Source organism: Podarcis vaucheri (genome assembly GCF_965113315.1).
Source record: "Podarcis vaucheri genome assembly, chromosome: 11".
In the NCBI taxonomy this organism is placed as follows: domain Eukaryota; kingdom Metazoa; phylum Chordata; class Lepidosauria; order Squamata; family Lacertidae; genus Podarcis; species Podarcis vaucheri.
The window spans coordinates 65,308,902-65,430,797 of NC_138749.1; the positions used below are offsets into that span (position 1 = coordinate 65,308,902).

Genomic DNA, 121,896 nt, shown 5'->3' on the forward strand with positions numbered 1-121,896 from the left:
TACACATCTATGTGTGCAGAAGCACAGCTGTAAACATTGATGGCATTTAATATTCAATAACGGGGTGCAGGATTCCAGATTTAGCAAGTAAGCAACAAAGAAAGCAATCTAATTGAAGCTATATTTGTTTTTAATTACCGTACATTTCTGATGAACTATTCTGGTGGTATTAGTTCTAGAAGCACTATCATTCTTTAGACAATTGCACAATGCAGTTTATCAATACATTCAGAATCAAGGTGTCTGCACATACTTCTTCCTTAAAGAAACTGGCTCACTGGATTTTCTGCTACTTGCACTTCATTGAAACTTATAGTTCCCTCAAGAATTGACCAAATATGGGTAACTACAGGAATGGCACCAGAGACAAGAAAAGTGGAAATCTGCCCAAAAACCTGCTCCGACCACAATGCTGTGAAGATGGAGATGAAACTAACACCAACTGGTTCCTTCAGATGGAGGATGAATGACACCTTATTTAGAGATGAAGAAGTGATTAAGAAGGCCCAAAAAACCTTGAGAGACTATTTTGAGATAAATATGAACACCAATGTTGAAAAAAGAGTAATCTGGGACGCAAGCAAAGCCGTTATGAGAGGGTTCTTGATACAACAGAATGCATTAAAGAAGAGAATCCAAAATGAGAAGAAGGATAAAATACTGGAGAAAATAAAAGAAGATGAAAAGAAATTGAGAGCAAAACCAAAGTTGCAAGAGATTTTGAGAGAAATAAAGTTACATCAAGTGCAATATATGAAAATGATGAATCAGGAGATAGAATGGAAAATCAAACAAATGAGACAAAAGACATTTGAGTCGGCTAATAAATGTGGGAAATTGTTGGCTTGGCAAATGAAAAAAAGACAAAAACTAAATACGGTTATAAATTTAGAAGTGGAAGGAAGGAATATACAGAACCCAGCTGAGATTAGAAATTGTTTCCAGAGGTACTTTAAACAACTATATACACAAGGGCCACAGAAAGAAATTGATGTAGACCGATTTTTGAAAACAAATGGATTACAAAATATCTCTCAAGAAAATAAATTAATGCTGAACTATAAAATAACTGAACAGGAGGTAGAAGGTGCCATTCAGAACATGCAACTAGGTAAATCTCCAGGACCGGATGGACTGACTTCTAGATACTACAGATCCTTAAAAGAATGGTTAGTACAACCTTTAAAGGAAGTCTGTAACGAAATAATGGGTGGGAAAAGGGCACCAGAGTCGTGGAAAGAAGCGTATATTACACTTGTACCGAAAACAGAGACTGAATAGACTCAGCTTAAGAACTACCGCCCCATATCCTTGCTTAATGTGGATTATAAAATTTTTGCAGACATTTTGGCTAAAAGACTAAAAAAAGTGTTAATGGAAGAGATTCATAAAGACCAAGCAGCCTTTCTCCCGGGTAGACATTTGTCTGATAATGTGAGAAACATAATCAATATTTTGGAAAAATTACAAGTGAACATAAATACTAAGGCAGTTTTGATATTTGTGGACGCGGAGAAAGCTTTTGACAACATTTCTTGGAGTTTTATGAAGAAGAACCTACAGGGGATGGGGGTAGGCCTAGGCTTTGAAAACAGTATAAGTGCAATTTATTCAGAACAAAAGGCTAAATTAATTGTAAATAACGTGGTGACGGAGGAATTTAAGATAGAAAAAGGGACACGACAAGGTTGCCCAATCTCCCCATTGCTTTTTATATCGGTCCTGGAGGTTCTGCTGAATATAATTAGAAGGGACCAAATGGTTAAAGGTGTACAAGTCGGAGCTAAACAGGACAAATTGAGAGCATTTGCAGATGACTTAGTATTGACATTACAGGAGGCAGAGTCTAGTACTAAAAGGGTTTTGGAACTGATTCAAGAATTTGGTCAGGTTGCAGGATTTAAACTGAATAAGTTAAAAACAAAGGTCTTAGAGAAAAATTTAACAGCGATTGAGAGAGAGAGTTACAGATAGGTAGCCGTGTTGGTCTGCCATAGTCAAAATAAAAAAATTCCTTCCAGTAGCACCTTAAAGACCAACTAAGTTAGTTCTTGGTATGAGCTTTCATGTGCATGCACACTTCTTCAGATACACACTTCTTCGTGTGTATCTGAAGAAGTGTGCATGCACACGAAAGCTCATACCAAGAACTAACTTAGTTGGTCTTTAAGGTGCTACTGGAAGGAATCTTTTTATTTTGAGAGAGAGAGGTTTCAGAATGAGACAGGTTTAACAGTGGTTAAGAAAGTGAAATACCTGGGGATTAACATGACAGCAAAAAAGACAATTATGAAAAATGCTGGGCTGAAGTGAAAAAAGATTTAGAAATTTGGTCAAATTTGAAGCTTTCACTGCTAGGCCGTATTGCTGCGATAAAAATGAATGTATTGCCTAGAATGTTGTTTCTGTTTCAAACATTGCAAATTTTGGACAAAATGGATTGCTTCAAGAAGTGGCAGAGAGATATCTCTAGATTTGTCTGGCAGGGCAAGAAGCCTAGAATAAAATTTAAAATACTAACGGATGCAAAGGAAAGAGGTGGATTTGCCCTGCCAGACCTTAAACTTTATTATGAATCAGCAGCTTTTTGCTGGCTGAAAGAATGGCTGCTTCTTGAAAACACAGACATTTTGGATTTAGAAGGTTTTAATAACGTATTTGGATGGTATGCATATTTGTGGTATGATAAGGTCAAAGCACACAAAGCATTTAAAAATCATATTGTCAGGAAAGCATTGTTTAATGTCTGGATAAGATATAAGGATTTATTGGAAAACAAAACCCCAAGGTGGCTGTCACCGATGGAAGCGAAAGCTCAGAAAAAGCTCAATATGGAGGCCAAATGGCCGAAATATTGGGAAATTCTGGAACAAGAGGGAGATAAATTGAAATTGCAGAGCTTTGAAAAACTAAAAAATAAAGTGCGAGACTGGCTTCATTATTATCACATAATGGAGGCATACAATTTGGATAAGAAAATTGGCTTCCAGGTGGAAAAATCAAAATTAGAAACAGAACTGCTAGAACCCAAAACTAAGATTTTGTCAAAGATGTATAACTTGCTGTTGAAATGGAATTCTCAGGATGAAACGGTGAAATCTGTTATGATTAAATGGACACAAGATGTTGGACATAACATAATGATGGCTGACTGGGAACAGTTATGGACCACAGGTATGAAATTTACGGCATGTAATGCCTTAAGAGAGAATATTATGAAAATGATATACAGGTGGTACATGACACCAGTCAAGCTTGCAAAAATCTATCATTTGCCCGATAATAAATGTTGGAAATGTAAAGAAACTGAAGGTACATTCTTGGATTGGATTGATTGGATTGGATTTGGATTTGATATCCCGCCTTTCATAGAATCATAGAATCATAGAATCATAGAGTTGGAAGAGACCACAAGGGCCATCGAGTCCAACCCCCTGCCAAGCAGGAAACACCATCAGAGCACTCCTGACATATGGTTGTCAAGCCTCTGCTTAAAGACCTCCAAAGTAGGAGACTCCACCACACTCCTTGGCAGCAAATTCCACTGTCGAACAGCTCTTACTGTCAGGAAGTTCTTCCTAATGTTTAGGTGGAATCTTCTTTCTTGTAGTTTGGATCCATTGCTCCGTGTCCGCTTCTCTGGAGCAGCAGAAAACAACCTTTCTCCCTCCTCTATGTGACATCCTTTTATATATTTGAACATGGCTATCATATCACCCCTTAACCTCCTCTTCTCCAGGCTAAACATGCCCAGCTCCCTTAGCCGTTCCTCATAAGGCATTGTTTCCAGGCCTTTGACCTGGAAGGTAGGGCAGCAGTTGAAGAAGGAGCAAAAAGGGTTTTCTTGTGTGTGTGTGTTTCTTTCTGGCTGATTAGCTGTTTTCCCTGTGTAAAGGTCAGAGGGGGCAGGGTTTCTGTTGAGGCAGGGGATTAGCTGTGGGAGGAGCTTATCAGAGTTTGTAGGGCAGCGGCGCGCGATACCCATCTTTTAGATTTAGGGGAGCTAATCTCAAACGTTTGTTGGGGGAGACCTAGGTTTTTTTTTGTGTGGGGGAAGTTATTTGTCCTGTCTTCAAGCTTTTTATGATGGAGGACCTCTGTAGCCACCCCCAACAACACGATCTCATGATGGAAGGGGAGGGAACAGCTGCAGTCGCCTGCGATTCCTGCGCAATGTTTGCCATCTTGCCAAAGGTTGCAGGCAGCTTTACCTGCAGCAATTGCATGTTGATTGCCCTCTTAAAAGACAAAGTCCAGCAACTGGAGGAACGTGTAGCTACGCTCCAAAGAATTAGAGAGCTGGAGCTCTTCTTGGAAGCAACAGAGCACACCGTCCCCACCAAGGAGGAGACAGGGGACTCCCCTGAGAAGGAGGCTTGTTCACCAACACAGGAGCCAGATATATGGAGAAACGTGACTCAAAGAAGTAGGAGGCCCAGGGTTCACTCTGATTGTTTAGAAATACACAATCGCTTTGAGGTCCTCTCCCCTAGCATGGAAGACGAAGAGCAGACTCCATTTGAGGATCTCTCCCTCATTACAGTCGATCAGGTATATGAAGACGAGCAGCAAAGTCAGTCCTCAGGGAATGTGCAGGTGACCTTGGAACGGACAGCTCACGGAAGAACCCCGACCAAACCCAAGAGGAGGCGTGTAGTGGTGATAGGGGATTCCCTACTGAGGGGAACAGAAGCAGTGATCTGTGGGCCTGACAAGATGTCTCGGGAAGTGTGCTGTCTCCCCGGGGCTAAGATCCAAGATGTAACTGAACGACTGCAAGGAATCATAAAACCCACTGACGAATACCCCTTCCTCTTGGTTCATGTGGGAACCAATGACACTGCAAGCAATAGCCTCCAGAAGATCAAAAGAGACTACGAGGCTCTCGGCAGGAATTTGAAGCAACTAAATGCACAAATTGTCATCTCGTCTGTCCTCCCAGTTGAACGACGTGGCCCAGGGAGAGAGGGGAAAATAGTGGAAGTGAACAGCTGGCTTCGCAAATGGTGTAAACAGGAACGGTTTGGATTCTTAGATCACGGACTGCAGTTTCTTGAAGATGGACTTCTGGCAAGTGATGGGCTGCACCTCACAACGGTTGAGAGAAATGTTTTTGCCAAAAATCTCAGAAACCTCATCAGGAGGGCTTTAAACTGACTAATGTGGGGGAGGGAGACAGTGCTCCTGAAGGTAGGAGCCTATCAATTAATGAAGATGATCATCCAAATGTCATAGACCAAATGGAGAAAACAGCACACGGACCTAGTGGTGGGAGGAAAAAATCCTTAAATAAGAGACACGGGGGAATGATTAATGGACTTCAATGTCTCTACACTAATGCGCAAAGCATGGGAAATAAACAAGATGAGCTTGAGCTCTTGGTACAGCAAACTAAATATGACATAATAGGCATCACTGAAACCTGGTGGGATAAGTCCCACGATTGGAATGTAATAATGGGGGGATACAATCTATTTCAGAGAAACAGACCAGACAAGAAAGGAGGAGGAGTGGCGTTATATGTCAGGGATGTGTATACCTGTGAAGAGATCCAAGATTTAGAACCTCAAAGCCAAAGTGAGAGCATTTGGGTCAAAATTAAGGGAGAGAAGAATAACAGAGACCTCATTGTGGGAGTTTACTATAGATCCCCAAGCCAAACGGAGGACATAGATGATGCCTTCCTGGAACAGATGGCCAAGCATGCAAAAGGAAGGGAGATAGTAGTAATGGGGGACTTCAATTACCCGGATATTTGTTGGACGTCAAACTCAGCCAAGAGCATAAGGTCAAACAGATTCCTCACTGGCCTTGCAGACAACTTCATTGTCCAGAAAGTGGGAGAAGCAACAAGAGGAACAGCCATTTTAGATCTGGTCCTAACCAATGTTGATGACCTGGTTAGTGGGGTAGATGTGGAAGGATCATTAGGCGCGAGTGATCATGCTCTTCTGAAGTTTACTATACAGCGGAAAGGAGCAGCCAAGCATACTAGGACTCAATTTCTTGACTTTAAGAAAGCCGACTTCATAAAACTTAGGGAAGTGCTGGGTGAGATCCCATGGACAGCAATACTAAAAGGAAAGGGAGTTCATGATGGCTGGGAGTTTGTTAAGAGGGAGATAGTAAAAGCACAACGACAGGCAATACCAATGAGACGGAAACGTGGAAGGTGCCTAAAGAAGCCAGGGTGGCTATCTAAAGAACTTTTAACTGAATTAAGATTAAAAAAGGATGTGTACAAAAAATGGAAAAGGGGGGAAACCACCAAAGAGGAATTCAAACAAATAGCCAGCACGTGTAGACACAAAGTCAGAAAAGCTAAAGCACAGAATGAACTCAGGCTTGCTAGAGAGGTTAAAAGCAACAAAAAAGGCTTTTATGGGTATGTTCGTAGCAAAAGGAAGAACAAAGAAACAGTGGGGTCACTCAGAGGAGAAGATGGTGAAAAGCAAACAGGGGACACAGAAAGGGCTGAACTCCTCAATGCCTTCTTTGCCTCAGTCTTCTCCGATAAAGAAAACAATGCCCGACCTGAAGAATTTGGAGCAAATGATTCAGCAAAGGAAACACAGCCCAGAATAACTAAGGAGATAGTACAAGAATATTTGGCTAGTTTAGATGTATTCAAGTCTCCAGGGCCAGATGAACTGCATCCAAGAGTATTAAAAGAACTGGCAGATGTGATCTCAGAACCACTGGCAGTCATCTTTGAGAATTCCTGGAGAACAGGCGAAGTCCCGGCAGACTGGAGGAGGGCAAATGTTGTCCCTATTTTCAAAAAGGGGAAAAGAGAGGACCCAAATAATTACCGCCCAGTCAGTCTGACATCAATACCAGGGAAGATTCTGGAACAGATCATTAAGCAAACAGTCTGTGAGCACCTAGAAAGGAATGCTGTGATCACCAATAGTCAGCATGGATTTCTGAAAAATAAGTCATGTCAGACTAACCTGATCTCGTTTTTTGACAGAATTACAAGCCTGGAAGATGAAGGGAACGCAGTGGATGTAGCCTACCTTGATTTCAGCAAGGCATTTGACAAGGTGCCCCATGATATTCTTGTAAAGAAGCTGGTAAAATGCGGTCTTGACTATGCTACCACTCAGTGGATTTGTAACTGGCTGACTGCCCGAACCCAAAGGGTGCTCATCAATGGTTCCTCTTCATCCTGGAGAAGAGTGACTAGTGGGGTGCCACAGGGTTCTGTCTTGGGCCCGGTCTTATTCAACATCTTTATCAACGACTTGGATGATGGACTCAAGGGCATCCTGATCAAATTTGCAGATGACACCAAACTGGGAGGGGTGGCTAACACCCCAGAGGACAGGATCACACTTCAAAACGACCTTGACAGATTAGAGAACTGGGCCAAAACAAACAAGATGAATTTTAACAGGGAGAAATGTAAAGTATTGCACTTGGGCAAAAAAAATGAGAGGCACAAATACAAGATGGGTGACACCTGGCTTGAGAGCAGTACATGTGAAAAGGATCTAGGAGTCTTGGTTGACCACAAACTTGACATGAGCCAACAGTGTGACGCGGCAGCTAAAAAAGCCAATGCAATTCTGGGCTGCATCAATAGGAGTATAGCATCTAGATCAAGGGAAGTAATAGTGCCACTGTATTCTGCTCTGGTCAGACCACACCTGGAGTACTGTGTCCAGTTCTGGGCACCACAATTCAAGAAGGACACTGACAAACTGGAACGTGTCCAGAGGAGGGCAACCAAAATGGTCAAAGGCCTGGAAACGATGCCTTATGAGGAACGGCTAAGGGAGCTGGGCATGTTTAGCCTGGAGAAGAGGAGGTTAAGGGGTGATATGATAGCCATGTTCAAATATATAAAAGGATGTCACATAGAGGAGGGAGAAAGGTTGTTTTCTGCTGCTCCAGAGAAGCGGACACGGAGCAATGGATCCAAACTACAAGAAAGAAGATTCCACCTAAACATTCGGAAGAACTTCCTGACAGTAAGAGCTGTTCGACAGTGGAATTTGCTGCCAAGGAGTGTGGTGGAGTCTCCTACTTTGGAGGTCTTTAAGCAGAGGCTTGACAACCATATGTCAGGAGTGCTCTGATGGTGTTTCCTGCTTGGCAGGGGGTTGGACTCGATGGCCCTTGTGGTCTCTTCCAACTCTATGATTCTATGATTCTATGATTCTATGACCATTTTGGTTGCCCTCCTCTGGACACGTTCCAGTTTGTCAGTGTCCTTCTTGAATTGTGGTGCCCAGAACTGGACACAGTACTCCAGGTGTGGTCTGACCAGAGCAGAATACAGTGGCACTATTACCTCCCTTGATCTAGATGCTATACTCCTATTGATGCAGCCCAGAATTGCATTGGCTTTTTTAGCTGCCGCGTCACACTGTTGGCTCATGTCAAGTTTGTGGTCAACCATGACTCCTAGATCCTTTTCACATGTACTGCTCTCAAGCCAGGTGTCACCCATCTTGTATTTGTGCCTCTCATTTTTTTTGCCCAAGTGCAATACTTTACATTTCTCCCTGTTAAAATTCATCTTGTTTCTTTTTGCCCAGTTCTCTAATCTGTCAAGGTCGTTTTGAAGTGTGATCCTGTCCTCTGGGGTGTTAGCCACCCCTCCCAGTTTGGTGTCATCTTTCACTCCCCTTCAGGAGTCTCAAAGCGGCTAACATTCTCCTTTCCCTTCCTCCCCCACAACAAACACTCTGTGAGGTGAGTGGGGCTGAGAGACTTCACAGAAGTGTGACTGGCCCAAGGTCACCCAGCAGCTGCAGGTGGAGGAGCAGAGACGCAAACCCGGTTACCCAGATTACGAGACTACCGCTCTTAACCACTACACCACACTGGCTCTTTCTTTCACCTTTGGTGGATGTGCCCAAGGATTAAGGCTTTCTGGGAGATGATCTATAATGAAATGAAAAAGGTATACTGTATTTTTCGCCCTATAGGACGCACTTTTTCCCCTCCAAAAATGAAGGGGAAATCTGGGTGTGTCCTATGGGGCGAATGCAGGCTTTTGCTGAAGCTTGGAGAGCGAGAGGGGTTGGTGCGCACCGACCCCTCTCACTCTCCAGGCTTCAGGAACACATCCGCAGCCTAGGCAGCCCTACGGGAGGTCCGGCAGGGATGTCTAGGCTGCGGATAGCAGCCTGCCGCCCGGCGGGCGGGCGCCCTGAAGCAGAGCGCCCCCTGCGCCAGGCAGACATTCACAGCGTGGGGAGCCTTGCAGGAGTTCCCCACAAAGCTCCCCACGCTGCGGATAGCAGCCTGCCGCCCGGCGCGAGGGGCGCCCTGAAGCAGAGCGCCCCTCACGCGGGGCAGACATCGGCCAGCCCCACAAGCTCGGGGAACAACAGGGAGGCGCAGCGCCGCCATCCCGCTGTTCCTCAACCTGGTTCTGTTTCCCCAACCTGCTTTTGGGGGGGAAATAAAGGGGGAATTTTTTTCCTTTATTCCCCCCCAAAAAAACTAGGTGCGTCCTATGGGACGGAGCGTCCTATGGGGCGAAAAATACGGTATAAATATACCCTCCTGAAGAAACCAGAGGTCTTTCTCCTGGGCATGGTCGGCCAATTGGTGCTAAAGAAGGACAGAACTTTTTTTATGTATGCTACAACAGCAGCAAGAATACTTATTGCAAAGTATTGGAAGACACAAGATTTACCCACTCTGGAAGAATGGCAGATGAAGGTGATGGAATATATGGAATTGGCGGAAATGACTGGCAGAATCCGAGACCAGGGAGAAGAGTCTGTGGAAGAAGATTGGAAGAAATTTAAAGATATTTACAGAAATATTGCAAAATTAATGAATGTTAGAATGATGTCTGAATGAAGTTAAGTGGTTTTAGCAGCAATGTTATTAAGGTGTATGTAAAAATTGATTGTTAACAGATGAAAATTCAAAGTTATGATTTATTAAATTAAAGGATTAAGATAAAAACAAAGAGGGAAAGGAATTGCTGAATTAATTAATAGAACTGGAATACAAAAAAGGGAGGTGTGAGGAGGTCAGGGAAGTAAGGAGGTGAAATGTAAGGTACGGAAATATTGATGTGTTGTTTTTTAAAAAATGTTTATTATCTTTTTTCTGTATTTTGTATTTTTATTTTTTAAAATTTCTTTCTTTTCTCTTTTTCTCTTTTTATTTCTGTAATCTTCTTTTTGAAACTTTAATAAATATTAAGGTAAAGGTACCCCTGCCCGAACGGGCCAGTCTTGACAGACTCTGGGGTTTGTGCGCCCATCTCACTCAAGAGGCCGGGGGCCAGCGCTGTCTGGAGACACTTCCGGGTCACGTGGCCAGCGTGACAAAGCTGCATCTGGCGAGCCAGCGCAGCACACGGAACGCCGTTTACCTTCCCGCTGGTAAGCGGTACCTATTTATCTACTTGCACCCGGGGGTGCTTTCGAAATGCTAGGTTGGCAGGCGCTGGGACCGAGCAGCGGGAGCGCACCCCGCCGCGGGGATTCGAACTGCCGACCTTTCGATCGGCAAGCCCTAGGCGCTGAGGCTTTAACCCACAGCGCCACCCGCGTCCCTTAATAAATATTATATTTATATATAAAAGAATCTTATAGTTCCCTGATGTGCAGTGTACAAATGGTATTTCCATTCTGTTTACAATAGCTTGACCATGCTGTATAAGTACGATATACCTTTCTCTGGCATTTTTGCTTGTTTTATGGCCACCCAACCAGTCAATCTGCAGCAACAACTACATTTTAGCCTTTACTGATACTCCTGCTGCACTTCTTTTTCAGTGGGAGAGTTGTCCTCTATTCTCATGTGCAAAATAGTGCAAGCTGAGATACCAACTTTGCATGACAAATGAGAAACAAATGTTTTGTGACAAATTTGTTGTGCCTAGGAGGGGCAATGTCAGGAGTCCAGTCCCCGGCTTGATAACACAGTGAGCATAGTTAATTAAAAAGGATGATTTATTGTCAAAACAAACAGATAACTCCGGATGGTATTAACACAGCCGCTGCCATCATGAATTACGATGACCCTTCTAAAGGTCCCTTCTGTTTCCTAAAACAGAAAGTGAACTTACTAAGCTTACGTTGTTTCTGCTTCCTGTCTAGCAAGCCCCCCATACACCGGCTCCGGGGAGAGATTAGATCAGCTCCAACCTCTTTTGAGCCACTATCTCTGTCTCTGTTCCCGCCTGATGAACTGCTTCCTTCTCTCTTGGCGGTCTTTGCACTTCTCAAGAGAGTTGGCAGGGCTCTGGTTCGCCCTCCATCATTCTCTTATCCACTGGCATTCCTAAGGGCTGGGGAGTTGGCACTAGGCTATCCTCATCTTGTCTGGCAGTTAATTCTCCTTGACTGCTTCCTTCACTGGGAGCTGGCTCATTCATGACAGGCAAGATCATGACTTCTAGTAGTCTAGCAGCAGGGGGCAAGGCAGTGCTGCCAGAGAGTCTAGCAATGGTGTTCTAAGCAGATGCTCAGTCCAGTTAGCCAAGCGGATGCCCTATGGGAAGCACATGAAAGCAGCAAGGTGTTGAGTCTGAGCTGCACACAGGAAATGCTTCATTGCACAAAATGGTCTGGCAAGAAGAGGACATTTATACAGCAGCAGAGAATGGCATTGACTATTCATGTGGGGAGATGTGGAGCAAGGCACAGAGGATGGATGGAGCTGCTTGGGGTCCAGGAGGTCTGTGGTTTTTAAGTGGGAAAATTCCACATTTCCAGTGCTGGTGGTGCTGATGCCACGGCACAAATAACTGATTTTGCAGATAAGTCCTGAATAAATCAAACTAGATTACAGTCACAGTCCTTCTACACTTTGGGTGGATCCAAGCACGGGGGGGGGCAATATAAATAAATCAGAAATTAGATTGTTTTAACAAAAGAAAAAATATTTATGGGAAATTGTGTTTTAAAATTTCCTGCTCTCTGGTGCAATCTGGTGTTGCATGTTTATAGCTCATTCAAATTGCTGTTTCTTTACTAATGTAACTGAGTCCTTTTGCTAGGGAGTAAGCCTTGTGATTGCAGCAAGATTTGACTTACACTGAGTAAAAAAAATTCACAGCATTCGTATGTTCATTTCAAGGAAGGTTCCTTTTAAAGAAGAAACTGGTTTGAGAAACAATGCACCAAACAGTAATGTTTTGTAACAAAGTACAGGACACATATACATTTTGGATAATGTCATGCGAATCCAGTTTAAAACTCAGCACTAGAAACACAGTGAGTGCATGGTAAAAGAGAGTGTGAACACAGCCTAACTGTATTGTGAGGATCAGTTCCCGGAAGACTTCAGACTGTATGGAACATTTTTTTGTGATGCTTTCTAGGCAGCTGAGCTGGCTGACTTTCTCTAGACTAAACCTTGTAGCAAATGGAATAGTTATCTTTGATTAGAAGGAGCCAAGATTTGAGGGGGGAAATAAATAGCTATTTGGGAGGTTCCTTTTGTTACAGCTTTATTTATTCTGCTTTGATGTTGTATTAATGGTCTGATCTCATTTTTCTCTCTCCTGGGGGATAGTGGGAACTTCATACAAAACTCATAGTTTTAGGTTAAACTCCCAGTTCATTTACAGTTATTTGCTTTCTCATTAACTTGTTCCAGAGTGACACACAATTATAGGATATGATTTGCAGTGCATTTGATTTTTGTAATTCTGAGCCAAACAGGCTGGATTTTTTTCACCATTAACTGGAAAATAATCTGCACCATAATGAAAGAATCCTGAATTCCTTTGAGAACTGTAGACTTACATTCACCTCATTGTTAATGTTTGTTGTCTCCACAAGGGGCCATTGCAAAGCTTTTGTCCTAGGGCTAATTTGCAAGGAACCCAGCCAACTCACACTTGCTGACACTTGTTTTATAAATCACTGAACATGTGCTTAAGAAGAATACATGTGGCTATGTTAACACATCCACTTGGTCCCAGAGTATTGATGAATGAAACATTTCAAAGTGGTCACATGATTGAGATAGCAATAGCCTGATTTCCGTGTCCAGTCTTGTAATTATGTACCCAAACTGATGATTAAACCATCGCAAATGCATCATCATCATCATAATTTTTATTTATACCCCACCCTCCCCAGCCAAGGCTGGGTTCAGGGTGGCTAACAAGCAATAAAAACAAGTTGAATGAATACAACTTAAAAACAAAATTAAAATACATTAAAATATTGAAACATTAAAATATTAAAATGTAGCCTCATCGCAGGAGGAGAAAGAAAAAGAAAAAAAGAAAGAAAGAGAGGGAGGGAATCAAAATGGCTCCAAGCCAAAGGCCGGGCAGAACAACTCTGTCTTACAGGCCCTGCGGAAAGAAATCAGATCCTACAGAGCCCTGGTCTCTGTTGGGATTCGCAGGATACTGGATATGTCTGCAGGCTTCAACAGGATGATGCAATACTCTGCTGGGTCAGAGTGACTCAGCAGGAGTGTGATTAGTGTAATTGGCTATCACCTGTTTTAAAAAGGAAAGCCTGTTTAACAGGGGGTGTGGTGGTTGTGCTGTAGTGTGGTGGTGCTGTGGTGGAGAGTATTCGTTTGCAAGTACTCTGTATGGACTGTTTCTTTTGTAAATGCCTGTATATAGCTCACATTAAAAAGGACTGCACTGAAAAACCTGGAACTCTTAGTGTTTCGCTGAAAACGCCGCCTGGAATCCGTGACATGGGGCAGAGCCATATTTAACCTTTAAATCCCTATACGGCCTAGGACCCTCGCACCTACGGGACCGCCTCTCCTGGTATGTCCCACAGAGGAACGTACGGTCTTCAAATAAAAACACCTTGAAGGTCCCAGGCCACAGAGAGGTTAGGCTGGCCTCAACCAGGGCCAGGGCTTTTTCGGCTGTGGCTCCGATCTGGTGGAACGCCCTGTCCCAAGAGACCAGGGACTTGACATCTTTCCGCAGGGCCTGCAAGACAGAGCTGTTCCACCAGGCCTTTGGCCAGGGCACAGCCTGACTCCCTCCTTCGGCAATCTTCGCGGAGCTCTGGCCCAATGGTTGCCAGTGGCTTGATTTGAATTAGTTTTATAATGAATGATTTTAGAGTGCTGTGTTGTACTGTTTTTATTGTTGTTAGCCGCCCTGAGCCCGGCTTCGGCTGGGGAGGGTGGGATATAAATAAAATTTATTATTATTATTTATTATTGGGTTAAATTAGAGCTACAGCCAACAACTATAATTTGAACATGGCTACTGTTGGGGAGCTTATAACTGTCAGTTAACACAGCTGCAGCTGATCCATTCATATAATTCCATAAAATACAGCATATCACTTTCCCAGCTGTTGTCTAGATGCCTTATTAGAGAGCAGCTGCCTGCTGGGCTGTTGTCCCTGAATGACATGCCAGCCTCCTGAGATTACTTGTTAGCACCTGCTTCTCTGCCCTGTCTTTCCTCAGATTGCAAGAAGAGATTCCAAAGGATTTAAGCTTATTCTGAGTTTCTGGCCATAGCATAACAAGGGCAGAATTATTATCCATTACGTCATTTCACCGTAAAGAGATTACAGCTCCACGGTTTAAAATAAATAAATAAATCAGGATATAGATTACACTCTCTATGACTGTTATTTATTTACACAGCATTCTTCAGGATAAGAGTTTCTTCAAGAGACACCAGTGTATTTCTTCAGTATCACATGATCATTTTTAATGGGGCTAAGGAAGGGAAACAAGAGACACTTTATTTTGGATATATTTGTGTTTTGCTGCATTGAGAGCCTGTGCCACAGCCCTATTATACAATATAGCACAGGCCTGAGGAATAGTCTGTGGGTTGCCAGCTTTTCAAGTGATAAATCTAGGTGCGTCTTGAACAGTCACTTGGTGTGGAAACGCCAGCAAGTAATACTTTCCTCTCTATTATGTGAAAAAAATCACATGTTGATTTCTGTGTATCACAGAATTTTTCTGATTTTTTGGTAACTCAACCAGCTACATCATTAAGCCACTACTGTGCAGCTCTAGGCTGGCTTGCAAAATCAGGGCCGCAAGAAAGCCAGCCTTAGACAAACAGCACCCCAGCTGACAAGCACCTTCAACACACAGAGAATACTTTTTTGATTATTAAATAATACATGGCTGAAAAGATCGTTCTAGGAGATTTGAGGGAAACGTAGTTAAAGAACACTCCAAAAGGTTTTGCTCTCATATAATGATTAACACAATAATGACCCAGCTATTGTCATTATTAGAGGAGGAAAGAGAACTCAGATTTAACAGTGACCATATCAATTGGAAAATCACTGACAAACACACATATTTGCCAAAGAATGTTCTTGGGAGAACTGATTCTGTACCTAATGACAATATTCGGCACTGGGTAGGTTTCCACACAAAGTGCTTGAAAGTGCCCCAAATCCAACTCAATGGTGTAACGTTGGAAATTGTTGATCACTTCTCCTACCTAGGCAGTTATCTTTCCACAAGGGCCAACATTGATGCCGAAATCCAGCATCGCCTGAGCTCTGCGAGTGCAGCTTTCTCCCAACTGAAGTGTTTGAGGGACATTCACAGGAAAACCAAAATGCTTGTTTACAAAGCTACTGTACTACCAACCTTACTATATGCTTGTGAACCATGGACCATTTATAAACGCCATCTCCAGCTCCTTGAAAGATTCCATCAACGGTGTCTCCGAAAAATGTTACACATCACTTGGGAAGACAGGTGAACTAATATCAGTGTAATGGAAGAAGCAAAGATCACCAGTGCTGAAGCAATGATTCTTCAACATCAACTTTGTTGGACTGGTCGTGTTGTGCAGATGTCTGATGATTGTCTTCCAAAGTAGCTACTCTATTCTGAAGTTAAAAATGGAAAGCGTAATGCTGGTGGTCAACAAAAGAGGTTTAAAGACTGTCGCAAGGCAACTCTTAAAAAAAAGTAGTATAAACACCGACAACTGGGAAACACTGGCCTGCGAGCGCTCCAGTTGGAGAACAACCTTTACCAAAGGTGTATGGGCTTTGGAGACACTCAAATTCAGGACTCAAGGGAGAAACATGTTAAGAGGAAGGCACGCTTGGCAAATCCACACTGTGATCGACTCCCACCCGGAAACCAATGTCCCCACTGTGGAAAGACTTGTGGGTCCAGAATTGGCCTCCACAGTCACTTACGCATTGTTAAAACCGTGTTTATGGAAGACAATCTTACTTGGCTACGAGTGATCGCCAAAGAAGAATTTGCTGCCAAGGAGTGTGGTGGAGTCTCCTACTTTGGAGGTCTTTAAGCAGAGGCTTGACAACCATATGTCAGGAGTGCTCTGATGGTGTTTCCTGCTTGGCAGGGGGTTGGACTCGATGGCCCTTGTGGTCTCTTCCAACTCTATGATTCTATGATTCTATGATTCTAAGAAGAAGACAAAAATTATCCACATCATCCAAACATAAAATTTTATATTACCATGATTTAACCTTGAGATGGGAAGACCTAAGGGATGCGGGTGGTGCTGTGTGTTAAAGCACAGAGCCTAGGACTTGCTGATCAGAAGGTTGGCAGTTCGAATCCCTGCGACGGGGTGAGCTCCCATTGTTCGGTCCCAGCTCCTGCCAACCTAGCAGTTCAAAAGCACATCAAAGTGCAAGTAGATAAATAGGTACTGCTCCGGCAGGAAGGTAAACAGTGTTTCCGTGCACTGCTCTGGTTTGCCAGAAGCGGCTTAGTCCTGCTGGCCACATGACCTCGAAGCTGTACACTGGCTCCCTTGGCCAATAAAGCAAGATGAGCGCTGCAACCCCAGAGTCGGTCACGACCGGACCTAATGGTCAGGGGTCCCTTTACCTTTACCTAGGAAGACCTAATGTTTAACTAAGTATGACCAGATTTCAGCAAATGTGGCCTCTCCTCCCTCATGACTGGTCCAGAGGAGGGAATAGCCAAGAATGGTAGGGAGACAGAACTAAGGAGAAGCTAGAAAAATCTTTATTGACTTTAACACAGTTTCCAGTTTTAACTGGAAAGAGATTCCAGGAATGGCTTTATTCTAACAGCAAAGCTCCTAGTAGTCGCTAACGCCACACCATTACAGCTTGACCTGTGCACATTCAAAGTATAATTGTGTTGCAGATGAACTACTCTGGTAAATGTGCTGAAAGTGTGAATGACTATTCAGCCTATATGGATATGAGTTGCTCATTGACTCAGAGCTTCCTACAGCGACTTACCATAAAATCGCTTTGCTAGCTCATTCCATTGTGCAGTATGTCTAAATGTTTGACACCTTGATCAAAGACTAAAGTTAAGTAAGTAAGTAAGTAAGTAAGTGGGAAGCAGGGTAAAAACCTCTGGAGAGTTAGAGCTCTTAACTTACCCGCACTGCATAATCAACAGCATGAAAACAAGAAAGCAAACATCACATCTAATCAATATCCTGTGATTAATGGCTCATGTAAAAGAGTATTGAGTCAGGCTGAGAATCCTGAATCAACAATTAGGAAAATAAGCATGTATATAATCAGAAAGATTTCATATTGTGACTGAAATCATGAACAATAGCAGTGATATCAGCTACTTATGTATAAGTTATGTGCAGCCTAATTCTATGCACACTTGATTGATTGGAAGAAAGTCCCACTGCATCCAACACGGCTCACACCATTTTGTGTGTCTGTTTGTGTATGTATTGGATTGCACCCTTTGTGCATCAAGGAAACCATTCTATTGCAATCATGCCTACAAGAATACTACAACAACAAAGGACAGGGATTTCATCAAGTCCAGTTGCAGACTACTCTGGGGTTGCGGTGCTCATCTTGCTTTACAGGACGAGGGAGCTGATGTTTGTCCGCAGACAGTTTTTCTCGGTCATGAGGCCAGCATGACTAAGCCACTTCTGGCAAAACCAGAGCAGCGCACAGAAACGCCGTTTACCTTCCCGCCGGAGCGGTACCTATTTATCTACTTGCACTTTGATGTGCTTTCAAACTGCTAGGTTGGCAGGAGCAGAGATTGAGCAATGGGAGCTCACCCAGTTGTGGGGATTCGAACAGCCAACCTTCTGATCGGCAAGCCTAAGAGGCTCGGTGGTTTAGACCACAACGCCACCCATGTCCCTATGTGTAACAATATGACAACATCTTGCCACCCCCCAGGCTGTTTCTTCCTCCCATCTCCTATAGTTCCAGTTTCACATTTATATGGTATACAGAAATCCAGAACACTGGCATGGGTAAAAGCATATGGGGAGGTTTTTTTGGGGGGAGGCTAAGCACTCAGCTTTGTCTGGTAGGAGAAGGGCTAAGCACTTAGCTTTTTCCCTGTTGCACAGCAAAGACTCGCCCATGGAACTAACAGGTAGCTGCAGTATGATGTGTGACTTGACCCTTAAGAGTTTCATCCAAATGCTCCTTCTGTTCATTTTCCAAGAACACATGCTAGAGACTCCAACACATGATGTCTAGAATAACACTGAGAATTTAACATTGAGTAGCAAGCATTTTGGGTATGGCTATTCTAACTTTTAAAATAATAATAATTTAAAAAATAGCTAGCCGCTAGACCAGCCTGCTTCCTCTAGCTATTTTTACCGAGACTAAAATCAACTCTATATTTGGACCTGTGGTTTGCAATGTCAGTTGGCTTTAACATTTCTTGAAAACTGTGGCCCGCCCATAGGATGGGAAAACAGGAAAAATCCCCAGATCTTTAAGCACTAGCCTTTGCACCCAGAATTTCTGAGTTTCTTTTGCTTGAGATGAATAGAAAACAGACTTAAGCCATCAGGAAAATGACTAGTCTGTGGCTTCCTTGAAATAGAAAAAACATGGCTGTCATCAACAGCCAATGATAAGGTACAGAAGAGGAAAAGATTAATTATGTCAGTTGCCAAGCGCAGGAACAACCACATCAAAAAGTTACATCATCCTGTCAAAATGCAAAGTAGACTTTTTACTGTGTGATTTATACTTGGCCTTAGTAGTCAGAAAACATGCCTCTTGATCATCAGTTTTTCCCCTCGCTTGATGAAGTCACTTTCTGTTTACCTCTTGTGATCAGTTTGTGGTTTTTTTAAAGCAATGGCTGTTGCTAAGGGGTTAGTAGAAATGGCTTTGGCTCTTGTGTTTCTGGTAACTAGCCCAACGACATAAACACAACAGTAAATTTTCCTATTGCCTGCAAAACCTTTGTGATGTCTTTATCCTCACCCCCTTCCACTCATGCTTTTAGCTTTAAGCTACTATCCAAGTCAGGCTACTTTTGCATGAATTACAAACTTGGTTCTTCCTAAGGAGTTCCACAAACATTTTTATTGGCCTTGATGTTTGCATGTTTTCAAAATTTCAACACAAGAACAAAACTGGTGTCTCAAGCTGAGTAAAAATAAAAAGTTTTTCTTTCTATTCACATAGAATTGCAAGGTCATCAGTTTTACATGAGCTGCTAAGGAAAGCAGAGAAATCAACACTGACTTCTCAACAAGCGAGGCCCACATCACGGTTACTATTTAAATAGAGAAGACTTGTTCTCACGTACCTCAGAGGGCAGGATGAGATCTAACAGGTTTAATTAACAGGAGTAGATCTCCGTGGAACATTAAGAAAAACGTATTGGCAGAAAGAGCAGTTCAGCAACGCAGGCAAACATCTGGAGCAGGGTTGGGGGAGCCTTTCAGCCCAGTGGCCCAAGCTCCTTATTTCCACAAGCCCTGCAAACCATGCTTGACAGGGGGACAGGGCCCCCCAAACCCATGCAAAGAGTGGGGCAGCCAGACACATTTGCCCCAGCCTCAGAGAGTAAAGCTGGCCGGGAGAACACTCTGTGCTTCTCAGCCAACCATTGACTCCTACCCTGGGCCTCAGACAATTTCTGCACGGGCCTGAGGCCACCCACTTGTCAGTTGTTGTGATATACAATTACTGACTCACACTTGTGTGCGTGAAAGGGTTAACCTGAGATCTTAGCTCAAGTGGGTGGAGTTTAACAGGCCCCCAGAAGCCTTTGCTGCATCCTGGAACATGCTGAAGTTGCTTCATGGTTTCCACCATATGGAAAAACCAAGTGAATGGAAAATCACTCTAAAATGAGATTTTTAAAGTCTGCGTCTTTGCTAACCAAAAAATTAAATGGTCCTATTTGTAAGGAAACCAAATTATTTTGAAAAACTTTTTTCTTATTTATTTTACTGCCAGCAGGAGGAGACTAGTTTGCTGTAACTCCTAAAACTGTGAGTAAAATAGTAACTTATTTGCAAAGCTAAGTGTCTGTGATTTATTCTAGCCTAGGTATTTTTATGAGAAACATCTGGAGGAGGGCAGGTGTGAATCTAAGCAAGTTTTAATTTGCTTGGAGCAATTGCCATTATGCTAACACTGCTACTAGAGAAAAAGAATCTCTCTTCCCTCCCATATCAGTCACCTGACATCATAATTATATCAGCCTTTGAAGTGAGTTTCCAAGTGGTTTCTTTTGAAACTGTCTGGAAACACACTTCAAAGTGAAGGCTGCACCTTTATCTGTCTTTCACCTGAAGTGACATTAAAGGTAAAGGTAAAGGTACCCCTGACCGTTAGGTCCAGTCGCGGATGACTCTGGGGTTGCGGCGCTCATATCATTTTCAAGCCGAGGGAGCCGGCGTTTGTACGCAGACAGCTTCTGGGTCATGTGGCCCGCTTGACTAAGCAGCTTCTGACGAACCAGAGCAGCGCACGGGGGAAAAACCCAAAAAACAAAGTGACATTATGAAGTCAAATTTAAGACTCCTGTCGGGCCTAATTAGGCTCACACGCTTGACTGCCCCCCTGTCCTTTCTCACTCAAGGGCTTCAAGCAGAGGCTGGTGTGTGGGTCTGATGTTATAGCTCTGGATTTTCTGCATGCAGCACAGGTGGGACTAGACTGTTTTGAAGACCCCTTCCAACTCTTATGATCATTTGACTCTGTATATACATCTGGCAATGTACTGGGAGTCAGAGGAAGCTGAAAAAATAAACCTCCCAGTGAATCTGAGTTTTGATTTTCTAAAAAAAAAAAAGAAGAAGATATAAGTAATAATAATTATTATTATAATAATTTTTATTTATACCCCACCCTCCCAAGCCAAGGCCGGGCTCAGGAGAGCTAGCAGGGCAGCAGTTGAGGAAGGAGCAAAAAGGGTTTTCGTGTGTGTGTGTGTGTGTGTTTCTTTGTGGCTGATTAGCTGCTCTCCCTGTGCAAAGGTCAGAGGGGGCAGGGTTTCTGTTGAGGCAGGGGATTAGCTGTGGGAGGAGCTTATCAGAGCTAGCAGGGCAGCGGCGCATGCAGTTTCATAGAATCATAGAATCATAGAGTTGGAAGAGACCACAAGGGCCATCGAGTCCAACCCCCTGCCAAGCAGGAAACACCATCAGAGCACTCCTGACATATGGTTGTCAAGCCTCTGCTTAAAGACCTCCAAAGAAGGAGACTCCACCACACTCCTGGGCAGCAAATTCCACTGTCAAACAGCTCTTACTGTCAGGAAGTTCTTCCTAATGTTTAGGTGGAATCTTCTTTCTTGTAGTTTGGATCCATTGCTCCGTGTCCGCTTCTCTGGAGCAGCAGAAAACAACCTTTCTCCCTCCTCTATATGACATCCTTTTATATATTTGAACATGGCTATCTTAACCTCCTCTTCTCCAGGCTAAACATGCCCAGCTCCCTTAGCCGTTCCTCATAAGGCATCGTTGTGGTCTCTTCCAACTCTATGATTCTATGATTCTGACCGTCACAACATGAAACAGGAGAGAAGTCCCAGCTTGCTTCTGCCTTATTGCAATTTGCAGCAAAAACAGAATGAAACTAATTACACAGAGTGTTATACCAAGAGATCTGCAAAGCTCCAAGGGAAACAAAAATCCCCTTTCTTTCTCCCTTCTGCAGTTTAGCAAAAACATTCATAAGGTCAGGATGAGAACCACAAGCTCAGCTGTAGATGGGGGGGGGATAAAACTTCACTGCAAGATGCCTTCACTCTGGCCGGGGCGGGGGGACGCATCTTGGCTGTTTCTTTTGGTGATCTGCCAGTGCACTTTTCTGAAAATGAGCACGATTCTTCTGTCAGCCATGGTATACAGGGGTGAAACTAGACTTTATTTCACCTGGGTCAAAGACCCAGTTTGGCAGCAAGCACCCCCATGCATATTTGCAGCCTAGGGGCGTAGATCAGCCAGGATGACCACTTGGATGTTAAAAGCTAGCAGGGGGGGCCAGGGAGGTGATGAATGCCTCTTTATGAGACGGGGTGGTTCCTGTCTGCTTGAAGGAAGCAGTGGTAAAACTATTCCATGAAAACCCCTCCCTGGATTCAGAAAATCTAACTAACTACTGTGGAGCCTTCAATGTGGGCTTCCTCTGGGCTCAATTTTATCCCCTAGGCTGTTTAACATCTACATGAAACTGCTGAGTGGGATTATCTGGAATTTTGACCTATAAAGCCTTAAATGGCTCAGGACTGCAATACCTCAAGGATGCCTCTTATGTACTGAGTTGAATAGGATCCAAAATGCAGCAGTCTGATTGGTCCTAAAACAATAGGATCCAAAATGCAGCAGTCTGATTGGCCCTAGAACAATAGGATTCAGAATGCAGCAGTCTGATTGGCCCTAGAACAATAGGATTCAGAATGCAGCAGTCTGATTGGTCCTAGAACAATGCAGCAGTATGACTGGTCTGCAGGAGCCACCCAATCCGGCTCCAGATGGAAGTGAATTAACAACCTGATTGGCCTACAGGAGAATTCCGGAATTAGCCAATCACGCGCAGCCCATTGTGTAAATAATGTATATAAAGCAGATATTTTGAGGGGACTTTCATTCCTCCTCACCACTATGAGCTAAATACAGTGGTGCCTCGCAAGACGAAATTAATTCGTTCCGCAAGTTTTTTCTTCTTGCGAGTTTTTCGTCTTGCGAAGCACGGTTTCCCATAGGAATGCATTGAAAATCAATTAATGCGTTCCTAGGGAAACCGCTTGCCAGGCTGGCGGTGCGGAGAAGGGCTTTTCTCCCCACCGCAAGCCTTCAGGACAGGTACGGGAACAGAGGGGAAGGGGCGCAGTGCTTCTCCTCAGTTCCCGGGGCTTGCGGTGGGAGGAGGGTTTTTCCTCCCCACCGCCAACATTCAGAACAGCATTCTGAATGTTGGCGGTGGGAAGGAAAACCCTCCTCCCACCGCAAGTCTTCAGGACAGCCATCCAAAGGCTGGCGCGGGGAGAAGGGCTTTCCGACCCACCGCCAGCCTTCGGAGGAGCCTTCCGAAGGCTGGTGCGGGGAGAAGGGCTTTCCGCCCCACCGCCAGCCTTCGGAGGAGCCTTCCGAAGGTTGGCTTGGGGAGAAGGGCTTTTCTCCCCACCGCCAGCCTTCGGAGGAGCCTTCCGAAGGTTGGCTCGGGGAGAAGGGCTTTTCTCACCACTGCCAGCCTTCGGAGGAGCCTTCCGAAGGCTGGCTCATGGAGAAGGGCTTTTCTCCCCACCACCAGCCTTCGGAGGAGCCTTCCGAAGGCTGGCGCGGGGAAAAGGGCTTTCCGCCCCACCGCCAGCCTTCGGAGGAGGTCCGAGGACAGTGGGGAAGACGCGCTGCGCTTCCCCGCTGTCCCGGAGATTTCCCTATGGGCTTTCGTCTTGCGAAGGAAGCCCATAGAGAAATTCGTTTTGCGAAGCGCCTCCAAAACGGAAAACCCTTTCGTCTAGCGGGTTTTCCGTCTTGCGAGGCGTTCGTCTTGCGGGGTACCACTGTAAAGAGCATGAAATCCACTCTCGACTCTGAGTATATTTCACTGGCGACGAAGGTGGGATCCCGCTGAGCTGACCACCACACAGCACCGCAGCACCGCCACCTGCCGCACCGCTGCCTCGCACCATGTATCCAGGCTTCAGCTCCGGGACACAAGGAACTCAGAATGGCAACCGACAGCAGCTTCTCGTCGTTCAACCCAGCATCTGGAGACTGGGAAGCGTACGCCTCCCGTTTCACCTTCCTCCTAAAAGCCAAAGGGGTCACCGACGAAGAAGATGCCAAGAAGAGGGCGATATTCTTCAGCGTCTGCGGAGAGGAGACCTTTGAAATTGCCCGGGCTCTCCTTGAACCTGAAGACGTCGCTACTGTTCCATACAAAACAATAATGGAACAGCTGAAGGGGTACTTTTTGCCACAGCCCTCAGTGGTGGCTCGTCGAAATGCCTTCTACGCAAAGCGGCAAGCCCCTGGGGAAACCATAACTGGGCTTGTGACCTCTCTCCGCCAAGCCGCCCGGTTCTGCAACTTCTCAGAGTTGGAGAACATGCTTCGTGACCACTTTGTTGGTGGCCTGAAGGATGAGAAGCTGCAACGACGCCTCTATGCTAAGAAGAACCTAACGTTCCAGGTTGCTCTGGAGGAGGCCCTGGCAACAGAAGCTGCTGAGAGGTCGACGCAAGAGGCACGGCCGAGCTTGCCGTCCCAACCAAGGGTCCACCACGAAGACCTCACCGACGACTCAGGATCCGACAGGGAGGAGGTGCACCGAGTACAGCAGTGCACTCAAGCAGCTCACAGACCACAGCTGCCTCGACAAGAAGGGGAGAACTGCGCAAGCTGCGGGGAGAGTCATGAGAGGAGGACCTGCCGTTTCCGCAACGCAGAGTGCAGGCAGTGCAGAAAATTGGGACACATCACCTGGGTGTGTCGGGCTCGGCCCACCCGATGCCAGGCATCCGATAACCAATCCAAGAGCCCCAGGTCCCGGGGCCCAACGCACCAAGGCAACTCTATGGAGCTCACGGGCTTCCAGGTATACCAGTTGTCCCGCCCCAACGTAGAGAAAATTTATGTAGAGGTACAGATAGAGGGGGCCCCGTGCCGCATGGAGCTGGTTCAACACGGGTTCAACTCTATCCATAATCTCGGCAAGGACCTTAAAGAAACTGTGTCCTAGTGGGGGTCCCAAACTCAGGCCGGCCCCATTCACCCTCCGGGACTTCCAGAAACGTAAGGTCCCCACAATGGGGGTGGGGACCTTCAGGGTGCAATATCGAGGGCGGACGCGGCAACTGGACTTGCTTGTGGTCAAGGGCCCCTACATTAGCTTACTGGGATTGGCATGGTTTGGACCACTGGGGCTAGTCGTCACCGGGGTGAACCACACTAGCTTACAAGTGGACGTGGATACCACATGCAAGGAATTTCCGGGGGGGGGGTTTCAATGGGAAATTGGGACAATATATGGGGCCCCCTGTTGCTCTACAGCTTGACCCCGCAGTACAACCTGTCAGGCTCAAGGCCCGCTGGGTCCTGTTCACCCTGAAACCCCGTATAGATGAGGAATTGGACCGGCTCGTGGAGCAAGGAGTGCTGGAACCTGTGCCTAATGCCCCGATCGTCACACCCGTCAAGCCTAATGGTTCGGTCCGCATCTGCGCAGACTACAAATGTACCATAAACAAGGCCCTCACGGCTCACGCATACCCAGTGCCAGTGGTCAGCCATGTCCTTGCCACCCTGCCTGGATCAAAAATTTTTGGCAAGCTGGACTTGGCCCAAGCATATCAACAGCTGCCGGTAGATGAGGCCACAGAAGAGGCACAGACGATTGTGATGCACAGAGGAGCGTTCAGGGTAAAGCGGCTGCAATTCGGTGTCAGTGTGGCACCAGGCATATTCCAGAATCTAATGGACTCGCTCCTTAAAGGGATTCCGGGCGTCACCCCCTTCTTCGATGATGTGTTGATTGCCGGGCCCACACCAGAGGAGTTTGAGGACCGCCTCCGCACCATTCTGCACCGTTTGCAGACGGCGGGTCTCAAGGTGAAGCGGGAAAAATGTCTACTAGGAGTGCCTCAGGTGGACTTTCTGGGATTTATGGTGGATGCAGAAGGGGTCCACCCGACTGGGGACAAGGTACGGGTCATCTGTGATGCCCCAGCACCCAAGAGCAAGACTGAACTTCAGGCCTTCTTGGGACTATTGAACTTTTACCATTCCTTCCTTCCCCACAAGGCGGCGGTAGCAGAGCCCCTACACAGACTCCTGGACAAGCGGGCCCCTTGGGTGTGGGGCCAGCACCAGGAGGCTGCATTCCAGGCAGTCAAGGACTTGCTTGTCTCAAACTCGGTCTTCAACGAGAGGCTGCCGGTGGTGCTAGCATGCGACCCCTCGCCCTATGGCATTGGTGCTGTCCTGGGACACCAACTCCTGGATGGAAGAGAGGTACCGGTGGCATACTTTTCCCAGACACTCAACGCAACCGAGCGGAACTACTCGCAAATAGACAAGGAGGGTCTGGCAATCGTGAAGGGAGTAAAAAAAATCCATGATTTCTTGTACGGGCGGCCCTTCACCGTGGTGACTGACCACAAGCCGTTGCTTGGCTTGTTTGCCCCCGAAAAGCAGACCCCCCAAGTGCTGTCTCCTCGCGTCCTCAGGTGGTCAATTTTCCTTGCCAGCTACCAGTATGCACTGATTCACTGCCCTGGGAAGGTGATGGGCCATGCGGACGCCCTCAGCAGGCTACCACTACCAGAAACTGGCCCCGACCCAGCACCCGTGCAAGAGGTTATGAGCCTGGAGCTGCTTCCCGACCGCCCCATTCAGGCACAAGAAGTTACACATCATTCCAAGAAATATAGGGTCATCTCCCAGGTCCTGGACTGGGTGTGGAGGGGATGGCCCAGCAGCAGCCCTGGGCCAGAATTCGCCGGCTACACAACCCGCAAACATGAACTGTCGGTCCACAAGGGGTGCCTGTTATGGGGAAGCAGGGTCGTTGTTCCCTAGCCCCTCCGCAAAAGGGTCCTCACAGCCCTACACGAGACCCAGGGGTAGTAAGAATGAAGGCCCTTGCCAGGAGTTATGTGTGGTGGCCAGAGATCGACAGAGAGATAGAGGCCTGGGTCAAACACTGCCAGGCCTGCCAAGAATCCCGCCCAGATCCCCCAAGGGCCCCAGTCCAGTCCTGGGAGTCCGCCCAAGCACCATGGTCACGCCTGCATGTGGACTTTGCTGGCCCCTTTCAGGGGAAAACATTCTTCATAGTGGTGGACTCCTACACCAAATGGCTGGAAGTCGCACTGGTACCGTCCACTTCTACATCCGCAGCCATCCGGGTACTACGCAGGCTGTTTGCAACCCACGGGCTCCCTGACACTCTCGTCTCAGACAACAGAACCGCATTTACGTCAGGAGAATTCCAAACCTTCACAGCGCACAACGCCATGCACCACATCCGCTCGGCGCCATTCCACCCTGCAACCAATGGCCAAGCAGAACGCATGGTGCGGACCACCAAGGACACCCTCCGCCGCATGATGCAAGGGGATTGGGAGTACTGCTGTGCTGGTCCAGGGGGGAGCTTACTGTGGGGCGAGGTTCAGGACCTGAGTCGAGGGTCGGCAGACAGTCCTCCACGGGCGAAGCGGGGTCCACAGCGAGGAGCCAGGCAAGGACAGGAACTCTGGGGGAACAGGACTGCATGCTGGCCGAAACAGCTCTTCAACGACGTTGCTCCTGCAACCTGGGACTGGGCTGACTGGCCTTTATCTTCTCTGAGGCCAGGGGTGGTCCCGGCCCCCAGGTGACCCACCTCTCCTGGCCTTAAGGCGAGCACTCCTCCTGGGAGAAACCAGTTCCCTCTGCCTCTCTGCTCTGAGCCTCTGCAGCTCAGGAGAGGCCGGTGGGTTACTGGACCCAGGGGGAGACTCACTTTCCCCTGACAGGGCTGGGAGAGGCGCACCTGTAGGCAATGCGTCCTCAATTGCCTCCGGAGCCAGAGTGGATTCAGCTGGTGCCTGCTCCTGAGGATCCGGCACAGGTGCAGGCGCTTCAGAATCAAGGCCCTGCCCCAGCTCAGCCGGCCCTGGAGGCGGGGACTCCTGTGCAGGCTGGGATTCCTCCGGTTCAGCCTCTGAATCGGATTCCCAGGCCATCACAACTGCCTTGCCACATTCCTCCTAGCACAGCACAGCACCCCCAGCTCAACGACTGGCCAGAGCCCCGCTGAACTACTTATGGGTTGGCGCCTTGCATTCAGATTGGACTGCCTTCACCCCGATAGAGGATGAGGTAGTGGTGGGGGAAGGAAGGAACCCCCGGACCTTCGTGGCCCAGGATCCAGTGTACGCAAAGAATTTTGGGGCAGGCCCAGCATGGGTACCCGCCACAGTCACCAGGGTCACTGGCCCTGTGTCGTACGAGGTGCTAACAGATGGGGGGCAATGCTGGCACCGCCACTGCGACCAGATACGGCGACAATTCCTGGGAGAAAACCAGGAGGAGGACAGGTCAGAGGAGTCCCAAGGGAACAGTGGGGCAGTGAGGCCGGTAGAACAGGAGGGGCCAGCAGGAGAGGCAGAATCAGTAAATACAGAGAGGACCCATGAGGCCGAAAGGACACCGGAACCAGAACCACGACTGAGTGAGCCTGTTGCGCCAGACCAAACGGCCCCATCACAGCCAGCATCCTTTGAACACGAGCCAGAACCTGAACCCTGGACCAGGGAAAACCTCAGGCTGCAACGCACACGTAGGCCGCCGGCGTACCTTGAGGACTATGAATGCGACCTCCCGGGCAGGACTGGAACTTAGAGGGGAGGGGTGTTATGTACTGAGTTGAATAGGACCCATTGCATGCAGGTGCGCCTCTCCCAGCCCTGGCAGGGGAAGATGAAGCTGCTCCTGGGTCCAGTAACCCTCCAGTCTCTGCTGACCTGCAGAGGCTCAGGGCAGAGAGGCGGAGGGAACTAAGTGCTCTCAGGAGGAGTGCTCGCCTTAAGGCCAGGGGAGGCGAGTCACCTGTGGGCCGGGACCGCCCTAGGCCTCAGAGGAGATAAAGGCCAGTCAGCCCAGTCCCAGGAGCAACATCATTGGAAACCTGTTCCTGCCAGCACCCTGACCTGCTCTTCTAGAGTTCCTGACCACGCCCGGCTCCTTGCCTTGGACCCTGCTTCGCCCTTGTCGGACAGCCTCCAGACCCTTGACCCAGGACCCAGGACCGGACTCAGACCATGCTGCACGGTAAACCCCCCCCCCCCCGGGACCAGCACACAGACCATCTGATGCGTCTGACACTGAACTGGAAGAACCACTGTTCACCATTGGCCACTTTTCTCCTAAGAAGGAGTACACAGATCTGAAAGGGCCACAAAAGGCAAACCTCCAAAGAGATTTGCTGATGAGTTTGCTAAGACAGCAACTGCTGTTCTTAGTAGCTCAGAGAAGGTGTGGGAACCTTCAAGCTTGAAAGAGGTTCAGGAGTTAACCTCTAAAGATGCTGAACCATGGCTTAATGCCATGAAGGCTGAAGTCGATTCCTTGGATAGGAACCAAACCTGGGAGCTGGTGCCAGTAGTCCCAGGAATGAGACTGGTTGGCAGCAAATGGGCCTTCAAGGCCAAGACAGACCAGACTGGCAAGATTGTCAGGCACAAAGCCAGATGGGTTGCCAGAGGTTTTTCACAGATACCAGGACAGGATTACCACAAGACCTACTCACCCACCGTCAAGTATGAGAGCATTAGGCTAACGCTCAAAATTGTTGCAGAGGAGAAACTGCACGTTTCTCATCATGATGTGAACACAGCTTTTTTGTACAGGGTTTTGGGGGAGGAACTGTATATGCTTCCACCTGATGGAGTGCAGATACAGAAGGGAATGGTCTGTAAACTACAGAAATCCCTATATGGTCTCAAGCAGAGGGCCAGGTGTTGGAACACAAAACTCACTGAGACATTGCTTTCCCTAGGTTTTCACCAAGGCAAAGCTGAGCCATGTGTGTTTGTCAAGAAGGAGGGGCAAAACAAACTGTATTGTTTATGTTTTGTTGATGATCTTCTGTTTTGGTAGAATCAGGCTTTGTACCAAAGCACCCTAGCTCAGCTGAAGGAGCACTTTGACATGAAGGATCTTGGTAAGGTATCAAACTATCTTCCTCTGCAGGTGGAGAAGGACCAAGCAGGTAATTTTCTGGTACACCAGACACAGAAAATTGCTGATGTATTAACGAGGTTGAATTTGGTTGATGCAAACCCAGCAGACACACCGATGGTGACAAGTTACCAGGTAGATAGTACTGCTGAAGCATTTTCTGACACCACACTGTACAGATGCATTCTAGGCAAGCTGAATTTCATTGCTAGATGTTCAAGACCTGACACAGCTGTAAGCACTAACCTGTTTAGCAGACATGCCAACAATCCTACTGTTCACGATTGGAAAGCTCTGAAGCGCATAGCCCGCTATTTGAAGGGGACTTTGCATTACAGGCTGAGGTTCACCAGTCAAAAGATGGGAGATCTTGAAATCTTTGCAGATGCTAGTTTTGGAAGTGACACCATGGATGGTACAAGTAGTTCTGGAGTATGCTACATGTACAACCATTGTCTCTTTGACTGGCTGTGCAAAAAGCAGATGACAGTAAGCCTAAGTTCCTGTGAAGCAGAACTCAATGCCCTGTCATTTTCACTCATGGATTGTGAATGGTTGATGCAACTGTTTCAGGACTTCAGAGTTTCTGTAAAATGTCCTATACAGGTGTATCAAGACAGTAGATCCTCTTTGGCTTTGCTGAACTCAGAGAGTTGAAAGCAAAGAACCAAATACTTGCAGATTAAGTTACATCATGCATTCTCTTGTGTATTCAGAAAGGAATCATTCAGGTGTCCTACATGCCAGGAAATGAAATTCCTGCTGATCTGTTGTCTAAGGTTGTTAACAGAGAACAACTTAAAGTTTATGTACAGAGGTTGCAATTGGGTTGAACCACAGGTACTACAGGTTACACGGAAAGGGGGAGGATGTTAGGATATAGTTCCATTCCACCTTAAAAAGGGAAGAGGCTGTTGTGTGTCACATACTTGTTTACTTCCAGCTTCTCGCTGGGAACTTCTGTTTTGTATATAGCTTTTGTTCTGGCTGTTTTCCTGGACACGGAGGCAAGCAGTCATGTTTTTCCTTTGTTCTGAACTACGTTGAATAAAGCTGTAAATATGCTCTCCTGTGTGCATCCTTTTGTTGTGGAGACTCTGCTGAAAGGATGTGCACGGGTCTTGGAATGTCTCTGTAGCTCGTGTTGCTAATTGACTGATGCTGTTCCACAGGAGACCGGTGATCGTCCAGAGACGACTGGGGGCCTGCCTGATGCCTCCGTCTCCCTGGCAGTATCCCAACAGTGTGGGGGACAGAAGGAAAAACAAATACACCCAATATAGGGTTGGTGTGTTTTCCTTTCCTTGCCAAGAAAAAGGGATGGCTTTGGATCCTGTAGACCTCAAACCTCCTTCGGTGACTCCTCCCTTGGCAGCTTTCACATCCATGAGGCAGCCATGGCCTATTGCAGGGATCACAGGATTGTGCCCTTAAGCTTGCATTTGGAAGGGACTTACTGAAAATACTAGTTGTACAGGGAGGGTGGTAAAAAATCAGGGCATTCAAGCACACAACAACAACCATTTTTATTATTTGTACTTTGCCCATCTGACTGGGTTGCCTCAGCCACTCTGGGCAGCTTCCAACATAGTGATAGGATATAGATGACCCTGCAAGCAAGCCAACTGTTTTAGGCGGTGTTCACTAAATATGGCAAATGCATATTAACTCCCCACCCCCTGTGTGTATAAAAGGATGACTAACCAAATCTTATCATCACAGCACTATATATTAATACTAAGTGACCCCCTTGTCAATGGCAGACCATGTTGCAGGATGTGGGAAGGATAAGCAGAAAGCTATAAGAGAATTTAAAATGTACTTGCTATTTTTGACAGCAGCCCAAACTAATGTAACATGCAGTTCCTTCCTAAGCAAAGCACAATAATTTACAGAATTCCTCTAACTTGACATCTGTTGGCTTAATCCATCACAGAGAATTTCAGTAATCTGGGTTTTTATTTTGTTTTTTTGAACAGGTTAACAACAGGATTCCAATTTGGTACATCCATTATATAAGTACCGTATATGGATTTATTCTATAACCAACTATTCTAAAAGTTGCAATGTTGTTTATTTTGCAGTATGATTCTACAATAATCAGATACAAAGATAGACTTTACTTTTGTAGAGTTGCTAGTGCTTAAGAATTATCTTCATTCACATTTGTCCGTATGGGGCTAGTTACAGGAAATACTTTTTGCCTTAGATCTGCATTACCATACAACCCACTCTCATCTTGCCATGTGTTGATCCCGTGTCTTCTGTAATCAGCCGTGTCAGTAAACTGAGAATGACATTTTCTGTGAACTACAGAGTAGCCATCTGGCTGAAGCTCAATCTAAAGAAAATACATTCAAGGGCATGTTATTAATCAGAAGGCAAATTGGGAAACCATTTTTGATGATGAGAGAGGCAATGGTTGTGTTTGCACATCAAGCAAAACTCTGCCACAACCTAGAAAACCCAAGAAGCTGCTTTGTACTGAATCCGACCCCTGGTCCACCTGTCTCACTATTGCCCATGTCAACTGGGGGGGGGGGGGGCTTTTCAGAGCTCCAACTGGCGACATGACCAGCCCTGCCGGATTGAACCTGGAACTTCTACATGGGAAGCAGACGCTCCACCCCTAAGCTGCAGCCCTTGTGGCCCCCATAGAAAACCTTGTGCCATTAGCTCCCCTGGTTAAACAGTCTTGGTTTAGAACAGCTACCATTTTCACAGCAGATAAAATAGATTGAACATCAGTGCTAGGGCAGGCTCCCTCAACCTCGGCCCTCTAGATGTTTTTGAGACTACAATTCCCAGCATCCCTGACCACTGGTCCTGCTAGCTAGGGGTCATGGGAGTTGTAGGCCAAAAACTTCTGGAGGGCCGAGGTTGAAGAAGCCAGTGCTAGGGCAACAAAGCAAACAGTTTTTAAAGTTTATTCCTGGTGACAGCAGCAGAAAATATTTTTTAAAAAACCAAGAGCAAAGAAGGAGAAGAGTGAATTTGTGGGATTGGGCGTAAGCTGTATCCCATGGTAAATTTCAGAGAGAGAAATATTTCACTTTATCCTTCTCATCCTAAACATATTTTATTTAAAGTAAATCCTCTTGATTTTGATCACCGTATTTTTCGCACCATAGGGCGCACCGGACCATAGGGCGCACCCAGTTTTTAGGGGGGGGGGAAATCAAGGAAAAAAATATTTCCCCCCCCCAGCCCCAAAGAGCAGTGTACAGGCCGCACACAACCTCTCCCTGCCAGAGGGGTTGTGCGGAGCTATGGAAGAAGGCAAGGCAGCGAGCGGGATGGATCCCGCTCGCTGTTTTGGCTTCCCCTTTAGCCCCGCGCAGCCTCTCCTTGCCGGGAGAGGCTGCATGGGGCTAAAGAAGGAATTCTCAAAGATGACTGCCAGTGGTTCTGAGATCACATCTGCCAGTTCTTTTAATACTCTTGGATGCAGCTCATCTGGCCCTGAAGACTTGAGTTTGAAGATATTCCCTGATCCCAGCATTGGATCCTCAGTGGCCCAGGGTGTATTTTACCAACTTTGGCTGGTTTGCAACTGCAACTGTTCCTGAATAAGGAGTCCTGCTTTGGTGATCTGTGTTCTGGGAACCTCTCTCTTTGATCACTAATGTATTATACAGGGGGATGCCCTTAAAGACATCCCTAGAAGCTTCCATTCATGAAAAATCTGGCTGCAAGAGTGTTGGCGGGTATAGCTGAGGTTGTTCATATTTCACTTATTTTGAAATATCTACTGCTTATTTGCTTCTAACCCTAATTTAAGGTGCTGGTCCTTACTTTAAAGTCCTAAACAGCTTGGAGTCCAAATACCTGAATAATGGCATCTTGCCATATGAGGATGCCTATGTCTTAAGATTTGTTCCAGTATTGCTCCAGGTACCCTCTTTAGTGGATTATGTTATATAAAGCAGATGTCTTTTTGTACTGATGTGTCAACATTTTAATGTGTTTGCCAAGGAGACACACCTGGTTTTGTTGACCAGTGGGGCCATTCCTACTTGCCCAGGTATTTTAGCCTTTTAAAATTGTAGGTGGTTTTGTTGGGGTTTCTATTTGATTTTGTCTTGTTATATTTTGCTGCATTTTAAAAATTATGTTAATTAGTTTTTATTTGTGCTTAAGTACACTCTCCTGGAATCTTTGTATGACGCATAAGTAAGGAATATTTTAAATTAAATAGTCAAGAAACTATGTGATAGTAGCAGAGATTGAGGAGACATAGAGGGTGCCTAGGCATGCTTAGAAGGAGCTTGAGGAGCCAAGGATGCTAATGATGGCAAATGCATTTTACACATTAACTTGAAGCAGAACCTTGCACTGGTATGCTTAATGAGATCAAAATGTCCAAAGGATGTGCATATGGTAAAAAAGGTAAAAGGTAAAGGACCCCTGAAGACAGGAATGCCTGGCGTGCTCTGGTCCATGGGGTCACAAAGAGTCGGACACAACTAACGACTAAACAACAACAAAAGGACCCCTGGACAGTTAAGTCCAGTAAAAGGCAACTATGGGGTTGCGGCACTCATCTTGCTTTTCAGGCTGAGGAAGCTGGTGTTTGTCCACAGACAGCTTTCTGGGTCATGTGGCCAGCATGACTCAACCACTTCCGGTGGTATCTGATGGGACACCGTGACAAGTGCATATGAGAGAGACAGAAGGGCGGGGAGAGGGAGAGAGACAGAGAGTGTTCATCATGATCACAGTTGAAATGTGTACTGACAAACACTTTCCTTTATGAGTTGCCATGGTTACAAAAATATCTGGCCATGATTCCCATTCTGCTAAAATCCCTGGCGCATAAAGGAAGGGATCCAGAGCAAGCCATGATTCATCCACACACTTTCCTTTCTCATTTACTGGCTTAACTCTGTATTCCACACACACACACACAATTAATCAATGCAATTTAAGTGGTAAAGTTAACATTTCTCACTGCTACTAGAGGCCAACAAATAATACAACAGGTTTGCAATCCAGTTAAAAGATTATGGGTTGTATTCAAGGTAGCGCCAAGGTTAACATTCTTTCAACGCAAGGATTTTTCCTTGCATAACAGAATCTTCTTCCTCCACCCAACTTTGTCCCTAACCCTCTAGAACAGATTTGGGGACAGCACAGGGTGTGTACAGTGGGGTTGGCCCATAAGGTGGGGTGAAGAAACCACTTTGGGCAATGGGTGCCTCCCCTGTCCCCCCACCTCTGCCACTGGCCTGAGTCTGGACATTAGGTTAAGGCCAACAATTACTCAGCACTAGGTAGTGTGGCAGCAGCATGATCAGGGAGGCGCAAGGGCCTCAAACTGTTGCTGTGAGTTCCCACATGCTTTCTCATTCACACATACCCATGGTATGGCTTAATGTTATGTGCAAACTGGGCTGCTATCCAATTTCATTGCTATGTAATATATGTAAAATTGACTATCTTGGGGTGAATCTACATATTTCATTTACCTGGTAGAGCCTGTTTGAAACAACCTCTGAATGGCTACTGTTCTACACATGAAGGCCTTGATGTAAAGCATGGTAGAAAACAACCATTCTGCTCTTATACTTACATATGGTTCATAGTCATATGGTGGAACATAATCTGTTTGGTATGTTGTATCTAGAAACCTGTAACACAGAGAGTATATATTATACCTAGCTTTTGTGTAATGTTTTTAACTTGTCTGTCTCTAAGAGCTCTTAGAAAAACAATTTAAAAGATATAGTTAACGTTGATCTTTTAGTAAGCAAGACCAAAGTAGCGGAAAAAGGTATTTTCAGTGTGTGTTCCAATAGCTGTTAGAGTCAAGTTATACTTTACAGAATTTATTCTCCTTTGGATTTGGACCAAATGAGGACTGCTAATTTCCAGAACCCCCACAATTGTTTTTCAGTACTAGGAAAATTTAGCAGCTATGCCTGAGGCACAGGAAGAGTAATACTTCCAGTGAACTGCCAAAAAGTGTCATGCTAATGAAAATAGAAGTATTCCTGTGATTTGTCATATAACATGTTGCACTCGATTGGAATTTTCTGACAGATGTTGATCTATTCTCAGCCTGTTTTTAACTGGAGAATCCCAAAGTTGATGGCCCAGTTCACCAACACAGCCCACAGCAGAACAGTTCCAGATATGAGTTTTCCAAAGCACTGCTTTTTTGCTGGGACAGTTCTCATGGCCCTTGGCATCCCTATATGGATGAGAGGGTGGCACAGGTAGAGCACTACATTCATATGAACACTCAGTTGTTTGTACTTATTTCATACATGTATACAGCTGGAAAGTTCTTGAAGCGATTTAGAGGAAAATTGAACAAACCCACAACTGCTGCCAATCAATTTCAGAATATGGCTCTTAGGAGGGTAGGAATGGATTGTGCCAAGTTGGCATTTGGACAGCCATGGAAGTTCAAGGATTGATGTAGGTGGACACTGGAATTTCCAGCCCTGACCCAAAGACTCTGTTTACAATTTTAACAAGTTACAAGAGAATATGTAATTATTATTATTATTATTATTATTATTATTATTATTATTATTATTATTATTATTATTTATACCCTGCCCATCTGGCTGGGTTTCCCCAGCCACTCTGGGCATCTTCCAACAAAGTATTGAAATACAGTAGTCTGTTAAACATTAAAACCTTCCCTAAAGAGGGCTGCCACCTTCTGCCCCTCACTTAAATCTTATCTCATTCACTTCCAGGACTGGAACCCAGGTGAAGAAAAGTGCCCAGGCACAAGAAGGCACGGGTATATTTAGCTTTCCTTGCTCATATGCACCTTTTGATGTAGAAATCAGACCCTACCCAACCCTATACTTGATATATGAACGAGGCAGATACAAGAACAATCAATGTGGCTTCAGTCTTCTCACCTAGTTCAGCCCAATGATGAAAGCAGCAGCAATCATGAATTCATGATTTATTACATACCAAGCCAATAAATAAAACAAAGCATGTTCTGATCATCCTGTAACAAGATCATCTTGTAACCTCTTTTAAAGATGAACTCTGTAAAGTTTGTACTCTGAGCTAGTGACTAACTTTTTAAAATATGTTCAGAGTTGCCATGAAAGGCAAATGGTCCAGCTCTAATAAGCATTATAATATCTAGCTTTCAGGAGAGTTGCAGGGGGATAAATATCAAGTTTATGGGGTCTAGCTAGTTTACCCACTAAAATATTCAACCACACTGCGATCCCACATCCCAGACTTGCAAAGCGGCGCAGGGCTGGCAGGGCAGTGTAAGGCTGCAACAGGAACATGTGTCCTTTGGATACATGCCTGTTGCATTCTTCCATCCCCGTCAGCTCTGTGCCCAGGGCTTTTCCTGTTGCAAAGAGCCCCCAAGCCCCAAGAAGGAGGAAGAGACGTTGTTGACCCTCCTGGAACCTCCTTGCACCCTGCTCGGCTCCAGTTGCCCCACAGCCTTCCAGTAGGAAAAGGCGCAGGCTGAGCTGAGCTACTCACAGAAGTGTCTGCATGCTTGCCCAGCCTGGCTCAGGACGGAACCCATGTGAATGACTGTGCCCACCCTCCTTGGGACATCTTGGCTTATGCCTAGCCTCTGCTTTAACTGCCAGCTTTGGAATAATCATGCCGAGAGCCTGCCCACCACGTGCACGAGTGACAGCCAGGGCAGATGCAAAGGAAAGAAGCCTCTGGACATACACAGAGGGCTGTAGTCAATGTTAGTCAAACTCAGAGTAGACCCACTCAAATTAAGAGACATGGCTAATTCAAGAACGTAAATTTCAGTGAGTTTAGTCTGAGCAGATGTTACAACCCAGAATGCCTAGGCCCCCACCCCAAGGAGAAATGTAGTCGTAAAGTTACCTACATGGGAGAAAGGAAGGAAGCTTCTAGGCATGCACTGAGTGCAGTATAATTAACTGAGCCTATGCTGTCTGTGCTACCAGACTTCTGTTATAGTAATGCACTTTGAAATATGAAGTAGAGTTGCAGAAGATGGTGAAAAGCAAGATATATTCTATAGCCAACACAACAGTTTCTAAATGTGGAATTTTAATGTTTTACTATCTATGCAGTCTGTCAATATCTGTATTATAAACATTTATCAACACCATATTCTTAGGAAATAAATATGGTGAATCAGATGCTGATAAAATTAAAACTTAACATACTTTCGTTTCACCAGAAGTTGTTTCCTGCATCTGCTCCCTAGTCTTGGATATAATCTTGCCCTCCTTTGCTCTTTGGATTTTTGGATTTTGATTTGATATCCCGCTTTATCACTACCCGAAGGAGTCTCAAAGCGGCTAACATTCTCCTTTTAACATTCTCAGATTTAATTCAATTTATTTTTTAAAGTAGCATTGGCCTTCTGGATTTGATTTACTGCTCCACTGCCTTTCTGTTTAGGGTCATTTAATTTGCTGTTTTCAGTTTCAAAGCCTCTCTCAAATGTTAATGCTAGTCATCTACTTTCCTCAAGTCTCAATCACAATGCTAATCATTTTTAAAGTTTATGTTTTGGAACATAAATTGCTTGTAATTCTAGTAAGGTAAATACTGCAGCTTTTTTTATTCAAAACAAAAGCAGACAAAACCAGTTACTAGCCAGAAAACCTTTTAGAAGAAAATTATACTTTCCTCAAAAAATATCTCAAAATGTTTACATAAACCCATGAGCTAAAAGCCTGATTTGCACACCATGGTCAGCCAAACTATGGCTTCCTGGGACCATGCAAATCTGCAGGTTCCCAGGGAGGAGCTCATAGCCAGTTTGCTCCATGCCTGTCTTTTCTACTTCCACAAAGCACTGAAGCTGGGCTTAGCATATGGTGTGAACAAGCTCTCTCCTTGCTAACCCAGACTGTGCAGCCAAGGTTTATTCCTCAGATCCATTTTCTTTTGCATACACAAATGAACAGAAAGTGGAAGTGCTATGACAGAACATACAACCATTTATTTGGGACTAGTCCAGTAATGATACTAACATCACTTACAGTGAGATCCTATACTGTACATGTATTCCCGGGTACTGAATCCTTAATTGCCAGGGAAATATTTCACTGGGTCATGGTCAAAAGCAACAGAAAACTTCTCATTGTGTTTCAAAATACAAAATTATGCCAATGCATTTAATGAAGAAATGGGTACTCCAGTCTTCTTAAGCAGTTTCAAGGTATCCTATGCAAGTATTGGAAGCAAACTCAAGAGGAAAATAAGATATCACAAGAGTTTTAACAAAGCAGCATGGAGAGGAAACATTCGTATTTTTCCTTGCTTGAAAATAAAAAATATGATTAATATTTTAATGCAAAATACAACCACTAAAATAATTAACTATGTTGGAACTGAAACTAGTGCACACATGTTATCCAATGCAAAAACAGTGGTTGTTAATTACTTCTCTGTGAACACTATAGATCTTTCCAACCCTTAAAATGCAGTACAGAATCTGATCATAAATTATCTAGTTATTACAATTTTGCAAGTACTAACATTTTAAAGTGATCTGGAGAGTGACAGGGCAATACGGCTCCAGGACCTGTTTCAGGTAACCCTGTCTCCCTGCAAAAAGAGAGTTTTTCAGACTTCAAGCAAAACAATAAAGCATTAAGCAAGTCAGATATTAAGTGTTTTATGATGAATTCAATTCCCATGAGTGGGTGGGTATTAAATAAATGATCAGTAGTCATTGGATCAAATTCAGTTATTAAGAGACATTATTGCCACAATGTTTTCATGCTACAATAAAATGCTGTTGCTTTTGACACAGTTGTAGGGTTATCACACGGCATTTTTGCAAGTGGTCATTGCTGCTCTCTACTGGATGAAATGTGACAGACGGGTTCAAACATTTATTTATTTTTAAACTTTACTGCTTAGCAGTAGCTGAAGAGCAAAACTATTATCATCCTGACAAATGTCTCTAGTATAGAGCATAACTTTCCATCAACAGCACAAAGAGGCAAGGTACAACATTAATTCTGAACTAAACAAATTTAATGGAGGATGCCAGTTTCTCATTCTACTTTTGATGAACTACCACCTCTATCACAGATACTTTGGAGCAAATGTAGAAATTATTGGCATCCAATATTAATGGCACTCAAATGTTTGCCGCACAAATAGCATAAGATATGAAGAAAAAGGGGGCGAAAACAGGAATTCACAATGTGCTATATCCTATAATGCAGTATTATTTGAATACTGAGTATGGATTCAAAAGCTTCCAGAAATACCTGCCAATAACAGCTATTTCAAAATTATCTTCATCCAACAGAGACTTCCGAATGTCTAGTTCTTTATATTCTTTAATTCTGTAGGGTTGAGACAAATGGTCTTCATATGTGGTTACCCATTTCTAAATGGAAATGTAACAGAGAAAGGAGTAGGTTTTAGAAACACACCAGCCGTCAACTTATTAAATGTAATGAAAAATTATATGTGCTTTTATATGCCAATTATTCTTATGGATGTAGAGTATTTTTCTGGAAGAAGTTCCTGATCCTGCCATTATACTTCTCCTCCTCATCATGCTTCACCCCTGCCTCACTCCTCTCCCTTACTGATCCAACCATGTAGCCCCATCAAACTTACCATGACCTATCTAGCCTGACAAGCATAAGACATGGATAGGTTTCTAGAAGCAAGCTGAACCCCATCCTTCCTTGGCCTGTGTCAATGATTTCATGGGAGGGCAAGGAGTTACAGAAATCCCTTCCATCTCCTTGGCCTTAGATCCATTATGCTGTGAGTTGAATTTGCTTCCAAGAGATGCATGTAAGGAATGAGTCCACCACAGCAATTAAGAAACTGATTCCAATCATGTTGAAAATAAATAATATTTCCACACCTTAGGGAGCTTTTGATTAGAGAGGAAATAATCTAATAATCTGCATAACATATTGGCTGCCCTCTGCTTTTTTGAGGTTTGGAGGATCAGAATGTGACAGAAAATTGCGGAAAAGCTATTTTATATATCAATACTTTAAAACTGGCACGACCCACACACCCATTTAGTTGAATGAATTGATAAAAGGTATACTATTCTTGCATGATGGCTCTACCACCAACTATATGGTCAAGACATACGTTAATACAGTCGTACCTCCGTTTACGTAACCCTCTGGTTACGTAAACTTTGGGATGCACGCGTGACAAACCTGGAAGTATTTTACGGGTTTCGCCGCATGTGCGCGCGCAGAAGCGGTCATCAGGTTGTGGAAACCTTGGGATCGAACTGGACCTCCAGAACAGATCCCGTCCGCAACCAGAGGTACCATTTTAATTCACTTACAATTAAATCAGTGTATAGGTTTGTATCAACTGCTATAATACTATAATATCAGTTTTTGGATTTGATTTGAACTGGCCTCAGAAAGTTAAGCAAGGAGTATATTCAGGTTAATCTGATTCCATGAAAATCAAAGTGTGCTAAACTCTGCAACTCTCTGCTTTAAGAATTATGCTGGCTTTCACATTGCCAGCAGGCTGCTCCTGCATCTTATTCACCCTTCCAACTTCACCTGGTTTGTACTACATTTATAATAATTATTATTTGTTGAATCAACACTCAGGGCTTATCCACACTTCCCCTTCTCCCACTGCTTTCCCCTGGGGAAAACCGCTGTTTAGCACTCAACTGGAACAAATAGCAATTCTGGTTTTCCCTGGAGGTAAGGCACGGGGGAAATCACTCGGGCCCGTGCCTAGAAAGCTCCGGTCAACTGGAAAACTGCTTGGATGCATGCTTTCTAGTCATGACATAAGCGAAAGTGTGGACGAGCCCAAACAGTTGACTCATGTGTGAATGGTCTCCATCTCCCACCGCCAATGAAAACTAATCAATGAATGGATAAAGAACCTACCCGCATGACACTGACACAAAAATCTTGCATGTACATGATGTAAAATAATGAAAGTTCACTACCCCACCCCCGTACATCTTTTCTCCCTCAACCTCATACTCTCTATAACTTTGGTGTCTCACATCAAAAGTACACTAGTGGTCAACATTGTAGAAACCTGTTGGAAAAACTGTATTTCTGAGGTTTGATGGCTTATAACACCACTTTTTTGGAGTAATACCATAAAGTTATATATCAATGGAAAGATAATTTAATGAAGAATGCAATGCAATAACTTTTATGAAGGATTATTTATTACAACAGAAGTCATAAAGAAGAAATGTGAAACACATAGAAAAAAATAGATATACAAAAATTCTCACCAGTTTCCTGCCATGGCATTTGGCTGCTTTCCCAGGGCACTGGACCCCAATTGTGCAAGTTTTCAGGGATAATATGGGGGTAATTATCCCTGCCGACCCACCCCTCAGGGTAGGGGGGCTTGCCATCACCTTGTCCAATAACTGCCGCTCACTACAGAATGCAGGGGCAGGGACACTGAGCACTGCACGAACTGGAAACTCTCCAGAGTCATCGCCATGAGCGGGAGGATCCCTGTTCCTCAAAAAACTATTAAAATTCAGACTAAGAAACAGGCGTGTTCTGGAATGAAGGCAATAAAAAAGACCTGCTAAATACATCAGTCACTGGGTGCCAAGGCTTTGATCTGAAAAGGACTTTCATTGTTGTGCTGTGATTTAAGGGAGGTGAGTGGTAGTTTCTGTTTCTGTATTTCTACATTTGTTACTTCATGATTTGGCAAACCTCACCAAGAAAGAATCAACTATCTAAATAAAATGCAGGAGGAATGGTAAAGTTGGAGAATTTGATGCTTGATCGCATGGTCCTCTGTGGAGAGCTCCAATTAGAACTGGCAAAAACAAGATCAGATATACATGTGGCTCGGGTTGAGAAAAGGGCGCAGGCTGTGGTGCAGGAGAAAAAGAAACGGCCTCCCCTCCAGGAGAGGCTGAAGATAATCGATGGATTATAATAGGGGAATTTTTCACACAAAAAACTGCATTTGCTGCATTAATGTCAAAGTGAGGGTGAATCTTTGATCCTCGCGAGATTTCCCTAGGGCCCAGGGAGAGCAAGCTTGGATTTCAGAGGAACCTAACAATTACTGATTGTGCAATATACCCTATGGCCCTGCTTTTCTACGCAAGACTCATATTTGGAACATCAGCTCGTTAAAAGACCTAAAAGATTGCTGTGCCTTAAATCTTACTAAAAGAAGGAGAGCTGGAAGAGAGCCCAGAACCCTTGACGATAAGACTGTGGAATAAAAAGGGAGGGCAACCAGGGGGGACTGTGCTGAAAACCAATCGATGGATAACAACACAAAATAAAATGCCTCTTGCATAATAATAGACATATGGATTTGCTAAACGCGACTGAAAATCATACAGCAGTGAATGTGATATAAGACAATGGGATAAGATTGGAATTATGAAATTGGAAAAAAAAGAAAGCAGGAACAAGGGAAATAAACTTTCTCCCAACAGCCAAAACATGGGAAGTGCTCTTGAAAATTTTAATTTGGAAAGTATAATTGGCTTTACTGTTTGTATTGTGATGTGGCAAGAGTCAGTTTGATTTGTTACCAATTGGAATGTTATTAACTGAAAATTAATTTAAAAAAATTATACAAAAATTATCACCATGTCAGTTAATACTTAGTTGGGTAACCTTTACAACGCCTTCCCATGGAGTGTGGGAAAATGATTGCTTGTACATGAGAGCATGAGCAAAGTTCTTATTGTTGCAGGGTGATTTCATAGCTAAGAGCATCCTTGGAGCATGAACAGCGCGTGAATAGCTCGTGCTGTCCCAAATGATTGGTCAACTAGCATGGCCTGATGCTCGCATGGTCTAGTGCGATGGTCCTTATCTGCTGGCTGAGAACAAATTGCTTTTGCTTGTATTTTGTATCTTTCTGACTTCACACAATAAAGGCTGTGCTGCAGTAGCTCTAAGGGAGCCAGAGCAGCCATATTTCTTCAACCCATCATGGTGTGAGACTGATTTCTTCAGATGTCGAGCTGGCACTCGACAATGGAGTGAACCAAGTTTTTTCGTTCTGCAGCTGTAATAATGTGAAACCAAGATTGAATTATTGCCTCTATTAATTGGGTTTGTATTGCTGGCTCCATAGATTTTCAATTGGGTTAAGGTCTGGGCTATGTATTTGGGGGCATTTACATCCCATTAATGATGCAAATTCTGCCCAAACCTTTTGCTGTCATACAACCCCAGATTACAACACATACCTGGGTGTTGCACTGTAATTGTAATGTAAGTAGGATGTAATCTCCAATTCTCCTCATGTATTTCATGCCATCACTACCAGGCAAGGACATTTTGGTCTCATCACTCCAAATAACACTGATCCCATTATTCCACCGTCCAATTAACATGGGTTTTAGCTCAGTTTAATCTTTTAAACCTTTTTTTAAAGAGACAAAAATGGCTTTTTCCTTGGAATTCCTAAAGTCTGCACCAAACAGCCCTTGCACTCAACTTCACATTACATTGCACCATGTCATCTTATATACACCCAGATAATTTTCTTCTGTCACGTAGGCACAGTCTTTCAATTCTTCAGCAGAGCTGTCTGGGCTCCATGCAATCAGAGCGGGCGCTTCGGAGCCAGACAGTCAATAGCCCTGGTTAACTCCGCATTCCAGCCGGCCACCATCTGAAAGGCCATCAGCATAGTATAAAACATCCCCTACCACTCTCTGGAAACCATTTGGATCCATTAAGTGGTGGGGTGTTATGAGCCATCAAACCTTGGAAATACACTTTTTCAAAAAGGTTTCCACAATTTTGGCCACTAGTGTAACATCCGCAGAAAGGACTCTTAGAACCTAAAGCAGAGATGCTGTATGTACTTCTGTTACCCAAGAAAATCTTCAATAAAAACAAAAAACAATATAAAAAAGTAATTGTATTTAGATGGGCTAGTTATTGGAAAGTTCTGCCTGCTGGTTTGTGATGGCTCTTTTACACATACAACATCATGTATCATGCATGAAAGGAGAACACTAAGCACCTTCTGGTGAACCCGAGCAGCGCACAGAAACACCGTTTACATTCCCACTGGAGCGGTACCTACTTGCACTTTGACGTGCTTTTGAACTGCTAGTTTGGCGGGAGCAGGGACCGAGCAACGGGAGCTCACCCCGTCACGGGGATTCGAACCGCCGACCTTCTGAGCGGCAAGCCCAAGAGGCTCAGTTGTTTAGACCACAGCGCCACCCGCATAGGATTGGGCTACTGTATTAAGACTTTTTTTCAGTCACACAATCCTCCCCATTCCATACAACAACCAGCTTTTCAAACTAAGACAATTTTAAATAAGTTATATTGCTACTGAAATTTGTTTTAAAAATATTTCTAATTATTCTTCATAGTCAAATACAAGGAATAATATTTTGACAGCTAATTAAAATTATACTCCTGACCTGTTTATAGGCATGAAAGAGGAAAGACGCTTTCTTACCTCATCTATGGTTCCAAGTCGCCAGTAGGTAGAGCGACATAAGTTTTTAGAGCCCAAAGGAATTTCATGTATGTCATAGTCCTTCGGTTCTGCTTCTCTCTTGTAGTACCTTCAAAACAACAACACGGTAATAAGTTAGATGGGGGCTACCAAAGCAGCACACACAAGAGACTCCTGCCCAGAGGCGCCCGCCTGTGGGAAAATGATTGCTTGTACATAAGAGCATGAGCAGAGTTCTTATTATTGCAGAGTGATTTTACAGCACGAGATATTGTTAAGAGCATGATGAGCACGTGAACACCTCATGCTAGACTAATGATTGGCTCACGTAGCATAACACTCTCTTTGTCTGTGGGCAAAAGCAAGGTTGCATTCCTTTGATTGTTACCTTTGAGTACCAGGCAGAACAAGCGCAGTGCTGGAGGAGAGAGGATGATTTATTTCTTACTGCACACAATAAACATGGCACGGCTGAAGCCAAAGCTTTTTCTTCAAGTCATCTTGGTGTGAGACTGATTTCTTACTGATTTTCTTACTGATGTCGAGCTGGTTCTCGACATTTGGTACCCCGTGTGACTACCTTCGGACTCCACGTTGTTTCTCATCGTTCAGCGCTCACCACACGTCTTTCATCCGCTATGGATCCCGGTGAGTGCTCCCTTGGTACCCCGTGTATGTGATTCTGGACTACGTTAAGGACTTATCAGCACTTATCTCGCCCGGCAAGGGCTGCAGACGCGTCGTTCATCCACCTAGTGGATCCCTGGTGAGTGCTCCCGACCCCCCCCTTTCTTTTGCCATTATGGGGCAGTCTCTCTCTCCACCACAGAAAAAGTTTTTTGAAGACCTTAAATTTCTTTTGGCCAGCAACAGCTTCATTGTCTCAGATGCTGATTTGAAGTCCCTTATAGAAGCCTTGGATACCCACTGTCCCTGGTTTCCTCAGAATGGGAATTATCATTTAAAAGACTGGGAAAAAATAGGACAATTTTTCCAAAACCATCCTCAGATTGATGTCAAAGTTTTGCATGCCTGCTGTAAGGTTTATAAGGCTATCTCAAGCCTAACTCCTACAAATCTCCTCCTGGCCGCTGCTTCAGCTCCTTTGCCCCCCCTCCCAGTCCTCATGCTGCCTTCAGAAGCACCGTCTTATCAGCCTCCTAGACAGGCAGACATTTTTCCTCCTTCGGCTCCTGTCGTCCCTCCTCTGCATTCTTCGCATTCCACACCCCCCATTTACACTCCTCTCCAAGAAGAGATTCTTTGTACTGCAGCTCCGTTGCTGCCTTTTGATTCTGATACTCCAAATCTCTTTCCTGAGATTGCTCCTGCACCCCCAGCCCCCGTCATGCTGACCCAAACCAATGTTCTCGATGGGCTGACGGGAGGAGGCAATTTTCTTACCATTGCCCAACAGTTGGCCCTTGATCCTATGTATTGGGCAGCCACCTCAGCCTCAGCCCAAGAGACTTTGGCCTCTGTCCCTGATGACAAGACTGAGCGCAATGGCCGATGGGGCAGCGTCAGACAGGGTCCTACAAAGCCCTATGGACAATTTGTTGATCGCTTGTATAATACCTTCAAGCGGCAAGTTCAGGACCTGGCAGCACAAGAACTGATTGTACGCCAGCTTGCGTTTGATAATTCAAATGAGGACTGTAAGCAAGCACTGAGCTTTCTAATGGCAACATCAAATATAGCCATTGCTGATATGCTTAAAGCCTGCCAGTCAGTGGGCACTGCTAGCCACGGTCTGCTAGCCACGGCCTTGTCCTCCGCCGTGTCCCAAAATCCTGCAAAGGATAAAACCTGTTGGCTTGACAGTGGCTAAGGAAAAAAATACAGCGGACTTTACCCATTACGTACCTGGGACACAAGCTGACAGCATCTGCAGCCATTCCAGTTACGCCTCAACTACAGTTTCCTGGTTATCTTAGATTGGTGGATTTACAACAAATTCTTGGACAGCTGAATTGGATAAAGAGTTATTTGGACCTGCCCACCTCCACTTTGTCTCCACTATTTTCTGCCCTTAAAGGACACAAGAATCCAGCGGACAAGATCACAATCACCTCTGCAATGGAAGAGGCTCTTCCACAGCTGTTCCAGTGTTTCCTGGCACGCTGAAAGGCCATCTTCATCACTACTGCATTGGCCCCCTTTTCCCTGGGAAGCCACTTCAACCACCAAACATCATTACAGTTTTGCTGCCTCTTGTTTGGGAAGTGAGCCTGGCTTTGAAAGATGTCCTTGCTGGACTGGCATCGCTTGGATTTTACCCCCCAGATTTTTTTTTCTCCTCCCTCAGGAGTCCTGCCCTATGATGTGTTCCCCTGAGCATGTACAGAGGGCTGTCTTGGAACTATTGTGGACTCTTGGCAAGGGAGGGGGTGAGAGGATTTTAGTGTGTTCCAGTTGTTTCATTTTTGTGCTTTGGCATGGTTCCCGGACAGAAAGAAAGTTGCAATATGGTTCTTTAGCAAGGCCTACGAAGACAATGGGCTCTGTTCTCGACCTTGTTGCAATCTTTTTAGTTACAGCAAGCGGAATATGCTTGGCTATTGCCTTTTAGCTGCTGAGAAAAATGATTTTGAAAAGCTTTAAAAAGCTTTGAGCTTTTTTTTTTTTTGGTGGTGGTATTCTAGCATTCCAGTAAATGCTTCATTTAAGATTAGCAATAATATGAAGGACAATCGTATAAGTTTATCACCTGTGTTTTGTTGCTTGCAGAAATAGTGCCTTATTGTTTTCGTTTTAATCATAATAGCAATAAATTTTTAGGTCATTATCCATATTGTAATTGGACCTATGAGTATGTTAATGGATCTTCTTGTTTTCTTAATGTTACCACTATGAGTGGTAGGCCAAAGGTCTCAGTTACTTATGTCACAACCTATATGACTTATGAACAACAGGCTGCATGTATAGATTTTTATGCTTGGTTGGACTGGATGAGAAAGAGCAGTAAATCTGCATATTTGCTTCAATCTGATTTAGGGTTATTCTGTGGCAAATTGGACCGAAGCTTTGTTTTTAATTCTATCATCTTTGTTTTAAAAATAATTAACAAAAAAACAAAAAAAAAGTCAGAAATGAGAGAAGTTGCTTTATAAATTTTTTATGCTTTAAATGTAATCTTTGCCTCTAAAGGTGGAATTTATGTCTTAATTCATTTTCATTGTTGTATGTATATAACTGATCAATCAACCAATATCTCTGCTATTATTGATTATATGGAACAAATGATAACCCATAATCCTTTGAATCCACCTGAAGGTTTTGATCCATGGGATTGGTTATTTTCTTGGTTACTTAATGGATTATGGTTAAGAAATTTATTATTGATTGTAATTGCATGTATTGTTGATTTTATTATGATGTGCTGATTGTATTCAATGCTTGCTTTTTTTTGATTTCCCAATATATTGAATGGTGGTTTCGACCACGGCCCACCACAGGGATTACAAGGGAAATTTATATATTTAAAATATAAACGCTTAGGTAATGGGAATGCAATTTTGATTAAGGGTCCCTCTAATAATATAAACAAGAAAAGAGGGCATGTGGGAAAATGATTGCTTGTACATAAGAGCATGAGCAGAGTTCTTATTATTGCAGAGTGATTTTACAGCACGAGATATTGTTAAGAGCATGATGAGCACGTGACCACCTCATGCTAGACTAATGATTGGCTCACGTAGCATAACACTCTCTTTGTCTGTGGGCAAAAGCAAGGTTGCATTCCTTTGATTGTTACCTTTGAGTACCAGGCAGAACAAGCGCAGTGCTGGAGGAGAGAGGATGATTTATTTCTTACTGCACACAATAAACATGGCACGGCTGAAGCCAAAGCTTTTTCTTCAAGTCATCTTGGTGTGAGACTGATTTCTTACTGATTTTCTTACTGATGTCGAGCTGGTTCTCGACACCCGCCATCTGTGCAAGATCCATCACATTCCGGGGGGGGGCGGGGGCGGCACTTTCAGAGTTTTTAGGGTGTTGCTTGAAGCACGACAAGCAACTGAAACCATTTCAACCACAGGCTGCGCCAGAACATGCACGCCCAACCGGCCTGGAAAGCCCCGCAACTCGAGCACGCCTTTCCCCCAGCGCGCAGCCCCGGAGCCTTCCCCTCACCAGCGGTGCACCAGGGTGGGCCTCCCGTAGTCGGCGCAGGGCGAGCGCAGCGTCAGGGCTCCCCGCCGCTCCATCACGTCCGGAGGGCCCAGCTCCATCGCGGCCGCCCCACAAGCGCCGCCGCCTCGCAGGCCTCCGCGCCGCGCCTGGTCGCCGGGGCAACCGAAGAGGCTTCGCCCTCGCTCCGCCCCGAGACCGGAACTTTTTATTCCGCGGTTCTTCCGCGGGCGACTCAGCGCCGGGAAGGGGGCAAAGGCCCGGCCAGGCAAGCGAGGCGACCGAGGCAGCAGCCTTCTTTAGCGGAGCCCAGCAAACCCCGCGGAGCTGCTGCTCTAAAAAATAGAACCTCCTCGGTGCGGTAGGAATACCTGGTAAAGACGCCCTGTGCGTGAGAAGCCCGCGCGGGGTAATCCTCGCTGGCGAATGAAATTCACTCTGCACATGCCCAGAGGCACTGTCGTGTCGATCGCTTCATTGCTACATCCCGGTTGCTGGATGTAGGGCCTAAATTCAACCAAGGCTCAAAGCGATGCAGCATTTCGGACTAAATGAACTCCTTGTGTATAAGGGGATTCCCTGCGCGTCACGTGAGTAAGCGGGTGCTTTCGCCTGCCCAGTCGCTCGAAGGGATCCCTAGGTGTCAGGGCAGCTACAGTAGATCTCCGTTTGCCCTACAATTCCTCCCGGCGCCTTCAGCGGGCTCAAGCCCCAGTCGTGGGCTGTGTCGGCCAGATAGACAGTGACAAAGATGTAACTGTTCATAATTTATCTTGTGAAGCGCCCTGAATTATATGGATTTGTAGTATACAAAATTAATTTTAAAAAATTAAATAAACCCCAATCCCCAACTCAAGTCCAGGGTACATTGTGAAAGACATGCTAATGTCAACTCCCCCCCCCCCCCACACCCAACATATCAGTAATCCCTGTCTCCAGGAAGCACATTGAAATGTGTCGCTCTGAAACAGAATGGGCAAGATTGCACCTTGCACTGGCGGTGATTTCCAGGCAAGACTGCAATACAAAGCAGGCGTCCAGCTAAAGACACTCATAGATTTTTTTTTTTGGGGGGGGGGAGGCTAGGATTTTGATTGGGATAGGGATGCAAGTACAAGCTGCAGAGCTGTGCCTGGGGAAGAGCAGCCCTGTTCCCAGGACGGCGGAGGAGCGGGAGGGGGCCGGGATCCGGCTCCGGGCTGCCCCGCCGTGGGAAGCCGGGAGGGAGGGGTCCCCCGGCCCACGAAGCCTCTTCGGGGAAGCCCCGCCCGTCTCTGCCGCGGGACCCCTGGCCCGCCCCGGCCGGGAGGCGGGCAGGCAGGCAGCCGGCTGGCGGGGGCGCCGTCCACGGACCCGCGCTCTGCCCCGAGGGAGCTGGCGGAGGGCGACGAGGCGCCCAGTCCCGCCGCGAGGCTTTGGCGGCGCCGGCCTTGGTCGCGCTCCCTCCCGGCTTCCCCGGGCTCGGCGCTCCGCCCCGCGGCGCCGCTGACCCGGATGCGCTCGGCTTTCCCGGCCCGCCTCTGCCCGCGCGAGAGCCGAGAGAGAAGGAGGCCGGCGGCCCGCCATGGCCGAGTCCCCGGAGGAGGTGGCGGTGCTGGTGCAGCGCGTGCTGAAGGACCTGCGCAACGCCTTCCAGCGCAACCCGCACATGTGAGTCCGGCCGCGCGCGCTCCCGGGAGGGACTGGCCTGCCCCCCCCCCAGCTCGGCCGGAGAACAGAGAGCATCCCGGGCGAGGCAGGCGAGAGAGCCGCCGCCTTCGGAGCCTAAGCGGGGGGGGGGGGGGTTCCAAAGCTTTCCCTTGCCAGCCTCTTGTCAGAGACCGCGCGAGAGAAGGCGGCGCTCCGCCAGGGAGATTTGCCCGAAGAAGAAGAAGAAGACCGCAGTGTTGGTCTCTAAAGCACATTTCCCTTTTTAATGGTTCGGCGTTAATGTACTTCGGCAGTATCCCTCTCTTCATGGGATTTCAGATAGGTGTTTCGTGTCGTGATGGCCTCGGTCGTGGGTGATCTAGCTGAGATTTCTGCATTGGAGAGGGTTGAGCTGGAGTACCTTCAGAGTCCCTTCCAACTCCACAATTCTACGAATCATTAGCCAAAATGGGCAAATTGGGAGAGAAGAAAGGGGGGGGGGAGACCCTCAGGGTCATTAGCATGGATGTCTTTTACCAGTTAGAATAACCTGTGTAAGATCCCATTTCAGATCTGTGGTGGTGATGATGATGATAATTTATTATTTGTACCCCGCCCATCTGGCTGGGTTTCCCCAGCCACTCAGGGCGGCTTCCAACAAAAATTAAAAATACATTAAAATGTCACACATTAAAAACTTCCCTGAACTTCTAAATGTCAGGTAGTTGTTTTTGTCTTTGACATCTGGTGGGAGGGCGTTCCACAGGCCGGGTGCCACTACCGAGAAGGCCCTCTGCCTGGTTCCCTGTAGCTTTGCTTCTCTTAGTGAGGGAACCGCCAGAAGGCCCTCAGCGCTGGACCTCAGCGTCCAGGCAGAATGATGGGGGTGGAGATGCTCCTTCAGGTATAGATAGATGGGTGTTTAGCTCCTAAGGTCTCAACTTTTAAATTTTGCTCTGGAATTTGATTAATGTATAAGAAAATATATTTATATCCTCAGTTTCAAAGATGACAATTATTGAGGTCAACACGCTGAACAAATTCAAAATGCTATTAAAAATAATAAAAGCATGCAACACTTTCTCTGCTTTTTAAATTATTTGATAATTAGTACAGGGCCCACCACATATTAAAGGAAATATGTGTCCTTTTTCTCCATCTGTGTCTCCATAGGGACCACCATGGCATATGGAGGGGAGTCATATGTCTGGAAGCAGGCAGTAAAAATGCACAATTGGGAGCTTTGATTGGCACATTTTAAGATAAATGTCTTCCTTCTGTGTGTTATGATGATAGCTGCATAGGCAGATGGTAGACAATCAGAAATGTGTTCTTAGTAATGTGTGAAGTAGCACTGAGAATTAGATGGTGGCATTATGCATCTGTTAGATATGCGTAGGTCTGTTGAGCGGTGGAGGAAGCTGATTGGGCGCCTGGGGTGGCGCGCTTACCCTGCGCCCAGGAGCGGGGCCAGTCAGGGCAGGACGCTCCAAGCAGACTGCCTGCTTCCTCCCCCTCAGCCGCCCTACAGCTGAGGGGCAGGCGGTGGGCAGACCCTTTGGGGCAGCGCGGAACCTGCGGGCACCCAAACCACCGCGTGTCTCGGGCGCGCTGCAGGCCCCGTGGTGAGTGCCGCCTGGCATTTTGTCACCCTCCTCAGTGGTGATACCTGGGGTGGCCCACCCACACCACACCCCTTTCTCTGCCCCTGGGTCTATTATTTTGAAGAGATGGATACCTTTTACAATGTCGTTGCTATAAAGTGAAAATTTAGAATAAGGACCCCTTCTGAGATTCTTTAATCTCCTTGTAGAACTTATTGGAAAGGAGAACACCCTCTTGCGCATCCTGTATCAGCAGGTGACGGGGTAGACTTTGTAACTGGGCCAGACTCTAGAACGGGCTTCCTCAACCTCAGCCCTCCGTATGTTTTTGAGACTACAGTTCCCATCATCCCTGACCACTGGTCCTGCTAGCTAGGGATCATGGGAGTTGTAGGCCAAAAACATCTGTAGGGCCGAGGTTGAGGAAGCCTGCTCTAGAATGTAGGAAGCTACCTTATTCATCTATATAGTCAGACCATTATTCATCTTGCTCTGGATTGTCAACACTGTTTGGTGGAGGTTCTCCAAGCTTCCAGGTGGCAAATCTTTGCTAGTTCTACTGGAGATGCCAGAGTTGGATCTGGCACTGTCTGCATGCAAAGCAGCTGCTAAGGCTCCATTCTGAGAACAGAAAGCTTACTAATGAGTCAATTAACAATATCCTAAAGTAGTCCCAAAGTCCAGAAAGACATCTACTTCTGCTTCATTGACTATGCAAAAGCCTTTGACTGTGTCAACCACAGCAAACTGGCAAGTTCTTAAAGAAATGGGAGTGCCTGATCACCTCATCTGTCTCCTGAGAAATCTCTATGTGGGACAAGAAGCTACAGTTAGAACTGGATCTGGAACAACTGATTGGTTCAAAATTGGGAAAGGAGTACGACAAGGCTGTATATTGTCCCCCTGCTTATTTAACTTATATGCAGAATTCATCATGCGAAAGGCTTGGCTGGATGAATCCCAAGCCGGAATTAAGATCACCGGAAGAAATATCAACAACCTCAGATATGCAGATGACACAACCTTGATGGCAGAAAGTGAGGAGTAATTAAAGAACCTTTTAATGAGGGTGAAAGAGGAGAGGGCAAAATATGGTCTGAAGCTCAACATCAAAAAAACGAAGATCATTGCCACTGGGCCCATCACCTCCTGGCAAATAGAAGGGGAAGAAATGGAGGCAGTGAGAGATTTTACTTTCTTGGGCTCCATGATCACTGTAGATGGTGACAGCAGCCACGAAATTAAAAGACGCCTGCTCCTTGGGAGAAAGGCGATGGCAAACCTAGACAGCATCTTAAAAAGCAAAGACATCCCCTTACCAACAAAGGTCCGTATAGTTAAAGCCATGGTTTTCCCAGTGGTGATGTATGGAAGTGAGAGCTGGAAAATAAAGAAGGCTGATCGCCGAAGAATTTATGCTTTTGAATTATGGTGCTGGAGGAGACTCTTGAGAGTCCCATGGACTGCAAGAAGATCAAATGCATCCATTCTTAAGGAAATCAGCCCTGAGTGCTCACTGGAAGGACAGATCCTGAAGCTGAGGCTCCAATACTTTGGCCACCTCATGAGAAGAGAAGACTCCCTGGAAAAGACCCTGATGCTGGGAAAGATGGAGGGCACAAGGAGAAGGGGACGACAGAGGACAAGATGGTTGGACAGTGTTCTTGAAGCCACAAACATGAGTCTGACCAAACTGCGGGAGGCAGTGGAAGACAGGAGTGCCTGGCGTGCTCTGGTCCAGGGGGTCACGAAGAGTCGGACACGACTAAACGACTAAACAACAACAACAGTCCCAAAGTTGATGGCATTAGTACTCATCAGAACTTTGCACTTTTATTCCTTGACTTAAAATTTTGAATTGGGATCAGTGGTGAACAGGCAGCCAGTAGAGTTCATTTTTGTGTCACGTTGTACCTGGCATTGAGAAACTTCCATGGTCCAGATTGCTCACTGGATCTGGCAGATTGGGATAGATAACTTTGATAGCATATCATCTGTGTTGGTCACATTTGGATTTCAGGTCTCATTCAGTGGTTTTAATCTTTGTAAATGGCCAGGGACCTATATAGTTCAAGAATTGCCACTATTGAGGCCCTTATCTAGAGTTGCCTTTTCTTTCCTTTTTAGTTTTGCAAGATCTTATAAAGAAGACGTTTTGAGCTATTTTTAAGGTGGGCTTAAGGGGGAAGGCTTTTTTGCTGGGATGGTACCAACCCCTGGAATACTGTCAGAAGTTTGGCTTTTGGGGCAGATAGTGATTCTTTTAAGATCCTGAATCTGATCTTTAATTCCTGCTGCCTTTCATACTCGTTCTAATCTTTTAATTGCTTTTGCATATTCTTTCCTTTTGGTAATAGTTTTAATGGTTTTAAATTTTGTACTTATCTTTTGTCTGCTTAAGTCTTTTCTAAAAAAGTTGGAATAGACATGATGAATAAAATGGGGTAGAAATGTTGACTAAAAGTAGAGCTGGAGTCTTGGGCAGGTGCAGATTTTTAAAATTACAACACCTGTACCCTGGGGTTTGTGGGAACAACACCCTCCGCAAAATTCCCCAGCAGAGAAGTCTTCAAGTGGTTCTTTAAAGAGGACAGATGTGATCATGAGATGCTTGCTTTGTCTTTTACTTGGAGGCCAAAACTTCAATACCCACCAGCCCTTTGTTGGTGATTGAAAAGCCCTTTGTTCTTTAAGTGTAGAAGTAGGAATGAATTTTAGAACAAAATGTTTTTGTGTGTTGAGATCAAACATAACCATTCTTTCCACATCAAGGAGAGACACCAAGGAGAGCTGGGAAACTTCTGTACTTCAGGGGATGAAAAGTGTCTTCATATATTGAATGGTTGCAAATACAAGTTTATTACTGCATGTGAACCACGGCAAAAAACTGCAGCCAATCTCTGTTTCCTGGATCATTTCTGTCTGTTGTAAACCAAGACGGTGACCTTAAGAAAGCAGTTGTTTTTTCAGGTTGTGTGGTGTTATCTCTCATACTGAATTTTTGCTTGCTCTCAAGTAGATTGCTTTAATCTCTTTAGAAGAAGAGAACTTTCTATTTTTATGTCTGTAGTGGTTATAAATTAAACATAAAGAGTCATATTTTTGACATGTTTTGCTCATTTGTGTTTTTCTGACTAAAGTAGGACAAGCCACTTTGACTGACATCATGTTCTATATTTAAATATTCACTAAATTTGCCAAATTCAATGTGCGGTGTTCTTGGATCCTACACTGCTACAGAAATTTGAAGCCTATTCATTAAGTAAGCCATGTAATGAAAATGGGACTACTCTTGTGCTTTTTATTTTGGTGTAAGGAGATGCTCACACTAGCAGTCTTACTAATTTGGATGAGAAAATAATGCTTACACTGTGCTTGAAGCATTAGGAAATGGTTTATTATTATTATTATTATTATTATTATTATTTATACCCCGCCTATCTGGCTCAGTTGCCCCAGCCACTTTCCCTTAGCTTAATATACCGTATTTTTCGCTCTATAAGACGCACCAGACCATAAGACGCACCTAGGTTTTGGAGGAGGAAAATAAGAAACAAAATATTCTGAATCCCAGAAGCCAGAACAGCAAGAGGGATCGCTGCGCAGTGAAAGCAGCAATCCCTCTTGCTGTTCTGGCTTCTGGAATAGCTGCACAGCCTGCATTCACTTCATAAGACGCACACACATTTCCCTTTACTTTTTAGGAGAGAAAAAGTGAGTCTTATAGAGCAAAAAATACCTCAAATTGCTTTGCAGTCCAACATCCATTCACTGCATTAACAGATACAGTACAAGTAAACGCCATTGGGAATGGAACATCTTGTTGCCTTCAAATATTAAGCCAGCGCAGAAAAAATATAATCGCCATTTCAATTCTTATTTGATGTTCACAGGAGACTCTCAGTTGGGGCAAATCAGGTGGGGTGGAAAATATTCCTAGTGCTTTATTCTTCCAGGGGGGAAATCCATTTCATTTTTAACATTTTTAAAGCTTTTTGTTTTGTTAGCTTTGTTTATTAAATGCAAATAAAATAAACATGCTAAATTAGATCCCTCTCTAGGGCAGGGCACTCCAACTTTTCATACCAAGTGGGCCGCCAGAGTTCTTCAGCGGACTCCACAGGCCATGCATTGCCTTGTCACATGGGGAGGGGGAAGCGAGGCTGAAATCTGACACGCACACCCAGCCCTTGTGCTGCCTTCCCCAAGCTGCCTAAGCAAGGCGCCCGGCTTTGGGAAGGAGGAAGGAGGTCTCTAGGACTCTGCCAATGCCTTATGCCTCCTTCCCAAAGCCCACCGTACACCTACCTGGTTTTCCAGTGGGGGGGGAGGTGTCAAATGTTTCTGAGGGACACCGGAAAAGGCCTTGGGGGCTGCATGTTGGACCACCCTGCTCTAGGACATAGGAAATAAATATGTATTTTTATTATTTATACCCCACCCACTCAATTTAAGTGGAAAAAATCCTGATGCAAATTATCCAAATTTGCATCAGAAATATTTCAAGAAATAATAATAATAAGCCTCCCTCACTGGTTGGGGCCACAGAGCACTAGCCAGTATTTTCACTCACAGCCCCTTGTTTCGTCCTGAACAGTGGTGCTTATTCCCAGGCAAATGTGCCTAGGATTGCACCCTGAAGCAGGCAAGTGGCAGATCTGAGCGGGTCTAGGCAGGCATAGGCAAACTCCAGCCCTCCAGATGTTTGGGACTACAATTCCCATCATCCCTGACCACTGCTTCTGTTAGCTAGGGATGACGGGAATTGGAGTCCCAAGCACTTGGAGGGCCAGAGTTTGCCTATGCCTGGTCTAGGGTGTCACAATCCCCTGAAGACAAAAGCAGCTTGCCTCCAGTTGGGCATACCTGTTTGCTTTGTAGTGGGACTGCCTGGACGCCCAGCTCACACGAAACAAGGCACTGTCTTCGGTTTTAACTTGCAATCTGCTATTTGAAGAGACTGGTTTCTGACCATGACAAACCTCTATTCCCTGCTTCTTAAAGTGGGTAACAGTTTACTTTGTGCCTTGTACTCTGGCTCAGTGGCAATAAGTATTATCATTTCAGTTTTATTTCTATGAGAAGTGAATTTTGGAAAGAAAAGAGAGGCCCCAAATTGTTCAGTTCAGCTTTATTTTTCCCCTCCTGAAGCCTGTTTCAGGTTACCAGTGCAAAAGGAGCTACATTCCTTTGTGCAAATTAATTTTTGCACCTCTGCAAGGTGGTGCAAATGAGCTGAGCTACTCAAATGACTCCTTCAAGTTGCCTACAAAGCTTCCTCTGTGACCTTGATCAAGTGCTAAATGCCTTAGGCCCCAAATATCTGAGAGGCTGCCTTCTGCCCTGCAGACCCTCTCCTGCTCATTTCAGCAGAGGGGGCGCTCTTGGTAGTTCCAGCAGCCTCAGAGGTGCAGTGGGTGGCAGCTTGGGAGAGAGCGTTTTCTGGGGCTGCCCCTGGGTTGTGAAATCTTTGTACAGTTTCTGTCATTTGCTGAAGAGTGGCATCTTTACACCCGAGAGAGAGATCTTTTCAGAACCCGCCACATTATTGTGGATGTAATTTGTTTTAAACTGTTGTTGTAAGCCACCCAGGGACCGTATGGTAATAAATAAAGTAATAATATAATAGGAAGAAGGTGACGCTGTCTCAGCCTAACCCTTAGCATAGGGATTTTCTCAGGATAAAGTGGGTCAGAAACTCTGTTTATCGGCTTGTCCTTGGAGGAAGCATAGGATAAAAATAAATATAATTAATAATAATTAGGATGTTCTGTAGCTGATATTTTTTTATTCAGCAGCTCAAAATTGTGTGCTCAAGTCTTAGCATGCTGAAAATTGCTTTGTCTTTATTCTTTTTAAACACATGAACTAAATGGCCTGTTTCCATACTCCCTGCAGTGGAACAAAATAATGCACACAAGAATTTATTTGCATATAAACTAGTAAATTTGTATGACAAACAAATGAAACAAATTGCAAGCAATATTCTGTATATGCCTGTAACACTGTATGAAAAAGGATCCTCCTTAATGTTGGTAACAACATTAAGCATATTTGCCGTTTAAGTCAGTGAGACTTCCAATATCAGAATTGTGGCTGGCTGGCTGATTTCAGTGGTAACAGTCTTGCAAAGGACTGACACTTCTGCGCTTAAAGACATACTTTGCATAGAAACTTAAATGAATATGATAGACCTGAATGGCAGTCAGAAGGGCATCTCCAGATGATCAAAGTGACCAGGCTGGTGTATGAGGGACAAGGCCATGGGCACATCAGGGTTTTATATACTCCACCAGTCATGCCTTGCACCAAGCCTGGTCCTAGCAGTCACCGCAGGGTTTTCTGGAGTGGCTGCAGCCAAAAGCCGGGCTGCTGCATTCTGCACTAGCTGCGGTTTTGGAACCAACCTCCAGGGTAGCCCTGCAGAGAGATCATCGCCACAGTCCCGTCTGGAGGCTACTATGGGCCTGCGCCACTGTGGCTCTGCTACCCCTGTCCAGGGATGGCCATAATGTGTGCTCCAGCCAAAGCTGGAAGAAGGCATTCTTGGCCAGGGGGGTCTCCAGTGACCAGGATCTGAGAGGAGCCCAAGTTACGTACCTGCTGCTTCCAGGAGAGGGCAACTCTGCCAAGAGCAGGCAACATGCCAACCTCCTGAATTTGGGAACACATCACCAAAAAGTTAGCACTGACTTAAAGATCAATGCTTTATGTGCATCCAATTATATCCATTCTTCCTTGGCAGCAGGTTCCATTGAATTCAGAGGGGGCTATGCCTAAACATACTTTCCTAGGAGTAGGCCCCATTGAATTCTGTGGGATGTGCTTCTGAGTCAACATATGAAGGAATGAGATACTAATTGCATAATAGGAGTTTTTCAAGGCTGAGTCTTTCAATTCTGGGAACCTAAGAACTAGATAGGCAGGAAGAAAAGAAGAGCCTGGCAAATCAGGAAGTGTAGGATGAACAACGGGCATATTTTAACAAGCATCAAAAGAAATGAAGAAAATAGTTATCTAGTTATCTTTTTACATGTCTTTTTTGTTTTTAAGAGATGAAATTGGATTAATTCCCTGTCCTGAAGCCAGATATAACCGGAGCCCTATAGTTCTGGTGGAAAATAAACTTGGGGTGGAAAGCTGGTGTGTCAAGTTTCTTTTGCCCTACGTCCATAACAAACTCCTTCACTACAGACAAAGAAAGCAATGGCTCAACAAAGAAGGTGAGTAATTCCATAAAATGTGTATTGTATGATGCCCATCATTATTAACTTTCTATACAATTGTAAAGGGAGCCAGAACAAGTAGAGGAACTATTGAAGTTGCATCTTGAGTGTTGATTTTGTGCAAGCATTTTAAATAAGGTGGGGCTCCTAGAGTGATGTTCCCACAACATGGTAGGACACAGAGGAGCAAAGTGACTGAGCTCCTCCCCTTGCTGGCTATCATAAAGGTCAACAAGTCAATTGATCTTCATTAAAATGTGAACTTTTGCAGTTGCCATTAGTGACAGATTGAGCAAAATCAATCTCAGTAGCCTGAAGTCAGATACAGACTTGAATTCCAACTAGTCCTCTGCAACTGACTAAATGGATGCTTCTGTAAACTGCTTTGAGGTTTGAGCAGTACTGTATATAACTTGTATGAAATAATAAATAAAGACACATTTGCAGAGGAAAACTGCATTCTCTGTTAGTACCATACTGTCAGCACATTAGTGTCAGAAAAAGCAGGAATCATGTAGTGCAGACCACAATCAACCTCCTCCTTCTCCTCATTTTTAATTTGTATACCGCCTTTCTATCTTACAATACTCAAGGCGGTGAAGAAACAAAAAATGTACATCTTATAACAATCTAATGTAATACAAAAATATGATAGTAAAACATAACTTTAAAATAAACAACCTCCATCAAAAAAGTCACATTCAACAATCATTAGAATAGTATAAAATAATAATATCAACATATAAAAATCAAACAGAAATCCACTCAACAGTTACAATAATATCTAAACTATAATCAATAAAACAACGGCAAGCCACAGTACATAAAACAATACAGTGGTGCCTCGCAAGATGAAAAGAATCCGTTCTGTGATTCTCTTCGTCTAGCGGTTTTTTCGTCTTGCGAAGCAAGCCCATTGACGGATTAGCGGCTTTTAGCGGCTTTTAGCGGCTTATCTGCTGATCGGATCAGCTGATAAGTGGCTTAGCGGCTTAGAAAAAGGGGGGTGAAGGGAAAAAAACCAGCAGGAACTCGCAAGACATTGTCGTCTTGCGAAGCAAGCCCATAGGAGATTCGTTTTGCGAAGCACCTCCAAAACAGAAAACTCTTTCGTCTAGCGGGTTTTCCGCCTTGCGAGGCATTCGTCTTGCGGGGCACCACTGTACAATACACATTGAGAAGCAGAGGGTAGAGCAAGGCAGGTGGAAAGAGGCCTTGCCTGATGGAGTCTCTCCCCTCAAAGTTCTTCCTCCAGGAAGAGCTCCCTTATGAGGAGACCCAGGGCCAGAGGGTGGGGCAAGGCAGGTGGAAGGAGGCCTGTTCAATAAACACCTCAAACTCACTTCCACAGAGCTCTGATGTGGGGTTGGCGAAAGGGGAGTGTGTCTGCTGCTGTTGGAAGGAGAAAAAAATGCCTGTATTGGGGGACGAAGGGGTGTGCTTCTGTCCTTTGCAACCCCCTTATGCTGCTGACACGGCTGCTGCTATGAGAAGAAGAAAAGTGCTGAATTTTAAAATACAAACATTTTCCTGTCCTTTCTAGAGCAGCAGCTGTGGCAGCAGAATTGGAAGGAAGAATGGACAAGGTGAGACTTTGTCCCCTTTGTTCCCCTTCCTCCCCTCCGCCCCCCGCCCTGCACCAAAGGTGTAATGGGGCTTGGCCTGTCTTGCCTGGTCCTCTGTGGGTCACTAGCTGTGCCTGTACTGCTCACTTGCTCTGCTGGGCTTTTATCCATTTCTCCAGTCACACAATCAATCAATCAGTATCTGAACTGGGATCCGCACAGTCACAAAAACAAATTAACCGAAAAAGCCTCAGTAATTAAGAGACAGCCAACCCAAAGATACAAAAATGAATGGGAAATTTATAAAGAATATTTAATTGCCGTATTTTTCGCCCCATAGGACACACCGCCCCATAAGACGCACCTAGTTTTTTTGGGGGGGAATAAAGGGGGGGAATTTATTTTTTCCCCCCAGGCGCGGGGCTGGTGCGGGGGAAGCCCGAGCTTCCCCCGACCCCAGCCCCCAGAACAGGCTGCTGCCTGCAAGCCTCGTGCACCCGGCGGGACCTCCCGCCGGGCGCGGGAGGCTTGCGGACACCTTCCCGAAGCACGGGGCGTCCTCCGGAGGGCGCCCCGGGCTTCGGGCTGCAGGCTGCTGCCCGCAAGCCTTGCGAGCCCGCGGGAACTCCCCTGGGCTCGCAAAGCTTGCGGATAGCTTCCTGAAGCCTGGAGAGCGAGAGGGGTCGGTGCGCACCGATGCCTCTTGCTCTCCAGACTTCAGCGAAAGCCTGCATTCGCCCCATAGGACGCACACACATTTCCCCTTCATTTTTGGAGGGGAAAAAGTGCGTCCTATAGGGCGAAAAATATGGTAAACATTGTCCACAAGTGAAAATCTGGACGTGTTTTGACTAAACTCCGCAAACTGCAAGTTAGATTAAGAATAATGAGACAAAATAGAAGAAAGAAATTGAGATAAGGAATACTGAAGCAGTGATAATAAAAAGGGGGGAAAGGATGAACCCTCACTTCAGTGAAGAGGTTGGATTCATATGGAGGAATTAAGAATTTGTGAATTAAGAAAAAGACTTAACCGACAGCATTCCTCTCTTAGGAATTTAAGGATTTGTATATTTTGGTTTATTTGGAAATTTGTTATTTCTTTTGTGTTTTATTTGGAATGTATAACTTTTGTTGTGTTGGAAATTCAATAAAAAGCATAAAAAAACAAAAGGGAGGAGCAAAAAGCAAAATAGCAAAAACAAAAGCGCCAAACTTAATCCGTTCTGGAAGTCTGTTTAACTTCCGAAATGTTCGAAAACCAAGGCACAGCTTCTGATTGGTGCATCAGACATTTGGCTTCCAAAAAATGTTCGAAAACAGGAACACTTGCTTCAGGGTTTTTGGCATTTGGGAACCAAAGCATTTGAGTACCAAGGCACCACTGTATTGATAACATACTACCTTTTGTTTTGATTGCAATCATCTTCATGCTTTCCCATTGCCTGTGGATTTATCTAACTGAAACAACACTTCATAGAAATTGGTCCCATTGATTCACCAAACTAAGATTTACAAGGAGATGGAATACCAGAACAGGCATTTCTAAATGTGCACCTTCCCAATCGTTTTAGAGCTCTAGCAACACTGGGAAAATGGGAAATGTCACTTCGGATCAGACATTTGTTATTGGAGAAACAGCATGTTGAAGCTGTGGGATGTCTTTGGGAAAAGAGTAAGGATGCATTTTACTGGTCTTTAAAACATCCTGCTGTGTGTTTGTTAAACTAACTAGTCAGATTAATCTCTCATAGGGTTTCATTTTTGCTTTTTGAGTTACAGTCGTACCTTGGATCTCAAACGCCTTGGCTCCCGAACAAATCGGCTCCCAAACGATCGAAACCTGGAAGCGAGTGTTCCAGTTTTCAAATGATTTTCGGAAGCCGAACATCCAGCACGAGTGTCTTGCAGCCAATCGGAAGGCGCGCCTTGGTTTTCGAACAGTTCCGGGAGTCGAATGGACTCCCAGAACGCATTCTGTTCAAGAACCAAGGTACGAGTGTATTTATATCCTGCTTTTAGCAGACTCCTATCCAAAGGACTGGTCAATCCACAGCTGGCTAGCTTAAGTGATGTCATAGCATCAGATGTGCCTAAACCACCATAAGGTTTCATTTTTAAAAAGGCCCATTACTGAATAACCTAAAATTTTACATTATTGTGTGCATCTGTCAGGGACAATTTGTGGATGCTAGCCGAGATAACAACCTGGGATTCCAGCCAGCTTTCACAAGATTTATTAAGTCCAAAAACTATGTACAGTACGGAGCTCTTAAATGCATGTCTTCCTCAGTCACTATCAGGTGCCAGAAGTGGCTCCTGCCTCTTCCCTTTCCAGCATAGAAACTTCCTGAGCCCCCCCTTTCCCCCTCTCCCTACGTAAAGACCGAAGGGTCGGAGGCTGTTTCTTTCTCTCCGTTTCCGTGTTTCCTGACAGCCCCTCCTCCTCTTCTCTCTCTGATGAAGTGCAGCTGCTCATTAAAGGAGGCGGCTCCCTGTACATTCCGATCTCTCCCCCTTCTCAGCCAACAGATCCCTGACACATCTGCTAGCTGCTAGAAATTACGCTGCAAATATGGATAAAATATGCATATTTTGTTTGAATTCCCACCCACCCTATCCTGGAGTCTTAAACTGGGTTACAACATTCTAAAGCCAAGTATATTAAAATCTCTTGAAAAATATAAGATTGCAGAATACATTTCCTTCAAAAGAGACAAAAAACTTTTGATTCCTGAGTATGCTAAAGCTCAGCAAATACCAGCCCAGCAAGATTAAAATATTGTTTCTTGCCATCTGTTACGCTACTGTCTAGATTTAAAATTATGTGCTGTAGCCAGTTTGTTAAAGGGTTTAAGATGACAAAAATATGTTAGCACACTATACAAAATTATAGCCTTATGTACAACAAGGTTCATAATTCTCTTAGATCTAGGCAATATTTCATACACTCTAATTGGATAATTCCTGTTGCTTTTCTACATTCTGGCTTTTTATTATTGAAAGTGTTAACTGCATTAACTTCCCTTGGAGACCTCTTTCTAATTTGTTGCTGTACTGTGGTCTCATCGATTGACCTGGTTTTGAGTTAAATAAACCAACCGCTATATAGGAGAAGTAATAGATAGTTCTGGCACAGTCCTCTGCTGGGTATCTGGTAATTAATTATACTTCTGGCAGAATCCCACAACAAGCAAGGACATTCTAATCCACAACAGATAATAGATAGGTGCTGAATTTATTCCCACCTAGGAGAGGGAGACTCACTGGGAGGGTCAGAAAAATACGTTTGGGATTAATCCTCTCATTAATCTTTCTTAGTACAATAGTTGCTTATAGCTCAATATTTGAATTGAAAACAAGTTTGAGGCAATCTAAATGTACCGTTTTTGATTCATCCTTTGTATTCCCAATTTTATATCTCCAGTCAGTAATGACTTAGGTTTGTGTAACACCAACTTGGGTATTGTACACTACGGGAGTTCCCCTCTCCCTTCTGGTAGCTCACCGATAAGAATTAACGAGCATCTGGTAGATTTATAGCCTCTTTATTACAGTATCATGTTGCGAACACATATTAGCATCTCTCTGCAAGGATAGACGTTGCTCTCTCTGACTCCTCCCCCCTCACTTCCGCTGCAAGAAGTGCGACAACGGATGTCTCTCCTCCCCTGCGTCTCTGTTGTTCTCTGACATACCTCTGAGTTCGGGGGGGGGGGGAGGGAGGGGGTGCCCCCCATTCTCTAGTGATGTATCAGCCAGCTGCTCCCTCCCTTCTGGTTGCTTAGCAACTACCTCAAAGCTGGGTAGCTCTGGGTCTGCCTGTTTCCCTGCTTCTGGAAATGCTGAAAGCAAGCAAGCAAGGGGGGGCGAATAGCCCCCCTTCTCTTCTGTTAGAAGCTCATCTCCCTGCCTTTCCCAGTCCTCGTCTTCAGAGTATTCTCTGGCAGGTATTGTGCATGTAAGTGTAGTACAATTTATTTCCCTTTTAATCTAAAGGGACTGGTGATAGTATGATGCATATTTCAGACCACTTGCAAAAGTAGATGAAACTGGATTACAGGTGCTCCTCATAAGGGATAAAGGTAAAGGTAAAGGTAGCCCTGCCCGTACGGGCCAGTTGTGACCGACTCGGGGGTTGTGCGCTCATCTCGCTTAAGAGGCCGGGGGCCAGCGCTGTCCAGAGACACTTCCGGGTCACGTGGCTAGCGTGGCGAAGCTGCAGCTGGCAAGCCAGCACCAGCGCAGCACACGGAAACGCCGTTTACCTTCCCGCTATAAAGCGGTACCTATTTATCTACTTGCACTTAGGGGTTCTTTCGAACTGCTAGGTGGGCAGGAGCTGGGACCGAACGATGGGAGCTCACCCCGCCGCTGGGATTCGAACCGCCGACCATACAATCGGCAAGTCCTAGGCGCTGAGGTTTTACCCACAGCGCCACCCGCGTCCCCTCATAAGGGAAGCGGTGGCCAATTGTGTGAAAATGTTATATAGTTAGGAAATTATTCCTTTCCCACTGGGTTGGTAGGAAAAAAAGATTGTTCACAGTTGTTTAGGATGGGTAGTGCCTGAGCCCTTAGGCTTGACTGTTACATATTTAGGGTACTTATATTGAAGCTGGCAAAACCCTCAAAATCTTGCTTAGCCACCCAGTGAAGAAAAGTACATCAGCTCATGCATTTTTGTTCTGCTTAAACTACCATTTCCCATAATCCCTGAATCTGTAAACCTATCTGAGTTCTTTAACAACTCTCACATCATCACCCAGCAATTACAACAACATTACATTTAGGTAGGTAGTTGTGTTGGTCTGACGCAGTCAAAATAATAAAAAAAGAAATTGTCCAGTAGCACCTTATAGACCAACTATGTTTGTTCTGGTATAAGCTTTCGTGTGCATGCATACTTCTTCAGATACCTGTTACATTGAGCTGCATGAAATGGAAGTCCATCAGTATCTGAAGAAGTGTGCATGCACACGAAAGCTTATACCAGAACAAACTTAGTTGGTCTTAAGGTGCTACTTAAGGGACACAGGTGGCGCAGTGGGTTAAACCACAGAGCCTAGGACTTGCCGATCAGAAGGTTGGCGGTTCAAATCCCCGCGACAGGGTGAGCTCCCGTTGCTTGGTCCCTGCTCCTGCCAACCTAGCAGTTCGAATGCATGTCAAAGTGCAAGTAGATAAATAGGTACCGCTCCGGCGGGAAGGTAAACGGCGTTTCCGTGCGCTGCTCTGGTTCGCCAGAAGTGGCTTAGTCCTGCTGGCCACATGACCCAGAAAAACTGCGGACAAACGTCGGCTCCCTTGGCCAGTGAAGCAAGATGAGCGCCGCAACCCCAGAGTCGGCCACGACTGGACCTAATGGTCAGGGGTCCCTTTACCTTTACTAAGGTGCTACTGGACAATTTTTTATCATTATATTTATTTATCAATTTGCACTTTGAAGATGAGAGGAGGTGACTACAATTCTTAAGTGTATTGCTGGGAAATTGATTATTTAGGATATTTCATACACTCTAGCTCAGTCAATGGATAAACTGAATGATTTGCTTTCTCTCTCACAAGTTCTGGATTATTCAGTAAAATCATCTACTGTCATCTCAGTTTCTGATCCATATGGCTGCCCCCACATCTCTTTGTTTTGCTCCTTTACTATAAAATAAAAGATTTTTTCTTTCTTGCCCGTTCTGTGTTAAAGTATTTTTACTCTCTGCCGATGATAAGATAGATTCAGGTAGGTAGCCGTGTTGGTCTGACGCATTCAAAACAAATAAATAAAATTTAAAAATTGTCCATTAGCACCTTAAAGACCAACTTAGTTTGTTCTGGGTATAAGCTTTCGTCTGCATGCACACTTCTTCAGATACACTGAAACAGAAGTCACCAGACCCTTATATATATTGGGAAGGTGGGGTGGGGGTTTTCTCAGAAGGGTAGTAGGAGATGGGTGATTGACTCAATGGGTATGGTAAACCTGTTGGACTGTTAACAACTGCCATGATAACATAGTCTTACTTTATTATTCTGCATAGTTAACCCACTTTTTCAGTTTTCCCTACAAAGCACATTCCCTGTCTTTCTTCTGCTTCCCATAGTGTACTCCAATCCAATTCCTAGGGGACAAGATCCCTCCCCCCCAAAAATATTTGAGGAGGCTTCCCCAAAGTTGATGGGCATTGCCACTCAAATGGTGTGCGTGTGCCATGGCTTACCTGCTCCCTCCCCGTATTTTATTCAAGTTGGCACCCTGGTGTACTCTGTCCTCTTGTTTCCTTTCCCAAAGCTCTTTCTGTAGCCTCATTTCTTCTCCCTCTTTTCTTCCATCCCTTGCTCTGCTCTGCTCTCCCCTCCTCTTTTCAATCTTCTAGTTTTGCTCCATTTCCGTACCACCGTTCTTCATCCTCACCAAGACTTCTGGAACGTGTCCAGAGGAGGGCAACCAAAATGGTCCAAGGCCTGGAAACGATGCCTTATGAGGAACGGCTAAGGGAGCTGGGCATGTTTAGCCTGGAGAAGAGGAGGTTAAGGGGTGATATGATAGCCATGTTCAAATATATAAAAGGATGTCACATAGAGGAGGGAGAAAGGTTGTTTTCTGCTGCTCCAGAGAAGCGGACACGGAGCAATGGATCCAAACTACAAGAAAGAAGATTCCACCTAAACATTAGGAAGAACTTCCTGACAGTAAGAGCTGTTTGACAGTGGAATTTGCTGCCAAGGAGTGTGGTGGCGTCTCCTACTTTGGAGGTCTTTAAGCAGAGGCTTGACAACCATATGTCAGGAGTGCTCTGATGGTGTTTCCTGCTTGGCAGGGGGTTGGACTCGATGGCCCTTGTGGTCTCTTCCAACTCTATGATTCTATGATTCTATAAGCCATGATAGTGCTTTAAAGGTATTCTGCAGATTGTACCGGAGGTTCAAAGCAGCAGCAGCAGCATTAAAGGCTTTCTTCCTCCAGTTCTTCTCTTCTTTCAGGATTCATACAATGTGGGAGGGTTGGACTTGCAGCAGAGCTGGTTGCCCTGAACTGGGAAACTAGCACCCAATCTCCCCAGGCACCTCCACTTCCAAGGACAGGAGGAGAAATCTAAACTTAGTGCTGTGTGGGCATTTTCCCACTCCCATTTGGGATTGGCTTTTGAGAGGCTATAGGCTCTCTTTTCATTTTAAATCAACATCACGAGGAAAACTGCAGTACAGTGGTGCCCCGCAAGACGAATGCCTCGCAAGACAAAAAACTCGCTAGACGAAAGGTTTTTTCATTCGTGATTTGCCTCGCAAGACGAATTCCCCTATGGGCTTGCTTCGCAAGACGAAAACGTATTGCGACTTTGTTAAACCGTTTAAACCGTGCTTCGCAAGAAGAAAAATTCGCTAGACAGCAAAAATTGCGGAACGAATTAATTTCGTCTTGCGGGGCACCACTGTATTGCTTTTTGTGACATCCCTTTGGTAATGTGGGAAGCTCCAGGCTTTGTGGGGAAAGTGCTGCCATCCCCATGCTGGTGCTTAGATGCTGCTTGGACTGCAACTTCTGTAAGCTCTGACCATTGGTCAAATTGAGCTGGACTGATTGGAGATCAGAGGCTTGACAACCATATGTCAGGAGTGCTCTGATGGTGTTTCCTGCTTGGCAGGGGGTTGGACTCGATGGCCCTTGTGGTCTCTTCCAACTCTATGATTCTATGATTCTATGATTCTATGAGATGTAGTTCAAAACACCTGGAAAGTACCAAGTTAGGAAGGAAGAAACATGCCAGTATCACCCTTCCGAGTGTTAGGAATAAGAGTGCAGGAAAAAGTTGTGCCAGCATAATGTTAGATGAGGACTTTAGGTGTTCCTACAAACAGGTGGAAAAGATTGCCAAACAAGGAGTGTTTGAAATTTCCATGGGGACAACAAACAATCACGATGGAGGCCAGAATCAGCCCGCAGGTTTTGTGTTGTGCAGTAGGGTAACAAAAAATAGTAATTGTCAACTGCAGTTCACTCTTCTGTAATTGCTACCATCTGCTGGCACATTTTTAGCAATCAACTAGCCCTCAAACCAAAATTGTTCAGTCTGGGAACGCTATTTGTTTTTCAGTGCAATTGCTTAAATGAATCAGTTTGCTTGAATTTTCTAAATAAGCACATGCTCCCTCCCCCCAAAAATTGAGAATTTGCGGTTGAGGCATTGGGGAAGATGTGAGAGTGTTGGTGGGCTCCTATGTAGCTAGCGAAGCTAAACAGGGAGTACCGTATTTTTCGCTCTATAGGACATGCCAGACGATAGGACGCATCTAGTTGGGGGGGGAGGAAACAAGGGGGGGAATTCTGAATCAAAGAAGCCAGAACAGCAAGAGGGATCTGGCTTCTGGGATAGCCTCTTGTCGTTCTGGCTTCTGGGATAGCCGCTGGGATAGCTGGTCTAGCTTTGCGCAAAGCCTCCACAGGGCACGGGGAGCCTTCATCCCAGTGCCCTGCGGAGGCTTCTGGGACAGCCCACTAAGCCTCTGGAGGGCAGCAGGATGAAGGCACCCCGCTGCCCTGCAGAGGCCTTGCGCAGCTAACCCCGAAGCCTTTGGAGTGCAGCACGAGGTCCCGCTGAGCTCCAAAGGCGGCTATCCCTGAAGCCTGGAAAGCGAGAGGGGTCGGTGCGCATCAACCCCTCTCGCTCTCCAAGCTTCAGCGAAAGCAACGCGTAGCCTCCGGAGCGTGGAGGGAGCGCTCCCTTTGCCCTTTGGAGGCTTCGTGTTGCTTTCGCTGAAGCCAAGGAGCCTGCATTCGCTCCATAGGATGCAGAAACATTTCCCCTTAATTTTTGGAGGAGAAAAAGTGTGTCCCATAGAGCGATAAATACGGTAGTTTTATCTATGTGTTATGTTTGTATCCTGTCTTCCCTTTGCTCAGGAGCTCAGAATGCTGTTTTAAGATTAGGGTAAACTGAACAATTTAGCACAGAGGCTTTGTAGTTCATAGCAAAGTCAGGTATCAAAAGTTATTTTGGAAAGAAGTAGGGAGTATGACACCTTGTTTGCTAGCTGTAGCATGTGTTCTGAAGTTGCAAAATTTTGGCACTGAAATGGAGAGAAGGATGCCAAGGTGCATGGTGTCCACATGGACTTCTCCCCAGGGTTAATTCAAAATTAAAGTGCCCCAGTTATTTATCCAATCCCCTTTTTCTTTGTTGCAGAGATACTCTCTGGGTTTGGATGAGGGGATGAGGTCTGCGTGTGTTGTGTGTTATATTGCTAGCATGTTAAATCAGGACAGTCTTGATCACTCTGGTGCCCACCAGTTGTTTGGGGCTGCAACTTCCACCAGCCCAAATCAGTCTGGTTAATGGTCAGAGATTATGGGAGTTCTAGCCCAAAATGTCTGGAGGGCGCGTAGGTTGGGGAAGGCTGATTTAGAAAAACATGATAGCAGCCCTGCTTAGAGACGATAGTAGTTAAGTGGTATGTACATTTTTTAAAATAGTAGTTGTAGTAATGTTGTTGTTTAGTCATTTAGTTGTGTCCGCCTCTTTGTGACCCCCTGGACCAGAGCACGCCAGGCACTCCTGTCTTCCACTGCCTCCCGCAGTTTGGTCAAACTCATGCTGGTAGCTTCGAGAACACTGTCCCACCATCTCGTCCTCTGTCGTCCCCCTCTCCTTGTGCCCCCCATGTTTCCCAACATCAGGGTCTTTTCCAGGGAGTCTTCTCTTCTCATGAGGTGGCCAAAGTATTGGAGCCTCAGCTTCAGGATCTGTCCTTCCAGTGAGCACTCAGGGCTAATTTCCTTCAGAATGGAGAGGTTTGATCTTCTTGCAGTACATGGGACTCTCAAGAGTCTCCTCCAGCACCATAATAGTGGTTGTAGTAATAATAAATAAATAAATGTCACATGAGGAACTGAAGTGGGCAGGAAGACATAATTAATACTAACTTCTGCAGGTTTTGATGGGTTTCTTCTTTCCTTTCTAGAGCTGATAGATATCACCTGTACGTTGCTGCTATTGAACCCAGATTTCTCTACTGCATGGAATGTCAGGTAGGTTAAGCAACTGAGGATGGAAGTACTTCCGGTAGCTGCCTTAAGTCTGTGTGAGGCATACGCATGGTTTTAAGCATACCAGCTCGTGCGCTTTTCAGCCCATGTGCTTCAAGAAAGCTTTTAATCCTGCTTCTCCTTTTTCTTTTCTTTCCTGACACCCAAGGAAGAGCTTGTATTTTGAACAAAGAGCTATTGCTGTTGGTTGCATTCATCTCTTGGTTTCTGACTCATTTTGGAAATGTTGGAGGTTTTTAAGCAATTCCCAGCTACACAGCAAATAAATGTGAAAAGCACAGGACCAGTTGTTTGTTCCACTTTAGTCCACGCTGCAGGCTTCGTTTTAATGTATCCTTAGTTGCACTTGCTTTTTGATAATGAAGTGCAGGTTCAGACAATCACATTGTGGCTTATTCAGTTGAGAAGTGCACAATTCCTTGGAAGGGGGAGGACCATGTATTCCACCGTGAGCTGCCTGGAGGATATTATTATTATAAAGAAAACAGAAATACATTCACCTTTTGGGACAAGAGAAAGCCACAAGAAATACCTCAAGGCAAGGGGGGAAGACTTCCCTTTCACTGCTTCCTCTCCCACTCTAAATAAAAATGCATGAAGCCTGTGTAAAACAGCTCATGAAGCAAGTGGCGAAGGTATTCCAGTTGCCTGTTCTCTCCTTCTCTCAAAATGCCCTGCAGAGCTAGAAAAATGGGGAGGTGGGTGCCCCACTGCTTGTCTCTGCTGCCCCCCATTCTAAGTCAAGAAAAGGGTAGCCCCTGCAACACTTCTCCCCCTTTCCAAATAAAAATGCCTTTCAGTGCTAGAAAAAGCAGGAAGGCAAACCACGAGGATATAGGCTTACCTGTCTCCCAGAGTAGGGCAGAAGTTGACTGCTTAACCAAGTGGAGTGGAAGGGAAGGACGAGTCCTTCCAACTCTAGGAACTGCTCTGCAGTGCTGGGCAATATGACGCTCCCTAGAGGGTACCAGTACATTTGGCTCCATGACTGTTTTCTTAGGAGCACGAGAGATATTCAGCCTTGAGCTAAAGCAGTCGTTCCATCAGGGCAAGCACTCTGCTTGCCAGGCAGAATGATCCCCACTCTCCTCCCCATACGTGCTGGTCTGGGTGTTCTCATGACCCCTGTGAGCCAATTTCAGGACATCTGTGGATTAGTTGAATCCTGCCATTATTATTTAGGGAAGTTTTTAATGTGTGACTTTTTAATGTATTTTTAATCTTTGTTGGAAGCAGCCCAGAGTCGCTGGGGTACAAATAAATTATTATTATTAATATTATTATTAATATATTGTTTTAATATATTATTAAAATTAATATATTATTGTTATTCATATTATAATATATTATAATATTAATATTTTTAAAAACCAAAAGCTGAAGAACCTGGGGCTCCTGAAGGCAACCCCTGTACTAGTGTAATATGTTTGTAACACCCAGTCCTAGTTAGCAGCCTTGCAGCCATATTCTGTATCAGCTGAGGTTTCCGGATCATTTTCAAAGGCAGCTCAACATATGGTGCATTACAGTAATTCAAATGGGAGCTTGCCAGGGCATGGGACAAGGCTATTCCTGTCCAGGGAGCATTTTAGTTGGTTCTCCAGCCTCAGCTTTCTGTAGTACTTTTCTGAATGCAGCATTATTATTCTTGCAACAGCATTTTGCGTTGTTTAAAACCGAGATAGAGCACCTTGGGCAAGACATCCAGGGAGCACTGTTGGTGGGTAAATTTGAACCTTACTTTTTGGTGAGCAGTGGAACTATATACGGTCCCAAAACACTAAGCACACAGGTTCTTTGTTTTGTTCAACCCAGTTTAATTCATCAAGAGATGAACACACACACAAAGTCAAGTATGAATATTTGCATTCCTTACCAAAATTCTTTGTTCTGTCTCTGACCAATCCCTGGAGAGTGCAGAACGTACCTTGCCTTCCAGCTTGAAATCTGAGAAGGACCATGCGCAGGGGGTGTATAGGAGAGGGAGTACAGGACCTTGACAACCATATGTCAGGAGTGCTCTGATGGTGTTTCCTGCTTGGCAGGGGGTTGGACTCAATGGCCCTTGTGGTCTCTTCCAACTCTATGATTCTATGACCTCTCAATCAGCTCCATTGAAAGACCAGCAACTTTGGGGGTGGGGAGTCATCAATCTTTGGAATTTATTAGACCCTTAATCCAAAGCTCTCAAGCAGGTATTATTATTATTAAAAAGATTTGTTGGTAATTACATTCTTTATTTCAGCCCAAAGACCCACAAAAACATTTTCAAAAGCAAAATAAAACAGAAATACAGGAGAAAGATTCCAAGGTGGTTGCTATGTTTTATCCAAGGCATGTAGGTTTCTGTTTCTTAAAAAGATTTGTAGTTGCTAGAGATAAAGCTAGGAAGACAAATCATAACATCTCTGTGGAAGCAGGGGGGTGGGACCCCAGAAGAGCTTCTTAGTCCAAAGTATTTCCCCCTTAAAACTATGAAGTCTTGTGAAAAATCTTTACTGTCTTTCTAAAATATCATGAACAGCAGAATGTAGTGTAACTTATTTACTCTAAACTTAGTTACATTAAAACTAGTGTTTTAATTCCTCACCTTTTTTTTTTAATGCCATTTTTGTCCAGCTTCTATTGCACAGCCATTTTAACAGGTAAAGCTGTGCAAGGAGAAAGAGTTATCACCTTTCTCCTTGTGGGGCCACTGGAGTGGTGGAGAAGCGAATGAGCTGTGATTGATTCAATTCATATATCATCTCAATCACAAATCTTGCTAAATGTCCTTGGACAAAGCAATAGCCCTAAACCTCTCACCACCCCTCAATCTGCAATACAAGGATTGTAATAGTACCTCACTGTACAATGCTCTTGTAAGGTTTACTTGATCATGTGTGTGAAGGACTTTGAACAGTGAACATGAGTAAGGCAAGGTATTTTGTTATGCCTGTAAAAACCAGATTCATAAGAATTGTACTTGAAGAAGTAATATCAGTGACATTGCTTCTCTGCTTAGTTGAAGCAGAAAGAGTGGATGAGGCCCAATCTGACTTTTTCACATGAGACATACAATTATTTAATGGCTTCGTCCTGCAATCCCTCTCACCTGGATTTTTGTTTGGCTACTCTAGGCCCGTAGACTTCAAACTTCCTCAGACCTAAGATCCACCTTTTAACCCTAACATGCATTGGAGGCCCCATTTCTTAACTTTTTGCCAAACATTTGCATAGTGACCGTGCTGCTGTTGTGTCTCACTTTGGACCTGGTCATGGGCCCTGACCCATCAGTTGCAGGCCAATGCTCTCCATCAGTCATTGAGACCCCTAATGGAACCCATGACCACCTTAACACGTCCTAAAGCTTTATAATTGATTTTAGTACTTTTGGTTGTATGCTTTGCCAGATGGGATATTATGGACTGCATCCCATGGTGCAGCTCAGCTTGCACAAGAGAGCTTCCTGTTGCTCTCCTTTTCTCTCCAGCCCCACACATGCTTCCAAAATCAGCACCAGGAGGTTGGGGTTCCCACTGGAGCAGATTTTGGGAGCACACATGGGGAGGAGAGGAAATGGAAGTCCCACTGGAAACAACCCTAGATCTGTTCTTATTCTGTGTGTAGGACTTTGCCTCAACCAATGGTTTTGGGGAGTATCTATTATCCTATCCTTCTTCCGTGCCCCCTCCAGTTCTATAAACCATGATTCTCCTAACCTGTCATTCTGCACCCATAGTTTATGCAGTGGAACCAAAAGGTTTCTTTACCTAGTGTAGTCATCTGCAGCCCTTGTCACGTTAATAAAGTGCCTTAGAGTTGAACTGATATGATTTCTTTGTACAAGTGTTGCAGTTTCATAGCTCAGTATCACTGGATGCTGCAACAGGAGTAATGAACTGAGTTTCTTCTGTGGAATAACATTTGCATGAAAGGCATTCTATGAAAGGATTCTTCAGTGGAGATTGGTCCTAGGAAGGATTTATACAAACAGCAATGCAGGCCATGAATAGGTTAAATTTGAGTCTTGATAATCTTGCTGGGTTTTGCTAGGAGGCTGGCAATCAAGTGTTCTTCAGTAATAAGCATAATAAGCATAAGTGCCTGCACGTGGAGTTTGGCATTTCACCACCACAGCTACTCTGTCTTTCTTTCATCTTCCCAAAGTTAACTTCCAGCTGTTAGATGCATCAGCTTCTCAGCGGATGATCTGGCTTGGTCCTGGCTAGCAGGAAGCCAAACTGTATACAAATATATGAAGCCAAGGAACAAATGCCCCTAATAATCCTAATTAGTTTTCCATCTTTGAAGTTCAAGCTCAGGATAGATTTCATTGCCTTGCTGCACTTCATTCTTCACATAAAAAATAAAGCTGAAATAGAGAGCAAAATAATCTGCAGCTTGTTGGGTAGGATAAATCCATTAACAGCCTGTAGTAGAAAACCAAAACAATTTTTATCATTTCCCCTTGTTGTTGTTATAAATTTATATGTTGCGCTTCACCCGAAGATCACAGAGTGGTTTACAGCATAAAAATACAAAATGAAAACACAAAATACATAACATAATAACAGAACCCCCCACTAATGACTCCTCACCCACAAACACATTTAAAAGGCCATAGATTTACAGGTTGGTAAAAGTATTTTCCTTTTTATTAAATCTTATTTCTGAATGACATAGGCAGAAATCACATCACTGAACTATTGAATATGGTAAAAAAAAATGTTCCATTATTATTTAGCTGCTTAATTTTAGCTCTGTTTTAAAATCTGACCCTATTTTAAAGTATTTTATAAACAGAGATGTGTATTAAGAACAAAATATGTCAGAAGCAGACTTGAGGTAGCAGGAGATGTTTCTAAAGAGACATGTCATTCATTACAATTCTCTCACCCAGAATCAGTTCTCTGTGGAGCTCTGACAGTGGGGCATGCAAGTTGTTGCTCCATTTAGATGCATGCACGTAGAATGCGCAGACTGAGTGGCTGCAGCTGCTTAGAATGTTTATTTCTGTGCGCACACGCTTCACAAAGGGCATTTGTGATATTGTTACACATATCTGCATACTTCTTTCGCTCCTTTTTGTACATGGAAAGTTGTACCTTCTGAAGCAGCTCTAAATAGGATGGAGTATAGGATTGGTCTGTTGGGAATTTAATGGAAAAAAAAATAGCTTTCAAATATCTTGCATGCGTTGACTTGCACCATTACTTTCTGCTCTGTGTTTTTCTTTGTACTGAGTAGATTTGCATTAGTTATAACCAAAAAGAGTTTATTTTTCTGTTTGTTTGTTTTTGAGAAAGTAAAATCTTCCAATTCCCAAAGGAAGTACATAAGACTACTGGCATATACAAGGGCCATGCCCAGTGGAAAAACAAATCAAATTATTATTTGTTTTTCTTGAACTAAAATAAATTTGGTTAACTCCTCCCTATTTGGCCTAAGCAGAAGCAGCATATTATTTTGTACAATGGCAGACCCATATAAAACTCCTTTTAATTCTTGACATTGCTGAACCCCCCAGCACCATCTGGAAGCACCCATTTTACATCTGTGCAACTTTCATTTGGAATCTGCCAGGGTTCTATGTATGTGTGACATGCATGAGACTGGAATCTGATCCAGAATGTTTATTGGAATGTAGAAAGCTAGTTGACTTGCTAGTTACTACTTCACAGAGTTCAGGGCTTTTACTTTCCTCTGGTTCTATTCAGAGCGACTGATCCTGTGCCTCCGCTATCATGATCAGTTTTAATATATACATATATATACTGTATTTTTCGCTCTATAGGACACACTTTTTCCCCTCCAAAAATGAAGGGGAAATGTGTGTGTGTCCTATGGAGCGAATGCAGGCTCCTTGGCTTCAGCGTAGCAACACGAAGCCTCCGAAGCGCAGAGGGAGAGCTCCCCCCGCGCTTCGGAGGCTTCGTGTTGCTTTCGCTGAAGCCGCCTGAAGCCCCCGGAGCGCAGGGAACTCCCGCTGCACTCTGGGGGCTTCAGGCAGCTATCCGCAAGCCTTCAGAGCGCAGCAGGAGTTCCCGCTGTCCTCCGAAGGCTTGCGGATAGCCGCCTGAAGCCTGGAGAGCGAGAGGGGTTGGTGCACACCGATCCCGCTTGCTCTCCAGGCTTCGCTTCGTTGGAGAGGCGCTGCACAGTTTTCCCTCTCTGCACAGCGCCCCTTCAGTGAAGCGGGAGGAGAAATGGAAGGGGCTCCGTTTCTCCTGCCGCTTCGCTGAAGGGGCGCTGAGCAGAGAGGGGGAGATTCCCCCCCCCCCCGTTCTCCCCCTGCTATGGTCCGGTGCGTCCTATAGAGCGAAAAATACGGTATATATATTATATAGGTATATGTATAGATTAATAAGTTTAAATGCTTTTATCAGTTTTTATTGATGGGTTGGATCCAGAGTTGGCATCCTGCAAATGCAAGGGCTCCCTTTGTACACATTCAGCTACTGATCCTGTGCAGGAAGCCTGTTAGCAGAACTGGAGAAGAAGTTGTTTTTGTCCATTTCCTGCCTCGCTCCTAGTGATCCCTTCCCCTGCCCTCGAAAATCTGCTCTGGAGGTTGATGGACAATTTGGTCCAGAACCGGGGGGGGGGGAGAGAGGGAGAGAGAGGGGGGGTGTTTCTGAGGTTCTGGGAGGAGGAAATGGTAACCTGCCCTCCCTGGCATCCAGGTAACCTGCCTTCTGGCATCCAGAACAGAAGGCTCTTCAGGGGACACTACTGTTGGCAACAGCAAACTCTGGATCCAGCCTTATGTGCAATTTATTACTGGCTACTTTCAGTAAATGTGTCTGTACTAATTAATTCATTTTTTGGAAAAAATTGCAGGAAAGAATTAATAGTATCTGGCACTTTAAATCCAGTTAAAGATTTACATCTTGGGAAACTGGCACTAACTAAGTTTCCAAAGAGTCCAGAAACGTGGATTCACAGGTTTGTCTCTTTCTGTGGTTATTTCTCTTTCCCTACCCCCACCTGAAAAGAATATGGAAGCGTATAGCAGTGGTTCCTCCATGACGTTTCAGTGAGAGGAAACTACTAGTCAGTCTATTTTAAAGTTCCTATGTTTGATGTAGAAAATACTGTCCATTTTTATATAAGGTTTTTCTGTTGAAAATGTGTGCTGCCTGTTTCTCTAAAGTGGCCACAACTACCCAGAAACGAAATCTTGAGGCCATAATGGAGATCTCGCTGAAAACACAAGCTGCGGGTGCTGAAGAAACGAAAAGGGCAAATGAGTTATTTACAGTTATTAGAAAAGTAGTTGGAACCAGGACAGAAAGCTTCAGAATGCTATTTTATGAATCTTTGATTACGCTGGTCACTTTCCCCATCTCAAAACAGGAACTCCTAGAAATCAAAAGGGTACAGAAAAGGGCATCTATGAAGGACAGACTAAGGAGAGTGATACTTTTTGGTTTAGAAATACAGTGACTAAGAAGGGCAAGAAGAGTTCGTATAATAATTAGCCATATGGAGAGAGTATCAGATATTTATAGAATGAGAATCACCCCATCACAACAGACAAAAGGAAGTAATAAATCAAATGACTTTTTAAAAGGATTTACTGACCTGGTTTGCAGGTGATGGTAGACCAAAGTTAAATGAATGGTTTATCATGACTGCTGCCATGGCTGGGAGGAAGCAATTCATGATCCCTGGCACAGCAGTTTGTCTGTTTTGCTCCCAACAAACCATAATCAGTAAGCTAAGGACAGACCTTGGCTGCACATTGTGGTTTGTTGGGAGCAATCCTTGATTTGTGCTTTCTCCCAACACAAGAAGGAAGGAGCAAAGTGGTGAACTATTAACTGTGGCTTACAAAGGTGGAGAATGTTTTTCAGGCCAAGGGCCACATCCCAATGACCAGTGGTAGGGACGCAGCTGTATGTGGGCAGAGCTGTAGGCTTGCACACCAAAGTCAGAGGTTTTTAGACTTGCATGCACAACTCCCTATCCTCCATCCATGCAAACAGCAGGTGTCATCCCAGCTCAGCAACAGTTCCCATCCGAGCAAAACCACCCAGCAGAAACAGGCTGTGGCCTAGAGAAGGCGAGGGCTTGAAGAGAGCCCTGAGGACCAGATATATTGGCTTGGAGGGCTGCGTTTAGCTCCCAGGCCTGAGGTTCCCCACTCCTGGTTTACCATGCCAAATGTCAAACAGCAGGAGCTACAGGCTGAAGTAGCTGATAAAAGCATTTCAGGACCATAAAATGTATTTCCCAGTATTACTTGATTATTAGTGCAGAGGTTGGTGTATTTCTTTTCTCCACTCCAACTTTCATTTTTCCCTGCCTTAAGACCTAGTAACAAACAGAACAAAATAAAATGTTTTCACTCACTTAAATTGGCTTTTGCCCTCTTAACTCTCTATGCCACTTGACCAGACGCTGGGTGCTGCAACAACTAATTCAGGAAAACTCCTTGCCCACTCTCGTGAATAAAGGGAATTTGGAAACAGCTCCCACGGAAAGGATTCAGCGGCTAGTGAAAGAAGAAATGGATGTTTGCTGTGAAGCTGCTGGGAGATATCCAAGTAATTATAACGCCTGGTCCCATCGCGCCTGGGTCTTGCAACACTTGGCCAAGCTCAGTGGAAAGGTATGTCACAGCAGGGAGAAGTACCTTGTAAGAGCTATTGGTAAGAATTGGAACGACTTTCTTATAAATACTTTGAAATATTTGGAATGAAATTTCATCATGAATGGCCTATGAAATTTTGGGGAAGAGAAGAAGGGATAAAAACTGCATTAGGCTGATTCAGACCATCCAGCTAGCAGCTACGGTATGGAGCCTGTCCCTCCGAAAGGTGAGACAGGAGAGCGGGTGATGCAGGAGGGAGATGGAGCTCATGATGAAGTTGTGACAAACTGTAAAGGCTCCTGCCAGAATAAAAGAAGAAATATTGTACAACAATATTTGAATACTATGATTTTTCTTTTCTTTTTTGATGCCTATATTCTCTAAAGACAGTATGCATTGTTAAAATGCAGATTGGGCATTGGCATAGGTTCAAAGAGCTCAAACAATTTAGAAGCCCCATAGTGGTATTTATAAGTAAGTGCCTTTCACATATCTAAGGATATCCTTCAGCCCAGATTATGCTGGTTTAATGAATTAGCACAACATCAAACAACTGGAACGTTACTAACTGGCTTTAAAAATGCCTTATCAACTGGAACAGAAATGCCTGTTTGAAAAGCAGCTGTTTCCACCCCTTCAGGGGGTCTCTAAAACGGGCTGCACCAGCGGGTTGGAAGCAGTTGATATCTGCCCCTTTTAAAATGTAAGGTGCAATATTCTTATGACTTTCACGTTGCCATTTCTCATTTGCAAAGCCGGCTTGGTGCCTTTTCATTATGCAGGCCATCGACCTTCCACCTTCCACAAAGCTAAGCTTGAGTCTGCACTCTTTTCATCTCCAACATCATCTGCTTCTCTGCCTGAGCATTTTCAAGGGAAGATTGCTGAACTCAGCTCCTTGCAAGAAAATCATTTTGCAGCACCCCATCCCCCAATCTCTGCCTTGTTACCTGAGAACCTTCCAGAAATGATAAGGGCATTTAATAATAACCTGAAAACTATGCCACAGGCCCCAAGAGAAAGTCTGGCAGCCTCTACTACTTAATTTCCAAATGAAAAAGAATTTAGGGCAGCAAGAGTCTGAAGAAGTTAGATGGGGAAAGAAGCAAATAATTTTTCTTCCATCATTTAGCAAGTGCTGCTTCAGTTTGCTTCTAAGGAGAAAAGCTAAGGCAGCCATTCTGTGGTATAATACAGGGCGTCAAGGAATACAGCAGTTTAAAAATCTGTTCCCTTTGCTATGCTTAAAGAGGTGCATATGTAGGCTTCTGACTTCAGAAGACTTACACTATGCACAGTTATAAAAATCCAGATTATAAAAATAGTCAGAGTGTTTGGCAGCTGCTGTATCCAACTTCACATGCGCTGAAAATGACTGCTGGCTCTTCTGCGCAGTTGTACCAGGTGTGCATAAGCCCTTGTGTCCTACAAGAAGAAACCCTTTCCCAGGTATCTACAAGGGTTGATTTTACCTTGCTACCCTCTCCGATGACTGATGGAGCTATTATCCCTTCCTGACCTAACTAGTAATGTGGGGAGGAAACATTTACAGCGCTTAATTTTTCTGCAGAAATTTTTTTGTTTCATAAGTTCATTAGTAACAATGAATTGAATCCAATTGCAAATACAACAGACAAGTTGGGCAGCTTCAAAGCTGTAGTTAATGTTTTTCAGGTGATCATCTCTAGCAAGTCTGAGTCAGCAAATTATGCACAGTTCTTTAGGTTGCTAAAATTTATTAGTGTGTCAGCAGTTTTTAGTACCTTTGGTGCTTGTTTCTTCTTATACAAGGGAACTATATGCTGTTCCAGTAACAATTTTCACTCAATATATAGCATTTAAACCACATACAGGCTGCATCCAGCAACAGTTTCTTCTGTGTTCCCAACATTTTCCTAACTGTTAATTTCGGTATTATATTTGAGTTTTCATGTGTCATAAAAGGCACTTCCAGGAATATAGCAGAATATAACACAAAGTTATGACTCATTGACATGTTATTTGCTTCCAGAAAATCAGTTTGTGAAGATACAAAATTTTGCCATTTAAAAACTTAAGCAGCAAATGAATGTCAAATTCAACTTATTATTATTATTATTATTATTATTATTAAATATATAATATAATATAATATAATATAATATAATATAATATAATATAATATAATATAATATAATATAATATAATATAATATAATATAATAATTTATAATATACAGCAATATAATATAATATAATTTATAATATACAATAATATAATATAATTTATTATTATTACTACTACTATTATTATTATTATTTATATCCCGCCCATCTGGCTGGGTTTTCCTAGCCACTCTGTGCGTCTTTCAACAGAACATTAAAAACAGAATAAAACTTCAAACATTAAAAACATCCCTAAACAGGGCTGCCTTCAGATGACTTCTAAATGTCATATAGTTGATTATTTCTTTGACATCTGGTGGGAGGGCGTTCCACAGGGCGGGCGCCACTACCCAGAAGGCCCTCTGCCTGATTCCCTGTAACCTCACTTCTTACAGTGAAGGAACCACCAAAAGGCCCTTGGCGTCCACAGAGCTCCCTAAGCATGGAAATGAAAAGCTAAACCAAACAAAAAGTATACATTTTAAAATTTGGAGGTAAAATTCTTGATTTGAAGACTGGCAGGGGAAGCAATGGGCAGACTTGATTTGCCACAGTAGATATCAGATCTCTGTAGTTTTGTCCATTTCAACACCACTTATATTCCTAAATTTATAGCAGGGACTGAAGCCCATTTTCTCTGTTATTTTGGCACTTTTTGTTTAGCTATAGGGAGGAGCTATGATTATTTTGGCTCAACAGCAGAAGACCTCAGGCAGTTGCTGTAAATGAAAATTGATTTTTTGGGGGTGGTGTCTTATCTTTATGGATGGATTAATTTACTATCCGCTTTTGACTTTCAGATTCTTCTAGATGAACTTTCTTCCACTAAGCACTGGGTCTCCATGCATGTTTCAGACCATAGTGGATTCCACTACCGCCAGTTTTTATTAAAATCTTTGATTGACGGAACTGAGACTGAGTGTACTGTAGAAATGCACAATTCACCAGCCAATCAGCAAGCACCCAGGCTTCTAAAAGATGAAGAAAATGATGAAGCAGAAGCTACCGGTGTGGAAGAACAACCAGATTTCCCACTTCTTCTAAATGAAGAAGTAGAGCTCTGCACTGATTTAATTAACACTTACCCAGGGCATGAAACCCTGTGGTGTCACAGGTAAGGAAATGTATACAAGGATCTGGGTTGAAGAGAATAGTTACCACTCTGATAGGATTCATTTATTCCAGCCATTCCACACTGTGGTGCTGGTGGTTTGTGTGTCATTAAAGCTACCTTTAAAAGTTGCCTCACATAGCTGCCATTGAACATTGGTTGTTTTGCAATAAATCAGCACTTTCTATTTATTATTATATTTGTTTAGTAAAATATTGCTTAAATGTATGGCCTTTCTTCTGACAGTGTTCACTTCTACAAGGTACCAACAGCTCTTTTATTCCTTCATGCCAGCCATTTTTTTATAGCACCTGTGTCAATTTATCAATATATAAGTACAGTACCCCATTTTTCACCAAAAAGACTAGCTAAACATCTCGAAGGTAGCCAGCAATGTACAACAGAAGCAATATGAATCATAAAGGACATCTTGTAGAGCAGAGCAAAAGAAAGTAAATTAGAACAACCGGAGCAGGAAGAATGCATCAGGGCAATCCAAAGTTCTCCAGAAGAAGCCCACCTTGATCTAGTGCAAAGTGTGTGTCGTGACATCTTGGTGTATCGGCTGCAGAGTGTAGGTGTGTCATGCGAATGCTCCCCATGTTCCTCCCGCAGCTGGAAAAGAGTTAGTTTAACCTTTGGTTTGCAAGTAAAACTGAATTACTGTGTCTTGAAATGATGCAATGTCTAAAAAGTATCTCACCCACATGAAAAGTCTGGAAAGCTCTGATCTAAAAGCTATTATATCTAAAAGCTATTAAGGAAGGAGGAAGGCTCAAATATTTGATTCAGTTGGTTCATAAGGCCAGGAAATGTTCCAAGAAAGACTCAGAAGTTTTGACAGCACATTTATTACTGAGTCAATGGACAGTAAGAAATCCCCAGAGACTCACAAAAGCGTCTACGGAACCTTTCTTCCATATCTCTAAAGAGCACTGTCCTGTTATGTGTACCATTTTAAAAAAATCCTTTTGCTGATATCTTCTTTTGAGACCCATACTGTTTATGGTTATTGTTTTTCTCATAAAATTAATAAGAAGTTAATTTTTTTAAAGAAAAAAGGGAAGGAGGAAGGAAGGACTAGGGAGGAAATTCCACAGCTTTCATGCTCCTGAAGAAACGACACTGGTTCACGTTACCACCCACCATACTTTAGTGTTTCTGTGCTCTCTTACTTCCATCACGGTGTCCCGTTGCGCCAGTTTAGTCCTGCTGGCCACATGACACGGAAAGCTGTCTCCCTTGGCCTGAAGCGAGATGAGCGCCGCACCCCATAGTCGCCTTTGACTGGACTTAACCATCCAGGGGTCCTTTACCTTTCCTTTACCTCCAGACGTATCTTTTTGAGTTCTTGCATTCTGGTGTTAGCACCAACCCCCCCCCCAACCCCCACCAATAAAAGGTTGTTATCCGGCAGCAAAGTAGGACTTGAGTTTTGATGTCCATTACATCAGTGATATTAATTAGAATTCTCTTGTCCATTTAGCAAGATGGAGATCTGGTATGAATCTGTATCACAGACTCCGCACATTGCCAACAAGACATCAGATACAGAGAATGAGGAATTTCAAATTTAGAAGTCAACCTTTTTTATAAAAAAAAATGCTTAACACGTTGTGAAGAAGTTTATGGGGAAGAGGGCAGAAATGTTACTTTTGATTAACAGAAGTGCTAGACATTTGATTTACTCTTATTTCTTCTCTTTGAAGACGGCGTGTGTTCTATCTTCAGCACCACTTAAAAAACAAACTTCCACTTCCAAGTGTGTGGTCAGCAGCTGCAGACAAGAGTGATGGCCTGCTGAACAACTCACACCCTGGTGCTGCATTTGGTCATGTGAGCCAAGCTATGGAGGTGGACGGCCTGCTGGAATCCAGCAGACAAGGCTACACTCAAGAAACCAAGCGCCTGAAACGTGCTCCTGTGCAGGACTCGCCTATCAGTCTCGAAGCAGAATACAGGTTCATCGATCAAGTTTTATCAACATGTAGGGATGTAGAGCAGGCAAGGTTTGCTGGGGCATACAGAAAATGGCTGGTTTCCTTTCTAGGTCAGTGAAGAAGGAGATTTTAAAATAATAATAATAATAATAATAAATATGCAGGGTCCTTTGTTTAGTGCAATATTCTCTTTTCAAACATTGGTGCTTGTAGTGGCGCCTGGAACTTTTCATCCTTTGTTTTTGTTGTCTGTGCTAAACATCCTTTCCAGATGATGGCTTTTACTTATATATATTTTTAAACACCCTTGTGCTGACCAATAAAAGTTTTTTTCTGAGTTTATGTTACATGTAGGGTGACTCCATATCACAAACTCATTAATTAGAGTATTTTAAAAATCAGCTTTAATTAAGATGAATATAAGTTAGGTAGCCAATACCATTGGAAAATTTATTCACTTTTCAATCTCTCTTCCATAACAAATGCACCTGATCAAAAACATTGCCTACAATGGAAAATAATCCACAATATCAGTGCAGACAGTGTTTGGGACTGTTTGTTTTAAGTACAGATGTTTTAAGTGGTTTATGTGTAAACCATAGTTAAAAATTAATTATGGTTTATTGCAAATGAGCAATGTATTGGTCTGCTTCATTTGTCTCCCACTCCTGACTTCACTGTGATGGAGAAACAGACCAGAGACCAGCTTCATGGTTCCTGCACACCAAGGCTCGCAGTTTGTTTCTCTCCAAAGCAACCAGCTTGTTTGTTTCAGGGAGTGATCAAAGCTGGGCCTTCCTAGCAGATGCCCCGGCACCTGATACTCCTCATTAAACCATCATTAGTTTCATGTGTGAACTGGCCATGGAATCCTTGCATTTCTTTCAGTGCTCTGCTGTGCTTCTGTAAATGTTCCAGACACAGTTAGTTTCTTTCTGAATTACTCTGACCTTACTTAGATTTTCATTGCAGTGCCAGTTAATATGTTGCAGGAAAGTTGTGAAAATTAGTGAGAGAAAATTGTTTCAGTCTTACACACACTAGCTGTGTGGTTATTAAAGTCCTTCATTGTATGTTATATTTTTATTTATTTTTCATTTGACTCAAGCCAGTGTTAATTATGTATATTTATGAATGTATTATGAACACTACAGAATTCTGGAAAGCGTCAAAACACATGCCATGGGTAACTCAGTACAGATTCTTAACCTGAAATTATCTTAGTATAAGGTGGCTGCTGGCCTTTTTGCATTTGTGTTTGAAGAACAAGGGGGGGGAAACAAGTCTTTTCCTATTGATGTTGCTGATTCTTCTCAGTGAGAAAGACACTTTGTTGTCTTCAGCCTCCTCCTCGTGTCTTTTTGTTATTTATAAATCCATCTTTATGTAAAGAAGCAATTAATTTCCTTGCAATCAAGCTTTTATTCCTTATTGCTTTGCTAACAGTAGAGTGAAGTATGATTGTTTTGTTCCGGTATTTATTTAGTGCTGGCCTACATTTGAGATTCCTCAGCCATTATGGCAATACCCTACTAAATGCAGCCCACTTAGCACACAGGCTCCAGTAGGAAGCTCCTTCTGTACCCCAAAACAAACATAAACTCTTGCCCATGACCTCAGTCACAGGGGCAGCTTCAGGCACTCAGTGAGAATTGGGACACGCTGGTCAGTAGGGAAACGGATGCTTTGCTTGAAGTTCCCTGCACGGAAGGAGCCCTGCATTGAGCACTCTGGGCAGTGCTCTGGAGTCTGTGAGTCTGTCAGCTCTCCCTCTCTTAAGGCCACCAAGCAAATGCTGCTGGTCTGGAAATAATAGTTCGCTCAGATTTCTCGACCCAGATAGCGGTGAAGCATTTCCATTCATAGTCATTCTGCCTGTTTTCTTTGCACAAAGATAAGTGTGCTTGCAGTTTATCTAAGTCAGAAAGTACTATGCCCTGAGAAATCTGGACAGCATTCTGAGACTGATTACATTGTCTTAAGTGGTGTAGCGCAATGGTTAGTTTATATCCCGTGCAAGTATTGCCAAAGGAAAAGCAGTAATGCAAAGAGGTTTCTGCCTCTCGTAAAGTCTGAGGTTGATTGGAGGATAAGGAAATGCAAAAAGGCCACCAGGGCATAGGTCCCTCTTCGTCTAGATCTGCCCCCATCTAGTCTTTTCTCAGCAGAGGCATGACTTGCATGTACTCAGCCAACCTAGGACTTGCCATGAACAAGCACACACACACAGTGAGGAAATGGAGGCTGCTTGGCTCCCCCTGCTGCTGCCACACTACTTGGAACTAAGACATAGTTTGGCTCAGCAGAACGATGCTGTTGGTCTGTATTACTGGGGGGGGGGGGTGGCATTCAAAAAAGCCATGAAATGCAATGAAGGCTTGTTCTTGGTTTACTATCTGCAGCTTGTTTGGGGAGTCAGCAGCCAGTTGGAGACCACCTGTAGGAACTATATTGACAGTGCTGATCCCTTAGGTAATTCAGTTTTATTTTCATGAAAACTTCATCATTTAAAATGAAATCCACTAAGCTCTGGGAACATGGATTGAAATCCACTAAGCTCTGGGAGCTGGGCATGTTTAGCCTGGAGAAGAGGAGGTTAAGGGGTGATATGATAGCCATGTTCAAATATATAAAAGGATGTCACATAGAGCAGGGAGAAAGGTTGTTTTCTGCTGCTCCAGAGAAGCGGACACGGAGCAATGGATCCAAAGTACAAGAAAGAAGATTCCACCTAAACATTAGGAAGAACTTCCTGACAGTAAGAGCTGTTTGACAGTGGAATTTGCTGCCAAGGAGTGTGGTGGATTCTCCTACTTTGGAGGTCTTTAAGCAGAGGCTTGACAACCATATGTCAGGAGTGCTCTGATGGTGTTTCCTGCTTGGCAGGGGGTTGGACTCGATGGCCCTTGTGGTCTCTCCCAACTCTATGATTCTATGATTCTATTCTATGATTCTATGCACTTTCCATTCATTACAATGGGATCATGCATGCTTCATTAAAATACCGTACTTTACCATGTATTAGACGAGGGTTTTTTACTCCAAAATAAAGTAAAAAATGGGGGGAGGGTCTTATACATGGGTAGTGCAGAGGGGGGACAGGCAATTGGTTGCATCCGCGAGCAGGATCTAGTGATTGGTGAATGGTGTCTGCTGCAAGGGCTGCTTTGGATTGGCTGCTGCTTTGTCAATTTGGCTTGTGTTGCTTGCGATTGTTAGCGTTTGCCAGTTGGGTGAGTGATATTTGGTTCGGCATCCTCCCTCCCACACAAATAGTTCATTTTCTTAAATTTGAGCTCCCCAAAATACGTGGGGGCGTCTTATAGACAGAACAGTACGGTAAATCAAGGCTGTGCAACAGCATCACATAATGGATTTACTCCCTTTCCCTCTTGGTTTTGACATTGCTTAGGTGTATCATATAAATGTACAAGGGAGAAAAGTGGATTTCTCAAATGGGGGTGCAATAAAAAAAGGTTCGTGATGGACAGATAATTCCTTCTTTGCTTGAGCTGCACTGATTGTATGAAAGCTTTGAAAGGTAATAGTGAGACGTGACTTGAAATCCATTTTTGCTTTCTGTTGTTCTAAACTGAAGTCCCAACCAGATTCCCTGAAGCTATGTATAATGATAACTCTATTAAATTTGGCAGCCCTTCCATTATCTTAGACATAAGGTCAAACTCTGCCCTCAAATATGCATTTGTCCCTCCCAGTGATGGTAGTAGGAATTGTATGTGCAGAAACCTGCATGCCTGCAATGAAACAGTGAAGTATCTTTGGGTTTAAATCTTGCAAAATAAAAGGGAGGTTCTTAAGAGTTTTTAAAGGATATGAATTGAATCAGAATGGTTGGGGAACAGTATTTTTTTAAAAGATTCATTGAAATATTCTAATGTCTGTTTAACAATTCCAGTGGAAACTGGAAGAAAAATTAAACCTACCTTTTTTATAGCTGAGCTCTGGCAGTGTTTGGGGACCTAAAGGAAAGAGAAGTAACAATTTAGATAAGTGAGTATGGTTCATAGCAGCAGCAACAAAAAGAAGTAATTTCTCCTTTAAAATAAAAAGAGTTGTTTGGAAACACAAGCAAATCACAGCAATCATAATAATAATCATAATACAGTGGTACCTTTGGATACGCACACCTCTGCTTGCGTATCCTTCAGGTTACGCACTCGGCAAACCTGGAAGTATTTTTCCGGGGCTCGCCGCATGTGCAGAAACGCACTGCGCATGTGTGCAAAAGCAGCACCTCCAATTGCAAATTCATAGAATCATAGAATCATAGAATCATAGAGTTGGAAGAGACCACAAGGGCCATCGAGTCCAACCCCCTGCCAAGCAGGAAACACCATCAGAGCACTCCTGACATATGGTTGTCAAGCCTCTGCTTAAAGACCTCCAAAGTAGGAGACTCCACCACACTCCTTGGCAGCAAATTCCACTGTCGAACAGCTCTTACTGTCAGGAAGTTCTTCCTAATGTTTAGGTGGAATCTTCTTTCTTGTAGTTTGGATCCATTGCTCCGTGTCCGCTTCTCTGGAGCAGTAGAAAACAACCTTTCTCCCTCCTCTATGTGACATCCTTTTATATATTTGAACATGGCTATCATATCACCCCTTAACCTCCTCTTCTCCAGGCTAAACATGCCCAGCTCCCTTAGCCGTTCCTCATAAGGCATCGTTTCCAGGCCTTTGACCATTTTGGTTGCCCTCTTCTGGACACGTTCCAGTTTGTCAGTGTCCTTCTTGAATTGTGGTGCCCAGAACTGGACACAGTACTCCAGGTGTGGTCTGACCAGAGCAGAATACAGTGGCACTATTACTTCCCTTGATCTAGATGCTATACTCCTATTGATGCAGCCCAGAATTGCATTGGCTTTTTTAGCTGCCGTGTCACACTGTTGGCTCATGTCAAGTTTGTGGTCAACCAAGACTCCTAGATCCTTTTCACATGTACTGCTCTCAAGCCAGGTGTCCCCCATCTTGTATTTGTGCCTCTCATTTTTTTTGCCCAAGTGCAATACTTTACATTTCTCCCTGTTAAAATTCATCTTGTTTGTTTTTGCCCAGTTCTCTAATCTGTCAAGGTCGTTTTGAAGTGTGATCCTGTCCTCTGGGGTGTTAGCCACCCCTCCCAGTTTGGTGTCATCTGCAAATTTGATCAGGATGCCCTTGAGTCCATCATCCAAGTCGTTGATAAAGATGTTGAATAAGACCGGGCCCAAGACAGAACCCTGTGGCACCCCACTAGTCACTCTTCTCCAGGATGAAGAGGAACCATTGATGAGCACCCTTTGGGTTCGGTCAGTCAGCCAGTTACAAATCCACTGAGTGGTAGCATAGTCAAGACCGCATTTTACCAGCTTCTTTACAAGAATATCATGGGGCACCTTGTCAAATGCTTTGCTGAAATCAAGGTAGGCTACATCCACTGCGTTCCCTTCATCTACCAGGCTTGTAATTCTGTCAAAAAACGAGATCAGGTTAGTCTGACATGACTTATTTTTCAGAAATCCATGCTGACTATTGGTGATCACAGCATTCCTTTCTAGGTGCTCATAGACTGTTTGCTTAATGATCTGCTCCAGAATCTTCCCTGCTATTGATGTCAGACTGACTGGGCGGTAATTATTTGGGTCCTCTCTTTTCCCCTTTTTGAAAATAGGAACAACATTTGCCCTCCTCCAGTCTGCCGGGACTTCGCCTGTTCTCCAGGAATTCTCAAAGATGACTGCCAGTGGTTCTGAGATCACATCTGCCAGTTCTTTTAATACTCTTGGATGCAGTTCATCTGGCCCTGGAGACTTGAATACATCTAATCTAGCCAAATATTCTTGTACTATCTCCTTAGTTATTCTGGGCTGTGTTTCCTTTGCTGAATCATTTGCTTCAAATTCTTCAGGTCGGGCATTGTCTTCTTTATCGGAGAAGACTGAGGCAAAGAAGGCATTGAGGAGTTCAGCCCTTTCTGTGTCCCCTGTTTGCATTTCACCATCTTCTCCTCTGAGTGACCCCACTGTTTCTTTGTTCTTCCTTTTGCTACGAACATACCCATAAAAGCCTTTTTTGTTGCTTTTAACCTCTCTAGCAAGCCTGAGTTCATTCTGTGCTTTAGCTTTTCTGACTTTGTGTCTACATGTGCTGGCTATTTGTTTGAATTCCTCTTTGGTGGTTTCCCCCCTTTTCCATTTTTTGTACACATCCTTCTTTAATCTTAATTCAGTTAAAAGTTCTTTAGATAGCCACCCTGGCTTCTTTAGGCACCTTCCATGTTTCCGTCTCATTGGTATTGCCTGACGTTGTGCTTTTACTATCTCCGTCTTAACAAACTCCCAGCCATCATGAACTCCCTTTCCTTTTAGTATTGCTGTCCATGGGATCTCACCCAGCACTTCCCTAAGTTTTATGAAGTCGGCTTTCTTAAAGTCAAGAAATTGAGTCCTAGTATGCTTGGCTGCTACTGTCCGCTGTATAGTAAACTTCAGAAGAGCATGATCACTCGCGCCTAATGATCCTTCCACATCTACCCCACTAACCAGGTCATCAACATTGGTTAGGACCAGGTCTAAAATGGCTGTTCCTCTTGTTGCTTCTCCCACTTTCTGGACAATGAAGTTGTCTGCAAGGCCAGTGAGGAATCTGTTTGACCTTATGCTCTTGGCTGAGTTTGACGTCCAACAAATATCCGGGTAATTGAAGTCCCCCATTACTACTATCTCCCTTCCTTTTGCATGCTTGGCCATCTGTTCCAGGAAGGCATCATCTATGTCCTCCGTTTGGCTTGGGGATCTATAGTAAACTCCCACAATGAGGTCTCTGTTATTCTTCTCTCCCTTAATTTTGACCCAAATGCTCTCACTTTGGCTTTGAGGTTCTAAATCTTGGATCTCTTCACAGGTATACACATCCCTGACATATAACGCCACTCCTCCTCCTTTCTTGTCTGGTCTGTTTCTCTGAAATAGATTGTATCCCTCCATTATTACATTCCAATCGTGGGACTTATCCCACCAGGTTTCAGTGATGCCTATTATGTCATATTTAGTTTGCTGTACCAAGAGCTCAAGCTCATCTTGTTTATTTCCCATGCTTTGCGCATTAGTGTACAGACATTGAAGTCCATTAATCATTCCCCCGTGTCTCTTATTTAAGGATTTTTTCCTCCCTCCACTAGGTCCGCGTGCTGTTTGCTCCATTTGGTCTATGACATTTGGATGATCATCTTCATTAATTGATAGACTCCTACCTTCAGGAGCACTGTCTCCCTCCCCCACATTAGTCAGTTTAAATTCCTCGGGGATCTGACCGGAGCTCCGGAACGGATCTTGTGTGCAGCTGGAGATACTACTGTAACAACAACAATGTTTTCATTTAGTCGTGTCCGCCTCTTCATGACCCCCTGGACCAGAGCACGCCAGGCACCCCTGTCCTCCACCGCCTTCCACAGTTTGGTCAAACTCATGTTAGCAGCTTTGAGAACACTGTCCAGCCATCTCGTCCTCTGTCGTCCCCTTCTCCTTGTGCCCTCCATCTTTCCCAACATCAGGGTCTTTTCCAGGGAATCTTCTCTTCTCATGAGGTGGCCAATGTACAGGAGCCTCAGCTTCAGGCTCTGTCCTTCCAGTGAGCACTCAGGGCTGATTTCCTTCAGAATGGAGAGGTTTGATCATCTTGCAGTCCATGGGACTCTGAAGAGTCTCCTCCAGCACCAGAATTCAAAAGCATCAATTCTTCGGCGATCAGCCTTCTTTATGGTCCAGCTCTCACTGCAGTGATCATGGAGCCCAAGAAAGTAAAATCTTTCACTGCCTCCACTTCTTCCCCTTCTATTTGCCAGGAGGTGATGGGCCCAGTGGCCATGATCTTCGGTTTTTTTGATGTTGAGCTTCAAACCATATTTTGCGCTCTCCTCTTTCACCCTCATTAAGAGGTTATTTAATTCCACCTCACTTTCTGCCATCAAGGTTGTGTCATCTGCATATCTGAGGTTGTTTATATTTCTTCCGGCAATCTTAATGCCAGCTTGGGATTCATCCAGTCCAGCCTTTCGCATGATGAATTCTGCATATTCTCCAATCCTCTGGCCACTGCTGAGTTTTCCAAATTTGCTGGCATATTGAGTGTAGTACCTTAACAACATCACCTTTTAAAATTTTAAATAGTTCAGCTGGAATGTCATCACTTCCACTGGCCTTGTTATTTGCAGTGCTTTCTAAGGCCCATTTGACTTCACTCTCCAGGATGTCTGGCTCAAGGTCAGCAACCACACTACCTGGGGTGTACGAGCCATCCATATCTTTCTGGTATAATTCCTCTGTGTATTCTTGCCACCTCTTCTTGATGTCTTCTGCTTCTGTTAGGTCCTTACCACTTTTGTCCTTTATTATGGTAATCTTTGCACGAAGTGTTCCTTTCATATCTCCAATTTTCTTGAACAGATCTCTGGTTCTTCCCATTCTGTTGTTTTCCTCTATTTCTTTGCATTGCTTGTTTAAGGAGGCCTTCTTGTCTCTCCTTGCTATTCTTTGGAAATCTGCATTCAGTTTCCTGTATCTTTCACTATCTCCCTTGCATTTTGCTTGCCTTCTCTCCTCTGCTATTTGTAAGGCCTCATTGGACAGCCACTTTGCTTTCTTGCATTTCTTTTTCATTGGGATGGTTTTAGTTGCTGCCTCCTGTATAATGTTGCGAGCCTCCACCCGTAGTTCTTCAGGCACTCTGTCCACCAAATCTAAATCCTTAAACCTGTTCCTCACTTCCACTGTGTATTCATAAGGGACTTGGTTTAGATTGTATCTTACCGGCCCAGTGGTTTTTCCTACTTTCTTCAGTTTAAGCTTGAATTTTGCTATAAGAAGCTGATGATCCGAGCCACAGTCAGCTCCAGGTCTTGTTTTTGCTGACTGTATAGAGCTTCTCCATCTTTGGCTGCAGAGAATATAATCAATCTGATTTTGATGTTGCCCATCTGGTGATGTCCATCTGTAGAGTCGTCTCTTGTGTTGTTGGAAAAGCGTGTTTGTGATGACCAGCTTGTTCTCTTGACAGAACTCTATTAGCCTTTGCCCTGCTTCGTTTTGATCTCCAAGGCCAAACTTGCCAGTTGTTCCTTTTATCTCTTGATTCCCTACTTTAGCATTCCAATCCCCTATAATGAGAAGAACATCCTTCTTTGGTGTCATTTCTAGAAGGTGTTGTAAGTCCATAGAATTGGTCAATTTCAGTTTCTTCAGCACCAGTAGTTGGTACATAAACTTGGATTACTGTGATGTTAAAAGGTCTGCCTTGGATTCGTACTGAGATCATTCTAACATTTTTGAGATTGCATCCCAGTACAGCTTTTGCCACTCCTTTGTTGACTATGAGGGCCACTTCATTTCTTCTATGGGATTCTTGCCCACAGTAGTAGATATGATGGTCATCCAAACTGAATTCGCCCATTCCCGTCCATATTGGTTCACTGATGTCCAGGATGTCAATATTTATTCTTGTCATCTCATTTTTGACCACATCCAACTTACCCAGGTTGATGGATCTTACATTCCAGGTTCCTATGCAATATTTTTCTTTACAGTATTGGACTTTCCTTTCGCTTCCAGGCATATCTGCAACTGAGTGTCCTTTCGGCTTTGGCCCAGCCGCTTCATCAGCTCTGAATCTACTTGTACTTGTCCTCCACTCTTCCCCAGTAGCATGTTGGATGTCTTCCGACCTGAGGGGCTCATCTTCCAGCGTCATAACTTTTATATGCCTGTTCTTTTTGTCCATGGAGTTTTCTTGGCAGGGGTACTGGAGTGGCTTGCCGGTTTCTGCTCCAGGTGGATCACGTTTGGTCAAAACTCTCCATTATGACCTGTCCATCTTAGGTGGCCCTGCCCGACATAGCTCATAGCTTCTCTGAGTTATTCAGGCCCCTTTGCCACGACAAGGCAGTGATCCATGAAGGATAATAATAATAATAATAATAATAATAATAATAATAATAATAATATATTACTAATACCCCACCCATCTGGCTGGACCTCCGCAGCCACTCTGGGCAGCTCCCAACAGAATATTAAAAAATAATAATAATTCATTTTGGTTGGCAGATTTTGGCATGTGTAAAAGATATTTCCTTAGTAATATATTTCCTTGTGGGAATCTGTGTAGTATGTAAATGAGAGCTCACAAATATGAGCACTCAACATTCAATTTGACTGCATTCTTTGAAGTCCCAGACTGGAAAAAGGCTGTGCAGTCCCATTGATTTAGCTGTGCCTCGAGGAACTGGTGATTACCATACATTAAAAGTCCCCTGCACAACACTTCAAGCACTAAGTAGCACTAGATTGAGTTTTTAGTATGTCGGAGGTCAGGATATTCAAACTTAATAATTAAACCATGGCTTTGCTGGAAAAACACCTGAAAATCAATTTAGCACCAAACTGTTGTTCATTCTTACAGTTCTTTGAGTTAATAGCGATACAATGTCCAAAATAATTGAGAATAAACTGCCTGTGTACTTTTTAAGGATTCAGCGAGTGTTAGGTCTCCTTGCACTGTATCACATATGAACAAATCCATTCTTCTTGTTTTGCCCTTGTATGCTTGCCAGATCTTGTCAGGGCAGCTTTTTGGTGAAAGTTAATTGCCGATATCTCTGATAATCACTTCAGAAGTGAGAATCCCATTTAAGAGTATTACACAGTGAGGTCAGTATAAGCAAACAAACATTGGATACTGCATTGTGTCGTCTGCAGCGATTGCACTCGAGGTCAGGGCTGAAGAAGCAGTTGACTAGATTTCACGTAGTTTGTGGGATAAAAAAGCAGTATGTGCATGATGACTTTTTTGACAGTTACTTGGAAAAGGCTAGTACAGATTCAGCCATTTTATATCAATTTGATATCAATTTTAATGCAATATTAAGCCATCCCATTTAAGCTATTGTAAATACCACGTTGAACAGAGGTTTTGTTTTTAATTCTGTATTTTTGAATCAGCGGGAAACACCTGTGTTTGTGCTTCTTGATAGTTACTTGTTATCATGGAGAGAAATATGGGTCAAGTAGTTTAGTCGCCACTCTGATGAGTTTTCTAGATAGCAGCTATAGGATTGGGTTTTGGTCCGTCCCCCCGTCCCCCCTTTCGCTTTAAGTAAGCTTTGGGAGGCAAAAGAACCAGAGAAGTTTTGATATTGTGAGTGATACAGTTGTGAAATAATGGACATTAAAATTCAGCACAGGAATAGGTTGAGCTGTGGTTATGTAGACTTACTATGGAGAGAATAAATGCAACCAGCACCAGCAAAAGCCATTTTCTTGTATTGTAGGTTTGTAACGCTTCAGCAGTCTTCCCCTGCTTGTTAACAACAATTGGCAGAGTGTTTTTATACTTTATTTTTTATTGCAGTTTTCTTTTATTATGCAGGAGTTAAATAATTGATATTTGAATAATCCACACATAATTTATAATTAGTTGCATTGTTACCATTACGCAACAGACTTGTGTTTAAGGAGAAAACTGTGATATTGTTATGCTGTTAGATTAATGTTTATACCTTAAATCTGTTACAGACTTTATTCTCTTTCTGTCTCAGTAAAGGCATAAGCATAAGTAGAATCTGAACTGCATAATATGCTTCACTTTCCTTGGTCTGCCCTGCCTGAAATAATGCAATTTGTAACCATTCTGAGTAAATAATGTTATTGGCTTGTGTCGAGGAATGGCTGGCTGTTATGTGTACAGCCAAATCCAGCAAGCAGTTTTTGATGGTGCTCTGCAGTTTCCATTGAGAGTGGGTGTGTTTTTGGATCACTATACAGTCATACCTCGGGTTGAAGTAGCTTCAGGTTAAGTATTTTCGGGTTGCGCTCCGCGATGACCCGGAAATAACGGAGCGCGTTACTTCCAGGTTTCACCACTCGCGCATGCGCAGACGCTCAGAATGATGTCACACATATGCACAGAAGTGGCAAATCGCGACCCGCAGACGTGCAGTTGCAGGTTATGCTCTACGCAGGATGCAAATGGGGCTCCAGAACGGATCCAGTTCGCACCCAGAGGTACCACTGTACTCTTTCCAAATTGTAATGCTTTTTTTTTTTTTTTGCAGAATACACAATTTGAACCTGAGTTTTTAGTATATTCTTCTACGTTGCTGAAAATTAGACTGTCTGTTTAGATTCGCTCTAGACATCTCAAGATCAGCTAAGTGAAAGATGGATGTGACTTTTAAGAGGTTTGGGCTGGGTGTTCATCAGTATGCGGATGATACCCAGCTCTACCTCTCTTTCAAATCAGAACCAGTGAAGGTGGTGAAGGTCCTGTGTGAGTGTCTGGAGGCAGTTGGAGGATGGATGGCGGCTAACAGATTGAGGTTGAATCCTGACAAGACAGAAGTACTGTTTTTGGGGGACAGGAGGCGGGCAGGTGTGGAGGATTCCCTGGTCCTGAATGGGGTAACTGTGCCCCTGAAGGACCAGGTGCGCAGCCTGGGAGTCATTTTGGACTCACAGATGTCCATGGAGGCGCAGGTCCATTCCGCGTCCAGGGCAGCTGTTTACCAGCTCCATCTGGTACGCAGGATGAGACCCTCCCTATCTGCAGACTGTCTCACCAGAGTGGTGCATGCTCTGGTTATCTCCCGCTTGGACTATTGCAATGCGCTCTACATGGGGCTACCTTTGAAGGTGACCCGGAAACTACAACTAATCCAGAATGCAGCAGCTAGACTGGTGACTGGGTGCGGCCGCCGAGACCATATAACACCGGTCTTGAAAGACCTACATTGGCTCCCAGTACGTTTCCGAGCACAATTCAAAGTGTTGGTGCTGACCTTTAAAGCCCTGAACGGCCTCGGTCCAGTATACCTGAAGGAGCGTCTCCACCCCCCATTGTTCTGTCCGGACACTGAGGTCCAGCGCCGAGGGCCTTCTGGCGGTTCCCTCACTGCGAGAGGCCAAGTTACAGGGAACCAGGCAGAGGGCCTTCTCGGTAGTGGCGCCCGCCCTGTGGAACGCCCTTCCAGCAGATGTCAAAGCGATAAACAACTACCTGACATTCAGGAGACATCTGATGGCAGCCCTGTTCAGGGAAGTTTTTAATATGTGACATTTTAGTGTATTTTTCATCTTTGTTGGAAGCCGCCTAGAGTGGCTGGGAAAACCCAGCCAGATGGGCGGGGTACAAATAATAAATTATTATTATTATTTATTATTATTTATTATTATTATTATTATTATTATTATTATTATTATTATAGCACCTGAGACACAGTCTCCTCTTCTGTCTGTGGACATTTTGATATTAAAAACGAGGAGGGGGGACTCCACTACTTTCAAACATGTTTTTTCAATATGGCTTTTGAGTGTTGATGGGCATTTTTTCTCTCTTACTCTGTTTAATGTGTGGTGTCCAAATTAGTTTTCTCTCTGAAGAGTGAAGTGTAACAAGTCTTTTTCATTTATTTTTTTAAATAAATTTTTATTAGATTTTTCCACCATAATAACACAAACCACAAAGCAGATTAATACACAAAAACAGAAAAGGAAAAAGAGAAGAAGAGAGGGGGGGAGAGAGAGAGAGGAAAAAAGAAGGAAAAAAAGGAAAAAAGGGAGGGGGAAAGGGGGGAATAATAAACAAATAGACAATAATAACAAACTTGATTCTTTACATATCCAACCTTTTAAACATCTTGATTGACTTCCTCAAATCCCTCCTTTCTGAGTTTCCTTGTAATTTAAAAGTAACAGCTTTCCAATATCATTATTAAACTAAAACAATTTCCAATTATAGTCATCTTATTCACTTTTCTTGACATTCTGAAACCCATTTATTTAATTATAACTTAATTTGTCCTAGGCCTATTTGTTTCTTTCAAGTACAGTAATTTCTAATTTCTTATATTACAATATTTGTTCAAATAGTCCTTCAATTTCCTCCAGTCCTCTTGAAGCTCCTCTTCTTCCCGTCAGGTCAGCCAGCTCCCAAAAGTCCATCATCTTCATCTGCCAATCTTCCACTCTTGGTAGTTCTTGTGCTTTCCAATTTTTAGCAAGTAATATTCGAGCAGCCGTTGTGGCATACAAAAATAATTTAACATCTTTCTTGGGCAATTCTACACCTGTTATTCCAAGGAGAAAGGCCTCTGGTTTCTTAATAAATGTATATTTCAACATTTTTTTCAGTTCATTATAATTCTTCTCCCAGAAGTCTTTCACCTTGAGACAAGTCCACCACATATGGAAAAAGTACCTTCGTTTTCTTTACATTTCCAACAAGGATTATCACTTTTGTGATAAATCTTTGCTAATTTTACAGGGGTCAAGTACCATCTATACATCATCTTCATAATATTTTCCTTTAACATCGTACATGCAGTGAACTTAACCCATTTCCTTCATAGCATGTTTAGCCTGGAGAAGAGGAGGTTAAGGGGTGATATGATAGCCATGTTCAAATATATAAAAGGATGTCACATAGAGGAGGGAGAAAGGTTGTTTTCTACTGCTCCAGAGAAGCGGACACGGAGCAATGGATCCAAACTACAAGAAAGAAGATTCCACCTAAACATGAGGAAGAACTTCCTGACAGTAAGAGCTGTTTGACAGTGGAATTTGCTGCCAAGGAGTGTGGTGGAGTCTCCTACTTTGGAGGTCTTTAAGCAGAGGCTTGACAAACATATGTCAGGAGTGCTCTGATGGTGTTTCCTGCTTGGCAAGGGGTTGGACTCGATGGCCCTTGTGGTCTCTTCCAACTCTATGATTCTATGATAGCCTCTCCCAGTCCTCCATCATTATATTATGTCCCACATCCCTTGCCCAATCAATCATGACCGATTTAACTTGTTCATCCTTTGTATGCCACTCCAACAACAAACTCTACATTTTAGACATATTCTTATCATTAGTATCTAACAACTCCGTTTCCAATTTGTTTTTTTCTGTTGCAAAACCATTTCTCTTATCCATCTTATATAATTCGTTAATTTGATAATATTGCAACCAATTCACTTTATCTTTTATTTGTTCAAGTGGTTTTAATTTAAAACCTTCCTGATTCTCTAACAACAAATCTGAATACCTCAACCATTTGTTTTCCATATTTAACTTTTTTTGAGCGTCTGCTTCCATTGGTGAAATCCATTTTGGTGTTTTTCTTACTAGAATCATAGAATCATAGAGTTGGAAGAGACCACAAGGGCCATCGAGTCCAACCCCCTGCCAAGCAGGAAACTAAGAGATCTTTGTATCTAGTTCATACATTGTATAATGCCTTTCTAATTACATGGTTCTTAAAAACCCTGTGGGCCTTTACCTTGTCATACCATAGATATGCATGCCATCCAAATCGATTATCCAGTCCCTCCAAGTCTAACACATCATCATTCTCTAATTGAATCCAATCCTTGATCCAGCAGAATGCAGCAGCTTCAATGTATATCTTCAAATCTGGCAGGGAAAAGCCCCCTCTTTCTTTTATATCTGTAAGTAATTTATATTTAATTCTAGGTTTTTTCCCCTGCCAGATAAATTTAGACAATACCTTCTGCCATTCTTTAAAACATTTGACATTATCAGTGATTGGTAAAACTTGAAATAAGAACAACATCTTCGGCAATGCATTCATCTTAACCACCGATATTCAGCCCATCAATGAGAGTTTTAGATTTGACCATACCTCAAGCTCTCTCTTGATTTCATTCCATAATTTTTCATAGTTATCTTTGTAAAGATTCAAGTTCTTTACCGATAAATTCACACCCAAATACTGTCCCATTAAACTTTAATTATTTTAATGCTTATCAAATGTCCAGTGCGCTTCCGATGCAACAATGTCCCATTACAGCAGAGCTTTTCGCACAGCGGCTCAAGAAGGGCTGGAGAGTCAGCATCTTTTCAATAAAGGAATCTTGGAGCAAGCGGTTTGGAACTCAAATAAAAGGTTTATTTACACAAAACAAAAAACCCTGGTGAAGAATCACACATTTCAGCAAACACGCCCCAAAAGGAAAGAAAGGGGGGAAGGGGGAAGGGCAAACACACGAGTGAGTTGACTATTTATACAAACTCACATTCCTGGAAGCCTAACAACCTCCAGCTGCTCAGTGATTAGAGCGTCTTGATTAGAGCTTCTTAACCCTTTAATACCAACACCCCCTCTCGCTCGTAACACTGAGCTGTACCAAGCTTAATTCAAATTTAAACCTGAACAGAAACATTTATGAGACTGCGGACTCAAAGCTTTTGTAAAACCGTCTGCGAGATTTTCTTGGCTTGGACAATACTTTAGTTCAATTAAACCTTGTTTTACACTTTGGCATACATTTTGATAACGGATATCCAAATGTTTTGTGTGTGCCTTGAATTGGCCTGATTTAGCTAGTTTAATACAAGGTTGATTGTCTTCCCACACTCTGATAGGTAGGGAACATTCTCCAAACAATTCTTGTACCAGTTGCTTATAAAATTCCAGTTCTCTACATACATCTGATAATGCATTGAACTCAAATTCAGTTGAACTTAAAGCTATAAGTGATTGCTTTCTTGATCTCCAACCAATTAGTGCATTTCCAAATTTTATCGCCATTCCTGACGCTGATTTTCTATCTGGTCCAGCATCTGCCCAACTGCTGTCGGCCCAACATTCAATTTGTGTGCTGCCCTCTGCTGATAGTTTTAAGCGAAACCTTTTGGTAGTTTGGAGATACCTTAAAACTCTCTTTACTCCTTGCCAAGCATGCATTGATGGTTTTTCAGCTTGTCTACACAGCATGTTGACAGCATATGTTATATCGGGCCGAGTCCACTGTGCAATGTGGAGTAGACGGCCTATCGCTGACTGGTAAACCCCAGGATTACAGAACTCTGCCTGTTGCTCAGTTTGAGCATCCTTTGTGTAACTTAACTCCATTGGGGTTTTAACACCAGCACAGTTGTCCATTTTAAACCTTTCCAGCAACTGCTGGATCTTAGCTTCTTGGCTGAGCCAATAGTTCCCATCTTCATCTTGCTGTATTGTAACTCCTAGATAAACAGATACATTGCCTAGTGATTTTATCTGAAACTTTTCTCCAAGCTTTGTGGCAAATTGTTGTGCAAGTTTATCGTCCTTTCCACTGTATAATAAATCGTCAACAAATATCAAAACTGCTTCTTGTTCACATCCTGAGCCTTTTAGATAAAGACACGCATCTGCTGCGCTCTTTCTGAACCCCATGCTCTCTAGAGCATCGTTTAAGCAGGAATTCCAATTACGGGCGGACTGTTTCAACCCATAAATGGATTTGTGTAGGCGCCAGACCTGGTTTGGCTTGTCTCCTTCAAAACCTGGTGGTGGCGTCATATAGACTTCTTCCTGTAAGTCTGCATTTAAATAAGCCACATTGACATCAAAATGAAACAGCTTATTTCCCTTCTTAGCTGAAGAGGCTAAAAGCATTCTTAATGACTCCGATCTTGAAGTAGGGGCATAAATTTGAGAATAATGAACTCCTTTGCGCTGCGAAAACCCTTTTGCAACTAGTCGGGCTTTATATTGCAACTCCTCAGTAGTTGTGGGCTTTAAACGATATACCCATCGACAACCTACAGCTTGTTGCCCTTCTGGAAGCTCTGTACTTGTAAACACACCGAGAGACTTCATTGAAGCCATCTCTTTTTCCATTGCTTCCTGCCACTTTGCGGCTTCTGAACTTGGAAGCTGTTGTACCTCTAATAGCTATCTGGCTCACACTGTGCCATATTTACGTATACACTTGTCACCTTAAACCGCTCTGGCGGCTTGCCCTTTGTGGCACGTTTTGACCTGCGCAATTGCTCCTCTTGTGCCCCCTCTGACCGTTGGCTGTCAGATTCTGTCTCAGACTTTATGTCTGGACGTGCCTCTAGGGATAAAGACCTCCGTTTAGATACCTCCCTTGGGCTTGGTGTTGCAGGCGACCTGCTTCGCTTTTGCTGTCTGCTAGGCCTAATGACTGGCGATGTTGGAACACTCTTAGATTCTGGCTTTTCTGCCTTAGGAGAAGAACCTTGTGCCTGGTCAGAATCTGCATCTGAACCATGTACACCATCCCCTTCTGGCTCATCACCCTCTGGACTTCCTTTCTCAGCATAAATGCCTAAATCATCTCTCAAAATGTCAGGGTTAGAATGTAAGTGAGTCCATCCGGATTGCTCACAAAATTCAGCGCTCCTACTGAGGAACACTCTTGTAGTATCCCCATCTGGGTTCATGAACCTCCAAGATTTGGCATGTGGTTCGTACCCACAAAAGATGAGTTTCCTAGCCCTTGGACTTCCCTTTTTCCTTAACGCTTTTGGGATAAGTACATAGGCTTGAGATCCAAACACCCGAAAGTAATTAACTTTGGGCTTCTTCCCATATAAAGCAAAATATGGCGTAGTATCAATTACCGAATTATATACTCGGTTCAGAACATGAGTAGCCATCTGCCAGGCTTCCGCCCAGTAACTTTGAGGAAGTTTAGCATCAAACAACATAGAGTTTGCCAACTCTTGCAGAACCCTGTTTTTACGTTCGACCACGCCTCCTTCTTGGGGAGGAATAAGGTGTAGACAGACGATGCTTAATTCCCTTTTTCTTAAAGAAATTCTGCAACACAGACCCGGTAAATTCTGACCCTCTGTCTGTCTGAAAAGCAAGAACTCTAGTACCGAATTCAAGTTCTACTGCATGAACCCAATTTTTAACTGTTTCTGCAGTATCTGCTTTTGTTTTGAGAGGAAAAAACCATGTAACCTTTGTTTTGTCATCTGAAAGACACAGTGCATACCTCGAACCTCCCATGCTAGCAACAGGCATTGGGCCACATAGGTCCATATGCACAAGTTGGAATACTTTGTCAGATTTCCTATTTGAACTGGGATAGCTGCATCTATGAACCTTCGCCCTTTTGCATGCAGTACAATCCAAATACTTAGTACATTTGTTCAATTTGCACCCTTCTGATAATTCAGGTTGTCTTTTAACATACTGAAAATTAATATGTCCCAAACGGCGATGCCATAAATGAACACAAGAATTATGGGTAGGTGAGTTCACACAACCAGCATGAACCTGTTCAACTTCATCTGGACTTGTCTCAAAATAATATAACCCATCTCTGCATTCCACCTGCAAAAGAGATATGTTATTCTTTGAAATAGTGCAAACCCCATTTTCAAACACAGTTTTAAACCCATTTCTATCAAGTTCTGACACAGACAAAATACACCCCTTCATTCCCTTTAGCACGTAGGCATCAATTTCTGTTTGCAAACACTTCAAGAACACTGTGCCTACAGTCTCTAAGGAACGTTTAGTTGAATCTGCCATTGTCACAACTTTAAGGGTTTGCAAATGCCTGCAATTCTGCAAACGGACACTAGATGGCGCCACCAGGTGGTGAGATGCACCACTGTCGATCAACCAGCGTAGATTGCTGCCTTGGCCACGCCCTTGCATCAACGCCATTGCTGAAGCCATGTGCTGTGTGCTGTGGGAGTAGCCACGACCTCCTCCTCTTCTTCGACGTCCCCTGGAATTCCTTGTCTGGTAACTAGGGGCAACGGCCTTGGTGCTGTCTTGACCAGGTTCACGTGTACAATTCCTGATTAAATGGGAAGAGGAACCACAGCGAAAACAGCGTCTAGCTGCAAAAGCATTTACTGTGTTCTCAAACTCAGCATCCCCACTCTTAGGCACAGCATAACTCCCCTTTGAAGACAAATCTCTTTCTCTTTGCCTTTTATCCTGTTCATCAGCAAGCCGAGAAGAAATGTATTCAAGGGTTAATTCAGATGAAGGCATAGCTTCCAAAGTTAAAGCTAGAGTCTCATAGCTTTTATCAAGAGAAGACAACAAAATGTATGACTGCTGCTCCATAGAGAAAGGAATGCCCAGCTGTCTTAGTTGATTAAAGGCAGACACCATTTTGGCAATATGTTCTTTCACACACACTCCCGGTTGGAGACGTAAATCAAACAAACATCTTGTAGCATGGATCTTGGCCCCCGCAGTGTTTCTGGAATTTAACCGCTGCAGAACTGTCCAGACCTCATGCGTGTTCTTTAACTCAGAAACATAAGGCATTTGCTCTGGTCCCACTGCCAAAACTAGTAGACCTTGGGCTTTCCTGTCGCGTTTCTGAGAAGCTGCCGCTGCTGCTTTGTCTTCTGCAGACGCGTCTGCAGCTGCCTGTAAAGGCTGTGCTTCAGTACAACTCCACAACTCTTCTGCTTGCAACCAAACCCTTACTCTAGCCTTCCAATCTTGCCAATTTTTCCCATTGAGTCGCGTAAAGGGGACAGTAAAACTTTCCTGGGACTCTGCCATCCTCCCTGGGGCTTAGGAACGATACTCACAGACCTGTAGACCGTCTCCCAGCTGCTGAGGTGGCTCCTCGAGGAATAAGACGTCTTCCAGCGAGTTCAAACTGTGCAGTGCCTCTTTAAAACTTTTCCTAGGCACGTTGCAGGACTCAAGCTGCTTTGAAGGCTTTCGTTGTCGGCAACCGCTTCTGTCTTCGCTCCAGTCCTTTCATAAATCACTCTGAACTGCACTCCTTATCTCCTTCTTGATGTACAAACAGCCATAACCTGTCCCATTAAACTTTAATTAGTTTAATGCTTATCAAATGTCCAGTGCGCTTCCGATGCAACAATGTCCCATTACAGCAGAGCTTTTCGCACAGCGGCTCAAGAAGGGCTGGAGAGTCAGCATCTTTTCAATAAAGGAATCTTGGAGCAAGCGGTTTGGAACTCAAATAAAAGGTTTATTTACACAAAACAAAAAACCCTGGTGAAGAATCACACATTTCAGCAAACACGCCCCAAAAGGAAAGAAAGGGGGGAAGGGGGAAGGGCAAACACACGAGTGAGTTGACTATTTATACAAACTCACATTCCTGGAAGCCTAACAACCTCCAGCTGCTCAGTGATTAGAGCGTCTTGATTAGAGCTTCTTAACCCTTTAATACCAACAAATACTTAACTTTTTTCACCGAAACAAGGCCTGTCCTTTCAAAAAGGTTTTTTCTTTCCTCATTTTCTAAGTTTTTTTCTAAAACTTTGGTTTTGCTCTTGTTTAATTTAAATCCTGCTACCTGCCCAAACTCTTGAATCGGCTCCAGTGCTTTCACTGCACTGGTTTCTGGATCTTGTAAAGTTAAAACCAAATCATCAGCAACGGCTTTTAATTTATATTGCTTGAATCCTACTACAATGCCTTTAACCTCCTCCTCTTTCCTCAACATGTTTAACAAAACCTCCAGAACAGAAATAAATAGCAGAGGGGAAAGCGGGCACCCTTGCCTGGTTCCTTTCTCAATTCTGATTTCCTCTGAGACCACATTATTAACTATGATTTTTGCTTTTTGTTCAAAATAGATTGCATTAATACCATTTAAAAATTCCTGGCCAACCTCAATTCTTTCTAGATTTTTCATCATAAATAACCAATAAACATTATCAAAGGCCTTTTCAGCATCAATAAACATTAACATTGCTTTACAATTTCTTTTCGCTTCCAACCTTTCTATTATATCAATTATATTTCTTATCTTTCAGAAATCCGGCCTGGTCCTTATGTATATAATTTGATAGAACCTTTTTTAATCTATTGGCCAAAATGTTTGCGAAGATTTTATAGTTCACATTAAGTAATGAGATTGGTCTATAATTTTTTTACATCAGATCTATCTTGATCTGTTTCTGGAATCAGAGTGATAAATGCATCTTTCCAGGTTTCAGGAGCTTTGTCCCCTCTTAGAATCTTATTACACACATCTGCCAACGGTTGAATTAGCCAATCTTTCAATATTTTATAATATTTTGCAGAAAGACCATCCGGTCCCGGGGCTTTGCCTAACTGCATCTTATTTATTGCCATCTCAACCTCCTGTCTCGTAATCATGCCATTTAGTAGGAACCTTTTATCCTCGGGAATTTTCTGCATTTCATTCGCCACAAGAAATTGCTCAATTTTATCCTTATCTTCTTTACCTTTTTTATACAGCTGTTTAAAGTATTTCTGAAAACATTTTCTTATGTCTGCAGGGTTTTCCATAGATTTTCCATCAGATACAATGTTTGTAATAGTACTTTGCTTCTGTCTCTTTTTTAATTGCCAAGCCAACAATTTCCCACATTTATTTGCAGATTCAAAATTTCTCTGTTTCATCATTTTAATTTTCCATTCTATTTCCTGGTTAATAATTTGAGAAAATTGAATCTGCAATGCTTTAATTTCTTTTGGAATCTGTTGACTCTTTGGCATTAATCTTAAACTTTTCTCTTTGTCTTTTATTTGAGACAGAATTTTCTCTTTTTTCTCATTCTGTATCTTTTTCCTTATTGAGTTCTGTTGTATGAGGAAACCTCTCATTACTGCCTTACTTGCATCCCAAATGACTCTTGTTTCAACCTCTGTGTTCATATTTAGTTCAAAATAGTCTTTTAGAGCCTTTTAGGCCTTACTAATCATCTGTTCATTCCTCAACAACTCATCATTCATCCTCCATCTAAAGGAACCCTGCAGGTATAATTTCATCTCCAAAACCACTGCATTATGATCTGAGCAAGTCTTAGGGCAAATTTCTGTTTTAGTAACCTTAGGAACCAAATCTCTGGATACCCATATGTAGTTGATTCGCGAGAAAGATTGATTTGAATTTGAGAAAAAAGTGAAATCTCTCTCCATTGGGTTTCGTAGCCTCCATATGTCCGATAAATGGTATTTATCAGTCATGTCAAAGAAAATCTTTGGTAGTCTGCCGGAACTTGGATTTTTCTGTCCCTGTGTTTTATCCATTAATGTTGATGCTACTCCATTCAGGTCTCCCATTAAAATCAATTTGTAATCCATATAATCCATGAGTTTTAAGTCCAGATTCTTAAAGAATTCCACTTTGCCATCATTTGGTGCATAAATTCCCAGCAAAAGAAATTTATCGCCTTGTGCCGTAATTTCAACTGCAATGTACCTCCCTTCCTCATCTTTAAACAACAATTTGGGGTTCCATTTTTCTTTAACATAAAAAACCACGCCTCTTTTTTTCACTTTGTCGGATGAAATAAATTCCTGCCCAAGTTTCTTATTTTGAAGAATTTTTCTATGAAGTCTTATAACATGTGTTTCTTGTAAACAAATTATATCCAAATTCTGTCTTGCCAGTGCGTGATAAACTTGGTTCCTCTTAAAACGTGAATTTAGACCATTCACATTCCAGGAGTCGATTTTCAATGACATCCTGATTTATTAGGGGCCCACTGCCCCTCCCCCCGATGAAGGAGAACTTTCCAGTCCGAGCTCTTTTGCGTTTTTCTCCAAAAATCTTTCTTTCTCTCCGACAGTTGTTATTCTTTGTTTCCTTCCTTGAAATTTAAAAGATAGTCCTTCCGGGAACTCCCACCTGAAGAAAATGTTATTTCTTCTTAGGGCACTGGCCAAATCCGTATAATTATTTCTCAGGGCCAAAAAGTATGCCGGGATATCTTTAAACAGAATTATTCCCTTCTCATCTATCTTTAAACTTTTTTTATAATGGTGGCCTAAAATAATGTCTCTCTGCTCTTTAGTTTTAAAAGTCACCATACAGTCATGTGTGATCTTAGTATCTTTTTTAGGTCCAAATCTTTAGGCCTTGTCTATCCAGGAATTTAATTCTTCTTTTGAGAGGCCCCAGTACGCTGCAAATTCTTCAGTTAACCAATCCTTCAAATTATCCCGCTCTTTCTGGGGTACGCCTCTCAATCTCAGATTACATTCCTTCTGTTTTAGCTGCAGGGATGCAATTGAAATTTGAGATTGTCGCTGATTTTCCTCTAAGTAAGGAATTCTCACAGTTTCCAAATGCGCCAGTCTTGACTCATGTGCTGATACATCTGAATTAACTTGCGTCAAATCTTGTTTTAATTGAGCAAAGTCACTTTTTAATTCCTGTATAGACTTTTGATTTCCTCTTACTTCTGTTTTAATTTCCTGAAGCAATTGCAACACAGACTCCTCAAAAGTTGATGACTTAGAGTCCCTCCTTGCTTTGGTTCTTGTTTTCTCTGCCCTCTCTCCTTTCTCTCCCCCATCCATAACTTGCAGTTCTTTTGTTCAAGGTCAGTCTCAAACACAAAGGGGAGATAAGGAGACAGACAGTTTCTCTTCTCAAGCCTCTCCACCAGTCTTAATATACCAGTCAACAGTCTCTGTAACTTGTAATCCTTTCTTAATTCCCCAAAAGTTAATAACAAAGTCACAATTTACAATTTAGATCTGGGGGTAGAGGTACTGTTTAAAAGAGAAAGGGAGAAGAAAAACCTTTGAGTTCGGGCAGCTGCAGTTACTTTTTTCCCCCCAAGTAGGGAAATGAAAGTTGAAAGTGTCCTTTTCTTTACGACGTCACAATGGAGTCTAGTCTTCCCGACTGAGAAGTCCGCTTCCACAAAGAAAATACCTCGTAAATCCAAACTATCTGCAAGGATTAAAACACTCTGAAAAGTTAACTTGAAAGTCTTTAGAAAGTCGTAAATTTTAGATCACGGCTTCGGCTAATGTAGCTGTTTTGTCTCTTAATCAGAGGAAGGGACTGACCTCCGTTGTTTTTTTAAGCCCCTGTCCGTTCCAAATGAATGTCCAATTTTTTTATTTATTACTCACTTCCAATCATAGTTGCTTGGAGAAATTGGCCGCTCACGATCGCCGGACTCGGAGCTTCATGCGATGAAGGAAGCGAGTCTGTTCCCAAGTGCCTCCGTCTCCAACCCCACCCACTCTCGGAGCCCTTATCAAGAGCTTACCGGGGGGTGAGGGAGTCGTTCCAGGCACCACAGGAATGCCAAGTCCTCGGAATGCTCAATCCGAGGTTTTTAAGGGGTACTGCGTCGCTCTAGCGGTTTCCCCAACCTTCAAAGCACCAGTGCTCTTTCCAGCGAAAGAGCTCACCCTTCCAGCAGAACGGGCAGCCAACACAGAAGTCCAAGGGGTTCTTTTTCAGATATCACGGACTCCTTCCCAAGAGTTGAGATGAGGCCATATCTTCAGATGCACCTGCTTTTTACCTTGAACCTCAAAGCTCGAGTTTTGAAAAGCAAGAACTGTATCAATTAAGCCAATGCGATTCCTTTTCATGAGGAGCTTTAACTAACAAATGCTTCCAATGGTTTGTGAAGTTGGAAAACTCTCCAATGCCAGAACTTACCATATTTTTCGCTCTATAACACGCATCTGACCATAACACGCACGTAGTTTTTACAGGAGGAAAACAAGGAAAAATATTCTAAACGAAACAGTGGATGTATGATTTTTATGGTTCATGCTGTGGCCACAGACATGTGATCTGGCAGTGAGTTTGGGGTAGCCCAATGCAAAAATCCTGAGGATCCATGTGGATCCATGCTTTGTAACCACGTTTTTGCGCCATTGCGGCCCCATGAAACTGGGTGCGTGTGTGTTTTTTGGTGCAGGCTGTAGCCATGGAAATGCTATGTGATCTGATGGTGAATTTGGGGTGACCCAGTGCAAAAATCTTGAGGATCCATGTGGATCCGTGCTTTGTAACCACGTTTTAAGTGGGGAGGGAAGGAAAAGAACTCACGGGACAAGGAGCACGCGTGGGGTGTGTGGAGAAGGAGCTTTTCGGGGAGCTGAGCGGGGAGGAGGGAGGGAAAGAGCACTGTTGCTTTAAAGGTATACTTAAGGTATTTGCCCTGTGCCTGGGGTTTTTTCCATTTAACAGTTTGCAGCCTTTTCCTTCCGCTCCTTGTTTTGAGGCGAAATAGATTTGAGCAAGTGAGGAGGACTTGGATTGCAGGGGATTCGCCATTAGCTGTGTAAAAGTGCTCCTCCTTGCAGCCTGAGTGATAAGCAGCCACCAGCAGCAATAGAATGGAGCACAAAAAAGCGGTAGGGGCACTAGGACCCAGACAATGCTCAAATCTATCCTGCCTGAAAACAAGCTGCTCCGTCCCAGATGAGACCCGGGGATTTGCGAAGTTTTCCCCTCTCCCTCATGCCCTCCCCAGCCTTTTTTTTTACTTCTTGGTTTTCACTGCGCTGGCTCAGAGCTCGAGGCTGGTTTTATTTTGCTGCTGGTTGCTTAAATTTTATCTTTCCTGCTGTTCCTCTGCAGCCTCATTGTTCTGTTTAGAGAGCACGCAGACTTTTGCTTAGCGTCTGTCCCTCCTCCCGTGTAAGCGGCTGCTGCCGGCTATGCTGCCATGGCTCTCATAGAATAGAATAGAATCATAGAATCATAGAATCATAGAGTTGGAAGAGACCACAAGGGCCATCGAATCCAACCCCCTGCCAAGCAGGAAACACCATCAGAGCACTCCTGACATATGGTTGTCAAGCCTCTGCTTAAAGACCTCCAAAGTAGGAGACTCCACCACACTCCTTGGCAGCAAATTCCACTGTCAAACAGCTCTTACTGTCAGGAAGTTCTTCCTAATGTTTAGGTGGAATCTTCTTTCTTGTAGTTTGGATCCATTGCTCCGTGTCCGCTTCTCCGGAGCAGCAGAAAACAACCTTTCTCCCTCCTCTATGTGACATCCTTTTATATATTTGAACATGGCTATCATATCACCCCTTAACCTCCTCTTCTCCAGGCTAAACATGCCCAGCTCCCTTAGCCGTTCCTCATAAGGCATCGTTTCCAGGCCTTTGACCATTTTGGTTGCCCTCCTCTGGACACGTTCCAGTTTGTCAGTGTCCTTCTTGAATTGTGGTGCCCAGAACTGGACACAGTACTCCAGGTGTGGTCTGACCAGAGCAGAATACAGTGGCACTATTACTTCCCTTGATCTAGATGCTATACTCCTATTGATGCAGCCCAGAATTGCATTGGCTTTTTTAGCTGCCGCGTCACACTGTTGGCTCATGTCAAGTTTGTGGTCAACCAAGACTCCTAGATCCTTTTCACATGTACTGCTCTCAAGCCAGGTGTCATCCATCTTGTATTTGTGCCTCTCATTTTTTTTGCCCAAGTGCAATACTTTACATTTCTCCCTGTTAAAATTCATCTTGTTTATTTTTGCCCAGTTCTCTAATCTGTCAAGGTCGTTTTGAAGTGTGATCCTGTCCTCTGGGGTGTTAGCCACCCCTCCCAGTTTGGTGTCATCTGCAAATTTGATCAGGATGCCCTTGAGTCCATCATCCAAGTCGTTGATAAAGATGTTGAATAAGACCGGGCCCAAGACAGAACCCTGTGGCACCCCACTAGTCACTCTTCTCCAGGATGAAGAGGAACCATTGATGAGCACCCTTTGGGTTCGGTCAGTCAGCCAGTTACAAATCCACTGAGTGGTAGCATAGTCAAGACCGCATTTTACCAGCTTCTTTACAAGAATATCATGGGGCACCTTGTCAAATGCCTTGCTGAAATCAAGGTAGGCTACATCCACTGCGTTCCCTTCATCTACCAGGCTTGTAATTCTGTCAAAAAACGAGATCAGGTTAGTCTGACATGACTTATTTTTCAGAAATCCATGCTGACTATTGGTGATCACAGCATTCCTTTCTAGGTGCTCACAGACTGTTTGCTTAATGATCTGCTCCAGAATCTTCCCTGCTATTGATGTCAGACTGACTGGGCGGTAATTATTTGGGTCCTCTCTTTTCCCCTTTTTGAAAATAGGGACAACATTTGCCCTCCTCCAGTCTGCCGGGACTTCGCCTGTTCTCCAGGAATTCTCAAAGATGACTGCCAGTGGTTCTGAGATCACATCTGCCAGTTCTTTTAATACTCTTGGATGCAGTTCATCTGGCCCTGGAGACTTGAATACATCTAAACTAGCCAAATATTCTTGTACTATCTCCTTAGTTATTCTGGGCTGTGTTTCCTTTGCTGAATCATTTGCTCCAAATTCTTCAGGTCGGGCATTGTTTTCTTTACGGGGAAGACTGAGGCAAAGAAGGCATTGAGGAGTTCAGCCCTTTCTGTGTCCCCTGTTTGCATTTCACCATCTTCTCCTCTGAGTGACCCCACTGTTTCTTTGTTCTTCCTTTTGCTACGGACATACCCATAAAAGCCTTTTTTGTTGCTTTTAACCTCTCTAGCAAGCCTGAGTTCATTCTGTGCTTTAGCTTTTCTGACTTTGTGTCTACATGTGCTGGCTATTTGTTTGAATTCCTCTTTGGTGGTTTCCCCCCTTTTCCATTTTTTGTACACATCCTTTTTTAATCTTAATTCAGTTAAAAGTTCTTTAGATAGCCACCCTGGCTTCTTTAGGCACCTTCCATGTTTCCGTCTCATTGGTATTGCCTGACGTTGTGCTTTTAGTATCTCCCTCTTAACAAACTCCCAGCCATCATGAACTCCCTTTCCTTTTAGTATTGTTGTCCATGGGATCTCACCCAGCACTTCCCTAAGTTTTATGAAGTCGGCTTTCTTAAAGTCAAGAAATTGAGTCCTAGTATGCTTGGCTGCTCCTTTCCGCTGTATAGTAAACTTCAGAAGAGCATGATCACTCGCGCCTAATGATCCTTCCACTTCTACCCCACTAACCAGGTCATCAACATTGGTTAGGACCAGATCTAAAATGGCTGTTCCTCTTGTTGCTTCTCCCACTTTCTGGACAATGAAGTTGTCTGCAAGGCCAGTGAGGAATCTGTTTGACCTTATGCTCTTGGCTGAGTTTGACGTCCAACAAATATCCGGGTAATTGAAGTCCCCCATTACTACTATCTCCCTTCCTTTTGCATGCTTGGCCATCTGTTCCAGGAAGGCATCATCTATGTCCTCCGTTTGGCTTGGGGATCTATAGTAAACTCCCACAATGAGGTCTCTGTTATTCTTCTCTCCCTTAATTTTGACCCAAATGCTCTCACTTTGGCTTTGAGGATCTAAATCTTGGATCTCTTCACAGGTATACACATCCCTGACATATAACGCCACTCCTCCTCCTTTCTTGTCTGGTCTGTTTCTCTGAAATAGATTGTATCCCCCCATTATTACATTCCAATCGTGGGACTTATCCCACCAGGTTTCAGTGATGCCTATTATGTCATATTTAGTTTGCTGTACCAAGAGCTCAAGCTCATCTTGTTTATTTCCCATGCTTTGCGCATTAGTGTACAGACATTGAAGTCCATTAATCATTCCCCCGTGTCTCTTATTTAAGGATTTTTTCCTCCCACCACTAGGTCCGTGTGCTGTTTTCTCCATTTGGTCTATGACATTTGGATGATCATCTTCATTAATTGATAGGCTCCTACCTTCAGGAGCACTGTCTCCCTCCCCCACATTAGTCAGTTTAAAGCCCTCCTGATGAGGTTTCTGAGATTTTTGGCAAAAACATTTCTCCCAACCGTTGTGAGGTGCAGCCCATCACTTGCCAGAAGTCCATCTTCAAGAAACTGCAGTCCGTGATCTAAGAATCCAAACCGTTCCTGTTTACACCATTTGCGAAGCCAGCTGTTCACTTCCACTATTTTCCCCTCTCTCCCTGGGCCACGTCGTTCAACTGGGAGGACAGATGAGATGACAATTTGTGCATTTAGTTGCTTCAATTTCCTGCCGAGAGCCTCGTAGTCTCTTTTGATCTTCTGGAGGCTATTGCTTGCAGTGTCATTGGTTCCCACATGAACCAAGAGGAAGGGGTATTTGTCAGTGGGTTTTATGATTCCTTGCAGTCGTTCTCTCCTTCCCTCCCTCCTCCCCTGCTCCAGGTCGCTTTAAAGCAAGCAAAGTGAGAGCCTCGTAGAGCATGTAAAGGGCTCCCGCTTTGCTTGACTGACGGCAGCCATGGCTCCGATCCGTGCATTCGCTCCGTAACACGCACAGGCATTTTCCCTTACTTTCTAGGAGCAAAAAAAGTGCATGTTTTGGAGCGAAAAGTACGGTATTTCTGCCATTTCCACAATGCAAGTGCTGTATAATGATCAAACAATGGAAATGAGCTTGTGGTCATTGATGCTTTCAGTATATATCAAAGCGGGAACAGACTTCTTGTGACTTCTAGTTTGTAATGCTCCTTTACTCAGGGTATAGAATATCAAGTGCATTAGATTCCTTTTTTACCACTATATAACCTATGATGTGTAAATACTTAAATGCTAAATGCATAATAATAGTCTCTTAAAATCTAGCCATCTAACTAATGCTGTAACTGGTTAACAGCTTTTAAAAATCCACCTTTTGCTCTTGTTCTGCAAACATATGGTTTATTTTGTTTTTGAAATGAAAATAGCTGTTAGTAAACTGTGGGCCTGTCCTTATAGGTTGCCAAATATCTCTTTGCAACTAAGAGTTCTTGAGAGGGGGACTTGTGACAATATCCTATTTAACAGCACAAATTAATTTCTTCTGCTGCTCTAGTTAAATCATTATAATACCCACTGATATCTGGAGCAGGCTTATTACCTATTAGCATGACTCAGCCAAAATTAATGAGTCTGCATGACAGTCCTAGGCATGCTTACTCAGAAATAAGTCCCATAACTTCAGTGGGCTTACTTCCAAGTGAGTGTGCTTAGGATCAAAGCCTAACAGTGTTTAAGGTTGACTAAATAATGCCTGAAGCCAAGAGATATAACGATGGAATACTGTTGTAGAGATACAAGGGAGTTAAAATTGGTTAGATTTAAATTTTGAAATAAGCAAAGGATGCACAATAGCAACACCTGGGGAATTATACAGACACATGTAACCCTAGTCAACTCAGTAAATATTTGGATGGAAAAAGCATGGATATTCCATTGTGTAAAACTGTAAACGGAATACGTAAGTAGCATGAAGCACCTGAGGAATAAGTGTTTTGCACTCATCTCTTCAAGGCTCAAAAGCATTTTCTTGCCTTCTATACCTGATATTCCTGATGTCCCACCTGCGTTTTCTTTGTGAAAGAGGCATTTCCTGTTGTAGTGCCAATACAGCATGACTTCTGGTAAATTCTTTAGTGTTTGTTTACATATGCTAGCTTTTACAAAACAATCTAATGGATGCAATCCACAAGTTCATTGTTGCTGCACAATCTCTATTGATTTCAGCGTGGGGTTTCTTTATTTGTTGTATGTACTGGAAGTTAGAATGAAACAAGCCTTAGGCTCATTTCAGATGTAAGAGGAGACCATGGTTATGTAAATGAGCCATAGTGACCCCTCTGGCTTGAGTAGTTTCAGCTTTCCTTTCCCTTGCAATTTTAAACAAGCCACTGTCACCCATCATGGCAAAGCTCAGGGAATGGTGGTTTGTTTTGAAACCAGGGTTAGTGATTTCAGATGCTTACTTGTTATCAAAACATAGTTTAAACACATTTCATGTCCTCTGATCTTTGATGGTGAAAGGAGAGATGGAGTTTTTGAGGGTGAGGCTTACTATGACAAATTTATGTAGTAGGAAAAACAGGAGCTTTTAGTTACTTCAGAATCAGACCTTTGTCACCTTTGCTCTTGGTTTAAACGAGACTCGTACTGTAAAACAGTGAACAAAAATATATGATTTATCCTATTCATTAAGAACAAATGAAGTGAATACAATTTGCCCTTGCTTTGTTGTACACTTTGTCTACTGAACTCTCCAGCAAAGACTGCCATCAAGGGGAAAAGGCAAAGGTGAAATGTGATGTGGCTTGGGTTTCCGATACCCAAAATCAAATAGCAGTCAAGAGGTTCTCTGGATGGCTTACGTATCATGTTGAGTGGTTGTGGTCGGGAGGCAAACCATTATTCTTAAAAATAAAATATTCCAGCATGAGGGTAACCTTGTATCCAGGAGCTTGTGATGAAATGCTATGGGTAACTAGTTAACATGACTGTTCTGTGTCTGCTTGTCCACTTTTTTTCTGCCTGGAATTGCAGTGGACTTAAGATGTTTGGACAACTGGAATAGTTGGCCAAGATTAGAACTGGCAATTTTCACAGGCAAGTCATATTAGACAACTTGTAGCAGGATATACAATCACAAACAAATTTTGATGTGCATTGTGCATTCAAGGCAACAAAGAAATTACTTGGTTGTACAGTATTCAATGACACTTTATTTCTGTCTATCCACCACTCTTCCATTTTTAAAAATCACACTACCCTCTATTTTTTCCAAATTAATGTGGGGTTTTGGATGTTCATTGGCTTTCAGATATCTTGAAAAGCCTTTTAGAAGATAGAGAGAGGTTTACATGAACTTTCTCTTTGAAAATTGAGCTCTTTCCTTGAGGATGGGCAGTTAAAATTGGGGAAAGTTACAAGTTATGTTCAAATATAAAAGCTGTGTGTATCCAGTTCCTTCATCCTGCCCTATTCCTGGGAGCTTTGCTCCTGGTTTACTGGGTAGGGGAAGCTGCTTCACAGAAGAATCTGTTTCTGGTGCCTCAAATACAGCCTGTATTACATCAAATGCAATGGAAAGAATTGGCCACACTGATCCAATTCAAGGGTGAAATGTTTGTTATGCTATAGTGTTGCTTAGCACACACTTCATGTGGGCATAACTACATGGACAAAATGCCATTGTAGTGATATTTTTTCACATGTGTTGAATTGCCTAGATATTTTCACATTCTCAAAATCCAAGGTACACATTTTGGTGCAATATTTTAAACACCATAAACCAGTGCCAGTTCTTCCACTGGTTTACACGGTGGCTATGTTTTTAGGTTTAGTGTAGGTTCATAAGTTCTTATGAAATAGTACCGTAACTACCTAGGGGTGTGTATCCTCTTCCACTCATTCTCACTTAAACCTGCTTCTCAATACGTTTTGCATTTCGAATTGCTGCTGAGTTGTGATTTCATGAAATTCTCATTTGGTCTGGAGAGTAGTATAAACTTCATCCTGCTTAAAATATTGACATAACTGGTTGTGGTGTTAGCAACAGTGGGCAACAGCTACCAAACAGTTTCTGAGATCTGATCACAAAATGATACCTTGATTTCTCCCCACCCCCGCAAATGTTTTGTATCCTAGTAATACAAAACTATATTACATACTGGTTCTGAAGCGCTAGCCATCCCTATGCAATGTCTTCCAAATCTAACAGAAAAAAATTGTGGTGGCAAAATTGTGTCAGCAAAATTATTTTTCCACTTCCAACATCCATCTGGATGTTTATGTGGTTCTCTTTTGTGTTCATATATGATGGTTCTAGTGACAGGCTATACTAAGCACAGTTATAAGTTATTGTATTTCTGTATAAAATGGAAAATAGTGTACTTTTTTTGCTAAATGTTGGCAGTTTTTAAATAAAAATATCTTCCCAGTCTTCTGTCTGAACCTATCTTGAAGTTCAGTTTAGTTTCTTCTTTGTAAGATTGTTCAAGTCTACTAATCTCTGGAGTGCCTAACTTCTTAAATCTGTAGGAATACTGGAAACTGCCTTGGAATACTGGAATCAGACCATTGGACCATCTGGCTTGGCATTGTCTCCTCTGACAGGCAGCAACTCTCAAGGAAGCGTCCCCAACCCTATTGGGACATGCCAGGGATTGCGCCTGCCTGCCTGCTCTACCAGGGAGCTACAGTCCTCCTCAGAATTAAAATAAGTGCCAGCAGTGAAGATCAGCCTCTCAGAGCAATTAATTTATAGCCTGCATATTCATAATGGAATCATAGTCATTTCCATGGGTCTGAACCGTTTTCAGTGCAGTGGGAATCAGTTTGCATTAGTCCCTCAGAAACGAGCATCATTGGGCGTGAATATATCTCTTGAAAGTGATTGCAAAGTGTGCAGGAGTTGCACTGAATGCCTCATTTCAGTCCCCTGAAGGATGGCTGCCACTTAAGAGAGAGGTGACACTGTAATGCCAGGAGGCGAAGTGTTGAAGGCTCCATAGGCTTCTGACTGACAACTGTCACATGGGACTGGGGCTTAAGGGTTCGACTGGAAATAATTATTAGTGTTGGGTCAAGTCCATTTCATATGCCACTCAGCTGTCAGAAATCTGCCATATGCTGCTGTAGCAGAGCTAAGGTGATCAGTTCTGATTAGGCTTTTCATTACTTATCTTCTTAGTCTCTAACACAGGACTGGCCCAAGACAATTTGCCACCTGAGGCAAACCACAAAATGGTGCCCATCCCCCACTGTGGAAGAAGGGGTGAGTGTCGCTCTTCCTCTAGAACAAGGGGGCAATAAACATCTTCCTAGGGAACAAGGGCAGGAGCCTCCTATTTCCCCAGAGGATGCTGCAGAGGCAGGATTGGGCCAGCAGGCTGCCAAGGAGGTGGCAGATCCAGCCTCCAAGGAATGTGTCGCAGCAGCCACAGCAGCACTGCATTTCCTGGAGGCTGGATCTGCCCCCCTTGTGGATCCTGCTGCCTGAGGCGCTTGCCTCACCTTGCCTCACGGGTAGATCGGTGCTTCTCTAACAAGAGGGAGGTCTTTGGCCAAAGCAGAGTGCAGCAAGGCCCACTGAGGCCGACAGACTCCCTTTCCTCCCCTGGAGCCAAAGGCTTTTGATGCACAGCCCCATTTAGCTCTCTCCCCACTTCCCAGCCTTGGGTCCCCAGATGCTGTTTGGTCACCCCCAGCCCCAGTCAGCATGGTGGCCTTTGGCCAGGGCTGAGGGAGGCTGCGGTCCCAACAACATCTAGAGCAGAGAGAATGAGAATGAATCCACAAGCCATACACGACTCCTGGGCTGCACATACATTGCATCTCCCCCTCCTCACCTGCCAGCATTGCAGGATCTGACCATGGCAAAGAGTTCCAAAGATGTAAGGTTCACCCTCTATGTGTCAGGGTCTTACCTGGACAGGTGTGCTCTGTTTTGGATTTTTTTAAAAACAACCCAAGGGACCATGCAGATTTGCTAACAGACCCAAGAAACAGACTGAAAATATTATCTCAATTTTTTATTAATGTACAGTGGTGCCTCGCAAGACGAAATTAATCCGTTCCGCGAGTCTCTTCGTCTAGCGGTTTTTTCGTCTTGCGAAGCAACCCTATTAGCGGATTAGCGCTATTAGCGGTTTAGCGGCTATTAAAGGCTTAGCGGCTATTAAAGGCTTAGCGGATTAGCGGCTAAAAGGCTATTAGCGGATTAGCGGCTTAGAAAAAGGGGGGAAAGCGGGGGGGGAATCGGAACATTCGCAAGACGTTTTTGTCTTGCAAAGCAAGCCCATAGGGAAAATCGTCTTGTGAAGCAGCTCAAAAACGGAAAACCCTTTCGTCTAGCGGGTTTTCCGTCTTGCGAGGCATTCGTCTTGCGGGGCACCACTGTACACTTCAAATATAAAACAGCAAACATAACCTTAGTACATGGTGTGCTTCTATGGCTCATATGAATGCAGTCTTTAAAACACATTAATATAGGTTCCTAAAACACATTTCCTGATGCTCTAAACTTAGCATTAAAAATAAACTATATTAAAGTCTACATGATGAACCATAAGACATAATAGTAGATAGATCAAGTCAACTAACAGGCACAGATCCTACCCATCATTGCAGTTTGGCACACTGTGGCCTCTAGGTTAGAATCATAGAATCATAGAGTTGGAAGAGACCACAAGGGCCATCGAGTCCAACCCCCTGCCAAGCAGGAAACACCATCAGAGCACTCCTGACATATGTTTGTCAAGCCTCTGCTTAAAGACCTCCAAAGAAGGAGACTCCACCACACTCCTTGGCAGCAAATTCCACTGTCAAACAGCTCTTACTGTTGCGGTGAGCTATCTTATTTATTATTTTAATTAGACTTCTGACGTGCCCAATTTTTATGCACTTTAAATTGATACAATTTTAAAAGCTACTACTTTAAAAAAAACAAAAACACTGCCTGGCCATTAACTCTGCCTAAACATTTACAAAATTTCTGACTCCTTATTCTTCCATTTTCTTTGAAATGACTGGAAACCCTGAAGGGTCTCAATAAGAACAGATTTATTGGTTCCATCTCAATCCCTGTTACTTCCTATACATGCAGCCTTCTCAATTCAGTAGTGCTTGACTTGAATGAATGCAAAAATTAAAACATGCTGGCCAAACTCATTCATCTGTAGTGCCCCTGACCTATAGCGGGGGTTATATTGTAATTCTAGTTGATCAGTCTGATGGAAGCTGAGGTAAGAGCATTTCCTAGTGACTGGAAGGTAATATGGTATAATATTAAAGCAAACCATGCTGATCCTTTTTAAAAAATAAAAAAGTCCAAGCCCTGTGATTAGAGGGAGACCTTGAAAACTTCCAATGGATTTTCAAAATCGACAGTAACAGAAACAAATAGATGGATATTGTTCTGTACAGAGCACCATTCCTATGAAGTACTGCAATGCATGTGTTGGACATGGCAGAAGTGAGCATGGGAACCTGTACCCCTCCAAATATTGTTGGACTCTACTTCATTGCTGACTGAGGCTGATGGTTTCCAAAAAGATCAAGGACGCCAGGTTCTCCAAGAATGGTTAACAAATAAAACTTTTTTATGCACACTTTTTTGCAATATGCTAAATATTAGGAAGAACTTTCTGGCAGTAAGCTGTTTGACAGCAGAAGGTGATGGATTCTCTCTTTCACAGGAGGCTTTTAAGCAGAGGCTGAATGGCCATCTGTCCTGGAGGCTTGAGCTGAGATGCCTGCATCGGTGGGGGCTGGACTAGATGACCCTCAGGTCCCTCAGGTCTCTTCCAACTCTGCAGCTCTGTGATTCAACAGTACAAGAGGGAAGATATCTGGACACAATATGAATTATTGGCATGGCTAAGGAATATGAAGAGCTGTGACTTTGACACAAAAGTTTTGTTTTTTAAAAAAAAAACCCTGTGAGTCACAATTATTCT

The 121,896-nt window shown here is 43.8% G+C and overlaps 2 protein-coding genes and 2 long non-coding RNA genes across 6 annotated transcripts; 2 read left to right on the top strand and 2 right to left on the bottom strand.

Moving 5' to 3' along the window:
* Nucleotides 1–31,779: 31,779 nt before the first annotated feature.
* Nucleotides 31,780–49,927, bottom strand: CFAP95 (cilia and flagella associated protein 95). Of its 3 annotated transcripts, none has more exons than XM_082241674.1 (6): nucleotides 49,787–49,927; nucleotides 45,233–45,341; nucleotides 40,057–40,178; nucleotides 39,314–39,382; nucleotides 35,412–35,469; nucleotides 31,780–32,180 (listed from the first exon to the last, which is right to left on the bottom strand). In XM_082241674.1, the coding sequence occupies exons 1-6, from the start codon at nucleotides 49,810–49,812 to the stop codon at nucleotides 31,983–31,985; spliced, it is 582 nt and encodes a 193-aa protein (XP_082097800.1). In that variant the 5' UTR covers nucleotides 49,813–49,927; the 3' UTR covers nucleotides 31,780–31,982. The 3 variants fall into 3 exon arrangements, with proteins under 3 accessions (XP_082097800.1, XP_082097798.1, XP_082097799.1); XM_082241672.1 differs by lacking the exon at nucleotides 49,787–49,927 and adding an exon at nucleotides 49,370–49,510; XM_082241673.1 differs by lacking the exons at nucleotides 39,314–39,382; nucleotides 49,787–49,927 and adding an exon at nucleotides 49,370–49,510.
* Nucleotides 49,928–50,924: 997 nt separating this feature from the next.
* Nucleotides 50,925–85,544, top strand: PTAR1 (protein prenyltransferase alpha subunit repeat containing 1). The gene is made up of 7 exons (XM_082241634.1): nucleotides 50,925–51,016; nucleotides 59,653–59,822; nucleotides 71,345–71,411; nucleotides 78,252–78,356; nucleotides 79,812–80,025; nucleotides 82,952–83,265; nucleotides 84,972–85,544. The coding sequence occupies exons 1-7, from the start codon at nucleotides 50,931–50,933 to the stop codon at nucleotides 85,318–85,320; spliced, it is 1,305 nt and encodes a 434-aa protein (XP_082097760.1). The 5' UTR covers nucleotides 50,925–50,930; the 3' UTR covers nucleotides 85,321–85,544.
* Nucleotides 85,545–88,163: 2,619 nt separating this feature from the next.
* LOC309514638 lies at nucleotides 88,164–119,977 on the bottom strand. The gene is made up of 4 exons (XR_014212100.1): nucleotides 115,023–119,977; nucleotides 109,837–110,376; nucleotides 89,147–89,182; nucleotides 88,164–88,585 (listed from the first exon to the last, which is right to left on the bottom strand). It is a non-coding gene; the product is annotated as an uncharacterized lncRNA (long non-coding RNA).
* On the top strand, nucleotides 94,902–110,308 carry LOC309514637. The gene is made up of 3 exons (XR_014212099.1): nucleotides 94,902–97,430; nucleotides 98,454–98,643; nucleotides 110,158–110,308. It is a non-coding gene; the product is annotated as an uncharacterized lncRNA (long non-coding RNA).
* Nucleotides 119,978–121,896: the final 1,919 nt, after the last annotated feature.

What these genes read in the sequence shown, in the direction of transcription:
- CFAP95 (XM_082241672.1), bottom strand. Translation starts at nt 49,467, where the DNA reads ATGGAGCTGGGCCCTCCGGACGTGATGGAGCGGCGGGGAGCCCTGACG. An exon ending in TCTCCAGATCACTTTAAAAT is followed by an intron (nt 35,470 to 39,313) that starts GTTAGTACTTGC and finishes TCTGTGTTACAG; the next exon opens with GTTTCTAGATACAACATACC. An exon ending in CATATGACTATGAACCATAT is followed by an intron (nt 32,181 to 35,411) that starts GTAAGTATAAGA and finishes TATTTTCTTTAG; the next exon opens with ATTGAGCTTCAGCCAGATGG.
- PTAR1 (XM_082241634.1), top strand. Translation starts at nt 50,931, where the DNA reads ATGGCCGAGTCCCCGGAGGAGGTGGCGGTGCTGGTGCAGCGCGTGCTG. An exon ending in CCAGAAACGTGGATTCACAG is followed by an intron (nt 78,357 to 79,811) that starts GTTTGTCTCTTT and finishes CCACTTGACCAG; the next exon opens with ACGCTGGGTGCTGCAACAAC. An exon ending in GAAACCCTGTGGTGTCACAG is followed by an intron (nt 83,266 to 84,971) that starts GTAAGGAAATGT and finishes TTCTCTTTGAAG; the next exon opens with ACGGCGTGTGTTCTATCTTC.